Source organism: Crotalus tigris, unplaced genomic scaffold (assembly GCF_016545835.1).
Source record: "Crotalus tigris isolate CLP2741 ecotype Arizona unplaced genomic scaffold, ASM1654583v1 scf7180000024427.8105951120:4207309, whole genome shotgun sequence".
Taxonomy (NCBI): domain Eukaryota; kingdom Metazoa; phylum Chordata; class Lepidosauria; order Squamata; family Viperidae; genus Crotalus; species Crotalus tigris.
This window is the reverse complement of record NW_024100595.1, coordinates 3,547,973-3,662,812: the sequence shown is the minus strand read 5'-3', so window position 1 is coordinate 3,662,812 and position 114,840 is coordinate 3,547,973. Positions and strand designations below refer to the sequence as shown.

Sequence of the window (114,840 nt, the reverse complement as noted above, 5' to 3'; positions counted from 1 at the left end):
GAGGAGGAGGAGGAAAGGGAGAGAATGAGAGAGACAGGAGAAGGGGGCCCCACCAGGACCGTGGAGCCTCGCTCTCTCCTCTCGGAGGAGTTGTGGCGGGGTCTGAAGCCCACTCCCCGATTTGCCAACCTGGAGGGGGGTGGGTGCGTTTAAAACCCTCCCTTATGTGGGGGGAGGGACAGCCGGGCAGCGCAGAGCCCCCTTGAGGGAAGGAGCAGAGGGGGGCACCACCGCCTCTCTCGGGGGGGGGACGGGGAGGGGGAGAGCAGAGAGGGCCCCATCCCGCCCAATCCGCAGGGTCTCGCAAGGTGAACAGACCCTCCCCCAAACCTTGGCATTGCTTTGGAGGGGGACCCGCGGTGCCAGGTGGCTAAAGAAGGGGACTCTTTCTGGGGAGGAGGACCAGCTATGCCATAGATGAGCCCTTAATTGAAAAGGAGGACGGGCTGAGCTAATAATTGGGGAGGGGGCCGCAGCTTTAGACCCCCTCCCCTTCCTGCTGCAAAGTGAAGGGAGATGTAGTTGGAGGAACAAGCCAGAAGGGGCAGAGCCCCCTCCTCTTCCTCCTCCTCCTCCTCCTCTTCCACCTCCAGCAAGAGCGAGGGGAGTGGTCTGCCTGCATTTGAAAAGGGGAGGGTGGGTGTTCAGGCAACTGAGGAAAATCTCAGTGGTGGGCAGAAGAGGAGGAGGAGTCAGGAGGAAGCCAGGAGGGCTGGGGGGACTGGAGGGTGCACCCGCCTAGGGAATGCCAAGGCTCTGTCCCAAATTAGGGGTGCAGGAGGTGCCCGAGTAGGTGTGTGTGTGTGTGTGTGTCACAGCGTGTTAGCTCCCTCTCTGATTACCGCACGGTGGGGAGGGGGGGAGAACTCTTTCTCACATATCATTCCCTTGTTTTCTCCCAAGGGCAAAGCAGGAAATAGTGGAGGATAGAACTGGAGAGGGGGGAGAGGTGTGTGTGTGGGGGGGGGGGAACCGCTGCTATGAATTTATAATAGCCTCTTTGGGGAGATTGTCCCGCCCCCTCTTCCCCTTTTTCCTCCCCATTCCTCAATTTGGTTGGGGGGGGGAAGACTCGGAGCCTCACGCACACACAGATCCTTCAGCAACTGGCTGGATCTCTTCTCCCTCTTCCCCCCCCCTCACCCTCACTTCCCACCATGACAACAAATCCAGCATTAGAATCGCCATCCACCCCATGGCCACACAGCAGGTGAGTAACCCATCTCCCCTACCTTACTTCCAAGCCTTTCATTGGGTTTTAGGATCGGGGAGGGGGGCTCCTGCCTCCAATCTCCTCCCATCCTCTGTGCACCTTTTTTCCTGGTGTCTGCCTGGGTTGTGTGTAGATATGTGTAACAATTGTAAGCTGTGCTGCATCTTTTCTCTCTTGGAGGCTGCTGATGGACGGGGAAGAGTCTTTGGTGCCTAGATGCGCTTCCCAAAGGTAAGTCTGTATCCTTCCACTGCCTCCTCCCCTCCCCCCATTGGCTTTGCCAAATAATGTTTTTTTTTTCAAGGAATAAAACCCCTGTCTCTTTTTTTTTTAGGGGCACATTCTTTCTCCCTACCCTCCCCCCACCTTAATCTTCCCATTCCAGATTAATTAGCTCTTCTCCTTCCAACCCTGTGGAGCTCAATGTTTTGAGTAGGACTGCCCATGCTTTGCAAACCCACTTCCCAAAATATAGATTTATACATGGTAGATTGTGGGTGAACGCACACAGCATGTGAAAGCATCACAACAACTCAGATGCAGAAGCCAGGGAGGGATGTTAAGCTATCAGGCTGGTTGCACAAATATTTTTTGCTGAGGGTGGAATCTGGAGCTTCTGTTGCCTCTCCTTCCTCTCCCCCCCCCCTCCCATGCCTGATCTACTATTGTTTTCCTCGTTTTTCTTATTCATTTTAATCTCCTTTGTTGTTTTGTTTTCTTGGACATTCTTCCCTTTCCAGCTTCTGTTCTGTCACCTTGGGCTGGAGTGTTTAGATTTTTGTTGTTGTTCCTCCGCGAAAGGGAAAATAGGAAACCAAGATTAGGGTGTATCATTTTGCCAGGTGTTTTTTTTTTTTTTTTCAAGGGATCTGGTCACCTCTAGGTCGACTTGAGCTGAGAGATAGCAAGAAGAGGGGACGAGAGCGGTGTGGCTTGGGGTACGCGGGGGGGGGGGCAAACGTGGAACCAAAGTTTCTCCTCTATGATTTCCAGGGGAAGGAATTACCAGCCGTAAAACGCTCTTGCCTCTGTGTATTTCTCATGTTTTAACCGGGGAGGGGGGGAAGGAAAGGAAGAGAAGAGAGGGGAGGTGCCGTTTCCAGCCGATTTCAGGGGGGCCTCTACAGAGGATGGCTCCGGTTATGTCCGCCAGGAAGCGGTGCGATCCAGAAGGATTTGAGCGGAGGAGGATCGCCGCCGCCAAACAGCTTGACTTAAAGGCTTTTCGAAGGGAGGGAAAGCAGAAAAGATGTGTCAAGCTGGTTGCAGCTGGCGGAGAGAATTGAGGGGGAACCCAGCAACTGGCATCATGGAAGGCCAGGTTGAGGTGTGTGGGAACCCTTGCCAAGACCGGGCCTGTCAGCTCTGAAGCCAGGCTGGGGCGTGATGAGGTATCCGGAGCCAAGTTCCTTTATACACACATTTGTTTTCCCTTTCAGTGGTTTTTTTTTTTTTTTGCCTGCTCTTAAATGCTTGGAAGAAAGAGGGAGGGGGTGAGGTGAAATGATGCAGGAGACAAAATGTTCCATCCATCGAATGTGTGTAAATGTTAGCTAGGATGAATACGGGGAGCTCAAGCAGGAGAGAGAGAGAGAGAGAGAGAGAGTCATTCATCCTCATTGATTCTCTTATGTGCCTTCCTCTACCTACTTGTTCTCTCCTGGGTTAATCCTCAGAATAGCAAACACTTAGATATTTTTTTATTTTTTAGAAATAGAAAACTATTTATTCACTGTAGATATCGTTGAGCCTCATTCTCTCCCCTTCTTAGGTTTTCCCAGCTCTATTGGGATACTGCTGAACTGAACTACTGGACTACTGCAACGCGCTCTACATGGGGCTACCCTTGAAAAGTATTCGGAGACTACAGTTGGTCCAGAATGCAGCCGCGCGAGTGATAGTGGGTGCTCCTCGATACACCCACGTTGCACCTATCCTCCGTGAGCTGCACTGGTTGCCTATTGGTTTCCGGGTCCAATTCAAGGTGTTGGTCATTACCTTTAAAGCCCTATATGGCTCAGGGCCAGGCTATTTGCGAGACCGCCTACTACCTCATAGTTCCCTACGTCCAGTTAGATCCCACAGGCTGGGCCTCCTTCAGGCCCCGTCAGCCAAGCAGTGCCATTTGGCGGGGCCGCGGAGGAGGGCCTTCTCTGTGATGGCGCCCACGCTTTGGAACCAGCTCCCCCCCCCCCCGGAGATTAGGACCACTCCCACCCTGTTGGTCTTCTGTAAGCTACTTAAGACCTGGCTTTTCCGGCAGGCCTGGGGTTTATAAAACCTGACCCCTGGATGACTGTCTTTGCATTGTTTGTTTTGTTATGTTTTATGTGTTTTTTATTGTTAGCCGCCCAGAGTCCTTCGGGAGTGGGGCGGCTTATAAATTTTAAAAATAAATAAATAAAAATAAACATGCAGACCCCATGCAGCTTATGAAGGCATCTCCTCTTCACAACATTTGCATTTTATTTTAGTAGTTCGCTATTTTCCCTCTCAGCCTGGAATTTATTTCATTTCTGAGCCTCAGATGAGATGTGTCCCCAGTTTAGTTAATTCTCTTGCAATGTCCCTTCCCCTCTCATAGTCAAATATCAAAGGGCCATGCCATATGCTAAATGACAAAATCAAAAGGGCCAAATTGCGTGTTTTTGTTTTTTTTAAAAAAATAGAACCCGAAAAAGCAGCTTGGGATTTGAAAATGGTCACTGTATTTTTCTCTCTCATAAAGTCTGAAATAATTTTTTTCCTGACCTGGTGGCATCCTGTATTCTCCTGTCCGCCTCATAGCATTGGTTGGCAGTGATAAGACCTAAATGTTGTTGGTTATTCATGTAAAAAATAGGATTGAAAAAGTCATAATCAGAACCACTAATCTTTGATGTTTGATTCAGACTTCACTTGACGGGCCTAAGTTATAGTGGTAGAGAGGCTTCTGAATTATGTCTTTTTTCTTAGATTATTAAGCCATACACTCATCAGTGGCAGTTTTTATATGTAAGTATGTCCTTTGTAGTAGTTGCAGTTGATAACAGAAAGTTGCTTTGCCTGCTTTCTTCTGAATTTCTGTTTTTCCATTATTCCATCCTTCTGTTATCTTTCTGAATATCCAAAAGAAATTCCTCAGAAATATATTGCTTTTCTGTTAGGCGATTATTATTATTTTTTTTTAAAAAAAGGCAGAGAGGACGTTTTTGCCTTCTAGATGCCTTGCCATTGGACTCCATAATTCACAGACTTTCTGATTGACAGGTCTGCAAGGTATCTAACTGAGGATTGATCTGCAACATTTCCAGTTGTGTTTTTTTTCTTCCTTGTCCTTGCCAGTCCGCCCTATCTCAGTGTCCTGACCCTTTCCTCCGATTCCACTTTCACCTTTTCAGCTGTACTTTTTTCTTCCGAAAGTAGAACTCAAGATCTCATGTCTTTGTAATCAGTCTGGACCAGTGTTTTTCAATCCCGAATATGCGCGGACTTCAACTCCCAGCCATGATGACTGGGGAATTCTGGGAGTTGAAGTCCACACATTTAACCTTGCTGCAATTGAGAAACAGTGGGCTAGAATGAATCTCATCTTTGTGTCTGATTTTTATTTGAGTTTCACTGTTAAGCCTCTAATTTGACATGTCTATATTCCTGGAAAACTTTTTTTTTTAAATGGTTCTAGGGATTTCTGGGATATCATAGTACTCTTCTCAATTTGCACAACAAATTTAGTCTTTTTTCTTTCTTTATATGGGCTCTCATATGATTGAAATAATTGCTGTCAGGGGTATGATTTTTTTTTTGAGAGTCGTGTTTTGGATAATGAGATCAAAACAGAATCGGCATATCTCGAAACTATTCTAAAGCAATACGAAAAGCAGCTCTTTTTATTTAATTTATAGATTCTTATCTCCTCTTTTACCTCCTTCCTGTTTGTTGTGTCTTGGGAAAAATTGGGCTATCTTCTTTTTGGCTTCTTTCATGAAACAGTGTTTGTGAGAATCTATGTCTTAAGAGCACCCTCGAATATCTATAAAACCTGGTGACGTTTGTTACATTGTGAGAAGAGACAGCAGAAAAGTAAAAGAGCCCTATCATTTGGTTTAACATAATAGATCTATTGGATCCCCCCCCCTCTCTCACACACACAGACATTTCTGAGCTGTCCATTTCCCTCAAAGAGTCTTAATTCAGTCCAATTTCTTTTTAACCACCTACAGCTTTATTATACATCGCCTGTAATTTGTATGAGTTTATCTCTCTGAACTCCCTAACAAGGTGAAAAATGATGGCATGAATTGTTTCATATACAGGACTCTAGGTGATTATGTTCAATGTTATATAATACAGTTGCACCAAATGTTTTGCCCACAATGGTGCTCAGAATGCTATGCCTAAGGGGCTGTCAGAACCAAATACGAATGGTTGTGTGCATCATATGCCCTTAAGACTGGTTCATATTTATGACGGTCGCAGTGTCCTGGGCTCATGTGGTCAGCTTTTGTGACCTTCTGACAAGCAATGTCAGTGGGGAAGCCAGATTCACTTAGCAACTGTGTTAGTAATTTAATACCTGCAGGCATTAACTTAACCGCTGTGGCAGGAAAGGTCATAAAATGGGGCAAAATTCACTTAACAACTGTCTTGCTTAACAGAAATTTTGGGCTCAGTTGTCATAAGCCGAGGACTAACTGTATAAATGTTTTTGGAAAAAACACGATTGGATTTTATTCACCTCACCTGGAAAGCAGCAGTTGCCATGATATGTTCATCTTGGAGAACAGAACTTGCACAATACCTGTCAAAAATCTATTTTTACTTTTTGCCATGTTTGTAACCATGATGTAGTTAAGATTTTCCTTTGATTTTAGCTATACCCTAGTAGAGAAAATGTCTTGGAAATTAGGCGATTATAAAAAAAAATCATTTTTTTTTCCTGTTCTAGCAAAATAGTTTATCCCTGACAGCCAACTAGATTTTTTAGGAACATGCAAAAGTTTTAATGTTCTTGAGAGGAAAAGTGTTTCTCTGTGCACGTTGAGAGCTTCTTCCAGTGAGTTTGGGTAATTTCTCCTGTTGCAGAACTGAATAAGCATTGTTGTATGTAGCGGTATAAGGAGAGCCTATTCAGCTCTTCGATTAATTCACTGTTATTCAAACTTGGCAACCTTAAGATGTATGACCTTCAGACTAGGGAATTCTCGGAGTTGACCTCCACGCATCTTAAAGTTGCCAAGGTTGAAAAACTCTGGATTAAAGCAGTGTTTTTTAAAGAGGCAGGAGTTTCACCAAGCTAGCTCCTAAACCAGTGTTTCTCACACTTGGCAACTTATAGATATGTGGATTTCCACCTTTCAGAATTCCCCAGCCAGATGTTTTCAGGCTGCCAAGGTTGAGAAACATTGTCCTAAATTATCCAAGGTTGAGGTAGCAGAGAAATTCTGCTTTGCTTTCCAATAGTCCCTGCCTCTGAGCTCTCTGCATAACCCTCAGTCTTCACACAGGCAGTGGACAACTCATGACCTATGACAGTGCTTCTCAACCTTGACAATTTTAAGGCATGTGGACTTCAACTCCCAGAATTCCACAGCCAGCGTTGCTGGCTGTGGAATTCTGGGAGTTGAAGTCCACATGCCTTAAAATTGTCAAGGTTGAGAAACACTGATCTATGATCAATTGAAAACTTGAGAATGACACTTGAAAATTGTGTTGGATGGCCCTGCTAGAACAAAATCCAACTCCATATTCCCTAGATTTGGCTCTTTTTTCATAGAACGGAGGTCCTTTGATCAGTGTGCTCGGTAATATCATCTCATCTATTTTGCTTGGGAATGTACTGATAGTCCTCGAATTACAACAGTCCGTTTAGTGACTTCAAAGTTACAACGGCACTGAAAAAAGTTTTTTATGACCACTTTTCATAGTTATAATCTTTGCAGCATCCCCATGATCTTGTGATCAAAATTCAGATGCTTGGCAACTGGTTCGTACTTATGACTGCTTTTCACACTTAACGACTGTTGCACCTTCCCCATGGTCACGTGATCAAAATTCGGACACTTGGCAACTGGCATGTATTTGTGATGGTCGCAGTGTCCCAGAGTTATGTGATCCCCTTTTGTGACCTGACAAGCAAAATCAACGGGAATGCCAGAGTCACCTAACAACCAGGTTATTAATATGTCAACTGCAGTGATTCACTTAACAACTGTGGCAAGAAATGTCGTAAAAGAGGACAAAACTGACTTAAATTTTCACCAAACATAAAAATTGGGGTCAATTGTAGTCATAGGTTGCGAACTATTTGTACTACTGATTTTAAACCCTTCTCTTAAATCAAAAAGAGATGCAGTATTTCTGAACTCAAATTCGTTTTGCTGGGCTTAATTTTTTTTTTTTTCCCCTTGCCCAACGTTGGTGATGGCTGATCATGTGTGCCTTTGATTGCAGGACATGTTTCTCCTTGCAATGTGTTTTCTTTTTCTCCATAATGCATATACAGGTAGTCCTCAACTTATGGCCATAATTGAGCCCCAGAATTTCGGTGGCTAAGCAAAGCATTTGTTAAGTGAATTTGGCCCCATTTTACCACCTTTCTTGCCACGGTTGTTAAGTGAATCACTGGACTTGTTAAGTTAGTAGAATGGTTGTTAAGTGAATCTGGTCACAAAAGGATGATCACATGACCCCGGGACGCTACAACTGTCATAAATATGAATCAGTTGCCAAGCATCTGAATTCTGATCACAGGACCAAGGGCAAGGGTAGGCAATCTTGGCTTTTTTATGACTCGTGGATTTCAACTCCCAGAATTCCTGAGCCAGCCATGCTGAGGGAAAGGGAGAGGTTTCCAAGCTGAGCCATGCTGGCTCAGGAATTCTGGGAGTTGAAGTCCACGAGTCATAAAAGAGCCAAGGTGGCCTACCCCTGACCAAGGGGATGCTACAATAGTCATAAGTGTGAAAAATGGTCATAAGTCAACTGTTTCCGTGAACGATCACTAAACGAACTGTTGTAAATCAAGGGCTACTTTTATATGAAAATCTCGATTCCTTTGTATTGCACGTCCTTCTCTCCCCCCCCCCCAGTCTTCATTGCCAATTTCACCTTGCCGATCTGGACCCCCCTATTTACCTGCCTCGTTTGCCTCTTCTTTTGCCTTTCCTCCTTGCAGCCCAGAGAGTAGCTGAAGCGGGACATAGCCAATGTCGTCCAGCAAAGGGGCAGGGGCTGGAGCTCGCCGGCGGCGGACGCGGTGCCGGAAGTGTAAAGCGTGCCTGCGATCAGAGTGTGGGGAGTGCCATTTCTGTAAGGACATGAAGAAGTTTGGGGGTCCTGGACGCATGAAGCAGTCCTGCCTGCAGAGGCAGTGCACAGCGGTGAGTGAGAGAGGCAGGGCAGCCGACGCTGACGGTCACCCGTGTCACGGGTTTCTGTTGCATGTGCAAAGTCTGGCTTTTTTACTCCTGCCTAGGGCCAACTCACTGTGGGACAACTCGACGTGGCCAACTTGTTGCGGGACAATTGGGTATGTCTAGAGTTTAACGAAGAGAAGGACAAGGGGGGACATGATAGCAGTGTTCCAATATCTCAGGGGCTGCCCCAAAGAAGAGGGAGTCAAGCTATTCTCCAAAGCACCTGAAGGCAGGACAAGAAGCAACGGGTGGAAACTAATCAAGGAGAGAAGCAACCTTGAACTAAGGAGAAACTTCCTGACAGTTAGAACAATTAACCAGTGGAACAACCTGGCTCCAGAAGCGCTGAATGCTCCAACACTGGAAGTTTTTAAGAAGAGACTGGACAGCCATTTGTCTGAAATGGTATAGGGTTTCCTGCCTGAGCAGGGGGTTGGACTCGATGATTTCCAAGGTCCCTTCCAACTTTACTACTACTACTACTACTACTACTACTACTACTACTACTACTACTACTACTATTATATAATTCAGTTCAATTATTTAAAATAATTTAAAAAATGATTTTAATTTTTGTCATTCATGTTTCATTTTGTCCCCGCTTTGACATCCTTTCTTGAATGATTCTATTCCACTATTTCTTCAATATTAGTGACACTCTTGTCCCACGGCAAGTTGGCCATGGCAAGTGGTCCTGCATTGAGTTTGGCCGTGGCGAGTTGTTGTAGGGCACAGATTCCTCATCCTGTTGATGTGCTCCAGGTCTGCTGTGCCTCTTCTAAATATCCCCGAATCGTCAAATTGGAATAGAAAAGAAACAGAGGCGCGTGTTTTGCCTCCAGCTCTCCCGACAGCTTAAATAAAAAGGAAAAGAATGCATATTTCACCCTTAAACTGTATTCAGGATCCCGATTCTAGGGTTTGCATATATTTCTCAGTGGGTTTAAAAAAAAAAAAAGCTTTAAAGTTCATGGAAAGTTAATTTGCCCAAAGAGTTTCAACTAGTCTTCTTGACCCTAGTGGTTTTTCCATTTAGTTCTTGTCTGCAGACTGATGTGGTTTAATCTTGCGAATCCTTAGCTTTTTCTCCATCTTTCAAATCTGCAAGTAAAAACAGAGGAAAATAAGAGATGTACTGTGCAAAATAAATTAAACTATCCATATTGGGTCGAAAAAGCTAGAATGTTAAGGGTGGCGGCCCAGTTCATATGTTAGCTTTCTGCTTGCGGCCATTTCTTTGTTGAACATTCCCACATACAATTCCCCTTTTCTGACACGGTGCAGCCCAGAAACTGAGTCATCCAAGGTCTTTTCTCCATGTTTGAAGTTGTTTTGAAAAATCAGGTGTGGAGCTCTCTGGTACCTGTGTGACTGAAGTCACGTTTCATCCACTAGGCTGCTGTGAGCCCCTCCTGTCTTCTTTTCTCCATCTTGTCCTATTTCTTCCCATGGCTGAGCCCCATATTTTAAAAGCAAAGAGGTGTGAAATGTTTCACACTGAAAATATGTTAAGCTGGAAGCACCCTGTTTGGGACACTTCCTTTTGAATTTGTAATGTTTTAAGTGCCGCTTTGAAAATGCAGCTTTATCCATTGCTATAAAACGGGGGTCTTCGAACTTGGCCCTTTTTATGACTTGTGGACTTCAACTCCCAGAATTCCTCAGCCAGGCACGCGTGCCTGGCTGAGGAATTCTGGGAGTTGAAGTCCACAAGTCATAAAAAGGGCCAAGTTCGAAGGCCCTTGCTTTAAAAATGGGCAAAGGAGGGTTTGTAGCCCGTGTCCAGACTGGCCTCTCCTGACTCTGGCTGCCTCCAGGAAACTTTCCAAAGACGATGGGTGTCTACTAGGGGGTAGAAAGAGCTGTCCTGCTTGATTTTGTATCACTTAACGTCTGACTCCCGTCTCCTTGCAGCCAGTTCTACCTCACACGGCCGTGTGCCTGGTCTGTGGGGAGGCCGGGAAAGAGGACACCGTGGAGGGCGAAGAGGAGAAGTTCAACCTGTCACTCATGGAGTGTACCATTTGCAACGAGATTGTGCATCCAGGCTGCTTGAAGGTGAGAGGAGGAGCCACTACATCAGAGGGTGTCAAACTCAATTTCATTGAGGGCCGCATCAACAGGTAGATGTGGCCTGGGTGGGCGTGGCCTACTGAGTAAGCGTAACGAGTGGGTGTGGCCTACTGGGTGGGCATGGCCACCTCTACATCGTTCGTGTCAAGGGTGCCTGTTGGGGGCCTGGGCAGGAGTGGGACAGATCTGAGAGTCTCTGGCAGAAGAGGGTGGGACCGGAGCAAGCGCCAAGGCACGATCCACTGGAAGAGTAGGTGAGGGCCATTTGCTGGCCACTTCCAAGCGATGGTGCATTTCTTCATTCCTCACAAAGGGTGACACCTCCCCAGCATGCACCCAGGGGGCGGGGCCAATGCGGCAGGGGCCGGTCCCTTGCTGTTTCCAGACGGCCTTGTAGAGCTAAGACCGAATGCGCTTCAGCATAGATGGCCACCACAAAATTGTACATTGGCTCCCGGGAGGCCTGGGCCGGGGCCAAGGCAGTGGGAGCCGTTCCTTCACTGTTTCCAGGATGGCTTTGGGGGCCACATGAAACCACTTCGCGGGCCGCATCCGGCCCCCAGGCCTTGTGTTTGACATGTCTGCACTACATAATTGCGGCCCCTCTCAGGAGTCTCTCACCCGCTCCCTTCACCTGCACTGGTCTTTCTCTTTGCAGATGGGAGTCGCTGAAGGGGTCATCAACAATGAAATTCCAAACTGCTGGGAATGTCCCAAATGCAAGAGAGAAGGCAAATCAATGAAAGTATGTGGTTTGGTGTGTGTGTATGTGTGTTTGTGTGGGGGGGCATCCTAGAGAAGGGAGAATCAAAGAGCGGGTGGGGTAGAAGCCCTACACCGTCATTGGCTTTGAAGCCAGGGCAAAGCAGGAGGGGGAGACATAGGAGAACCCATTTGGGTCTCAATAATAGTAAGAAGAAATTGGAAGGGACCTTGGAGGTCATCTAGTCCAACCCTCTGCTCAGGTAGGAAACCCTATACCATTTCAGACAAATGGCTGCCTAGTCACTTCTTAAAAACTACCAGTGTTGGAGCATTCACCGCTTCTGAAGGCAGGTTGTTCCACTGGTTAATTGTTCTAACAATTAATGCTCCTGGAGTATTTTCTTATTTCATGCTCTTAATTATTCACAGCCACATCTTGGATTGACACCCTTTTTCTATAGTTTCCTCCCTCTCCCCCCGATGAAGAATAATAATCCTCTATAGCTAAGACAGGGTAGTCCTCTACTTATGATTGGTCGCTTAGCGATTGTTCAAAGTTACCAACGGACCCCCAAAAGGTTCCTGTGACTACTGCCCTTCTTCTCCAGTTACGTGATCACATTTGGAACGTTTTCTGCCTCTGCCCACAATAACCATTTGCAGCATCCTGCAGTCATGTGACCATGATTTATGTTTTGTTTTGGGGGGGAGGGGCTGGGAACCGGTGTTTACTTCAGGTTTCTGGCAAAAAAAAAAATGCTCATTGCAGACAATGGGTCCACTTAACGACTACATTCGCTTAACGATCCCAACAAAAAATATCGTCAAATAGGGTCAGTCATGTGATGACCTGCTTAACAAGTGGCACAACTTACGGACTGTGATCCCAGGTTCCATTACAGTTATAAGTCAAGGACTACCTGTGAGGATGAGGACGGTCTTTCAGACAGACCTCCCTCTGCTTAGAGGTCTTTCTGCAGAACAATTTGATTGGCTCCGTTTGATGTGCCGTCCATAAAATCCCTCTCAGGCCTGCTTTCCTCAGCCCTGCCTCCGAGCAACGTTCTCCTGTCCTGAAAGCATTGGCGAGGATTGGATAGGTTGGGCTAAGGCCAGGGGTAGGCAACCTTGGCTCTTTCATGACTCGTGGACTTTAACTCCCAGAATTCCTGAGTCAGCTATGCTGGCTCAGGAATTCTGGGAATTGAAGTCCACAAGCCATAAAAGAGCCGAGGTTGCTTACTCCTGGGCCAAGGATAGGCAACCTTGGCTCTTTCATGAGTCATGGACTTCAACTCCCAGAATTCCTAAGCCAGCACGGCTCAGCTTGGAAACCTCTGCCTTTCCCCTCAGCATGGCTGGCTCAGGAATTCTGGGAGTTGAAGTCCACGAGTCATAAAAGAGCCGAGGTTGCCTACTCCTGGGCCAGGGATAGGCAACCTTGGCTCTTTCATGACTCGTGGACTTTAACTCCCAGAATTCCTAAGCCAGCACGGCTCAGCTTGGAAACCTCTGCTTTTCCCCTCAGCATGGCTGGCTCAGGACTTCTGGGAGTTGAAGTCCACGAGTCATAAAAGAGCCGAGGTTGCCTACCCCTGCCCTGGGCTAAGCCATAATACGGTTGTTTGTTTTTGACTGAGCGTGTCTGGGGAAGGCATCCTTGTGTGGCTTATTTAGCAAAACGTGAGGCAAAAATGGGAAGCTATGCAAGAGTGTGTGAGCCGGTTTCTGCCTCTCTCCTGCCCCCACCCTCTCAGGATTCGGGGGATGGCACAGGGAAGCGGCGTTCTGACAATGGCGAGGAAGGGGTCCGGTGGAAGCTGACCGATGAGCCTGCTCAGAACAAGAAGAAGTTGCCACCAGCGCCGCCTTTGCCCCCGCCACCCTCTGAGGAGAATCCGGTCCAGACGGGTGCTCACAAGCGCAAAAAGGAGCTCCCGGCCCCCGAGACGGGACCCAAGAAGAAGGTGACTGGCCACGGGCTCAGCCTATGACTGTTAGGTCTCATGTGTCTGCAAGCCTGGGATCCTTTTCGCCCTTTAGCCTACTCGATCTCCCCTTGTCAGGCAAGCTTAAAACCCTCTTGACCTGTCAGGCTAGCCCACAGGTCGGCAACTGCGGCTCCAGAGCTGCATGCGGCTGTTTGAGCCTTCCCCTGTGGCTCCCAGCCTCCTCTGCCTTTGCAGAGAGAGACAGAGACAGAGAGAGAGGCAGTTGCGCTTCCCTGCTTCTCTCTCTCTCTGTGTTTGTGTTTTGTGTGTGTGTGTGTGTGTGTGTGTGTGTGTGTGTGTGTGTGTGTGTAAAAGAGAGTGCACTCACAGTGTTCTCCGAGGAGCTGAAAAGCTTACTGGGCGGAGCTCCTCCCTTTGCTGCGTCTCTGCAGGAAGCAGGAAGGGCAGGAGAGAGCTAGATAGCCCAGCTAGGCTGACTCAGGAATTCTGGGAGTTGAAGTCCATGAGTCATAAAAGAGACGAGGTTGCCTACCCCTGAGCTTGTTGGACCACAGCTTGAAGCTTGCCAGGTGAGCAGCAGATAGGAAGGGGGGGGGGAGAGAGAGAGAGAGAGAGAGAGAGAGAGAGAGAGAGAGAGAGAGAGAGAGAAGAAAAGTGGCAGACCAAGGGCAGATAGGGAGGGAGAGAGAGACAGACAGAGAGAGACCCTTTTGACATCTAAAATGAAGATAACACTGCATATATCCTTTTTTTACCTTTGTGTGTATGTAATTTTATTCTCTTAAAGCATTCTCTTGGTGATCATTGTTTTAATAGTATGGATATTCCCAAGAGTCATATTTTTACTTTTATTTTTAATGTGTGTGTGTGTATATGTATGTGTATGTATGTATGTATGTATATATACACATACACACACATACACAAGCACACCTATAATAAAGATAAAAAAGGATATATGCAGTGTTATCTTCATTTTAGATATCAAAAGGGTTTTGCGGCTCCCAGTGTTTTGTTTTTGGTGGGAAACGGGTCCAAGTGGCTCTTTGAGTGTTTTGGGTTGCCTATCCCTGGGCTAGCCATTTCCTCAGCATCCTGGGTATGTTGGCTAGAGATGAAGGGCAGTGTCCTCCAATACACAGTGGAGCAGGGAGGCTGCCAACAAGGTTCTTCCTAGACTGTCCAAAGGTCTTACTTCCTATGCTAATCAGCTAGATCAGGGGTAGGCAACCTTGGCTCTTTTATGACTCGTGGACTTCAACTCCCAGAATTCCTGAGCCAGCACGGCTCAGCTTGGAAACCTCTCCCTTTCCCCTCAGCTTGGCTGGCTCAGGAATTCTGGGAGTTGAAATCCACGAGTCATAAAAGAGCCAAAGTTGCCTACCCTTGAGCTAGATGATCTCAGCAGATTTACAAGGGGGGTATAAAAACAGTCATCAGGAATGTGCTTGATAGACTCAACGTACAACACGGATATCCAGTCACTTCACCTCAGTTTGACAATCTTCACTGCATTTTGTGGTAGCCTTTTCCACTCACTTAATTCTTCATTATGGCAAAGTAATTTTGTTTGATCTGTTTAGCTCTCTTCAACTCTGCCCCTCTTTTCCCATGTAGTCCAAAAATCCACCACTTTTTTTTTTTTAACCCGTCAGATCTGTGCCTGATAGGCTTCTGGGCCAATACTATGAGGCTTTGTCCCTTTGTCTCCAAACACCCTTATGCCTCCTAATGATGTCAATTTTTTTATCATTGTTGTGTCTACTCCACTTCCCTTTCGAAAGTTCTTGACATCTGTTACTTGATCCCAATTCAGTTGTTTTCCCTTCTCTGTTCTAACTGAGACAGTTAACTAGCAAAGCAGTCAAGGTTATGCTTCTCTGCAAGGTCTTTTGGGAGGGTGGATAGCATATTTGTTGGGGGAGCTGTTGGCTTGGGCAACAGAAGTTGTTACGGGGTTGGTTGTTAAATGGCTTTAGCAATGCTTCTGTTGTTTTACTGCAAACTGAATACGCAGCCTACAAATAACTGTTAATAAATGATGTTTGGGCCTCTTGGCTACTCAGTTTTTCTGACCTCACCTCGGTGGGTCACCTGATGCTGTCAGGGAGCATGGCTGGTCTTCCATGTGATCATGGATCCATACCCATTGAGATCACATGGCCACATCCTAATTTGCGGTCTTGACGCTACTATTGCCACTTTCTGATTCTCTGACGTCACCGTGCTAACTACACCAGGGGTTATACTTAGTCTTGCCTTATGACAGGGGTGGCGAACCTATGGCACGCGTGCCAGAGGCGGCACTCAGAACCCTCTCTGTGGGCATGCGCACCATCGCTCCAGCCCCACCTCCCCCCACGGCCCCCTCTTCACCAGCAGCCCCCCCCCTGGAGGAGAGTCGCCTCCGAGCATGGCCCATGCGGAGCAGTGCAGCCAAGGACATGGCAGCCAGGCAGCAAGGACATGACTCCACCCTCGCACCCTGTCGCGCACAGTTGATGCTGCGGGGCGCAGGTGGAAGGCGTGGCTGCCATAGCACTGCTGGGCCGCCTGGGTGATCTGCGGCAGGCCGTAGAGGCGATCGGTGGCCCTGCGGGCGGGGGTGGAGTGGCCCGGGGCGGGGATAGCAGGGAGGGGCTGGTTTTGGGGCACTCGGTCTCTAAAAGGTTCGCCATCACTGCCTTATGACTTTCCGCCTCTATCCCAGTTTGCATTTCCTGTACAAACTACACCTCTTTCCACTCCAGTCTTAAAGGTCTGAATCTCTGGATTATGGATATGTTAAATGCTGTGGATTTGAGAGCCATCCTGGGCTTTTGTGCAGCATGCTGAGGGTCACAGTCCCAACAGAAATGGTGAGACTAGGATCCCAGTGCTCCAGGTCGTTTTGCCCACTTTCATTCTGGGAAAGTCTGACAACTCCAAAAAAAAAAAAATGTGTTAGCGAGTCACACTTCTTTTGCCTGTGTACAAAATCAGGAGGGTCCAACTTGGCAACTTGAAGGGCTCGTGGACTTTTTAAGAATTCCCTAGCCAGTGAGAAAACATTCTGGATCTCTAAACTTTTTAAGGGCTTAATTTGGCTCTCCACTTTTTTTTCAATATTCTCAACCCCAAATTCCTTACTTTTGATAACGGAAGAGGTTACTTTAAGTAACAGGCTCTGGTCTACAATTCTCACATTTGTTCTTTCTTTCTTTCTCTTTCCAGTTAAAAGGTACCCGGGAAAAACATTTGAAAAAGGTGAGTGGTTTAGTTTTTTTTTCTCACCTGGCTGGATTTTATAATGCAAGAAGGGCCCTTGGATAAGATGTCACGGGGGAACTTAAAAAAAAAAAGAAAGAAAAGGAAGAATTTCCCTGATATAAGAGCCAGGCAGGTCATGGACCCTTCTGGGGATCCCTCTGTCCTCCACCAGGGTGGCTCACAAGACTGTCTGTACAGGCAGTCCTCAACTTACGACTACAATTGAGCCCGAATTTTCCATTCCTAAGCAAGACCGTCGTTAAATGAGTTTTGCCCCCATTTTACAACTTTCCTTGCCACAGTTGTTAAGTGAATCACTGCAGTCGTCAGTAACACGGTTGTTAAGTGAATCTGGTTTCCCCACCGACTTTTGCTTGTCAGAAGATCGCAAAAGGGGATTGTGTGACACACACACCCCCTCCCAGGACACCGCCACTGTTTTTTTTTTTTTATTTACAAATTTTATTTATAATACAGTTAAAAACAAACATTGGATTTAACGTGACATTCCAGTATATACATTCTTGTCAAATTATTTCACTTTTTACAATCAATTCTTCATCTCTACATATACATCTAAGTTTTATATATAATACTTGTTCTAAAATAACATATATTTCTATCTTAACATTCATCTTTAATCCCGACCGTCCTCTTCAAATTCCTCCAGCGATAAAATGTATCCCAGGTTTCATAATAAACTGATCCACATTTGTCTTTTAATATCATTGTGAGCCTGTCCATTTCCGCACATGCTAACAGGACACCGCCACTGTTAATGCATACATGCCAGTTGCCAAGTGTCCGAATTCTGATCATGTGACCACAAGGATGCTGCCACCCTTGTCTGTGTGAAAAGTCCCTTTTTTAAAAGGGCCATTGTAACTTCGATCACTAAACAAGTGGCCATAAACTGAGGACCACCTGCACAGGGTGTGCTTAGATGACATTCGTTAGCTTTGCGCTTACGCATTGTTCAGGGCCTGATCTTGCTGGGCCTAATAAGAGCGGGAATTAAGTCTGTTTGGAAGCTGAGGAAGATTGCAGTACAATGTGGTTCTCAGCCTTCTCCAGGCAGATCCTTGCCAGAGTGATATTTACCCTCAGGGCATCCACAAGCTCCCCCACTCCCAATCCTATTTACTTACTTATTTATTAAGTAATGGCTGACATCTCGTGGCCAATTCTTGTGAAACGTGGGTCCTTGTCCCAAGAGCTGAGTCATCAAAAGATGTCTTTTTATTTGGGCGCCAGTATCAGAAGCCATTTTCACAACCCCCGAGGGCCATCGGGGGTCCCCCGACTCCGTCCTGGCCACCTTTGCAGGCAGCTGCTGTGTCTAGCTTTGCCAAGCGGTAGATGGAACACGGTGCTCTTTAAAAAAAAAAAAAAAAAAAAAGCTGCGTGAAAGAAGCTGACTAGCGCCTCTCGCTCATCTTGTCACTTGCTTCTTCTTCTTCTTCGTCTTCTTCATTTTCTTCGTCTTCGTCTTCATCTTCCCCCCACAAGCCTGTTTCATTTGTGCATGTGTGTTTTTCAGGGCGCTGAGCAACCACTCGATGGAAACAAATTGGATTCCATACAGACCTGGAGCCGCATGGGCAGCGGTGACTTCGAGGTGAAGGGGGCCATCTCCCACCCGTCTATTCACCTGAGCCAGATCACAGCCAGCGACTTAGAGGTGAGCAGGGAGGGAGGGAGGGAGGCGACCGGCTCACACCCCAGGCACAAATTGTGCCCTTAGTTAAGACCTTGGCAAATCTGGGGCAAGACAGCTTGGCTGCATTCACACAGCGCTCTAGGCCAGCAGTCCCCAATCTTTGGGGCGCCAGGGATCGGTTGCGTGACGAGAGCTTTTTTTCACGGACTGGAGAGGGTGTGTTTTCGCGTGTTGCCTGCACCCCGAGCATGCATGGATGGGGCTTTGCTTGTTTGCTTAGGTCAGTTTCTGGCATGTTGTGAGCTGGTGCGGGTTCTCAGCCGAGGGGTTGGGGACCCCTGCTGTAAGTCACAATCTAGCTCAGTGATGGCAAACCTTTTAGAGATCAAATGCCCCAATACTGGCCCCGCCCCCATCCCACCTGCCTGCAGGGCCACTCACCGCCTCCAGGGCCCACCACAGATCGCCCAGACAGCCCAGCAGCGCTATGGCGGCCACGCCCTCTGCCCGTGCCCAGCAGCATCAACTGTGCCTGATGGGGTGTGAGGGCAGAGTCTTGTCTACGCTGCTTGGCTGCCATGTCCTTGGCTGCGCTACTCCGTGTGAGCCACACTCGGGGGCAACTCTCCTTCAGGGGGGCTGCTGGTGAGGAGGGGGTCTGGGAGGGGAGGCAAGGCTGAGGCAACGGCACGTGTGCCCACAGAGAGGGCTCCGAGTGCCGCCTCTGGCACGCATGCCATAGGTTTGCCACTACTGATCTAGCTCATTTTGCATTGGCATAGCAAGTCAGGTAACTAGGTAAAAATTTATGAAAGCCATCTGTAGTTTTAGTTAGTTTAATTGCAGTGATTCATAACTTTTAAGATTTTAATCTGAATAGCTTCTAAAGAAGGGGGGGGGATACAGCTCAGCTGCTTGACCACGCCACCAGAAAGGAAATATTTGGACATAACAGTTCTGCATATTTTGTCAAAGCAAGAATATTCAATATTAGCAGCGTTGACACATGGGCTGCAGGGGAACAGTGGAAAGTGCAGACGTGGGCCACTTGTGTTCTTCCAAATTGCCCCCTTCCCTCCTTACACATGACCACTTGGCTGCCAAGCTGGGAAACCTTCACTGTTTGTTTCCTGTGACCTTGGGTTCACCTTATCTTGTACCATGTAAGAGTGTGCATTTGAAACCCCCCCCTCAAAGGTTTATTTTCTATGCTGATGGTCTCTGCTCAGCGTTGCCCTCTGTTTACTCCTCGTCCTTGCCCTGGGGTTGGCATGGCAGGGGAGCTATTTCCTTTTCAGGCCTGTTTTGTGATTCTGCTTAGTTTTGTTGAGTCCCATTGCTTGCCTTTGACCAGTGGTGGCGAACCCATTGAGATCACATGGCCACATCCTAATTTGCGGTCTTGGCGCTACTATTGCCACTTTCTGATTCTCCGAAGTCACCGTGCTAACTACACCAGGGGTTATACTTAGTCTTGCCTTATGATAGGGGTGGCGAACCTATGGCACGCGTGCCAGAGGTGGCACTCGGAGCCCTCTCTGTGGACACACACACACCACTGCTCCAGTCCCGCCTCCTCCCACGGCCCCCTCCTCGCCAGCAGCCCCCCTCCCCAGAGGAGAGCTGCCCCCAGGCGCAGCCCATTTGAAGCAGCGCAGCCAAGAACATGGTAGCCGAGCAGTGGGGACAAGACTCCGCCCTTGCGCCCCATCGCATGCAGATGCTGCTGCGGGGCATGGGCGGAGGGCGTGGCCACCATGGTGCTGCTAGGCTGCCTGGGTGATCTGTGGCAGGCCGTGGAGATGGTGCGTGGTCTAGCGGGCAGGGCGGAGTGGGGATGGGGGTGGGGGGGAGGTTTTGGGGCACTCGGTCTCTAAAAGGTTCGCCATCACTGCCTTGGACTCTTAGTCTCTTAGGGGAACCCAGCTATTCTGTTGTCAAAGCAAGAATATACAGTATTTGTAGCATTGACATCTGTTTTATCAGTTATCATTGTGGGCATGGCAGGCAATCCTTTGGTGGCCGAGGGCTGTGCTTAGCCTTGGGGTGTGTGCATGCATGTTTGTGTGTGTGAGACAGAAACAAAGTGGGTGAATCCACTTTATTCACGTCCACCTAATTTGGGAAGGAAATTTGGGAGATTTTGTTTGTCGTTTTTTTTTTTTTTTTTTTTTTTTTTTTTTTTTTACCTTGCTGGCAGTCTTTCAAGGCATCGCACTGGTCTGCACGAGTTTCCCACATGAGTATATGGGTTTGAAGGCTGTGGCTGCCCACTTCTGGTTTGTGGCTGAATCTGTTGTATGAACCCATCCAGCTGTGGTGTGTTTAACTCAGGGCAGGGTTAGGCAACCTTGGCTCTTTTATGACTCGTGGACTTCAACTCCCAGAATTCCTGAGCCAGCCATGTTGAGGAGAAATGGAGAGGTTTCCAAGCTGAGCCGTGTTGGCTCAGGAACTCTGGGAGTTGAAGTCCACCAGTCATAAAAGAGCCAAGCTTGCCTACCCCTGACCCAACCGGGGGTGCAAGACGATATTCCAGGGAGTGTGAAAACTTGGCTTTTCAAAATGATAGTGTATGTGCATAATCAGTTGCCGTTATTTTGAACTTTTGTTAAGGGGCGCGAGAATATCTCAGAAGCGTTCTAGAGGCGTGGAGTATAGAAAAGGTTGGGAGCCGCTGGTAACCAATCTGTTACGAGTGCAAGGTTGATTCCAGTAACTACACAAGAGTCACATCCCCTGGTTCCGGTGTTTCCACCGTGCTTTCGCACACTGCGTTCTGAGCAAGAAACTAGAAGGGGGATTTAGATATGTATATCTGTGGCTTAGTTAGTTTTCAGTGGGTGTCGGTTTTTCATGCTCCGCCCCACTTTTCTTGGGCTTGTAGAAGGAGTTGTAGTCATGTACAAGGACCACTCATAGCCCTAGTCCAGGGGTAGGCAACCTTGGCTCTTTTATGACTCGTGGACTTCAACTCCCAGAATTCCTGAGCCAACATGGCTCAGCTTGGAAACCTCTCCCTTTCCCCTCAGCGTGGCTGGCTCAGGAATTCTGGGAGTTGAAGTCCACGAGTCATAAAAGAGCCAAGGTTGCCTACCTCTGCCCTAGCCATTGTGGAAGTAATGAGCCCCTTTCTCAGGATCTGACCAGCATCCTGCTGAATGACCTCAAGTGGGCATAGATGGCAGCAGAAGGAAAAGAAATGCTCTCCTTCTTGGAGGCCATCAAGGATAGAAGCCTCTTTATTTTGATTTTTAATCAAATTTATATGGCTGCCCATCTCACAGGAAGGGTCTCTGAGTAGCATACAACGCTCCACTAAAACAGCAAAATATTTTTTTGGGTCTATAGGAGAACGGCATGATTGTGCATGCTTTCGATTTGTAATTTCTCTACCATAATAAACCCTTCAAGGAGGCCATAACATAAAAAAAAAAAACATTTTCTAAAAGCCCAGTTCTTGGCCTTCATGTCTGTTGTTGGCTTTAACAATTGCCTCCTGCTTCTGAAAAGTTGAGCTCTGGGGAATTGCAGGCGGTTTTTGTTTATTTCATGGTTATCTTTATTTTACTTTTCTGCCATATGTTCCCCTTACAGATCTGACCAATCGGAATTTCAAAATGCTTTTTGCTTGGCAAAGCCCATAGATAACACATTCATTGTAACCTTGACTATCTAGCCGTGAACTGTGGTTAGCATATTTAGAGAACCGACTGAAGGATGCTTTCTCATGCTGGAAAAATTTTATTTATAAAATGCATTGATATCCGGCTGTCCTGCCAACCTAAAAATCAAAGGGAGTGTGTATAAGGCTTGACTGGCGTGCGATGGTATTGTCTTTTTCATCTTTTCTTGGGAAGGGGCGTGTGGTTTAATAATAATAATACCAAAAAAACTGGAACACCACTTGAACACCATTGGCATTGACAAATTCGCTATTAGTCAATTGCAAAAGGCGGCCTTACTAGGAACTGCTTCCATCCTGCGACGATACCTGTAATACCATCAAACATCCACATCTGCCTATCCCAGGTCCTGGGTAAGGACTCAATAGGTAGACAAAATGCCAAATCCAGTCTGAACATCTGGCTGACTGTGCGATGATCCATAATAATAATAATAAAAATTGGAAGAGACCTTGGAGATCATCAAGTCCAACCCCCTGCTCAGGCAGGAAACCCTTTACCATTTCGGGCAAATGGCTGTCCAGTCTCTTCTTAAAAACTTCCAGGATTGGAGCATTCACCGCTTCTGGTGGCAGGTTGTTCCATTGGTTAATTGTTCTAACTGTCAGGAAGTTTCTCCTTAGTTCTAGGTTGCTTCTCTCTTTGATTAGTTTCCATCCGTTGCTTCTTGTCTTGCCTTATATGAACAGGTAAAAGGTATCCTAAAGATACCTCATGTTAAGAGCCCAAATTTCTAGTTTTAATGTTGCTGACTATTTTAAAGACAAAAACATTCAGAAGGAAGATTTTTAAGACATTACAGGTTGTTTCCCTGTCCTGCTGCTGTCCTCTTCCCCACTCCTCCCAAGATGGCTGTAGCTGTCTTAGTTGAGGAGAGACACCGATTCTGTCAGCCGCGAGGAAGAGATGAAGTTGCAAAAAAAGCCAAATTAAGCAGTTAACAGGCGGTCCTCAACTTTGGACCCCAAATTCCTCTCGCGACGTGAGATAGTTGTTCAGTGAGTTTTGCCTCACGTTACAGCCTTGCTTGCAGCGGTTGTTCAGTGAATCACTGCAGTTGTTCAGTCCGTAACACGGTTGTTTTAAGTCAGTGTTTCTCAACCTTGACAATTTTAAGGCATGTGGACTTCAACTCCCAGAATTCCACAGCCAGCAATGCTGGCTGTGGAATTCTGGGAGTTGAAGTCCACATGCCTTAAAATTGTCAAGGTTGAGAAACACTGTTTTAAGTGAATCCGGCTTCCCCATTGACTGTGTTTGTCAGAAGGTCGCAAAAGCTGATTGCAGGACCCCCCCCCCCCCGAACCTTGCAGCCGTCATAAATATGAGTCAGTTGCCAAGCGTCTGGATTTGCGTCGCGTGACCCTGGGGATGTTGCGCCGGTCGTAAGCGTGAAAAACAGTCACCTGTCACTTGTATCAGTGCCTTTTGTTTTTAACTTTGAAGGATGGCTAATTGAGCAGATGTAAGTCGAGGACCCCCTGTGTTTAGTCGGTTATGAAATCTTTCAAACCCCCCCCCCCAACTCTTTCTTTCCTGCCAGAAACCAAAGGGAACTCCTGGGCCTTTGGAGCCCTCCCCCCAGACAGACAAGTCCCATCAGCGGGAGAAGTTGGAGCGCTTCAAGCAGATGTGCCAGATGTTGGAGCGGGTGAAGAATAGCAGCAGTTCCAGTTCCAGTTCGGACTCGGATTCTGACACGGATTCTCGGGGCTCCGACGGTTCCAGCGGAGGGGTGTCGAGCCGAGCCAACTCCCCCACCACCCGTTCGCAGCGCTTGGCTGCCCTGGGCTTCAGTGCCAGCGAGGAGGAGGAGGACGAGGAGGAGGAGGAGGAGGACGACGAAGAGGAGGGTGGGCGGCGCAACGGCGGCTCAGAGACGACACGGAACGGGAAGCAGCCCAAAGCTCGGGGGAACTCTCAGGAGAAAGAGAACAATCACCGCCCGTCCAGCAGGGGGAGCGAACGGGCCAAGCAGCAGGCGGGAAGCCGGAAAGCCGGCCGGCCTGCTGGACAGACAGGGCTCCGCATGGTAGCCCGGACTCAGTTTCTTAACTGGCCTTTGGTGCCGTCCCCTCCCAAGCCTCTGCTACAGCTGGAGAGGCACGTCATCCGGCCTCCCCCAGACAGCCCTGAACCTGACTCCCTGCCCTTGGACAGCGGCTCTGACCACATCATGCAGCGGGACATTTGGTTGGCCGTCTTCCAGTACCTCAGCTATCGGGAGCTTTGCGTTTGCATGAGGGTGTGCCGGACATGGAGCCGTTGGTGAGTGAGCGGGCGGGCGGACGGACGGGCTAGCGAGCAAAAGAGGTGGCCTGGCAACCTAGAGGGGGGGGGGAAACACGGGGGGGGGTTTTGTGGTTGGATTAATAGGGGATAAAATTTGATGGCTGCCTCCTGGCCCACTTCCTTGCCACAAACGTCGGACCTCAGAGCTGTCTTGGTCCACTTTCTTTGGCCAGCCCTCCTTCCAGCAAGATGGGAGCCTCTGGTTCAACAAGCAGATTGTCTGGATGCAGAGGAGGGGAGAGAGAAAAACAACAAGTGTTGCATGCCCAGGAATCCACGATGAGGCCAACAAGTTAACGGCCTTAAAAACTCACAAATGGAGGCCAATACACGTGTCCCAGGATAATGCTGCAGGATCCAATCTGGGTCAGTCACCGGGAGCAGACGTCTAGTCTTCCGAGCTTTCGGACTCCTGCTTGAGCTCATCTTTGATTAAACAGAAGGGGAGAGAGACGTTCCCTGGGGATGGGCTCCAGAATGTGTCCAAAATCTCAGAGGACTAAACCTCTGATCCCGGTGACCGACCCAGATTGGATCCTGCAGCATTAAAAACTTGTCATGGCAATTAACGTGGCGGTTGCGGAGGTACAATTTATGTGCATGCACCAGGGAGTCCTGCACTCTATATATCGGCAGCTACTCACTGAGCTGTTTTGTGCATCCTGTCCCGTGTGATCCTCAGTGTCCTCCCTAAATACCAGGAAATCAACACTTATTCATGCACCACCATTTTTGTATGGAATGAGTTCTCCATATTGAAAAACTATCAGGTTCAGACAGCATGTCAGGGTTGAAGGCTAATCTCTACATGCTCCAACTGAGCTCAAAAGCGTTGTACATAGATAAAGGCAATCTTTTATGTACCTGCTTCTGAATAACTTTGTGCTTCCTCAGAATATAGTATGGCTATCAATGAACCAAAGCTGGAATATAGGGATACCCAACTTTTATGCAGAGGGCTCTGTTTGCATGTACAGTAGAGTAGAATAGAATTAGAGTAGAATGGAATGGAATGGAATGGAATGGAATAGAATAGAATAGAATAGAATAGAATAGAATAGAATAGAATAGAATAGAATAGAATAGAATAGAATAGAATAGAATAGAATAGAATAGAATAGAATAGAGATATAGGATAGGATAGGATAGGATAGGATAGGATAGGATAGGATAGGATAGGATAGAATCTGGAAGGGACCTTGGAGGTCTTCTAGTCCAGCCCCCTGCTCAGGCAGGATAACTTATACCATCTCAGACAAGTGACTGTCTAGCCTCTTCTTAAAAACCTCCAGTGATGAACAGCATGTCAGAGACCACACACCCTGGTAGCTGATGGGGCCAAGGCAAACGTTTTTGTTTTGTTTTCATGGCTAATGTATTTACTTTGTACATTTTATTAGATTGCTATCACCATTTCAAATGCATGGGAGGCTAACCAATTTAAAAATAGGTAAAAAGCGTATAGAAAAAAAATAAAACATGCAGCAGCTGGCTAAAATCACATAAAAATGCAATTAACGCAGCCAAGAAAGAGACTCTGTCCCATATCCTTGAGAAACGAAATTCAGCCCTGATAAGTGGAACAAATCTGCTGAAAACTAGCAGAATGAAATTTAGCCCAAATAAGTTACATTTTGTTCAGAAAGAGCAAATGTAACTGGGATGGAAAGAAGACTCTCCGGCTTGGTAACACAACTTCTGAAAAAGATTTTGCAAGATAAACCAGCAATGAGACATCGAAGTGCAGTTTCGGATTGCATTAGTACGAGGGCAATTCGGAAATAAACCTCCGTTTGGTTATCAATGATAGACACTCACAGAAACAGAACTTTTATTATACACATTAGAAAACTACAACATTGCATTTATTTTTCGACATGCCGTATTTTTCTGTGTATAGGACGCTATTTTTTTCCTGCACACACCCTGTTCAAAAATACATCTTTATACAAGTGCAGCGTCTTATACACGGAAAAATAACGGTAACCTCCGCAGCCCAGAGCATGCCTTTGTGGGGTGCCATGCTGTCTGGTGTAGGTGTCAAGCCCCTGTGGGCTTGCCATTAACAAGAGAGGGGGAGGGGGCAAGATCATCGGCCAGCTGAACTTCCGGATTTGCCGGCTCAGCTGTTTAGTGCGGAGAAACTTACCTGCCAGAGCATCTTGTACAAGGGTGCATTTTATAGACGGAAAAATACGGTAATCGCCATTCAAATTGAGGCACTTGTCATAACATCTTTGTTGTTGTTGTTAGTTGCGGAGTCGTGTCCGACCCATCGCAACCCCATGGACAATGTTCCTCCAGGCCTTCCTGTCCTCTACCATCTTCTGGAGTCCCTTTAAGCTCACGCCTACTGCTTCCGTGACTCCATCCAGCCACCTCATTCTCTGTCGTCCCCTTCTTCTATTGCCCTCAATCTTTCCCAGCATTAGGCCCTTCCCCAGTGAGTCCTTTGAAATTCATTAGTAGTAGTCGCTCGGTGCCAAATCTGGGCTGTGGGGGGGAGGATCAAAAACATCCCAACGGAACTGCTTCAAAAGTTCTTGGGTGGGTCTAGCAGTGTGCAGGCGAGCTTTATCGTGAACCAATGCCACACCAGATGTCAGCGTGCCCCGACGCTTGTTATGGGTGTCTCATCTGAGTTTTCGTAACGTTTCACAGTAGACCTCTGAATCGTTGATCAAACCAGGTTCCATGAACTTCACTAGCAGTGCTCCTTTGGCATCTTCACATTTGGCGGCATTTTCCATGGCACCATGTGGTGTTGGTTCACGATAATGCTCGACTGCACATTGCTAAGGATATTTTAGATCAGTGGTTCTCAACCTTTCTAATGCTGCGACCCCATAATACAGTTCCACATGTTGTGGTGACCACCCAGCCATTTATACATCACCGGGTGCCAGGGGCGTGGCCAAAGAAAAGGGGGAAAAAATGGCGGACAGCCTTGTTTGGCGACCCCCGTGAAATGGTCATTCGACCCCAAATGGGGTCCCGACCCACAGGTTGAGAACCACTGTTTTAGATAAACCTCCCCCATAGCCCAGATTTGGTGCCGAGCGACTACTACCATGTTTCCCCTAAAATAAGTCTTACATATATATTTCTTGCCTCCAAAAGAGGCACCAGGTCTTATTTTCGAGGGATGTCTTACCCGCTTAGCTTAGGACCGCCACAGCCAGGCCTCCCATACCCCGACACCTGCCTAGCCTCATTGGCCCACTTCTTCTGCAGCCATTTGTCACCACTCACACTTGTCACTCCCGGCCTCCGTTTTGCCATCCGAGGCCTTCCACAAAGGCCTCTGCAGCCGAGAAAAGAGTTCCAGATTGACACGTGCACGGTGCTCCCGCCCCCCCGCGTCCGGGAAGGCCTCTGAGGGTGAAAAAGAGGCTGTGGGACGTTACACGTGTCAATCTGGAGCTCGTTTCTCCGCTGCAGAGGCCTTGACAGCGAAATGGAGATTGGGGGTGACACGCGCAAGTAGCCGCAGAAGAAGTGGGCTGGTGAGGCAAGTGTTGGGGCACGGGAGGTCTGGCTGCAACAGTCCTAAGGTAAGTGGGTGCCAGGTGCGGGGTGCAGCTCCACGCCCCCCATCCCCAACCTAGCTTGATTTTTACCCGTGCACCTCACCCCACCTCATGCAACCAGGTGCAGTGGAGTGGGCGGGGTCTTAAGTAGGGTTTATTTTGGGAGTAGGGCTTATATTGGGCCACGTGTAAAAATCAAACTAGGTCTTATTTTCTGGGTAGGTCTTATTTTGGGGGAAACACGGTACTAACCCTAATCCTATGTCGAAAAGTAACGTGACGTTGTAGTTTTCTAACGTGTATAATAAAAGTTCTGCATCTGCGAGTGTCGGTCATTGATAACCAAACGGAGGTTAATTTCCGAATGGCCCTCGTAGAAGTATACTTTCTGAATCATGGGAAACAATCATTTTCTTTTACCCTGCTTTGTCCACTGTGTTTAGTTTGGAGAAACCACACTATATAACAAGCAAAATAAAAAATAAAAAATTAGGCGATTAGAAAGTGAGCCATGCAGAGAGAGGCTGATAAATATGGGTCTGGTTACCCTTCAGAAAAGGTGGGGCTGTCGTAGCGTTCTTCAAGTACTTGAAAAAGACGTCACTTGGAAGAAAGTTCAAACTTTTCAGATTACAGGGCCAAACTGTCGGATTTCAGTTATAAGGCGGCAGATTTCAATTAATTGTTAGAACAGAGTTCCTAACTATAAAAACAGTTCAGCCATGGAAGCAGCAAGAGGAGTGGTGGGCGTGTATTCAAGCCAGGTGGAGGCTGAATGATCCTCTGACCGGGATGCTTTCATTTAGGTTCCACCTTGGAGAAATTAAAAATAATTCTTTCCAACTCTTAATGATTCTGGAGTTCAGTGACCATTGTCTCCTTCTGGCTGGACTTTACTCCTCCCAGGTGCTGTGACAAGCGGCTTTGGACACACATTGACCTGAGCCATCGGAAGTCAATCACTCCCTCCATGCTGAGCGGAATCATCCGACGACAGCCAGCCAGTCTGGATCTGAGCTGGACCAGCATCTCCAAGAAGCAGCTAATGTGGCTCCTGAATAGGTTGCAAGGTATTTGGGGAATGGATTGGGATCGGGGAAGGCGGGGGGGGGGCTTAGGAGAGAGAGATTAACTGGTAGCCACAGCTTACTTATTTCGAGCGCTTGTATTTTATTTCCAAATCCAGTTGTTTAAAGGGTTTGACAATTGTACAAAACTCCCAAAGACCACCCGGAGACAAGAACCCATTCATTAAAAAAAAAAAAAAAGTAGCCAAAAATCACTACAGGAAATCCTTCGACTCAGAACCATTTGTTTAGTGACCGTTTAAAGATACAACGGCACCGGAAAAAGCGATGTTCGGCCGTTTTTTTTCTCACAACCATTGTGCGATGATCAAGCAAAGTGAGTGGGGAAGCCAGATTTACTTAACAAACTTGTTACTAACTGAACAGCTGCGGTGATTCACTTAACAACTGTGGCCGGAAAGGTTGTAAAATGGGGCAACATTCGCTTAGCGAACGTCTCGCTTAGCAACAGAAATTTTGTGGTCGTAAGTCGAGGACTAGCTATAGCGAAGCCAACTCTCAGCAGATTTGAATTCCATTTGGAACAAGGGTGTGTTCGAATCAAGAAGTGGGAATCCCAAAGGTTATTCCGGAGTGTTCAACTCTGCATATTTATTTAAGGAAAAGTGAATCCAGGGCCTTTGCTTAAATCTGAACAAAGTCCTCAAGGCTCCCTCTCTTTACATTGGCTTAACCCCCTTAGGGAATTGGGGCATTGTGGAGTGAGATTTTTTTTTGTGGTCTGAGGACCCCACACTTTGTGTCAATCTAGATGTAGACAAGGTAATTGAACGGTCTAAGCCAGGGGTAGGCAACCTTGGCTCTTTTATGACTCGTGGACTTCAACTCCCAGAATTCCTGAGCCAGCCGTGCTGAGGGGAAAGGGAGAGGTTTCCAAGCTGAGCCATGCTGGCTCAGGAATTCTGGGAGTTGAAGTCCACGAGTCATAAAAGAGCCAAGGTTGCCTACCCCTGGTCTAAGCAAAAGACAAGGGACAGATAGCCAGAATTTCAGGGCACAGGAAATTCTTAATTTGAAAAAAATTCAAGAAGCAGAGGACCTGCGCCAGGCTAATTTCCACTGCAGTGATGACACTGGGTGCCCTAATTCAAACGACAGGTGGTGATGATCAAAGACAATGCTGCTGCTTTTCTGCACATGGCTAAAACCACAATCAACAAGCTTAAGCTTTCTGTGTGGGCAGGGAAGGTTTTATAAGGCATAGCTCTGAATCCTGTTATTTCCCCCCCTCCCTCCCCACTTGCATCCTCAAGCGGAGGCAGGGATGTGGCACGTGGCCGAGAACTTGGCCTTGACACTCAACCAGCTCAGTTGTGGGAAGGGTTGGAATTTGAGGATAGGAGCCAACGCGGAGAAGCCATCTTGCTTTTTGCGGAAAAGGAAAGGACCAGCCCACAAGAGAGCGAAGGAAGGAAACAGATGTGACCTGGGAGGCAGAAGTCAAAGCTTTGGGGTAGAAAAGTGAGATCATGGTGGGAATACAGAGGAAGGAGTCATGGACCTCTTTAGAAGCAGAGAGGAGCAGCTTGTGTGTGAGGTTTGCTTTTCCCCACTTAACATTCTCTTCTCCCAAACAGGCCTTAAGGAGCTCATCCTAACAGGCTGCTCTTGGTGCTCTGTGTCGGCCCTCAGCACAGCCAACTTCCCCTCCCTACAGCTCCTAGATTTGCGCTGGATTGAGGATGTCAAGGACTCTCACCTCCGCGAACTGCTCTTGCCTGCCACAGATGCCAAGCCTGGTAAAGCTACCTCTACTTGGAGGGAAAAGTCTCTAGGGCAGAGATCTGGGCCGGTTTTAACCATCTTTTCTTCCCAAAACCTGCAGAGCACTCCGTACGTCCCCTCCGGCACCCTTTCCTTTTCCTTTCCTCATAGTAAAGAAGTGCCATAACACACCTACCGTATACTGCAGCGTATAAGGCAACCTGGCGTATAAGACGACCCCCGACTTCGGCGCCGATTTCAACGCTTTCAAAAGTCGTCTTATACGCCGGAAAGTACGGTAGATGTTAAGAACGGCTGAAATCTTGTGGGACGTTGCCGTTGCCGCATGAAATCTCTCAAGGCTTTGCCGATCTTTAAAAGCCATTAACGCAGGCAGGCTAATGGTCGACGCCTGCTCTGAGTTGGCCAACCTGGGCTATATTCAAACAGCGCACTGAGTTTCAAATCAGCCATTCCCATTTTAACCTCTCCTGTCGCACAGCGCAGCCCACAGGGTGCAGGTTACAATTAAGAGTGTTATGTGGGCCTTTGTGTTACTTCGTTGGGTGTTGTTAAGCACCAGGGAAATCAGGCGATCCAGGCAGTTCAAATGGGCATAAAGATTTATTACAGGTTTAAGCTCTCTAGAAGAATCTGAACTACTAACGGCTAAAGCAATTTGGTAGTAAATGAGGAATTCACAGTGGGCCGGGCTTAGATCTCTTGTGGGCATGTAGGGACTCATGACTGATGGCGCGTTTGACTCCTGCCTCGGGCTTAGCCTGGTCATCTCCTTAGCCTGGTCATCTCCGTATAATCAGAAGGAATGACTGGGATCATCTAGTGAAGTCCTTTACAATAGAGGTCCCCAACCTTGGCAACTTTAAGACTTGTGGACTTCAACTCCCAGAATTCCTCAGCCAGCCTGGGTGGAGATCTCTGCTCTACGACATGCAGGTGAACCAGTTAAACCAATCATGGGAAGTGTTTTGTCCTGCTTCTTCTTAAATAGCTCTAGGGATGGAAAGCCCACAGATGTACAGATCTCGCCGCCATGATGTTTCTCCTTTAAACAAAACCTATTTCAATTCTCCTGCAAACCTCTGATCTATCACGCTGTGGGGCTCTGGTGCAGTTGCTGGGCCTTTCTGCTCTGCGTGTCAGAGCTGCTAAGCCCAAGTCTTTTTCACATAACAATAGTGCCCAGTCTAAGACACTTCTCTGCACTCTAAGGCTTGGCACTTATCACTTCTAGCATAGGATTGCCTGCTATCTCCACCCCAGCTATTGTGCCTCAAAAATCTCTCAGCTCATGGCGGGACCTTTGGGTGTATTGCAGGCCCGACTAGCCCAGTTGGGATTCTTGATAGGTGAACTGAGGTGTCCCAGACCTGAACAGCCGCAGATGCTGCTGCATGCTTGCTTGAGGCACCAAGCCCAGAGTCCGTTCCATGCCCTAAGGCAGTGATGGCGAGCCTTTTAGAGACTGAGTGCCCAAACCGCAACCCAAAACCCACTTATTTATCAGCATTGTAGTGCCCTTGGGGGGGGGCAGGGTGGCACCTCTGAGTGCCGCCTCTGGCACACAAAAATTGGGGGCACAAAAATGGGCCACGGTGCTGCAAGGCGCAAAAACGGCCTGCCGCAGGGTGCAGATACAAGGTGCTGCACCATGCAAGAACAGGGCATGGCTAGTGAGTATCATGCAGGCACTAGCCCCGCCCCCTTTGCAGCATGTGCATGTTCGTGGCCCCGTGCACGCATGTAAAATGCTTCCCCCTCCCTTTTTTTCCAGTCCACCAATTGACAATGGTTGGTGACCTCTGCTCTACCACCTCTACTCGCCTACTTCACCTCCTTTGTGCTGGGCGGGGCTCCTGCTCCGAGCGGCAGTGGTGACCTGATGGACCTGCTGTTAGCGGCGGTGGCGCATGTGCCAACAGAGAGGGCTCTCAGTGCTACCTCTGGCACGCGTGCCATAGGTTCGCCACCACTGCCCTAAGGAGCCGTCAAGGTTGGGCTGCTAAAACTGCAAGTGGTAGAGGTGGTTCGCCTGAAGTTCCCTCAGCCTATAGGGCAGTGGTTCTCAACCTTTTTAATGCCGCGACCCCCAACCAGTCGTAAGTCGAGAACTACTCAACTGGTGCAGCACCGTTTGCAGAATGGGACTTTTGGCGGGCTCAGCAGGGCAGAGACAGCCTGGACAATTCCTATTGGCTTTTGAAAGCCAATAGAATTAGACTCTATTCAGAGAGTCTATTCTATTGGCTTTCAAAAGCCAATAGAATAAAAGGGAGTAGCACAGCTAAGGAAAAGGGGGAAAAAATGGCAGACTGCATTGTTTGGCGACCCCCGTGAAATGGTCGTTCGACCCCAAATGGGGTCCCGACCCACAGGTTGAGAACCACTGCTATAGGGGATGCCACTCACCCTGCACCCTGGCTGGGAGAGGCAGCAGGGCAGAAAATCTCCTTTCATGGCCTTCCTTGTAGGGAAGCAAGGGCTGAAAGGTGTGGGAGAAGGCTCAGAGCAGCCGCCCCCAACCTTTTGGGCACCGGGGACCCATTCCGTGGAGGGAGGTTTTCCCGTGGACCGGAGGGAGACTGGTTTTGCATGCTCCTTGCATCCCATGGATGGGGCTTCACTTGTTTGGGCAGCCCAGTTTCTGGCATGCTGCAGATCGGTGCCGGTCCACAGATCGAGGGTTGGGGACCCCTGGCTTAGAGCGCCCTTCCCTACACTGAGAGTCGAGTGCTTCCAGGCTGGGAAGTCTCAGCAAACGCATCGTGTCCTGGAGACCCTTCGCCTGGAGGCCTGTCGGGAGCACTGCAGATCTTCATGGGCACCGAGGAACATCCCAGATCCACTCTGTCAAGGAGCTCTCCGCACCTGATTACGCCCGGTGGGGAGAGCCAGGTGGCATCTTCATTTCAGGAAAGAAAACATGACTGCCTCCACGGTCCAAGTCACTCCGGTGAAACAAACGTGTCTTGTTTTGGCCACGGCTGTTAAATACCCTGTCAGGGTTGTGCGTCTGCCATTTAGGGCAGAGGTCCTGGCTTGTGCCACGGGGCTCAGGCCCTTCTCTTTTCCCGCCCTGCCAGGCCAGACAGACAGCCGGGGCCGGCTGCAGAACGTCTCTGAATTACGGCTCTCCGGTCTGGACATCACAGATGCCTCTCTGCGCTTGGTAATCCGGCACACCCCTCAGCTTGCCAAACTGGACCTGAGCCACTGCAACCATGTAGGTGACCAGTCTGTTAACCTGCTGACCGCTGCTAATTCTCCACTCCGAGAGACCCTCGCTGAACTCAACCTCACCGGTGAGTTAAATCTCTACCGGCGATTCCACCTTTCTGGCCGGATTGGGCACTGAAATGATGCGGCCTCCTGAAAGAAGGACAGTGCGGTGTAGCGGTTAGGAAATTGAATGTCTGTCCCAGTGTTTCTCGTATCTTTTTCTTCCGTGGCATCCTTGCCACCTTGTTTTCCTCCTGCCTCCCCTTGTCCAGGTCCCATTACCAGATAGGGACTTTGGACAACATTGGTAGTCTTTGATTTAGGGATCCCGATTGGGACTGGAGCTTCCGCTCCAGCTTGTTGCGCTCATAAGTCAAGCCCGACCCAATTTTATGGTAATTTTTATGGCATTCATTAAGCAAATCACATGGTGGTTGAACAAATCTGCTTTAACAACCACCATGAATTACAACCATAATTTGGTCGTGGGTTGATGATTACTGGTAGTGGACATGACATTGTCCCCCCCCGCCAGTGCCATCCATTATCTACATTCCTAAGAATGTGCCTGTGATTAATTTGTTGGGGTGAATTGTCTTTCCCCCTGTAAAAACAGCCCCAATTCCTGCCCGGTCTCCCGAGCCAGTCCCCATCTCTCCACAGCAGGATCTGAACCAACCAGGGCTATCTCACAATCTCAGAACAGACTCCAAACAGTGGTATTTCGTGGTCTCCTGTTCTGGAGGAGCCTTGGTGGTGCAGTGGTTAGAAGGGAGCATTGCAGGCAAACTCTGCCCACAGCTTGGAGTTCGATCCTGACAGGCTCAAGGTTGACTCAGCCTTCCATCCTTCCGAGGTGGGTAAAATGAGGACTGTTGTAACTCGCCAGGAGAGTGATGTAAAGCACTGCGGGGTGGTATATAAGTCCAAGTGTTATTGATGTTCCTTCTTTCTTCCCGCGTAGGATGTAACCGGCTGACGGATCAGTGTCTGCCCCTTTTCCGCCGCTGTCCACGCCTCTCCCGTATCGACCTGCGCTCCTGTCACCACATCACGACGGAGGCCTGTGCTCGATTTGCCGAGGACTCGGTCTCCAACAGTGGTGCCGTGCCCCCCGCCCCCGCATCCTCACCTCCTTTCCATTGCCCTGAGGAGAAATTGCTGCTGAAGGACAGCTAATACTCGCCCTGGGGTGGAGGCGCAGACAGACTCAGCTTCACCAATCCGACCGTCGGACACGGACTCTGAGAGAACCTTTTTACTTAAAGCCATGCACTGAACCAGAGTGGCATCTCCACCCCCTTACTTGTGCAGCAAAGAGGGTGCGGGAGAGGGGGTGTCGTGCCCCCTTCCCCAGGCCTGGCCTACAGAGGGCCGGGTGGCCTTTTGCTCCATCCACTTGTTCTTGGACAGCCGCGGAGTAAGTGGGGTCCGAGGTAGCCTTGTCGCTTTACAATGCTGGGGAAATGCGTATTCCTCCCACCATGCACTGCGCCGTCCCCTTCTCCCCACCTCCACCTCCAAATGTCCCTCCGTGCCACCGTTGGTACACCCCGCTATCTCGGGTCAGCGGGCAGTGGGGGGGGGAAGCGGGGGGGAGTTGACATTCAGCCTTGAAATGCTGGCTCGGGAGGAAGGCAGCTTCTTTGATGGGGTCGGATATATTACGTTTTTCCTGCCCCGTTCCTCACCCAATGCAAATGTGCACTCCAACCTCATTGGTCCTCCCTCCCCTCCCACATGCTGCCTTGTTGAGTTTTAAAAGGTGCGTGCGTGCGCGTGCGTGCATGTGCGTGCTTGTCAGCCTGCCCGCCCAGTTCCCTTCCACGGCACTCCCCAGTTGTGCATCTGCGGTGTGTGTTTTTTTTTTTTTTCCCAAGGGGGCCAAGCAAGAACCAGGCAGCTGATTTCCAGATTCCTTTGCCCTGTCTTTTCCCACTCTGTACCTGTTGGGGCTCTCTCCTGCCTCTTGCCGCTCTCTCTTTCCCATAGCAGTGGATGTTCTCTGGAGCTGGCACATCTGCTGGCACACCCATCTGATCTGCTTCCTACATCGGGGGCCCTTTGTACCCTTAATTCTCTCCTCACCCATCAGTAGGAGGCCAGAAAGCATCTCTATAGGCATCCTTCCCTTTAGATTTTCTTCTCAAGCTGCCAATTCCAGCGTGCATCTGAGGCCTCCTGTGGATGCAGCCCCACCACAGCTGCATCCACAGGAGCTCACTGGATGCCCACACCGTGAAACACATGCGCTGTGTTCCGTACACACAGCGTACCTGCTGCTGTCTTGTTTATGCATTAAACCTGCATATGCATGCTCTTGCAAGCCACACACATGGACGGAGTCCCTCACCAAGCTTTAGGCCTCTGCTCCTTAGCCAGATTACTTTCACCCCACCCATATGTCAGTGTGCGTCTCTGCTGCTTTTGGCCAGTGTGGTCTGCAGGTGGGGAAACAAGAGTTTTGTTCGTGGAGCAGAGGGACGAGGCCGAATACTTTTGTCCAAAAGAAAGGAGTACACTAGCATACGTGAAAGGACGACACTAAACCTCCTGTCTCACTTGTTGTGTGTTGGGATCCTTCGGGGAGGAAAGGCCTTAAAAGTCCCCTCTTCTCTCCCTCCAAGCCCCCTCAGCTCTCGGGAAACGCATCTTCCTAGCACATTGCTTCTCAACTATTAAGATGTGTGGACTTCAACTCCCAGAATTCCCCAGCCAGCATGAATTCTGGGAATTGAAGTCCACAGACCTTAAAAGTTGCCTAGGCTGAAAAACACAAGTCTACAGTATTCTGTCGGGTCCCTGGGCTGTTCCCGGAGGAAATTCCCTCCCAGGCTGTTTTCATCCCATCTTGGCAGGCTAGTCAGATCATGCAGCTCTTTTCAACCCAAGGCACTTCTCCCCAGAGCCAGCCTTCCTTCCTTCCTTCCTTCCTTCCTTCCTTCCTTCCTTCCTGTTTCTCCTCTCTTCGAATTCCTCCTTTTCAACTCTGGACAGGAAAGCCCTCGCAGCTTCCCCCTCCGATCTTCCCCCTCCTTTCTCAGTTTTTATTCTTTTCTTTTTTTGTACCATAAGCTTTAATAACCACTTTGGGGACAGGGGGAGCAGGGGGCTGCCTGCGTTCCTTGCCCACAGTGCCAACTGTTATTGAGCAGGAGTCGGCCGGGCTTTCTCTTAATTCCAGCCGCTCTGCGCTGCCTCCGAATCTCAAACTTGAACCCCCGTCCAACTGTTCGGGTATGCGTGTGTGTGTGTATACTTGGGTATGTGTGCATGTGGGATTCCCCCCGCCCCCCCCTCTGTTTTCTTTGAAAGGTGGGGGGGGGAGAGAAATACTGTAGAAAAGAAAAGTGGTGCAAAACGAATGTCCTGGACTGACCGCTGGGCCTGCTGTCGGTCGTTTTTTGCTCCTTCTGCTCGGAGGCGGGAGCACGTGCTGAATGCTGCTCTCCGTCCCTTTGGCCACGTTCGTCTTCGGGGTCGGGTGGGGGACTCGCTCTCTCTTAAAGGTGCCCAATTCTGTCCATTTCTCTTTCACTCTTTCATTCCTTCTCTCCCATCTCTGTCTTTCCCACCATCCCATTATTATTATTATTATTTTGCTGTCTTATCGTCTTGCGAGAAACCGTCTGGACTGGACTGGGGAAGAAGTGCAGCAAACAAATTGTTCGTCCAGCCCAGAAACCTAACCCTCTCTTGGCTTGAACGGTTTTTTCAGAAGCCCTTCTTTTTTTTTCCCTCCCTCCCTCTTCTCTTCCTTCCCTTTCCTCTCTTTCTCTCTCTCTTTCCTTTTTCCTCCCTCACCCTGCCCGCCATCCTCCTCCACCCTGTGCTTCATCTGGGTTTTCAGATGGCATCAGATACGCACGACCTTCCTGTGCGCGTTGGGGAGGGGAGGATGGCACAAGACTGATTTTTCAATTTGGTCACGTATCTAATTTTTTTTTTTCTTTTAATATATACTTGAACGTTCATTTATTACTAAAGCATTACTTGAAAAAAAAACGCAGCGATAGCTTGTGGAATCGGAGGCGAGGTTTTCGGTGTTGGGTTGTGTTTTTTTTTATTATTATTTTTACGGTTCTGTTGGGTGCTTTTTTTATTATTTTAAGAAAATTGGTTTCGTTGTTACTTTTTTATTTTTTTATTTTTTATTTTTCATTTGTCTGATTCAACAAAGTCCTTCCCTCTCACTCCATTAACCAAAGAGGGCCAAGGTATCAACTTTTCCTCCTCCACCTCCATTTCTGGAGGGTTTTTTTTTTTCCCCTTCTTCTGCCTAGAAGTTCTCTCCTTTACTCACAACTCTTACAGAGCAAGTATTAAACAATTTTGAGGAGTGGAGGCTTTGGGGCTACGTTTGGGTGGAAATATTGTATATTTGAGGGAAGGTGTCAGTGGGCCTCTTCCAGATCTTACGGCACAGCATAAATATGTACTGTATGGCCTGCCCTCAGTTTAGTGGTCCTGCCCCCCCCCCGTCCCATTCCTACACTCCATGGTGCAAACAAGGAAAGTAGGTTTCATTCCACGCAGCCAGCCTCCTTGTTGATTTGGGGCCTCCACTCTTCATTTCTCCTTCGTGTGAAAGGAAATGTATACACTACGAGGGAAGAGCCATCTAGCTTCAGATATTTGTGGCGGGGGGTATGTGTTCTGCCACGGTGACTCTCCCATCGTCAGCGTCTCCTTCTCAAAAGAGCATGGCAGCAGCCAAGGGAGGTGCTCTTTTCAAGCATATCTTTTGAGGTTTGTTTATTTTTTTACCATTGTTTTTTTTTTAAATGGATGTTTAACTCTTGAAAAAAAAAAAGAAAAGAAAAGAAAAATACCTCAGGTTTAAAAAGAAACGGTGAAGAGTGAGAGGGAAAACGTGGGAATGTCATCCCAAGGTTGCATTACTCTGGAGCAGGGGTGGGCAGTTATGGCCCTTTTACGACCCATGAACTTCAACTTCCAGAATTCCTGAGCCGGCCATGTTGGCTCAGGAAATCTGGGAGTTGAAGTCCGCGGGTGGTAAAGGGGCCATAGTTGCTCTCTCCTGCTCTAGATGGCTGCTTTAGGGACTGCACATGTTGGGCGGGAAGCCCACTGGACTAGTGTGGAGAGGCATCCATGGCTCAGTGCTGGGTAGAGATGGACACAAGTGATCGCCCACCCTTCCATCGCCCGAGCCCTCACCTCAGTTTTCCTCACCCATTATCACTCCAAAGACAGGCGCCTGCAACAGTGTGTGCAGGCCCGTCTCTCAATCCCAATGGAAAAGGAATATGGAGAAACGTGTTCGGTGTCTCTCCTACTCCCAGATGTAGCTTCAGAAAGTATTCCAAGACTCCACCAACCTTGAATCTCAGATGTGTTGGAGTCTATGTCCCGGTGTTTTCAACCAGCATGTTTGTTGGCTGCAAGTGGTAGGAGTGGTGGTCCACCGTCCCTTAGAGATGATCAAGTTGGGTAAGGCTGAGCTATTCCATAGGTCTCCCAGATCCACAGAAACACACGCACATACACGCCCAGGCATCTTCCCAACTCAGTGGACCAAAGCTATATTTCCACCACCACCATCTCCCACCAATTAATTGTTTTATCCTCCAGCTACAACTTTAATCTTCAATAGACTCGGATTGCTCCTCACCTAGAAATTGAGACAAAGACTGCTGGGGATGGGAAAGAAAGCAAGAAAGGGGTGAAATAAAAATGTAAAAATCCAGTTTTTTGGAGCGATGCATCTCCGTGATGTTTGATCTGCACATCTCCATCCCAGCCCCTTGGGACTCTACAGGTGGGGAGGGAGGGGGATGTGAGACCAGGTTCCAATCTGAATTTCAGGGGTTCTATTATTGTATAATAACTGTTTGCTATATAAACAAAAAAAAAATCAAAAAAACGAAAGTGTTTGGATCTTAAAAGTCTGTTTTTCATTATTCCCTCCCCCCCTCCTTTACACACACATCATGCACGTTCAAACATATTCAGTTCTATCTCCTTGCAAAAGAAATGTTGTGAATAAAAAAAAAGTATGTTTTGGGGGGGGGAATGTTAATTATTATTTTCTTTTTTTAATTTTCGATGGGTTTCTATTTTATATTTTCTGGAAATATTTTTTTATAAACTCTTCTTTTGGTTTTTTCAAAAGGTTTTATTTTGTTTTCCGTTTCTGTTATTGTTAGTATACTGCCTTGAGGGGTCTGGTTTGGGGCGGATGGTACAAGGGGTAACTTTAATCAAAATTAAAATGGAAGGAAAGCCTTAGGTGTGGATCAGTGCCCCAATTCTTTAGGGGAGGGGCTCTGTTAGAATTGTGTAATGGTTGTCATTTGCAGTAAGAATCACAACATGAGATAAAGAGGTTCTAGCATCCTCCATATTATATCTGCACCAAAATTAGGCACTTCCCAAGGGAAATTCAAAAGACGGGGGGCAAGGGAACCAGTAAGATACCAGCCCTTGTTTTAGATTAAGTGTTCATCTTGAAAAGAGCAAAGGATAATGGACAAAGCCTCCTTCCATTGTTCCTTTTCTCACAACTGCCTTCTGAGGATTGGTTAGGACAGGGGTAGGCAGCCTTGGCTCTTTTATGACTCATGGACTTCAACTCTCACAGCTGGCTCAGGAATTCTGGGAGCTGAAGTCCACAAGTCATAAAAGAGCCAAGGTTGCCTACCCCTGGGTTAGGATGACAGCTGCTACTGCAGTGTAGCTTAATTCATTTTAGGAACAATTAGAAGCGCCCCTCTCTTTGGGCTTAGTTCTACACACTGGATGTGTTTCTATGATTAGCCTACCCACATATTAATCATGATTGCATCAAGCCTGATGTTCTGGATTGTCATAACAGCGAATCAAAAAGGAATAACCACAGGATTTGCTATCCCCAGGCTGCAATCAGCTAGTTCATAGTTAAGAAAATTTAACCAGTCTTACAGACTTGATTAGATTGTGTACCTGCGACACCCTCCATGTCGTTTGTCATTTGGTCCCATAAATAAATTAAAATGTCTTGAGGATCCAAAGATCTCACTAGGTTCCCCAAAGGACACAAAAACTATTTTGACATTTTCACTTGTCTACGTTGCCTCTACATTGAATTAGCCGAGACCTTAGTGCAGTGTTTCCCAAACTTGACAATTTTAATGCATGAGGACTTCAACTCCCAGAATTCCACAGCCAGCAACGCTGGCTGTGGAATTCTGGGAGTTGAAGTCCACATGCCTTAAAATTGTCAAGTTTGGGAAACACTGCCTTAGTGGAAAATGAAAAGTCCTGGCTTGTTCATATGGAGGCCAGTTTCTGATCATGTTCATTTTTGTCCCAGCACTCGGTCCAAAGAATGAATGAAAGAGTTCTAATGTGAATGTCTCTTATCCAGAGTCTGAAGCTCAACTGAAAGTGGAATTAGCAAAACCCAGCTTGAAGTGTTTCACTACCATCCACCTCTATAAGTCTTAGCAGAAACTGGCTTGTATTTTTAGAATAGAATAGAGCTGGAAGGGACCTTGGAGGTCTTCTAGTCCAGCCCCCTGCTCAAGCAGGAGACCCTATACCATTTCAGACAAATGGCTGTCTAGACTCTTATGATAAAAACCTCCAGTGATGAAGCACCCACAACTTTTGAAGGCAAAGCTGTTCCATTGGTTAATTGTTCTCACTGTTAGGAAGTTTCCCCTTAATTCCAGGTTGCTTCTCTCCTTGATTAGTTTCCATCTGTTGTTTCTTGTCCTTCCCTCTGGTGCTTTGGAAAATAAATTGACCCCCCTCCTTTTCTTTGTGGCAGCCCCTCAAATACCAGAATACTGCTATTGTCACCCCTAGTCTTTCTTTTCTCTAGACTGGTCAAACCCAAACCCTGCAACTGTTCTTCATATGTTTTAGTCTTCAGGCTTTTAATCCTCTTAGTTGCTCTGCTCTGCACTTTTTCCAAAGTCTCAGTATCTTCTTTGTAATGTGGTGACCAAAACTGGATGTATTGATTCTTAGTTGATTGATTGATTGGACAGCCTTTTGTCCAGGATGGTATAAGGCAGTGATAGTGAACCTATGGCACGGGTGCCAGAGGCGGCACTCAGAGCCCTCTCTGTGGGCACTCGCGCCATGTCCTGGAGATGGCAACCATTACTCTTCAAGCAGCCGGCCGCTAATTCACTGAGGTCCCACATGGCCAGATGCATCCCAGCATGGCTGGTTTCCCTCCCCCCCGCGTCCCATCCCTCCTGGTCTCGCATGCTCTCCTTTTCCTGGCACGACCCACTGCATTGCCTCCTCAGCTGTTGGCTGGCCATCGAGCTCAGAGGCAGCTTCTCTGAACTGCTGGCAGTGGGCTGCGGAGCCCTAGAGTGCGCCAGTTGGGCCAGCAGGCTGTGGCTGCTGACAGACACCGTTGGCCTCCATGCACTCGCTGGCCTCTGTGTGCGGGGGCCGATGGTATCAGGCAGCAGCCACCCTGGCCTCTGCATCACCTTGCCCTGTGACAATGGCACCCCTGCCCTGCCTCGCCTCCCCTCACCCTGCAGGACGAGCCTCTTGCCCACTGTCCCACCCACCAGAGACCCCCTGAATCTCCCCCAACCCTGTCTGGCCCCCACAGGAGTCCCTGCCCATAAGGAACATCGAGGTGACCACGCCCACCTTGGCCACACCCACCCATTCTGCCATGACCACCACAGCCACGCCCACCTAGTGGGCCATGTCCACCTGGCACCCGGCGATAAATAAGTGGGTTTTGGGTTGCAGTTTGGGCACTTCTGAAATCTTGCCAAGATGCCATCTTCCTATCTGGACAATATTGAGCTTAATGGACACAAAGGTCTTGTTGTCATGGAGGCAGTTGCCTCTGTTCCTAAGGTCATGGTTCTGACAGATGAAACTCTTCAAAAGAACTTCGAGGCATTGTTTACCTTAAAGAATCTTTATTTTGAGTAGCATAATATTGGTACTGCATAATCGAAGCCAAAAACTGAATTCCCCTCCCCTGAGCACATATCAAAGCACAATTCCCTCCTTCAATTTACAGTCATAAATCACATTCCCCAATTAGCGTGAAGCTCAGACCCCCTCTCCATTTCTCCAGCTGCCAATTCCTTATCAGCTCTGGTTACAATAACCTTGTTTCTCATGCTAGGTTTAGTGTTGTTATGTCTAGCTGGACTCTCCTCCACATTCCCCTTCCCAGCATCATCTAACTCTAAAAGCAAAAGGTAAAAGATGGCTACGTTTCCCTATGTTGTCAATGCAAAAACATCCGATGTTAGCAGCGTTGACACTCCTCCATCATGCACCTATTTTCATGAGTAATGGTTGAAGTTACACCCCATGTCCAGTTGTGACTTTCCAAATTTTCTGGTGAGGTTTCTGAGTGCTAGGAAAAACAATCAGGAATCAGGTGGGTCTCTTGAGGCAAAGCACATTTATGGAGGCCTAATTTTTGCAGAAGGCTGTTCATTTAATCCATTGCTTGAATATTAGTCTGACTGAGATATCTCAGGAGCCCACCCTATATTTCTGGCTGAGTTGATGGCAATCAGATGCATTATATCAGAAGGAATGTATTACTTTTTATAATACTGCAAGACTCGTGGTTCCTTTGCTCAAATTCGGATCGCTCTTAAGGTAGCCATTGGTTTTCTTCTGTGTAGACTATCTTCTCCTCAACCCAGTTCTTCAAGACACATTGGTCATCATCAAACTTGAACAATCAACAGGACCAATAGGTGCAGGAAAGATTCGGTAACTTTATGGATCTCCTAGCTGGCATTGGAGCCAGATGAAAGCCAGTATGGTTGAGGGGTGGGGTGAGTCAGGAGTCAGGAGACCGGAGTCCACCCTCCACCATGCATCAGTCATTCTCAGCCCAACCATATTCTTTGGTTGTTGTTCAGCAAGAAAACAGGAGGAAAGAGCTGTATATATGCTACTTTAGGCTTCTGAATGAAAGATGAGATTATAGCTTGATCAATAAATACTGTCCAGTGCTTGAGTGGTTGGTGCCCACCTGGATGAGAGCTGATGTCCTAAACGACCACCAGGGGGCAGCAAATATCTAGTTCCAGCTTTATATTGGGACTCATCAGACTCAAAACTAGCCAAATCTTTCTCTAAGGCTCAAATCCTCAAATCTGCTTGTATACACCTGACGAGTCCCAATAGTAGAAGGAGACCAGTCACATGCTGTCTCCTGGTGTTCTTATAAGTTTAAAACTTCATAGAGGATATATACTGTGTAAAAAATGAATTTCACTATTCTCCCCCCCCCTTATGTTAAGAAGTTGTAGGTGTGGACTTGACATAGGATAGGGTAGGGTAGGGTAGGGTAGGGTAGGGTAGGGTAGGGTAGGGTAGGGTAGGGTAGGATAGGATAAAATAGAACAACAGAACAGAATAGAATAGAATTCTTTATTGGCCAAGTGTGATTGGACACACAAAGAATTTGTCTCCAATGCATAAGCTATCAGTGTACATACAAGTAACAAATGATAAATCATGATTATAAAATACAATCATCATAAATCATAAGATACAACACTCCGTGATAGTTACAGGATACTAAATAAGCAATCGACATAAATCATAGCAGAATACTAATAAAAGCAATCAACATAAATCATAAAATACAAACAGCAAAGTTATAGTCATAAGAAGCTAAGAAAATAGGTAATAGGAAAGATGAGAAGGATAGTAATACAGCCCTACTAGTAATTTGACATCCCATGGCATAAGATAGTGTTGTGGGAATTACTAGTTGCTTAGCAGAGTGATGGCATGGGAGGGGAACTGTTTCTACAATAACATCTGTTTCTCTCTGCTCTGACAGTTTAGGCAAGGCAGCCTGTATCTACCATTCTGATAGATTGCTCATACCTGTCTACTGAACATACAAGACAAGGTGTGAAATTCATTAGAAGCTGCTTAAACTGGGGAAAAACATGGCAAGTGTTCACTTTTCCTGTGGGTGGCAGCTTCTTCAAAGTTCCCTGCAGTTCCCATGTCTGCCACAGGGGACAGTCACAGTTTGAATTTGATCTGCCCTCTTTTCAAGTTTCACTCTGTTGAATTCACTCTCTCTCTCACACACACACACACAATTTTAAAAGCTGTTGACTTATCTCGTTTCACTCCTTGCACAGAGACACTCTTCCATTTCACTGAAAAATCTTTTAGTTTGTTACCCTCCTGCTCCATTCATTTGCTCTTTCTAGTTCTTTCTTCTCTCCCAGATTGGCTTCCCACATTGGCCTGGTTTAAATAACAAGGTCAAATCACAATTTAAATAACAATGGCTGCATAAAACACTGAAGTGGCAGAGAAACGTGCTTTTTTCGACCCCGAGGGTGGATTCCCATGACAGGAGATGAGACACAGGATTCTACAAACTGATCTCCAGCTACAAAAACAAAAAAACAGCCACCTCAGAATTCGAGTGGAGGTCACAAGGAAGCCCAAGGAGAAGGAGGAAAGATTTTAATTTGGGTGTGCAGGAGGTTTCCAGGTTTATTTTATTTATTTACACCCCACCTTTATTATTTTTACAAATAATTCAAGGCAGCAATAATATCCAACACCTCTTCCTCCTATTTCCCCCATAACAGCAACCCTGTGAGGTGGGTGGGCTGAAAAAAAAAAACCGACTGGCTCAAAATCTCCCAGCAGGCTTACGTGACTAAAGCGGGACTAGAACTCACAGTCTTCCGGTAATTAGCCCAAAGTCAACCAGCTGAGTTTTCATGCCTAAGGCAGAACTAGAACTCATAGCCTCCTGGTTTCTAGTCTGGTGCCTCCGCCACTTGATGGCTGATGCAGTTCAGTTCCCAAACTGAAGTTCAGTCCCCTGCAATCTTGGAAAAAAACTGTTCTGAGAACAGGACCGTTTCAAGTTGGAAACTTTTCATAACTAGGAAGTTTTCATCTTGAAACACTGTCCGCACTTCTAGTTGTAAGATATTTCAACACTTGGCCATGGACTGATGATCCAAATGTACAGGTATAGCATAAGTGGTACTTTGCTCAACAGTAGCAACTGTGAGAGGGATCTCGGAGTCCTATTGGACAATCACCTAAATATGAGCTAGCAGTGTGCTGCAGCTGCCAAAAAAGCCAACACAGTGCTGGGCTGCATTAACAGAGGGATAGAATCAAGATTACATGAAGTGCTAATACCACTTTACAATGCCTTGGTAAGGCCACACTTGGAATACTGCATGCAGTTTTGGTCACCACGATGTAAAAAAAATGTTGAGACTCTAGAAAGAGTACAGAGAAGAGCAACAAAGATGATTAGGGGACTGGAAGCTAAAACATATAAGGAATGGTTGCTGGAATTTAGGTATGTCTAGTTTAATGAAGAGAAGGACGAGGGATGACATGATAGCAGTGTTCCAATATCTCAGGGGCTGCCACAAAGAAGAGGGAGTCAGGCTATTCTCCAAAGCGCTTGAAGGCAGGACAAGAAGCAACGGATGGAAACTAATCAAGGAGAGAAGCAACCTAGAACTAAGGAGAAACTTCCTGACAGTTAGAACAATTAACCAGTGGAACAACCTGGCTCCAGAAGCTGTGAATGCTCCAACACTGAAGTTTTTAAGAAGAGACTGGACAGCCATTTGTCCGAAATGGTATAGGGTTTCCTGCCTGAGCAGGGGGTTGGACTAGATGACCTCCAAGGTCCCTTCCAACATTATTATTATTATTATTATTATTATTATCATCATCATCAATCATCATCCTTGGAAAGGAGACCACCAGTGATCAGCCATGCTGAAATATCCAAGAAAAAAAAACTTTGTTGCTGCCCCACTTACATGCTGGCTGGGGAGTTCTTAAATTTGCCAGGGTTAATACCCACAAAGAATTCAAGCAGGTGCTTTGCCCTTTAAAATCCACATTGTACATGTCTGTGTACCCATTTTAGAATAAATCTCTCATATGATTAACTGTTAACTAATTAATCTCTGTTCTGCTGCCTCTGAAATGCGGTAGGCAAGTTGAAAAATCATGTCTGCATTCCTATTGTCCCTTCAGAGCAATCCTTACTGGACTGGGGGGGGGGCTACTTCTGAGTACATCTGCATTTGCAGTTTGCAATTGGAATGTAGTGTGTATGTGTGTGTGCATGCACTACAGCTCTCCTAATTCTAAGAGCACTGGGAAAGTTACCACTCAGCCCTGATGCACTTGGATCTAGCAGATCTCCTGCTTTTAGGTAGATAGTTAGGTAGGTAGACAGACAGACAACCTTTATTGTCATTTTTTTTTTACTGTGGGCACAATGGCACACTTTAAAAATGAAATTTAGTTGCTTGCTCTCAAAGTGTAAACATACATAACACACATTTAAACATACTGTATATAACATATGTATAGACCTACTACACTCTTACATATAAGTAACATATAAATATTAATCACTGTCCATCTTGAATACCTAACGCACAGGTCGGCAACCTGTGGCTCCCGAGCCGCATGCGGCTCTTTGAGCCTTCCCCTGTGGCTCCCAGCCTCCTCTGCCTTTGCAGAGAGAGACAGAGACAGAGAGAGGCAATTGCACTTCCCTGCTTCTCTTTCTCTCTCTCTCTCTCTCTCTCTCTCTCTCTCTCTCTCTCTCTCGGTGGTGTGTGTGTGTGTGTGTGTGTGTGTGTGTGTGTGTGTGTGTGTGTATGTGTAAAAGAGAGTGCACTCACAGTGTTCTCCGAGGAGCTGAAAAGCTTTCTGGGCGGAGCTCCTCCCTTTGCTGCGTCCTAACGGAAGGAGGAAGCTTTATAGAGTTCACAAGGTCAATACTATATGACAGAGGTCACCAACCCCCGGTCCGTGGACCAGTACCGGGCTGCGGCATGCCAGCAACCGGTCCGCACAAACAAGCAAAGCCCCATTCGTGGGATGCAGGCAGCACACAAAACCACGCACCTTCCGGTCCGCGGAAAAACCTCTCTCCAGGTAACTGGTCCCTGGTGCCCAAAAGGTTGGGGACCTCTGCTGTATGGAACAAAACTGTGACTGCTTCCAAACCAGACTGTGATGCTGTATGACAGGATGCTCTCGATCGTCCCCCTGTAGAAAGTGGTCAGGACAGGGGAAGGAAGATGTGCTTTTCTCATGCGGCGCAGAAAATGCAGGCACTGCTGTGCCCGCTTCACTGTTGAGTGACCAAGCCAGCCTACTTGTTAACTGCACACCCAGTAATCTGATGCTGGCAACATCTCCACAGGTGAATCATTAATGCACAGAGGAGTGTGGCTGTGCCTGCCTTTTCTGAAACCGACAATGATCTCCTTGGTTTTTCTGGCCTTTAAAACTAAGCTGTTCTCCTTACACCAGTTCACCAAACCCTCAACCTCCTTGTAAGCACCCTCGTTGTCATTTTATTTAGTCAAAGTGTAAAATCTCGGGAGTTTTCTGGTCATGCTCTTCAGAAGTGGTTTGGCACTACCTTCTCTCAGATTGTTTGTTTTGGCTGGTTTGCTGTTTACTTCTCTGGCCGGCATCCCTGGGATAGTCTGGTGGTCTCCTGTCCAAGTCCCCCACCAAGCTCCCACCTGCTCAGCCTTCCGGTCAAACATAACAACAACAGTAATAATAATAATAATAATAATAATAATAATAGTAGTAGTAGTAGTAGTAGTAGTAGTAGTAGTAGTAGTAGTAGTAGTAATAGTAGTAATGCTGGAAGGTACCTTGGAGGTCATCTAGTCCAACCCCCTGCTCAGGCAGGAAACCCTGTACCATTTCAGACAAATGGCTGTCCAGTCACAGTTTTGTTCCATACACTATTAACCTGGTAAACTCTAAAGTTTCCTCCTTCCGTTATGTATTCAAGATGGACAGTGATTAATATTTATATGTTGCTTATACATATGTTGTATATAGTATGTTTAAATGTGTGTTATGTATGTGCACATTTTGAGAGCAACTAAATTTTATTTTTAATGTGTGCCATGGTGCCCACAGTAAAAAAATGACAATAAAGTCTGTCTGTCTGTCTGTCTGTCTGTCTGTCTATCTATCTATCTATCTATCTATCTATCTATCTATCTATCTATCTATCTATCTACCTACCTACCTACCTACCTACCTCCCTACCTACCTACCTATCTATCATCTCTTCTTAAAAACTTCCAGTGTTGGAGCATTCACATGTTGCTCATCGCCCGCACTTCGCCCATTTCCAGCTACCAGCGCTGGAGCGGAGCGACAGATTCCCCGCATCCCAGCGGAGATGCCGCCGCCGCCGCCGCCTCTTTTTCTCGCCGCTTCCCCTTTAAGCCTGGAAGCAAACGCCCCGCGGCTTCTCCCCGCCCGCCCCGGCCTCCCTCCCCTCCCTCCCTCCCTCGCCCCACCCAGCAGCGCAGCCGCCCGTGCGCGAATCGCAACTTTTGCTCCGGCGCCGCGCCGTGTCCGGGCTTCGCTTCCCTCGGCGGAATCTCCCTGTTTTTCCCCGCCGGCCCCGATCCTTCGGGGTCTCGCCCGGTTCGCTCCCGCCTGCCCGCTCCTCCGTGCATTCGCTTCTGGCCTCGCCCGGACGGAGCGCGCCTCCGGGGACCGCCTCGCCTCTTCTCCCTGTCCGCGCGCGGCTCGCTTTCCCCCCGGGGTCCGCGACCGCTTGCTCGCCCCGGCGGGCAGAGGCGGGCGCGCCTCTGCCTGCCGCCCTCGGAGCTTGCCAGCCGCCCGCCCGCCTTCCTCTGCAGCTCCGATGAAACCCGGCGGGGGAGCCGAGGCGCCGGAGGGCGAAGGCGCGGAAGGGGAACGCGAGCCGCTGAACCCCGAGTCTTCGGAGCCGCTGGGCGTCTCCGCCACCTACCGGGAGTTCGTCCGGCGAAGTTACCTGGAGCTGATGAGTGCCAACCAGCACTCGCTGCACGCCCTCAACTGGCGGCGGCTTTACCTCAGCCGGGCCAAGCTGAAAGCTTCCAGCCGCACTTCGGCTCTGCTCTCCGGCTTTGCCATGGTGAGTTGGGGACAGGGGAAAGGAAGCGCCTCCCGCCCGGTTGGCCCGGCGGGTGGAAGGCTGGGCTCTACCCGTTGGTGCGCGCTGCCCTTGCCTTGCAGGGACATCGCAGAGAAATCCAGGTAGTCCTCGGACTTAAAAAGGCCACAAATTGAGCCTCAAATTTCGGTTGCTAAGTGAGTTTTGCCCCATTTTACCAACCACAGTTGTAAAGTGAATCACGGCACTTGTTAAATTAGGAACAGGGTTGTTAAAGTGAATCTGGATTCCCCTTTGTCAGAAGGTCTCAAAGGAGGATCACATGACCCGGGGACACTGCAACCGTCATAAATACGAGTCGGTTGCCAAGCCTCTGAATTTTGATCACATCACACTGCTGTAATGGTTGTTAAGTGTGAAAAATGGTCGTAAGTCACTTTTTTCAGTGCCAGCGGCCACTAAATGAACTATTGTAAGTCAATAGGGGTTGGACTAGATGACCTCCAAGGTCCCTTCCAACATTATTATTATTATTATTATTATTATTATTATTGTTGTTGTTGTTGTTGTTGTTGTTGTTTGCACAGTCAACCAGATGTTCAGACTGGATTTGGCATTTTTGTCTACCTATTGAGTCCTTACCAAGGACCTGGGATAGGCAGATGTGGATGTTTGATGGTATTACAGATCTCGTCGCAGGATGGAGGTGGTTCCTAGTAAGGCCGCCTTTTGCAATTGACTAATAGCAAATTTGTCAATGCCAATGGTGTTCAAGTGGGGCTCCAGTTGTTTTGGGATTGCACCCAAGGCGCCTATTACTATTTGTACTACCCTTTCTTCTTCTCTTCTTCTTCTTCTTCTTCTTCTTCTTCTTCTTCTTCTTCTTCTTCTTCTTCTTCTTCTTCTTCTTCTTCTTCTTCTTCTTCTTCTTCTTCTTCTTATTATTATTATTATTATTATTATTATTATTATTATTATTATTATTATTATTATCTATCGGTGCTGCTAGTCCTGTGTAGCAAATGCAAGTGCAAGGCTCCTGTTTCACACATTCCCTATTTTCTGCAAAAGGAAGGGGAAAAACTCTGCATGCATCGCTGGGCCTTTTTTCCCATCCCAGATAACCCATTGCTTTCCCTTCAGTTGTCCCGGGTGTGATAGGACATTTTTTTCTTCCTTTCCAGACGAAGGCCAGGGTTAATTAAATACCTTCGGTGACCCCCATCTAATTTTTCAGAAGTCAGTGCATTTTTTTATCCCACCCAAGGAGATCAATCCAAGACTGTCTAGCCTTGAACATCAAAGCAGTCTCTGGATCTCTCTGGATCTATGCTTTCGTCTCCCAAATTGGAGATGTGTTTCGTGGCTGGAACAAGACCTGGACTTTGCAAACTGTTCAGGGCTGTTTTTTATTCCTGTGGTTCCCCTCACAGACAGCCTTGTAGCATCTCCAAGCCTTACAAAACATCATGTCAACCTCTGCCACTTTAAAGCCTGTGGACTTCAATTCCCAGAATTCCCCAGCCAGTACAGCTGGCTGGGGAATTCTGGGAATTGAAGTCCACACACCTTTAAAGTGATTGAGGTTGACTAACACTGCCTTAAAACTTGGCTCTGGGATAGGACCGCTTCCCATGTGCAGCTTCCAAGCTCTGTCCCAACTTTTCCCAACCGCTTTTTGGAGTGCGGATCCCATGGTCCACAAATACGGATAGCTCAAACGATGGGTGCTGTGGTTCAGAACAACTAAGAGCATTCTCCTTGGGAAAAGGCTACTGTCATGTACGTAGTCTGTGTCTCTCTATAAAGTAGGAGTGTCCAGGCATGTCTCCCCACCCTTTCTGGAGACTGTTTTATATTTATTTGTTTATTATTTCAATTGACATGACTACCCCTCTCCAATTCATGATTCTGCGCAGCTGGCCGTAATTAAAAACTAGGTGAAACACAAGAAACAATATAAAAACCATACAAGAGCCGGTTTGGTCTAATGCAGTGGTTCTCAACCTGTGGGTCAGGACCCCATTTGGGGTTGAACGACCATTTCACAGGGGTCGCCAAACAACGCAGTCCGCCATTTTTTTCCCCTTTTCCTTAGCTGTGCTACTCTCTTGAATAGAGTCTAATTCTATTGGCCTTCAAAAGCCAATAGGAATTGTCCAGGCTGTCTCTGCCCTGCTGAGCCCGCCAAAAGTCCCATTCTGCAAACGGTGCTGCACCAGTTGAGTAGTCCTCGACTTATGACTGGTTGAGTAGTCCTCGACTTACGACCGGTTAGGGGTCGCGGCATTAAAAAGATTGAGAACCACTGGTCTAATGGCTAAGGCTGCAGGCTAGAAAGCAGGAGATTGTGAGTTCCAGTCCTACCTTAGCCAGGAAAGCCAGTTGAGGTGACTTTGGGCCAGTCCCTCTATCTCTCAGCCCGTCCCACCTCACAGGATTGTTGTTATGAGGAAAATAGGAGAAGGAAGATGTGTTTGCTGCCTTGAGTCATTTGTAAAAGTAATAAAGATGGGATATAAATAAATTAAATATGCTGGTAGAAGACTGCAACTGAAAAGGACTTTAACTTTTTCCAACTTTTGAAAACACTCCCCCCCCCGTTTCCCCCCCCCCCAGCTGTATTTACGAACCCTAAAATAGGCCTTACTTTTTTGAAAACAAAAAGAAAAGCTGTTAAAAGACTTCAAAAACACACTGGGAAATTAACTACCACCACCCATGAAGGCCCAACCATTTTGCCTTCTCTTTCCTGCTCCTTCCCCACCCCTGAGAGGCCCAAAGCTGTTTCATTTGATTCTGCCACAGAAGACTTTTTAAAAAAGGGAAGAGCTAATTTGCTGAAACTTTTTCTCTCTCTTTGGTTGCACACTGCTCGACTCTGGGGTGGGGGAGGGGGTTAATTCTAGAGCGCCAGGCTTCTGCTAATGTTGTAAGCCCCAAAAAAGCCACTGAGCAAGGTGCTTATCAGTTGAGTCGCACCCCATTTTACAACTGTTTTTGCCACAGTTATTAAATGAATCACTGCAGTTGTAAAGTGAATCCTGTGGTTGTTAAGCGAATCTGGCTTCCCCCATTGATTTTGCATGTCGGAAACAGGCTGGGATGGTTGCATGTGGCGATCACAGGAACCCAGGACGCTGCAACCCTTGTAAATACATGCAGATTGCCAAGTGCCTGAGTTTTGGTCACGTGACCTTGGAGATGCTGCTATGGTTGTAAACGCAAGGACCGCTCCTGACCCTCTTTCAGTGTCATCGTAACTTTGTACGGTCACTAAATGAATGGCTGTAAGTCGAGGACTAGCTGTACAGAGAGTCTCTGCCCTGCAACTGTCCACTGTCCAACGATCTTGGCTAGGGGTCTTCAAACTTGGCCTTTTTATGACTTGTGGACTGCAATTCCCAGAATTCCTCAGCTAGCGTGCCTGGCTGAGGAATTCTGGGAGTTGAAGTCCTCAAGTCATAAAAGGGCCACATTTGAAGACCCCTGGTCTTGGCACTCCAGCAGTGACTCACCATGCCATCTCAGAGTATGCGGCCTATGAATATAGTGTATTTTTCTGTTTTTTGGGTTTTGCATAGTTTTTATATTTTTAAGATTATAAGCCGTCCAGAGTTATACCCTGTGATAAGATCGACGGCCAATAAACTTTACAAATAAATAAAAGATGGACATCCTAGGACCTTTTGCCTAAGGCCTGCATAGAACATGCCACAATTTCAGTGTGTACAATATATTTTAATTTACCTTTCATCTGGGAGGACTTGGATTCACAGATAAGGTTTTCCACCCATTCCTTTGTTTACAACAGTCCTATTACCATAGGTTAGGCCAGAGAATAGAGCTGGAAGGGACCTTGGAGGTCTTCTAGTCCAACCTCATTTTAAGCAGGGGACCCTATACCATTTCAGAGAAGTGGTTGTCCAGTTTCTTTTATCTTAAAACTAGAAATTGTATCACTGGTTAATTGTCATCACTGTTAGGACATTGCTCCTTAATTCCAGGTTGCTTCTCTCCTTGATTAATTTCCATCTGTTGCTTCTTGTCCTGCCCTCAGGTGCTTTGGAGAATAAGGTTGACCCCTGTCTTCTTTGTGGCAGCCCCTCAAATATTAGAAAACTGCTATCATATCACCAACTCCTTTTCTCTAGGCTAGCCATATCCAATTCCTGCAACCATTCTTCATATATTTTAGTTTTCAAGGCCCTTAATCGTCTTAGTTGCTCTTCTCTGCACTTTTTCCCAGAGTCTCGACATCTTTCTTTATAATGTGGTGACCAAGATAGGGGTGGCCTGAAGCAAAAAAAACGAAAGGTTTCCTTTCTCCAGGCCAGATATGCTGAGAGCGTTACATTTCCTCATTTGGGGCCACACCCAACCCAGAAAGCTAATTTAGCAGGCTAAAGACGGCTTGATGTGAAGTAGAGTTTTGTCCCAAAGATGCTTTTTTCAGGAGAAAACTGGACTTTCTGGTTTTTCTTTGAAGACATTTTGCTTCTCATTCAAGAAGCTTCTTCAGCTCTGACTGGATGATGGGGAAATGGAAAGATTTATATTCCTTGCAGACAGCTGGTCATTTGCATTCTGCGCAGGGGTCGTCAAACGTGGCCCTTTTATGACTTGTGGACTTCAACTCTCAGAATTCCTCAGCCAGGCACGTATGCCTGGCTGAGGAATTCTGGGAGTTGAAGTCCACAAGTCATAAAAGGGCCAAGTTTGAAGACCCCTGTTTTAGAGAGTCGTTGAAGCCATTTGGAGGTTTACCTGTGTCCTCAGAGTCCCCTGAGCAGTGCAAATGGGTGTGGAGCCTCCTTCGCTGCAGGATGTTTTCTGCCCTGTGTCTCTTCATTGTTGAAGACAGGCACAAACTGTTGGGGATGAGTTTGTGTTGTGTGCCTCTCAAACTGAAGCGCAAATGGTTCCTGTAGTCTGCAATGTTTTCTGGAAATCTGTTCATAATCCCTCGCTGTTCGAAGAAGCTTCTTGGGTTTGAGGCAAACCGTGTTCAAAGAAAAACAAGAAAATCCAGTTGCCTCCTGAAAAAGCACTTTTGGGACAACCGTGACCTGGATGACTGAGAATCTCCACAGACATTAAGCAAAGCTCTTGGCTCCAGGAGAAAGGAAGGGCTGAAGATTTAAGGAGAACACTTGGAAGACTGCCATTGCTAATGCCTGTCGCCCGAGGCAGTCAGCTTTGCACTGGGTTTAATGACACAACTTGTCTGATTACGATCAGTCACGGAGCTGCATGGCAGATGAAGGAAATGAATCAGGGTTTTGGGTTCCTCGCTCGCCTACCACATGCATTGTGAACCAAAATGGTGGAAAAGTTGCTTTAGAGCAGGAGTCTTCAAAGTTGGCCCTTTTATGACTTGTGGACTTCAACTCCCAGAATTCCTCAGCCAACGTGCCTGGCTGAGGAATTCTGGGAGTTGAAGTCCACAAGTCACAAAAGGGCCAACTTTGAAGATCCCTGCTTTAGAGTGCTAGAAGTTGAATGGGTTGCCATTTATCCTACCGGTTTCCGCTCTGAAACGACAGGCCTAGCTAGAACACAACAGCCTCCTCTGTTATTTTTTCCCCTCAGAGAATCTTTGATTTTTTTTTTTTAGTACAGGTATTCCTCAACTTACAACAATTCCTTTAGTGACCGTTGAATGTTACAACGGCGCTGAAAAAAGTGACTTACGACCGTTTTTCACACTTAACGACTGTTGCAGCATCCCCATGGTCACATGATCAAAATTCAAATGTTTAGCAACTGGTTCATATTTATGACGGCTGAAGTGTCTTGGGGTCATGTGATCAGCTTTTTGCGACCTCCTCACGAGCAAAGCCAATGGGGAAGCCAGATTCACTTAACAACCACGTTACTAACTTAACAATTGCAATGATTCACTTAACAACTGTGGCAAGAAAAGTCATAAAGTTAGGCAAAACTCACTTAACATGTGTTTCATTTAGCAACAGAAATTTTGGGCTCAACTGTGGTCGTAAATTGAGAACTACCTGTACACTTGCTGTTGATTTTTTTTTAATAGCAACAAATGCCTCTACTATTTATCTAAACCAGAATTTTGGCAACTTTAATATGTGTGGAGTGCTAGCAGCGGAATTCTGGGAGCTGAAGACCACACTTCTTAAAAGTTGCCAAGTTTGAAAAAACATTGACTAGAGATTCAGAAGCTTCTTTAACAGGCAGGAGGAAGAAAAAAACAAACCCTGATCTAAAGTTCTTTTCTTTAAAAATATTCAAATAAATCACAATTGTGGGGAGTTAGAGAACTGCTTTCCTGGTGCCACCAAATAGGTGATTACAATGACAAAACTTGGAGAAAAGGAATTTGCACAGATGTGAAAAAATTTCAAAGGAATAAAACTGATTTTTTATCCACATTTATCCAATTTTCTAGTTTTCCTTCCAGATCTTGGAATCCTATATAGTTTTCCCAGGATTGAGAATGCCTCTAATTTGGCAGTGATAATTAAAAAGCCATATAATTTGAGCCACAGTTAATTAATTAATTACATAAACTCTTTGGGGTAAAATAGTTTTATTTTCCCCACAGTCGGGCAGTTTCTTCTGATGTCTTAAATATGGTTCTAACATCTACCAAAGAACTGGATGGACAGCTGGACAGATTTAATTTATCGATCCTGCTGGAACAGAAAATACCTCATTGCTGGCAAAAACATGAGTATGGCAGTGTTTTATTTTTAAATGCAAAGAGGCTTTGGAATGATGCAACCCCAAGAAAGAGAATTTATGTTGATCAGAAGGGAATAGTGTTCCTTATGTGCTCAGAGGCAGTTAACGCTCCATATATGGTCAAAGGTAATGTGCTGTTTTGTCTAGTGATTAAAGCATCAGGCTAAAAACCAGGACATGAGTTCTAGTCCCACCTTAAGCCAGGAAGGGGACTTTGGGCCAAATTTGTACCAAATATACAAGTATAATATAGGAGGTACTTTGCTCAATAGTAGTAACTGTGAGAGGGATCTCGGAGTCCTAGTGGACAATCGCTTAAATATGAGCCAGCAGTGTGCTGCAGCTGCCAAAAAAGTCAGTACAGTGCTGGGCTGCACTAACAGAGGGATAGAATCAAGATCACGTGAAGTATTAATACCACTTTACAATGCCTTGGTAAGGCCACACTTGGAATACTGCATCCAGTTTTGGTCACGACAATGTAAAAAAGATGTTGAGACTCTAGAAAGAGTACAGAGAAGAGCAACAAAGATGATTAGGGGACTGGAGGCTAAAACATATAAGGAACGGTTGCTGGAATTGGGTATGTCTAGTTTAATGAAGAGAAGGATGAGGGGGGACATGATAGCAGTATTCCAATATCTGAGGGGTTGCCACAAAGAGGGAGTCAAACTATTCTCCAAAGCGCCTGAAGGCAGGATGGAGCAACGGATGGAAGCAACGGATGGAAACTAGTCAAGGAGAGAAGCAACCTAGAACTAAGGAGAAACTTCCTGACAGTTAGAACAATTAACCAGCGGAACAGCCTGCCTCCAGAAGCAGTGAATGCTCCAACACTGGAGGTTTTTAAAAAGAGACCGGACAGCCATTTGTCCAAAATGGTGTAGGGTTTCCTGCCTGAGCAGGGGTTGGACTAGATGACCTCCAAGGTCCCTTCCAACTTCTTCCTCTTCCTCTTCCTCTTCCTCTTCCTCTTCCTCTTCCTCTTCCTCTTCCTCTTCCTCTTCCTCTTCTTCTTCTTCTTCTTCTTCTTCTTCTTCTTCTTCTTCTTCTTCTTCTTCTTCTTCTTCTTCTTCTTCTTCTTCCTTTCTCTCAACCCTAGGAAAGAGGCAATAGCAAAGCACTTCTGAAAAACCTTGCCAAGAAAACCGCAGGGATTTTGTCCAGGGAATCTTTGAAAAATGGACATGGTTCCATGGAAGGGGTGGGGAAAGTGCTGTTACCTTCCTTCCCCCCATTCCCCAAATAATTCCTAGATCAAAGGTGGCTTTGAAAAGTTATTCACATCCCAGTCAACACAGCATGTTTTCTTTCTCTGGCTGTTATATTGGGGGGGGGGCTCCTCTTTTCTTCAGATCTGCAGGAAGGGTGAAGAAAAGTCTCTTGCAGCCGCACCTTCTGCTGGTGGGAGGGTTGAGGTTGGTCTTCCTGCTTGCTGCGATGCTCTTCCTAGGAGGCCATGGAAACAGAAACAGTCTTGCTGATAAAATCTTTGATGTGCCTTCTTCCCTTTGCTGGTATCTCAGGGTGGTGTCTGGACTTTCACTGCTGGGTGTTGTATGGACCACCCAATCAATTATTTGCTTCCTGAATTTGATGACTTTGTAAAATTTGCTTCTCCTCCTATAATCTTGGGCTGCACCCACCACCGCCGCCATCATCTCACCGATCAAATTTGGATTAGGTTTAGGTTGGTTTTCTTGGAAGAGCACCACACATCCTTGGCTGTAGGAGCAACATTTGGTTGCTAAAAATTTTAAAATCTCATTTTATCTGGAAGCTGAGTCGTGGCAGCGGGACCCTGGGTTCAAAACGTTTTGCTGCTTATCCAAGTAGCTTCTTCGGTTTGAGCAAGCTGGTTAGGTGGGCCCTCTACATGTCCTCCAGCGAGGTTTCATTTCTTAAACCCTGGAGGACATCTATGGGGTCCGCCTAACCAACTTGCTCAGGCTGAAGAAGCTCGGTGGATAAGCAGCAAAACATTTTGAACCCACAGGAAAAGAAGCCAAGCACAGAAGCCATGACTCAACTTCCAGACAACTCAACCGGGGTGACTGAGAATCATCACTGACAAATCTCTAATCTCCCCATCTGCTAGCAAGACGAGATTGCGCATTAACCCCTGCGCGTTATATGCAGTCACCTCGCTTTCTCCCATCACTTGAGGGGCTCAGCCTTTTCTCTCTGTGCTCTGGATTGGGAATACTGTTTCCTGGGACAGCTCCCCCTGGATCTGACGCTCTTCCGATGGATTTCGGTTGCCGTTGTTCTTAAACAACCCAGCCGTCCTCAGCTGGGGGACTACAGGCATGAGGGTGAAGGTTCATTATCCTTGACTACCTGCAGTGGTTGACTTATGAGCACAGTCGGGGCCAGAATTTACGTGGGTTGCACCCAATTTTACGACCTTTTGCCATGGCTGTTAGGCAAATCACTGCAGTTGTTAGGTGAAGCACAGGGTTGTTACACAAAATCTGACTTTGTTGCTTGAAAGCCAGCTGGGAAGATCGCCAGTGGTGATCACATGACCTTGGGACTCTGCAACCCTTGTAAATGCCTGCCGAATAAATGGGGAGGCTGCATACTGCGAGGACGAGTCATAAGCCATTTTTTTTTGAGTGCTGCTGTAACTTTAAATGGTCATTAAATGAATGGTTGTAACTCATGGACTGTATGTGTGTATATATGTGTATGTGTATGTATGCATATGTATATGTATGCATGTATATGTTAAATCAGTGGTTCTCAACCTGTGGGTCGGGACCCCATTTGGGATCGAACGACCATTTCACGGGGTCGCCAAACAACGCAGTCCGCTATTTTTTTCCCCTTTTTCTTAGCTGAGCTACTCCCTTTTATTCTATTGGCTTTTGAAAGCCAATAGAATAGACTCTCTTGAATAGACTCTAATTCTATTGGCTTTCAAAAGCCAATAGGAATTGTCCAGGCTGTCTCTGCCCTGCTGAGCCCGCCAAAAGTCCCATTCTGCAAACGGTGCTGCACCAGTTGAGTAGTCCTCGACTTACAACCGGTTGGGGTCGCAGCATTAAAAAGGTTGAGAATCACTGTGTTAAATAAAGTTCTGCTTCTGAAGAGCCTGGTACTAACATATTCTCTTTCACCTGTATAGTGATCCTGAGCAGCTTCATCAGATTACTTTTTAATACACCTTGCTGTATTTTCATAAGAGATAGTAAGGGGTAGCAGGTAGAGCAGTCTTTCCAGTTTTAGTGCCCTCCAGATATGGGGACTTCACCCCCCAGAATTCTTAGGAATAGCCTTGCTAATGGAGGAATTCTGGAATTGAAGTCTGCACATCCAGAGGCCGTTCCCATCAAATAAAGCTAAAGCCTGAGCGTTCTGGCTAGTTGGATTGCTGATCAACTTTATTTATTTATGTATTTATTTATTTAAAATATTTATATAGCCGCCCATCTTAATAACCAACTGTGAACTTTGAAACGAGTCCAAATCCGAGGGCAGCTGAGTGACCTGGGGGTTGACATTCTCAGCCTAGCATAAAGTATCTCACATGGTTGATGTTTGGGATTACAGAATGTAGGTGGGTCACTGGATGCCACCCGTCATTTCTTGCAGGGAGGTTGGGATCAAACAACTCTTTGGAAGCCTTGCCCTGTACCTTGCCAGATCCTAAGGTCAAAGCTGCGTGATCTTAGTTGTTTGAAACCCAAAGCAACAGGGAGCTCAGGCATCTGAGTGTTGAACCGGTTGCAAGGCCTGTTCCAGAATCAACAATTTCTGTTTTGGAAGTATGTGTATGTTTTTTTCCCCCCAAAGAACATCATTTAATTGGGGGGAAGTGGCATTTTAAGGAAGGGAAAAATACTGTAAATTCTGTTTTCACTTTGGTTCAAGCAAACTGTAGCTGACAGTGTTTCTCAACCTTGACAATTTTAAGGCATGTGGACTTCAACTCCCAGAATTCCACAGCCAGCATTGCTGGCTGTGGAATTCTGGGAGTTGAAGTCCACATGCCTTAAAATTGTCAAGGTTGATAGCAGTTTCCCTGCCTGAGCTTCAATTTGTATATTTTTAAGCAGTGTTTCTCAGTCTTGGCAACTTTTAAGATATGTGGATTTCAACTCCCAGAATTCTCCAGGCAGCATGCATCCTGGCTGAAGAATTTTGGGAATTGAAGTCCAAATCTCTTAAAAGTTGCTACGGCTGAGAAACACTGGTTTAGAGAAACCAGCAACAATAAAATGAGTTGTTGTTAATCTATTCTGTTGTTGATCAGAATCCTGCCTCAGAGTCTAGGACAGGGCTTTTCAACCAGTGGTACGGGTACCACCTGTGGTACATTGGCACCTGGCAGGTGGTACGCGACCATCCTAGAAAAGTGGTAGCGGGGGAGACAAATGAGCTGAACCGGTGGCAGCACCGCACAAGCCTGAGCGAGAGATGGCTGGAGCTGCAGGCCTGTTAGGGCTCAGCGGAAGCCCCAGGATCAGCACCAGGATCCAGCTGGAGCTCGGCGCTGATCCTGGTGCTTCTGCTGAGCCCTGAAGAAGTACCAATTAGCTGGAAAACAGCACTGATCCTGGCGCTTCTGCTGAGCTCAGAAGAAGCGCCGATCAGCTGGAATATTGCAGCATCTCCAGGGTCTTGTGATTTACATTCAGATGCATGGCAGCTGATTCATCTTTATGACGGTCACAGTGTCCCAGGGTCAAGTGAAGTGACCAAAACCTGCTGCAACCACCCAGCAGACGGGGGAATAAAAACCACACACACCCCACCCCACCCCTGCTGCCAATCCTCAATAGAAATGCTCACAACAATGAAAACCTCGGATAGGAGGAAGAGCGCCGCCGAGTGGGCAGGCAGTGTCTTGCTCGGCTGTGCATTGGGGGGCACTTTTTCAGTGCCATTGTAACTTCGAACAGTCACTAAGCGAAATGTTGTAAGTCAAGGACTACCTGTACTTTATCACTTTTTTCCTTTTTGGGGGGGGGAAGGTCATCAAGTTTTTGACACCTTGCTAAGCGACTGGTGGTACTCGGATGTTGCCATATCCTAAAAGTGGTACAATGGGTGAAAAGGTTGAAAAGCCCTGGTCTAGGACAGAAGAAGAGCAGAAATCCTACAGAAGCAGAGCACCTCTGAGCATGTGGAAAGAAATTTCTCATCCAACCTACTAAGAGGAACCAGCCCCTGCAGACTTTGAAATTAGGTTAACCTGCAGGACTTAATTTGAAGAAATAATATCTTCTGGTACAGTCAAAATAACAGAGTTGGAAGGGATCTTGGAGATCTTCTAATCTAGTCCAATCCACTGCTCAGGCAGGAAACCCTATACCATTTCAGACAAATGGTTGTCCAATCTTTTCTTAAAAACCTCCACAACTTCTGGAAACAAGCCGTTCCACTGATTAATTGTTCATATAAGAGCAACTAAAATGATCAAAGGCCTGGAGACTAAAACATATGAAAAACGGCTGCAGGACTTGGGTTTGGCTAGTCTAAAGAAAAGAAGAAATAGGGGTGACATGATAGCAGTATTCCAGTATTTGAGGGGCTGCCACAAAAAAGAAGGGGTCAAATTATTCTCCAAAGCACCAGAGGGCAAGACAAGAAACAAGGGCTGGAAATTTATCAAAGAGAGAAGCAACCTGGAATTAAGGAGAAACTTCCTAACAGTGAGGACAATTAATCAGTGGAACAGCTTGCCTTCAGAAATCGTGGGAGCTCCATCACTGGAGGCTTTAAAGAAGAGACTGGAGAGTCACTTGTCTGAGATGGTTTAGGTTCTTCTGCTTGAGCAGGGGGCTGGACTAGAAGACCTCCAAGGTCCCTTCCAGCTCTATTCTATTCTATTCTATTCTATTCTATTCTATTCTATTCTATTCTATTCTATTCTATTCTATTCTTCTCACTGTCAGAAAATTTCTTCTTAGTTCTAGGTTGCTTCTCTCCTTGATTAGTTTCCATCCATGGCTTCTTGTCCTGCCTTCAGATGCTTTGGAGAATAGCTTGACTGACTCTCTCTTCTTGGTGACAGCCCCTTAGATAATGAAACACTGCTATCATGTCACCCCGAGTCCTTTCTTCAGAAACTGTATTTTTCAGCAGGTATCACACACCTGGAAGTGTGCTAAGATGCTTAGGAGTGAGATGGGATCGTACACGGTGATCTATGTATAGTCCTTGACTTACAACATTAGTTCAGTGACCATTCAAAGTTACAACGGCTTTGAAAAAAGTGACTTAAGACTTTTTTTCACACTTGTGATCTTTGCAGCATCCCCATGGTCACATGACCAAAATTCAGAGGCTTGGCAGTTAGTTCATATTTATGACGGTTGCAATGTCCCGGGGTCATGTGATCAGCTTTTGCAATCTTCAGACAAGCGAAATCAATGGGGAAACCAGACTCACTTAACAACCCTGATACTAACTCAAAAACTGCAGCGATCCACTTAACAGCTGAGGCAAGAAGGTTTGTAAAATGGGGCAGTGTCTTGTTTAGCAACAGAAATGTTGGGTTCAGTTGGGGTGATAAGTTGAGGACCACCTGTACTTTTTAGCAAGGCAGCTTCACCTGGGATTGGGTTAGAAAATTTGCTGTGCGGTGGGTTTCAGAAAATAGGATTGTATCTTTGAGGGCTCCTTGGTGCTCTCTGAGCTTGCTCGTTTTCTTGCAGACATTTTATTACCCTAACTCAGGGCTCTTCAAACTTGGCCCTTTTATGACTTGTGGACTTCAACTCCCAGAATTTCTCAGCCAGCTTTACTGGCTGATGAATTCTAGGAGTTGAAGTCCACAAGTCATAAAAGGGCCAAGTTTGAAGACCCCTGCCCTAACTAGGCAATGTCATCAGTGCTAGGGTTACCTAACTGAGGTACCCCCTCAGCTACAAATATTCACTGGACTGTATCTTTAAAAGCAACTGCAAAAAATAGAAATGAGAGAAATATGAAGCAGCTTTCCATCTCTGGGAATACAGGCGGCCGCTGGCAGGAGGCCTGTCAGGGTTTGTAGGAGCCAAAATTGGAATGTTTGTCAAAGTCCCTCATGGATCTGAATTGCATTTTTCACCCAATTGCTCTCAGAAGGGAACATCTTAATAAACTTGACGAAGCTAAACGACAACTTAGCCATGAGATTGTCACCTGGCTTCTACCTAAAAAATAATAGGCAGCCGAAAGGCCAGATTTTCAAATTCCTAGAAGAAAGTCTAGTGTAGCATTTTTCAAGATGTGCGGACTTCAACTTCCAGAATTCCCCAGCCAGCATGAATTCTGGGAGTTGAAGTCCACACAACTTAGGTAGCTCAGGTTGAGAAACGTTGGTCTAGTGCAAGGGCCTTCAAACATGCCCCTTTGATGACTTGTGGACGTCATCTCCCAGAATTCCTCAGCCAGGCACGCGTGCCTGGCTGAGGAATTCTGGGAGTTGACGTCCACAAGTCATCAAAGGGCCATGTTTGAAGAGCCCTGGTCTAGTGTTAGAGAAAGAAGCTCTTCAAGTACTTTTTTCCTTCACCGGTAAATGATTGTAGAACGTAGATCTTCTGGTTTTAGAGATAATTTTGTTATGTCTTCCCCTCCAGAGAGAGGAGAGCTTTTGCATAAGTTCAGATACCCAGTATTTCAAAGTTTCCAGGCTCACAGGGAAATGCGAGACCGTTGTAAAGTGAATTTTGCCCAATTTTACAACCTTTCTTGCCTCAGTTGTTAAGTGAATGACTGCAGTCGATAAGTTAGTAACCCGGTTGTTAAGTGAATCTGGCACCCCCGTTGACTTTGCTTGCCAGAAGGTCACAAAAGGTGATTATCCCATGACCTTGGGATACAGCAACGATCATAAGTATGAACTAGTTGCCCAGTATCTGAATTTCGATCACATGACCAGGGGGATGCTGCAAAGGTGGTAACTCTAAAAAACGGTCGTAAGTCACTTTTTTTCAGTGCCGTTGTGATTTTGAATGGTCACTAAAGGAACTGTTGTAAGCCAACATTTAAGCTGAACCGAGTGTGGAAAAAAAATCCCTTTCTTTGGCACCCGAATTGGGGTTCAGAGGCACAGCCCTTTTTTTAATCCTAGGATTTGGAACAGACATGTCAAACACAAGGCCCGGGGCCCGGATGCGGCCTGCAAAGTGGTTTCATGTGGCCCGCGAAGCCATCCTGGAAACAGTGAGGGAACGGCCCCTGCTGCCTTGGCCCTGGCCCAGGCCGGCCGGGAGCCAATGTACAATTTTGTGGTGTCCATCTATGCTGAAACGCATTCAGTCTTAGTTCCATAAGCCCCCCACTCCCCTGCATGTCCTGAGAGGAATAGTGAGGCTCCTCCAGTGGACAATGCCGTGGCCCTTGCCCTGGTCCCACCCCATTCTGCCAGAGACACTCAGATCTATCCCATTCCTGCCCAGGTCCCCACAGGCGCCCTTGATGCGAACGATGTAGAGCTGGCCAAACCTACCCAGTAGGCCACACCGACTCCATCAGGCCCACCTAGTAGGCCGCACCCACCCTGGCCACACCCACCCGGCCCCCTGAGGGCAACCGCAATGCTGATGCGGCCCTCAATGAAATTGAGTTTGATTTGGGGGAAGGGAGCAGTACAAATCTAAGACTTGACATTCCAGCCCTGGAACCGAGTTTTGAAGTCAGTGTCCTCTACCTCCTCTTTCAAAGTCTTCTTATTTATCCCACAGGCAGCATGTGCCTCCTTGTCAGACTTTCGGCCAACTAGCTGTCACCGCTCCATTTAACGGTGGCCCACTTTTGGAAAATAAACTTTTCATCTCCTGCCTCTCTTCCCCCCCCCCACCCAGTAACTTGATTCATGGCTTCCAGTTGGACACTTTCCTGGGACATATTAACCCCCTTCTTGTTGGGAGACCCACCGAAGTGTTTGGAGCGAGGCTTCCTTTTGCAAGTCTGGAGAGACTTGCAAGAACTTTATAAACTCCTGTTGACTTGCCTGCCAGAAGGGAGGGAGCCATTTTTGCTGGGGCTTAAAGCCAGCCTCCTCTTCCATAACTCCCTCCTCTCTCCCCCTCCCCAAATTATCTGGGGAAGGAACTGGAACTTAAGCCAAAGCTGGAGCTCTAGCTAGTCAGAGCAGAATATGGGACGCTGCCCTCCCCCCCTCTCTTTTCTTCAAGCAACACATTCAAGTGCCAAGTTGGGGATTAATAGCTTTAAGAGGCACTGCGGCTCATACTTGGCTGTAGAGGCCGGCCCCCACGACAAATTGCACACGGTTTCCTCCGTCTGCAAGAAGATCCTGCAGGGCTGGTAGAACTGCAACATAACCGAGGAGATTTATTTACATTTGTTCTGCATGATGTCCCAGGCTGTGATCAACTCATAGAGGATTGCAATCATCCTCTAAGCCAGGGCTTTTCAACCTTTTCACCAACTGTACCACTTTTAGGATATGGCAACATCCAAGTACCACCAGTCGCCTAGCAAGGTGTCAAACACTTGATGACCAAAAAAAAAAAAAAAGGAAAAAATTGAGAAAGTAAAGGTAGTCCTCGACTTACAACAGTTTGGACTGTTCAAAGTTACAATGGTATTGAGAAAAGTGCCCCCCAAGCCACAGCTGAGCAAGACACCTGCCCGCCCAGCGGTGCTCTTCCTCCTTTCCGAGGTTTTCATTGTTGTGAGCATTTCTGTTGAGGATTGGCAGCGGGGGTGGGGGGGTTTGGTTTTTATTCTCCCTGTCTGCTGGGTGGTTGCAGCAGGTTTTGGTCACTTCACATGACCCAGAGACACTGTGACTGTCATAAATATGAATCAGTTGCCAAGCATCTGAATGTAAATCACAAGAGCCTGGAGATGCTGCAACATTCCAGCAGATCGGCGCTTCTTCTGGGCTCAGCAGAAGCACTAGGATCAGTGCCGAGCTCCAGCTGGAGCCTGGCGCTGATCCTGGCGCTTCCGCTGAGCCCTGACAGCCCTGCAGCTCCAGCCATCTCTCGCTCAGGCTTGTGCGGTGCTGCCACCGGTTCAGCTCATTCCCCTCCCCCGCTACCACTTTTCTAGGATGGTCGCGTACCACCTGCCAGGTGCCAATGTACCACAGGTGGTACCTGTACCACTGGTTGAAAAGCCCTGCTCTAAGCAGCCCCAGGAAGCTTAAAAACGGCAGGTTTTGATCAAACCTGACTGTGCCTCAGTCATTCCACCTGCAGCAAGGGGCACAACTGAGGGCCGATAGCCAAGTGCCGGGCTAATACAGGTAGTCCTCAACTTATGACCAGAGTTGAGCCCAAAATTTCTGTAGTTCAGTGAGACGTTTAAGTGAGTTTTGCCCCATGTTACGACTTTTCTTGTCAGAGTTGTTAAGTGAATCACTGCATCTGTTAAGTTAGAAATTCAATTGTTAAGTGAATCTGACTTCCCCATTGACTTTGCTTATGAGAAGGTCACAAAAGATGATCGCATGACCCGGGGATACTGCAACTGTCATAAATATGAGTCAGTTGTTAGGCGTCTGAATTTTGATCACGTGATCATGGGGATGCTGCAATGGTCATAAGTGTGAAAAATGGTCGCAAGTTACTTTTTTCAGTGCCGTTGCAACTTTGAAACGTCACTAAACAAATGGTAACTGCCCCCATTGAGGACTTCATGTATAGATGTGGTTTAGAGAGAGAGAGAGAGAGAGAGATAGCATGAAAGAGAGAAGGAGAAAGAGAGAAGCAGAAAGAGAGATTTATGTGCTCACCTAAATAAATGGACTGTTCAGATGGGTTGAACTTAAGCTCCTATTGCCCCAGGCTAGCTTGAGATGGCTATCAGACCAGCATAGATAGATAGATAGATAGATAGATAGATAGATAGATAGATAGATAGATAGATAGATAGATAGAGCTTTTTTTGTAAAAAAAAAAAAAAAAAAGGTGCCGGAACTCACACACGTCATACACGCCTTGCCTACCTTACAAGGTTCCATCCCAAAAAGGTACCAGAACTCTGTTCTGGGCGTTCTATGACAAAAAAAGCCCTGGGTAGATAGAGAGATTGAGAGATTGATCAATAGAGATTGATTGATAGAGATAGATAGATAGATAGATAGATAGATAGATAGATAGATAGATGATAGATAGATAGATAGATAGATAGATGATAGATAGATAGATAGATGATAGATAGATAGATAGATAGATAGATAGATAGATGATAGATAGATAGATGATAGATAGATAGATAGATAGATGATAGATAGATAGATGATAGATAGATAGATAGATAGACAGATGATAGATAGATAGATAGATAGATAGATAGATAGATGATAGATAGATAGATAGATGATAGATAGATAGATAGATAGATAGTAGATAGATAGATAGATGATAGATAGATAGATAGATGATAGATAGATGATAGATAGATGATAGATAGATAGATAGATAGACAGATGATAGATAGATGATAGATAGATAGATGATAGATAGATAGATAGATGATAGATAGATGATAGATAGATAGACAGATGATAGATAGATGATAGATAGATAGATGATAGATGATAGATAGATAGATAGATGATAGATAGATAGATGATAGATAGATAGATAGATGATAGATAGATGATAGATAGATAGATGATAGATAGTAGATAGATAGATAGTAGATAGATAGATGATAGATAGATAGATAGATAGATAGATAGATAGATAGATAGATAGATAGATAGATAGATAGATAGATAGATAGATGTCCAAGAAACCATTAGATCAGTGTTCCTCAAACTTGGCAACTTTTAAGTTGTGTGGACTTCAGCTCCCAAAATTCTGCAATCAATCCTGCTGGCTGGGGACTTCTGGCAGCTGATGTCCACCCAACATAAAATTGTTAAGGTTAAAAGTTGTTAAGGCTGATTTAGATGTTAACTGGACATGGGAGCGTAAATTGCTTCTTTGAAAACCAACGTGAGTGTAGCTGGCCGTGCTGGTTTGAAACCCGTTTCCCCACAACTCTTGCTGTGTTTTTCATTTTTCTTTTAATAGTTTAAAAAGAAAACCTTACAAAGCCCATATATCTCTCTGAAAGGAACTGGAAGCTACCATTCCAAACAGACCTACTGGGGAGAGGGACTCCTTGATCTCCCAGGCGATTATTTCTGAGCAAACAAGGTTAGAATAACTTTGCTCCTGTGGTTCAAAGCAGGGTGGGTTTAAAAAAAAAAATAAATAAAAGATAGGCAAACTGTGCTGTGTTTACAACAAAGGTTCCTGAGCCATCTGGTATTATTATTATGAGGTTTGCTTTTTTTAAAAAAATAAATAAACAGATGCATAAAGAAAGGGAAGTAGCATGCCACAAAGCAAAGCACCAATTTTGGTTATTTGCTTGATTCAAGGTCTCCAAGCACGACAGTGGTCATCCTGCATTCATGGAACTAAAAATGGTGGGCGGGTAGAGCTGGTGCTTTTTGCAAAACCAGCCATCCAGCCTCATTGCCCCAAGCCAAAAGTAGGTAGCTTGTTCTGCTTGTTTGGTTTTTATGATGTCTTCAGATCGATGGCAACTTCCTGAACTTCTGGCAACTTCCTGAACTAGTCCCTGCAGTTTTCTTGACAAGATTTTCAGAAGTGGGTTTACCCTTGCCTTCTTCCTTGGGTTGAGACAGAGTGGCTGGCCCCAGGCCATCCCGCTGGCTTCATGCCCGTGGCAGGACTAGAATTCCTGCTCTCTCGGATTCTAGCCTGATGCCTTAACCCAGTATTTCTCAACTGGTCATCTTTAAGACCTGTGGACCTCAACTCCCAGAGTTCCCCAGCCAATAGGGCTGCCTGAGGAATTCTGGGAAGTTGAAGTCCACACATCTTAAAGTTGCCAAATTGAAAAACGCTGCCTTCACTACTACCTCAAATTAGCTCAAAAGTGGTTTGGGTAAGGAAAAAAAATCTGGAGGCACAGTGGAAGGAAGAATTGGTGATGGGGTGCAACCTTATCGGATTACTTTCCAGTAAAAGTAAAAAGGTCTCTTTTTGCCGTTAACCACATTTTGCTCTGTTGAACTAAGATTAGCAAAACTAGAGAGGAACCTTTTAAGAACAAGTTGACTTTTACAGTCCCCCCCCCCCCAAATTTAAGGAGAGGATGGCAGAAAAGATTATTGGCAGTTCCATCCATCCAGGACATGGCATATAAACGTTGCTTGAGCAGGGTCCGCAGGATTGTCTGGAACACTACACACCCTCTTCACAACCTGTTTTCCTGGTTACCTTCTGGGAGGAGGCTCCATGGTATCCGAAGCAGAACAACCAGATTCAGTCACAGTTTTGTGCCATATAGTATTAACCTTGTGAACTCTAAAGCTTCCTCTTTCCGCTATGCATTCAAGATGGACAGTGATTAATATGTATATGTATTTATATGTAAGGGTTTAGGTGTATACATGCATAGGTACATAGCATGTTTATATATGTGTGTTACGTACGTGTACACTTTTTGAGAGCGGGCAACAGAATTTCATTTTTAATGTGTGCCAGTAAAAAAATGACAATAAAGGTTGTCTTTCTTATCTTAAAAAAAATTAAAAGCTGTGCTCCCATTTGCACTGAGCCGGGAAGTTCACTGAATGGCCTCCACCAGTTAATAATAATAATAAAGTTGGAAGGGACCTTGGAGGTCATCGAGTCCAACCCCCTGCTCAGGCAGGAAACCCTACACCATTTCAGACAAATGGCTGTCCAGTCTCTTCTTAAAAACTTCCAGTGTTGGAGCATTCACGCTTCTGGAGGCAGGTTGTTCCACTGGTTAATTGTTCTAACTGTCAGGAAGTTTCTCCTTAGTTCTAGGTTGCTTCTCTCCTTGATTAGTTTCCATCCGTTGCTTCTTGTCCTGCCTTCAGGCGCTTTGGAGAATAGCTTGACTCCCTCCTCTTTGGGGCAGCCCCTGAGATATTGGAACACTGCTATCATGTCCCCCCTCGTCCTTCTCTTCATTAAACTAGACATACCCAATTCCAGCAACCGTTCCGAATTAAAATTATTCTCTTTAAGTTACAACTGTCTGTCCTTCTCCAGGTAGCCATGGTGGAGGTACAACTGGAAGACTACGACTATCCTTGGCAGCTGCTGGTGGCCTTCAGTGCCTGCACGACGGTGCTGGTGGCCGTCCATCTCTTCGCTCTGATGGTCAGCACGTGCATCTTGCCCAACATCGAAGCTGTCAGTAACATCCACAACCTCAACTCGGTCAATGAGTCCCCCCACGAACGCATGCATCACTACATTGAGCTGGCCTGGGGCTTCTCCACGGCTTTGGGGATTTTCCTCTTCCTTACCGAAGTGGTGTTGATCTGCTGGGTCAAGTTTATGCCTGTCGGCAACATGGGGACGAGCAGGAAGTGCTGCGCTCCAGAGCAGCTGCAGGACGGGAACGCCACGGCCTCTTCAGACAGCTCCGGCTGGAACGCTGCCATGGCCTCCACGGTGATTATGGTGCCCGTCGGCATCGTGTTCATCATCTTTGCTTTGCATTTCTACCGCTCCTTGGTGGGGCACAAAACTGATCGGCACCAGCAAGAGCTGGAAGAACTTAACCAGATCAAATATCAGCTGGACGGAGAAGCCACGGCTCTGCAAGTGGTGTGAACTGGCAGCCTCGCTTGAACTGCCACGGCCGTGAACTTTTAGAGAGAAAGGGCCCCGTCGTCCCTCTTATCCTTGTGTTTTTGTCTCGACGGAAAAACTGTTAACGTAACTGCCGCTGTTGGAATTTAACCCCAAAGCTGTGTGATGTTGATGTCACTCCACAGTCTCCCAACGTCCAACGACATTCGTTTGCCTTTCCTAGGAGACAATTATCAAGCCCAGGACACGTTGTTGAAATAGGCTGCTCCTGAAAAGCAAGGGAGTGAAATCTAGGGAGCCTTCTTCCTTGGGGAACTTCTCCATTTGGTGGGTTTTTGATCGTACAGTAAAATGTTTACAGTAGGCAGTTGTTGGGGGAAAAGAACAGCTTTGGTCTGTCCAGCTTTGGTGAGACTGTTGCTTTGCCGTCTAAAGATTTCAACTTTGTTTTTCTGCGGAACTGGAGAAGACAATCAAAGGGTCTTTGGTATTTCTGATATTTCGAAATGAGTGGGTTTGAAAAGGTTAATGCAGTCCATTCATTTTGCCGTTTGCTTCTTTTCCCATCTCTGCCTCTGGAATGGTAAAGAGTTCACCAACCAAGATTGGTTGGGCTGACTTTTGAGCAGGTGTTAAAACCGCTGTGTCCCAAGAAAGGGGCCTAATTTTCTGAAGCTGATCTCCAGCTTTCACTGTGCAGTTCCCCTCGCTGCTTATTGGACAATTCATTTGAAAATATCCGGTACCAAACCTCCCGATCAATTTGATGGATCAGAGGGGCTAGGAAGTACTTGCATCTTTGATTCGGCATTGTAAATCCAGTTTTTCCAGTTGGTTCCCTTTCCCCCTCCTTGGGACCCCCTAAATCCCACAGTCCCAGACAGAACGTTTGATCTAGCTAGCACATCTGGAAGGCACTAGGATGGAGAAAGCTGTGCTCTAGCCAGTCTTTTGCATGCACTCTGCACCATTCCTCAGATGCTTGTTTGCTTACCTCTATGGAAACTTGGCATCAGTTTTGGATCATTGTCAGAGTTGGGGTCAGTACAGAAAGTTGGACTTCTGACTAAGGAATTCCTGGGACATGCATATTATCCCCATATATGTGCTTTGCCCCCAGTCATAAATTGCCTGGTGCTCCCCAGGGATCCCTATTTATAGAGACCAAGTCACACAGTATCTGGGGGGGACAGACTGCTTGGCTCCACTGGGAGATTGCTTTGTTGCTTGGGTTGGTTTTTTTTCTTTTTTCCAAAGAAGGAAGCAGACTATTGGGGTGTGGTAGAAGTTAAATCTTAAGTCCAGTTTAGGAACTTGGGGGAAGTAGGGACAGGAGTTTGCTTGCCTCTTGTCTTTTCTTTCAAGAACAAAACTAGCTGATTTGGTGTCAGACCTTGATCAGGAGAGCTCCCGAAACATTAAAACCAGGCTGATATCTTCTCCTTCTCCATCTTCCTGAACTTCCTGTCCTGCACAGATGTGGACCAGCTTCTTATCTCACGGCTGAAGATGCTGAGAGCTGCGGTTGAAGATATCTAGGAAATATGACAGTTCTAGAAGGCTATGCCTGTAGTAAGAAAGTTAAGACCAAGATATCACAGGCAGCTCTTTATCAAATATATTGCAGAACATGCCTATGGGTCTTTATCAAAGGGGCAGCCACAGTGGAAGCCGATTTCCTGCTGAACAGGAAGTGGGGCAGCTGAAGCCTTTGGTCTTCAGCTGTTCATCTCTTCAGGAATGCTCAGATGTTTCCCCTTAAGAGTTCTGCTTCCTTAGAATAAGGAGCCGCATGGACCCACCTCTTTATTTTTTTCTGGGAGCAAAGTAGTTGGGAGATAATTTGGGAAGATGGGAGAGAGATTTTTGAATGGATAAAAAAATAACACGCCGTTTCACCATCATGGATTCTACAGCTGTTTTACTGGAGAAGAAAAACATACCTCCCGGATGTGCGTGTAGGAAGATGGGAGGGGGATCAAAGCAGAATTAGATGTACAGGAAGCCCAGGAACTGCAGGTCAGTGTTTCTCAACCTCGGCAACTTTTTAAGAGGCATGGACTTCAACTCCCAGAATTCCTCAGCCAGCACAGCAGGGTGAACTCTTCCATTTTGGGAGCTGAAGTCCCCGCATCTTAAAAGTTGCCGAGAGGTTGAGAAGTACAGTGCTAGATCGTGCAAGCAGTGTTAATGAGTATGGCTGAGGGGAGAAGAGAATGCACGGAAGTTGGCTGGGAACACTTGCTAAAATTGTTTGAAGCACAGTGGCTGTTAAATGCTCAACACCTTTTCTCAAGCAATGCTTTACTTTCCAGTTAAAACATGAATTAATTTAGTCTTCACCAGGCCAGCTCAATTACTTGTACGTCTCAGAGCTTGGCTTTTAAAAATACTAGGGCAGGGGTAGCAACCTTGGCTCTTTTATGACTCGTGGACTTCAACTCCCAGAATTCCTGAGCCAGCCATGCTCAGTTGAAGTCCACGAATCATAAAAGAGCCAAGGTTGCCTACCCCTGTACTAGGGAAACCAGCTTAGTTTACATCAGCCTTGGTTAGCTTGGCATCTTCTGAATGCACTGGAACAGAAGCTTCCCTAACTGTGAGTCGGTATTTTGTAGTCCAATGCACCTAAAGGGCAAAGGTGCTTTAGATCTTAACTATGCAGGGCTAGAGGTTTTACACTTGTGAATGGTACACACTTAAGAGCTTGGTACACACTTTATCATGTATTCTCAGACTCATTTCTATAAGTGGAGGAGGGTGGGTGCCAATTTGGGGCATGTTTATTTTTAAAATAAAATGTTTTTAAAAGAATGAAGCTTGTCTAAGTCAAGTTACCAAAATATGCTGGAATTAAATAATAAATAGATCATTCCCAGAGTTATTAGACTGCATATATCCATGATGGCAAATCTTTTAAAGGCCGAGTGCCCAAACTGCAAGCCAAAACCCACTTATTTATCACTGGGTGCCAGGTGGGCATGGCCCACTGGGTGGGCGTAGCTGTGTGGCTCATGGCAGATTGGGTGGGTGTGGCCAAGGTGGGCATGGTCACCTCAATGTTGCTCGTGGGGAGGAATGCTTGTGGGGGCAGGGTTGGGGGAGATCCAGGGGGTCTCTGGCAGGTGGGGCGGTAGGCAGGAGGCTCATCTTGCGAGGTGAGGCGAGGCAGGGCGGGGGTGCCATTGCCATGGGGCAAGGTAAGGGCCAGGGCGGCTGCTGCCTGACACTATCGGCCCCCACACAGGCCAGCGAGCGCATGGGGGCCAACGGCATCCATCAGCAGCCACAGCCTCCCAGCCCCTCAACTGGCGCACTCTGGGATTCCGTAGCCTGCCGCCAGCATTCAAAGAAGCCGCCTCTGAGCTGGATGGCCGGCCGACAGCTGAGGAGGCGATGCAGTGGGTTGTGCCTGGGAAAAGGAGAGCATGCGAGGCCAGGAGGGATGGGACGGGGGGGGGAGGGAAACCGTGCCGGGATGCATCCGGCCACGTGGGACCTCGGTGAGTTAGCAGGCGGCTGGTTGAAGAGGGACAGTTGCCATCTCCGGGGCGTGGCGCGTGTGCCCACAGAGAGGGCTCTGAGTGCCGCCTCTGGCACGCGTGCCTTAGGTTCACCACCACTGGCATATGTCATGACTCCCCCAATAGGTATCCCTGCATTTAGAAAGGTAGCTCATCAAAGGATTCTTTAGTCCAACTTTTGCACGAACATCTTCAACATGCTCAGATTTTATTGTGTGTACAGGAAGATTCACCCAAGGGGACATGGAGCTGGAACAGCTCAACCTGGATTGGATGTCATCTCCTTTATCTGCCGCTGTTGTAGACATACTCAAAATATTTTATTGTTGATGGTTATGCTGCATCTGGGGTGCAAGGGTGGGATGCAAACTTACCCTAATCATGAAAAAAAAAAAAAAAAATCCAGATCAGATTCCTAAGGGACTTTTCCTGATGCAGGCACCATAAAGATAGGTGGTCTCTCGTAACAGATGCTTGCTAAAATAGCATCTTGGACCAAATGAACTCTGACCTGCCCTTTAGTGAAAAGATGGTGTGGTAGAGCACGGGATATTCAGAATTTGTGGGTTCTGCCGTGCTGTTCAAAGTTTTTAGGCAATTATATCACAGATTGTTCTTGATCTTGCCAGATCTTTCCTTGGCTTCAACAGTTCCATATAATTTCCATTTAATGTTTCCCACAATTCAAATGCTAACTGAAAGATGAGAGAGAGAAGGAATAGGAATATTTCTCTTTACTTCATCAGAACAAATTATCTGCATTTTCCAATTCTTAAGGCAGCTGTTTAGGGGAGCCCATGGTTATCTCAAACCAGACAGTCTGATTACAGCCCAAAAGGTTAGAAGGGTTAGAATTGTTCATTTGTGGAATTAACTTTACTCAGCTAATTTTAGGCCTAATAAATCAATCACCTTTTTACTGCATGGAGAAAAAATAGCAGTCGATCAACTGGAAGGATATCCAATATTTTGCATATATTTTGAATCTATTAAAAACTGCACATAAAGAGTAAACCTCATTCAAATTAGCAGAAAGCTGTCACATATAACTTAATACCTTAAAGGTAGTGTTATCTTGCATTTATTTAGGAATTCATTGAGATGTAACAATCTGACCAGGGTTGCAGAAACTACCGCATTATCATATGTAAATGCAGGTTGTACACAGTTGATCTTGCTGATCTAGAGAGTTAACTGGATCTGAAACCACTGGAAAATTTTTAGATGGGTAGGGAAGCCTAAAAAACATATAAGGAACGGCTGATGGAATTGGGTATGTCTAGTTTAATGAAGAAAAGGACGAGGGGTGACATGATAGCAGTGGTCCAATATCTCAGGGGCTGCCACAAAGAAGGAGTCAAGCTATTCTCCAAAGCGCCTGAAGGCAGGACAAGAAGCAACGGGTGGAAACTAAGCAAGGAAAAAAGCAACCTAGAACTAAGGAGAAACTTCCTGACAGTTAGAACAATTAATCAGTCGAACAACCTGCCTCTAGAAGCAGTGAATGCTCCAACACCGGAAGTTTTTAAGAAGAGACTGGACAGCCATTTGTCTGAAATGGTGTAGGGTTTCCTGCCTGAGCAGGGGGTTGGACTAGATGACCTCCAAGGTCCCTTCCAACTTTATTATTATTAATAAAAGGATGACATATCCTTACTGTTGCCAAGAACATAATGACAATGTACTGGCCAGGAATCAAGCTTCATGTCAACAAGACATTTTTAAAAAACTATATATATCTCTGGTTGCTATTCCCTAATATTTTGTAAAAATGAAGTTTGCTGTGGCAATCAATTCTGCTCTAGGGGTCTTGGCATAGCTATGTGTCAGTCCCACTAAATAGATTAGACCAGGAAATATATTCCATAGAAAGGCTAAAACTATCTTTACTGAGATTGGCTATAATAATAATCTTCCAGGTCTGTGTTATATCACCTCCTCCTTCTTAGCCTTCAATGAATAAGGATGGCATCTGCCTGAGCTTTTTCCAAATGTAATATAAAATGTTTTGGACTTAAAGGGATGTTTTAATCTATTTTGTTTAGTTAATAGTTCCTGCCTATTTATGTTACAGTCATCTTTCTTACTGTCAACAGGCTGGGCCTGTTTGCTGTGGCTTCAAATTGCTGCTGCTTGTAAGATATTTATTTGGGCTTCATTGGGGAAAGACCTTGTAATTTACACTCAAGAGACAGACAGAGAGGTTTACTCGTCCATTCTCACACCCTTTGGTCTAAGTGTGGCATGTATGAAGCCTAATCAATGCAGAATAAGTTAATAAACTTTACGCTTGAAATTCCAGAAATACCTAAATTGAACTCTGCTTGAAATCAATCACGGCAAGAATCAAACTAGCATTAGGAAGAACCAGACAGTCTCTCAGCAGGCTGTGTTGAAGATTTCAAACCATTATTTCACCCAGCATAATCTATTTTAAAGGATTCTTGTAATTTTGGAACAGGTTGCCCATGTATAACTGACCATCCTTTCTAAGGCTATATTACATATGAAATAAAATCATATGGCTAATGCAACTGCAAATATGGCTTTGAGAACTACAGGAATAAGGGACTAGATAAAAGGGGACAATTTCTGAGAAGAGATGGAAGCCAAAACCAGGAAAAACCATCCTATTTCTTCTTATGTGTCAATCATGTCTTTTTAAGAATCATCCAGTGGCTAAATTTTAAGACTTTAATAGTATTGCCATCTAGTGGAGGAAAATAATAGTGTTGTTCTACCTACATTCCACATTTCAAAGCAAAGCAGCTTTTAGGAAGCAAGTCATACCAGTAGTATGTTGAAATCAGATGTCTGCTTTCACTGTATGAACATGGACACAGGTTTTTAATACACACTCACATACAAACACACAATTATTCTGGCTCAAATTTTAAAAATATTGTTACATTTATAACCTGATAATGTGAATAGTGGGTACTTAATTATAATCCCAATTTATATCCCCTTTGGATAAGAATGGATAAGAAAACAAGACTGAGATGGCAGATAGTTCTTTAGGCACCACATCAAAGGAATTTCAAGGTTAGTAAACTGATACATGGTGAAAAGTGGGTTTCTTTATTATTCTAAATTTTAGAATTTTGCTGTTCACCACCATTCGCAACTAAATATACTTAGATGTCAAGCCATTTAAAGAGAAAAAAAAGTTTAAAAAATAGTTTTTAAATTGAAAAAGATACTGCATTGAAATAATTATTCCCCAAAGTTATGAAGGAATTTACTAACTTTACAGTTTACGTGTCAAAGCAATGATGTTAACCAGGTTTTTCTGAATGATCAAAAGTTCCAGGGCTGTAAAATTTACTCATGTTTGCTTCCCTTTTTTTGAAAGAAATAACCCAAGACTTATTTTATTTACTTTATGTATTTATTAAATGTATATGCCGCCCATTGTGCAAAGTAACTCTTATTAGTTTAATAATAATAAGAAGCTCAACAGAAAGGTAAAATACTGCTTTAATATTTCCAAAGGTACCTGAAATTCCTCAAATACAAATAAGCAGATGCCCGGCCTTCAGGAAAATTTGCAAAAAAAAAAATTCAGTTTGGATTACAAGTAAATCCATAATTTATTTTTTTTATTCATCATATTTTTGCACTATCCATCTCACCTAAGTGACTCTGGATGGCTTACAATAAAAAAACTCTGTTCAACTGAGTTCAGCTATAGGAAACTAATTTCTGCCTGTCCTTTACACACTCACTTTTTCTCTTAAACCACTCTCCATTTTTTTTCCTTTTATACAAAAACACTCATTTCCATTGTGGCCTGTACTCTGACTTGCTAATACTTTACTGGAATTTCTTCATATATTTCAGTACAATGAACAACTACTTAACCAATTTAATTCCCATGTCTTATAAGCCATCAACAGAACTGTGCTTGTCCATAAAAGTATTTCTTATTCATAGCCTGCTTTTCCTTCGAGAGCTCAAATAACAAGCATAAACACTATCTCCATGGCAATGACCTTGTGGCATAAATCAGGCTGAGAGTGTCTGGCCCCACCCCTGTTCTAGATCCTAGTCTTTAATCAGAATTCCACATCATCCTCCACACTATACAACCCTCAGCACTACTTGGAGAAAGAATAATGAAATAACTTACCAGAAAAGTAACTTTCTGTATGCATATTGAGCAATAAAATACTTATATATTTAAACCAATGTGTTAACGATAAGGACTCTAATATAAAAATCTAACTACCATCATGTCACAGTGACTGTTATGTTAACAATGCCATTATTATAATAAGCACTGAATATCATTATTTTTCAGGAAAGCATAACCTGTTGTTAAATTTGTTACCTCCTATATTTATTATGATGCACTTTATAAAATACATCTAGTACAGACTTCAACAGGCTGCTTGGGCATTAATTACAAGGAATATCTGGGAATTTTTATTCTGTTAGTTCCAGAAAACTCATGGAAATGAGTCATGAAATGAAGCGGTGATCATTATCTCTGGCTTTACCTTGAGCTTTCTCAGTGCCGTATTTCTAGAGCCGGTAAAGCTTCAAAGTTTCAGTAGCAGGTCAAATTCTGAATGCATTACTGACATTCTACTAGAAAGCAGTACAAATGAAGCAAGGACACCTTTTCTAGGATATTAACCATGGGACGGATTTCTGCTTGTCCCACACCTATTGAGGACACAGAGCCTCCTGAATTTGTTAGTCTTCAAGGTATATTTTTTGGCGGGGGGGAGGGACAGGATGCATGCATATTTGACTGGACTGCAATACTTTTTTTCAACTGCATGTCCCCCATCCCTAAGAAAACTTCGGGGAGCCAATTGATTTTTATGCAATACCACAGAGAAATAGCTGCGTTCTTCCCTGCTGGATTCCCCAGTGGAAGCTGAGGCCCACGCACCTGTGTTGAAAAATTACTAACTATTCTGCCACACGGCGAAGAAAAATATAGTTTCAAAGTCTGTCTCTCTCGACTGGGGGGGGGAGGGGGCTGAGCAGATCCTACTGTCTCCAAACTGCCCTATAGTTAAGCCAGGCGTCCTCTCCATCTTGTTTCTCTTCTGGGACTCAAATCCCCGTGGTTTACGTTTTTAGCTGGAAGTGGATGAGCCAAAGCGGCTTTCGAGGGACTCTAGTCTCCATTTTGGCTTCATTCTCGCGGCAAAAGGAGCGCCGGCCTTTCTCCTCTGAGGCGAAAGTGTCGCCGGTCCCGTTAGAAGACGCGGCGGCTTCTCTCACGCAGATTCGCCCCTCGCGCTTTCGTCCTTCACCGAACGTAGCGAAACATTTCGACCAGGGCCACCTCTCGCCCACAAGGCGTCATGACACCAGGGCGCATCGCCAAGTCCCCGAAACGACGCGCCTTTTTCCTGTCAGCCTGGGAAGAATCTGCGAGGACGGAAGCGCAGACTCGCTTCCCTTCATAGGGCTCCAGCGGCCATTTCGGAACCGCCGATTCGCCCCGAGGTAGCGCTCCGCGGCAACGCTGGGAAAACTTCCAAAGCGCCGCCGAGTGCCCGAAAGCCTCTCGCGAAACGTGCCAGCGTGCTCGGAGGGCTCGCGGTGGGAAGCGGATTTTTTTCCCGCTGTCGCTTGCATCGAAAGTACCGATTCGAGGAACAAAAGGCGATCCGGCCGGTCTTGCGCGGAGGCGGAGGCGGAGAGAAGAGAGAGAGAAAGGAGCGCGAATCTCGCGAGCTCTGACGCGGGACGCTCTCTCCTGTGTGCGTTGGCCCCGCCCCCTGGTCCCTGTCGGTGGCGGTGGAAGCGGCGGCTTGTCACCCTTTTTCCCCCCTTCCCTCTTTTCTTCTTTCCCCCCTCCCCTCGTCCTTCCCTCACAGGGCGCGAGGCGGAAAGGCAAGACGAGCGGCAGAACGCGAGGCGCCGCCGGGGCGCGAGGCCGAACCGGAGGAGGAGGGGGCCGCGCGTGCGCCCCCTTGAGCGGAGGAGGGGGGAGGAGCGGGTAGGAACAGGTGACGCGCACGGGGGACAAGGGGGCGCAGCGCGAGACACCCCCCCGAATGGCGCGGGAGGGGGGACGCCGCGAAGCAGCGGCGCGCGGCTGAGTGACGGGTGTGTTGGGGTGGGGGGGCGCGCACGGAGGAACGAGCGCGCATCTGGTGGGCGGGGCCGGGGATACCTGATGGGGAGGGGAAGACCCTTAGGGGGGAGGAAGGGGGGGTTGAGGAAGGGGGGGGGAAGTTGGGAATGGGAAGGTTAAGGGAAGGTGTAATTATTTGTGGGAGGGGGGAATAGCCGAAATGGGGTCCAGGGAGGAGGAGGTGCAGAGAAGAGAAAGAGCCCCTCAGGGGTGATGGCGGGGCAGGACCGGGTGCCGGGTGAGGGGGAGAGAGAGAGAGAGAGAGAGGCGGGATCGGTTCCCTCAGAGAGAAAAAATCGTTCTCACGTGCACAGAAGGTCGTGTTTCTTCTTCCCTCCTGAACAAGGGAAGAGAGAGGTTGTTGTGGAAGTTGGCTACCTTTCTAAGAATGGGGTACTGTAGTGTGGACGACTCTGGTGAGGAGGGTGACAGAAAAGGGGAGCTTTGGCATGAAAAGCTGTGAGGAACCATTTGGTCAGAGGGGGAGGGACAATTTTGAGGGTTTCTGTCAAAGGATCTTTCTCAAAGTACATCAGGGTTGATCCATGCCTCCAGTCAGCCCCCACCCCACCCCCCCAGGCATCCTCCCTTCAGCCAGTCTTACTTCACCCCTCTTCATAGAGTTTGTGCCAACCGTTAAACTGAGTGTCAGGTGTATAGGGGGGAAAAAAGCTAGCATGTATTTAGAAGAGCTAGGATGAGGTAAGAGCTGTCTCTTGTGGCCTTGGGGAGCTCAGCAATACTAATATGATAGCAGTACTAGTGGGAGAACAATATTCTATAGCGGTGGTTCTCAACCTTTTTAATGCCGCGACCCCCCCAACCGGTCGTAAGTCGAGGACTACTCAACTGGTGCAGCACCGTTTGCAGAATGGGACTTTTGGCAGGCTCAGCAGGGCAGAGACAGCCTGGACAATTCCTATTGGCTTTTGAAAGCCATTAGAATTAGACTCTATTCAAGAGAGTCTATTCTATTGGCTTTCAAAAGCCAATAGAATAAAAGGGAGTAGCACAGCTAAGGAAAAGGGGGAAAAAATGGTGGACTGCGTTTGGCGACCCCCGTGAAATGGTCGTTCGACCCCAAATGGGGTCCCGACCCACAGGTTGAGAACCACTGTTCTATAGAGACAGGACACTGGAAATCAAAGATAAGGGTGGAGAAGGGAATAAACCAAATTGTGGAGATATTGGGAGGTTAAGGAGAAAGAGATGGTATCTTCCTTGTGGAGATGGGGAAATTATCTAAGAGAATTATTTGAGAAAGGCAGGAAATTGGAAGCGACCCTTCTCTGTAAGATAAGCATCAGGAAATTAGAACTATTGTTAGCAAACACATAGATTGAGGGTCTTAACTACAGAAATAGGGAGTAAATACTTGAGATAGAAACATTCTAGGTATAGACTGAGGAACTGAAAGGAGGGCAAACCTTTGTCAATAGGCTTTGTAGGCTTAAGAGAATATTATGTTTATGCTATTTATTATTCCCTTGGCAAAAGAACAAAACGGGGGGAATTTTCCCCACAGGAAATTTTATAACATAGCTTAGCTTATTGTTTATGGGTTTAGCTTGCTCCATTTTGTTTGATTATAAATAATATCTGTAATGTTCAATTTTTAATTATTTGAATAATTTGGTTTATTTTTTTTGTAACATAAATTTCTTCATATGGAAGTTCAAATCTGAGTCCTCATATCTAGATTTAATTTATCATCAGAATTTTGCACATAAAATCAGGATGGTAAAATACTACATCGTGAAAATATTTCAGAATTCGTGTTTGAATCCCTCATGAGAATTCATGTTGCTTGCTTTTTAAAACACTTTTCTGCTTTCTTCCTAGTCTCTTAGATGTTCTGTTTCAAATTATGGATTGAATCAACTCTTACCTGGTTTTATTGAGAAGGAGAAAAATATACGTGTATAGCTATACGTTGAAATTTACCAGTAGTTTGACTACAGAAGAGATCATCTACAACAGGTTTAAGTTTATTCCTTTCTTTTACTGTGATATAATTTCTATGTATTCTGAGATATGTACGCTTGTCCTAATGCAGGGGTAGTCAACCTTGGGTGTCCTAATGCAATTAGCAGAGCAGAATGTAAGTTACAAGGGTTTCCAAGATTGCATTTCTACTTAAAATGAATTCAATATTTTCATCTGGCAGATTATGAATACGTTGACACAAAAATTTGATTTAGGGTCAAGTGAAAATGAAATAAATTAAAACATAGGAATGTTTTTTTTTTAAAAAATGATAATTTTATAATATTGTGGCATATACTGCTATGAGGTTTTTCCCAACAGGTTTTGGTCAGACATCTGTCTACATTACTTCAGTTCTAGAATGTTTTGAGTCAGGGATGGATATCTGCATAGAGGAGATATCCCATTTCTAAATACTTCCATAAGGCAATATTATATTTTTATTAAAGAATCATTATTTTTCTGACTTTCAAGAACTTTTTGGCATCTGCGTATTTTTCTTTGTTTCTTCATATAACAAAGGTCCCATCTTTGATCCTTTTTCAATTTCTGAGATTGCACATTGTTTGCTAACCAAATATTTCTTCATAATCATTAGAAATAGAGGTTTGCTTTTCTTTTCAGAAAAAGATAAATAGAAAAACTCTGAATGTTCTTGTTTTAACACTTTTAAGTAAATTTCTATGTGCTACATTTTGCAGAATCACTCTGCCTACAAACAAGTAAGACTATAGAATCACAAGTCCAGGCAGTTCTGTTCTAAGTATATTCAATTACATTAGCTTTGTACTGTAGGCTACAAGCCTTGATTAGTATAAATATGCCCACTGGTTCCTTGAAAATGACCCCAGCTTTTAGTGGTCTGTTCTAGTCCAAAGTATTGTATATTTTGCATTGAGACAATTATGGTAAACTGACCGTAGAATGATAGACAAAGAATATCAAAGTAGGACTTGACATTTAGTAGCACTATTCAGGGAAAGAGTGAGCAGGTCCATAAACCAGGCCTTCTAACTTAGGATGTTGTGTGAACACAGCAATTAGGGTTCAGCTATTTTCAAAGTCAGCTTTGCACAGTCAGATACTTTGGCATAAGCCACTGAGCCTTCTGAATTCAGTAAATAGCACTGGGAATGTTAAACAGATCTTGAAATAGATGCAGGAGAAATTTTGTGAGCGGACTGTTTCATGGTGCTTAATATTAAAACTTCTGGTTCCTTTATATACAGAAAGATATCCCTAGACGGTGATTCTGAGTATGAAAGTTTCAGAGGTGGATGGCAGTAGAATTTCTCATTGAAATTACTTCTGTTGGAAATAAACACATGATTTAATATATTCCTTTGATTCCATGTGCATCCTGCAGTGTAAATGAGTCAGAATGGATCAGGAAGGTGGGGGTGACTTCCAGAAAGCCCCTAACTTCCAGTGGAGAAACTACAAGCTCATCGTTGATCCTATGCTTAAGGATGGCCCGCACAAGATCTACCGCTATGACGGAGTGCATTTCAGCACTAATGTAAGTGGACAGTATTGGATTTTTTTATTTTTTTACCAAATTGTAAAGCATGTGAGTCATTCCTGCTGAGGATGGATGGTCTAATGTTTGGCAATATCTCTAGGTCCTCTTTTATATCTTTTCCACCTTCTAATATTGCTTCTCCTGTTTTCTTCATGCACTGTATTTTGCTGAGTGTTAACATTTTAGTTTGCTTTCCATCTTAGATGAGAGTAGATCCAGTGTAGTGTGTCACAAATCTTTGGATGAGTCAGCTTCGTACTGATCCTTGTCCTTTTTCATGACTGCCACAGGCTCCCCATTCCCTACTGCTCTTTTTCTGTGTGTGTCTTTATAGTTTTAGATTATGTAAATTAGCTAAGGCAAAAATCTGAGTGCTTTCCATCGTTTTCAAAAGGGCCATTGCCAAAGATTCTAATATTTCCTTCTGTCATATTGAGGTTGGCTTTTAGGAGCATCATTTACGCGCCACCACTTGCCAATTTTGATAATGTTTTGTACTGTCTAGCATGCGCCAGATTTCTTCTGGCTAGTGAAACCTGGCTAGTGGACCTTGTGTGCTGTCTGTGATAAAGAAACCTGTGGTTCATCTGAACCTGTTGATAGTCTAGGAATCCAAAAAAGGTGGTGATTTTAGTGAGGGGTAAGATAGGAGGGAGTGGATTTAGACTAGGCTTTTGCTTAAATCTCATAGTTGCCAGTGATTTTCTTAGCGTGTTAAGCATTTAACTCCACTGAAATCAACAGGAGTTCAATTTACTTTTCTAACACGTGCTGATCATACGTTTTTCTGTATAGACTACGAAGGCAAAAATTCCAAGAATGTTTCTTAGAAAGTTAGTTTCTGTGTATTTTAACTTATTACGGGAAGGGCATTATAATTAAGGCTTGTGAAACAGTGCTGATATAATACTGAAGGCACAAGCCTGTTTATTCATATTCTGTACTGTGTAACAGCAAATGGGGAAGTTCAGGACAACCATATTTTCCTTTCTAATTAAAACAAGAGACACGCCCCGAGTTCCATAAATAAGATTCTCTGTTAGTTTTTAAGGTTCCAATCTATACTTAATAAGAGCTATCATAAAAGAAAAATGGCTTCCTTTGAAGATATTCTTAGAAATGGGAACAGGCTTTGAAGCACTGTGAAAATCACAGTCCTTGTTTCTTAGTTGCTAATCATGCTTACATATTTTCTCTTTTACACACTAAAAGGATTTTACACAGGGGTGTCAAGTTTGCAATGCCACGTGACGTGTCACGACGTATCGCAACTTTTTTTGCCATTGCCGGCAATGGGGTGGGCGTGGTTTCGCTATGATGCCTCCAGCCCGCGGGCCGGCAGTTTGACACCCCTGCACTAAGCCATCCATGATATAATTATTTGTTGATCCTTAACATTGTCTTCTTCTGCATGCTGTTCTTCTAATTTCCTGAAAAGGAAATATTTTGAAATTCCACTGAAATATAAAATATATTCCACTGTAATCTGGATCAAATTGAGTTATGCAAATATTTTCAGTCAAAATATTTGCATCATGAAACCTTCCATTTAAATATCTGAATTCCAGTGACATCTTACTATGAGTTCCCAGTATTAAAACAAATAGTTCAGGTTGTGAAATAAAGACTATCGCAGTCTATTTTAAGGTCAGTATAGTTAGCGTAGGATTGGAATGTTTAAATTATGCTTGATTTGTGGGGAAAGTATTATTGAGAAGAATCCAGAAATAAATTTATCCAGTATTTAATGTAATTGGATAGAGGTGTGTGAAATGCTTTGAGCCCAACATTTCATGAAATGGCTTATGTTAAGCACTATGGAAATGTTTTAACTCTGGAAGCTCAAAATACTTCTAAAAAGCAACAGACTATATTGCACTCAGCATAGGACATTTCACAATTTGTGGTTGAAACATTTTGCATATCCCTAGAATTGGAACACTACTTTCTTTTTTCTAAATTTTATTTCTTTTTTTCCCTTCTGATATACTGTGTTTGAAGTTTGAATGAACTTATTTTCTGATAACTCAGCTTTGGATGTTTGTCTGATTTTGCCTGAATATTTTTTTTTAAAAAAAATATTATTCTACTTCTGGATTAGGCAGATGATAATGTGAATATAGAGTCATGTAAATCACATACATCTTTAATTTTTCTTAAATTCTTAATGCCAGTTTTAGCTTTAGCACTGTACAGCACAAACAAATTCAAAAGAACTCAAAAAAAGCCCACATTCTGTCATTCAGAAGGATATCAAGCTACTGTCTCCTTGAAATAAGATGCAACTTGAAGTGGAATGAATCTTTTTGTACTATTCGTTTCTTCCCTTCCTGTATAGAATGTTAGTTTCACATTCACTGTAGCCAGTGAGGTTTTGCTTTATTAAACCCTACTTTGTCTGGGCTTGCCCCTAAGCAGCAGAACCAATAGTGACAAAAATCATTTCAAAGACATTCAGATCCTGGAAAGGAAGTCATTCTACTGTGATTTTTAAACCTTTTTTTCAAGGTTTGTATTAGTACCATATAATTCACATTTGTGAGTCCATGTATGGGTAATACTTGACTTATGACCACAATTGTGACCTAAGCTTCCCTTGCCAAGTGATATGGTCATTAAGTGAGTCATGCTTGATTTTATGACTTTTTTTTGCTGCAAATGATAATTTATTGATATGTTGCCCATCTCAGAATATGAATCTAGATGATGTACGATAGATAGGTTTATGTTTTAATTGTTTAATGACTTTAATTGTAGTTCTGTTTTTAATATGCATCCCCTAGAATCAGATTTGTGAAATGGGCAACTATATTAATTTGATAAAAATTGAGAAGTACTTTAATGCCATTTTGTCAATAAGACTTTTGAATGACCACTGCTTTCTAATCTTTTCTCAAGGATTCAAGTCATGCTCCTGTAAAAGTTGTGCAAGATCCGAGACATAGGAAATGGTCCAAAACCAGAGATCTTTCTCTTCCTGTCCCAAAGTTTAAGGTAAACTACACTTACTTGATTATAGATCATTTTTCTCCAGTTCTCTTAAAGCTTCCAGATCCATTAGCACAACATCAGTATCACACCTGTATTTCTTGAAAATACATTCTGGGATTTCCTTGCCTTTCTAAAGATTTCCTCAGGATAAAGAAGATTGGAAGATAAGAGTAAGTTGATAGGGAAACTGAGTCCTGCCAGTTTAAACAGTATGCATATATGTTCTACTTCCTTCGACATTGATGCTGAAAAATAAGATAGTATTAAAGGAGATTACCACAGATCTTTTATAAAAACTAAAATTCTCACCACCGGGGGTCAGATTTGAATAGCAAGAACAGTAACAGTGGCTCCCAGAAGAACAGACCACATTGCTGCATTTTGTTAGACTTTCTGTATTACTTTTGAGTGCATTTTGGTGAAATATCAGTGGATAATAACTGTAAAAAATAAAAGAAGAAGAGAGTTTTCCAAAGAAGTGCAGGATATCTTCAGAAGTTGTAAATAAAGGATATTCAAAAAGTATGTCTGGGTATATATAACGGTCTCAATTTTAGTGGAAATTACTGCCAGGGAAATGGTAATAAATTATACTTGAAATAATATGACCTGGGATTTAAGTGGAGAAATGTCTGCTTCATCTACTTGAAGGACCAGAGATCTGGACCTAGCTGATCAAAGAACTGTGATTTCTGAGTCTATCCTTACCAGCATTTTTTTTTAACTTTTGCCAACTGCCAGTTGAATATTTTCTTAATTTTTGGTATGTAACTTACTAGAAGTTGATTTTAGCTTCCTTATCCCACTTTGCCTTCTGTCATTGCTGCAGCTAGATGAGTACTATGTAGGCCAGATCCCTCTGAAGGAGGTGACATTTGCCCGGCTCAATGATAATATCAAGGAATCTTTTCTGTGTGAGATGTGCAAAAAATATGGCGACATTGAGGAGATTGAGATTCTGTATAATCCAAAGAATGGCAAGCACCTGGGCTTGGCCAAGGTGCTCTTCACCAGCACAAGGGGGGCGAAGGAGACAGTCAAGAACCTGCACAACACTTCAGTCATGGGCAACATCATTCATGCCCAACTTGACATCAAAGGTAATGATCTTCCTTTAGTCGCCCTCCTAATTTAGCATCATCTCCCTGATTTTAAACGGCACTTGCTTCCTACCAACCGCTTTTTTTTGTTTGTTTGTTTATACAGGTCAACAACGCATGAAATATTACGAACTGATTGTGAATGGCTCTTTTACACCTCAGACTGTCCCAACTGGGAGCAAAACGTTGAATGAAAAGTTTTCAGCTGACTCGGTAACTTTAGAAAATGTATTTGAATCTACTGGATTAGTTCAGTGTCCCTTTTTCTTCAAAAGGTCTCCCCTGTAGGTTTTCCTCTCTGTTTTAAGATTTGCTTAACTGTTTGATCGCCCAATAAGGGAGAATTTCTTACTAACTTCTGCTTTCTTGATACAGCCCGGATACGGCTCCCTTCTCTTTGCTGAACTGCATTCATTGCCCACCTGCAACTCTACCTGTGTCCTGTAGGTAGTTGCTGATGCCTTGCTTTAGGCAGCTCAATCTTCAATTTTGCCATGTGTACATTTTGGTAAATAGCCGAGTAGTAGCCGAGCTTAAAACAACTGTTATGTGTCATCTAAGACAGATGCTTACATGTTTGGCACGAGCCACTTGGCTTTGCATTGCATGCGAATTTTAGCTCTGGGCAAGAAGAGATGTCAAGTTTCTGTCCACATGATTCCTTTTACAGTCCGAGTCACGAAGACACCATTCGACCAATTCGTTGTACCCGAGTAATGCAATGCCTTCAACGCCTGGCAACGGCACCCCTTGTTCTCAGGACACTCCGTACTCCAGTGGCCGACAAGACACACCTTCTTCCTATGGCCAATATACACCACAGTCTCAGGGGACTCCGTATACCCCTCGGGGAGGAACGCCGTATTCACAGGATTCCGCCTATTCTAGCAGGTAAGGGTTTCTCTCCCCCCTCCCCCTTGTGACAAGATTTGGGGAAACGATCTTAAATAACATGTTAACTTTTCAGAGTAAGTTCATGGGGGAGCGGGAGCAGAAAGGAAGGGCAGGTGCTCATGGAACTGTTTCTTTTCCTCTCCAAGGCAAGGGACCCCAGGCTACTCAAGCTACCAGCCAGAGTCGTACAAATCCTCTCGGCATGAGAACAGCTTTTCGGACTCGTACTTCCGCCGGCACTATACTTCATCCTCTTCATCTTCTTCATCTTCCTCCACTCACTATCGCAGCAATGACCATCATTACCCCCCTTACAGTCAGCAGTTTGGTGGTGGTGGCGGCGGCGGCAGCAGCGGCAGCAGCAGTAGTGCAGCTCCAACCAGTAGTAGCCGATATCAGCGCCTCTCATCCACCTCAGGGCGCTCTTCTTCTTCCTCCTCCTCCTCCTCCTCCTCTCATCGCTCTCATCCAAGAGAGGACTCTGGCTTCCATTCCCGACACAGAGAACGTTCTCAACGGGATGATTCTACTCTTTCGTCCACAGTGACCACCACTACTCCTTCCACCTGTGTTGTCGCTGCGGCTTCCTCCTCCTCCTCGTCGTCTGTGACAACGGCATCAGAAAGCATTCAGTTCCAGAACAGTCATGGTTTTGCCCAGCAGAGCGTGGAGCATTTCCCAGCACCCAGTGTGCTCTACCCATCTTACACAGCCACCCCGGAGCCCTTCTCTGTGCCTGCAGAATCCCACGCGGTGGATCAGGATTATCGGCTGCTCCCCACGGCAGAAACGTTTGCAGCCAACTCCCTGCCTCCCACCGAATTTCTTGCTCAGGAAACGAAAGAGAACGCCAGTCCAGCAGTGACCGTAGCCCTAGGGGTTGACGACCGATCCCATTCGCCTGCTGTGCAGAGCTCGCCAGCCCGCTCTGGTTCCCCTGCCCCAGAGACTACCAACGAGAGTGTCCCCTTTGCTCAGCACAGCAGCTTGGACTCCCGCATTGAGATGCTGCTAAAGGAGCAGCGGTCCAAGTTTTCTTTTCTTAATTCAGATACGGAAGAGGAAGAGGAAGAGAAAGGGGGGTCCAAGGAAGCAGAGCCACATGGCCCCTGCACCCCGCCACCACCTCTTCCAGTCAGCTTTGAAGATGTGGTGCCAGCCCTGGATGCGAGAGTAGGAGACGAATCCCCAAAGGCTAATGGGCAAGACAGAGTAAGTTTTTGGGGTTTGGAATCTGCTTTTTGTTTTGCTTAATAGAATTGATCTGAGCGCTTCTCTGTTGACAGTCTCTGAACAAGCAATCTTCTGGGGCAGAACAGTACCATTCACACAGAAGAATGTTTCAGGGTTGATGTCTAAGGAAGCTTGCTAAAGTACAAGTGTATTTTTTTTTTAAAGGATCTAGGGCAGTGGTGGCAAACCTTTTAGAGATCGAGTGCCCAAACTGTAACCCAAAACCCACTTATGCATCGCCGGGTGCCAGGCGGGCGTGGCCACCAAGTGGGCATGGCCACCGAGTTGTTGGCTCGTGCTCGCTCGCTGTCCGCTCCGACTCGTGCTCGCTCTCTCGCTGTCTGCAGCAAATGCTGCTTCCACCAAAAGTTGCTCCTTTTATAGCCTCTCGCCTATTCCCAGACTGCGCATGTGCGGAGAGCTGCGCATGCGCAGAAAGGAAGAGGGAACAGCTCGGCCCAGCAATGGCTTGCGTGCCACCAAAGACGGCTCCGCGTGCCGCCTGTGGCACGCGTGCTCATAGGTTCGCCACCACGGATCTAGGGTAAAGCCCCTAAATGGGCCTGTAAAAATAGTAAGTTTAGTGCCCAAAGAATATTAGGAGAATAGAATGGAGCAGCCCGAAGAAGCTTCTTGGATGAGAAGCGAAACATCTTCAAAGAAAAACAAAAGTCCAGTTGCCTCTTGAAAAAGCACCTTTGGGACAACCATGGCCTGGATGACTGAGAATCTCTGCAATTCTGAACACAAGCCCACTAGATCATAATATGCATAGGTGTACTTTTTCCCTGTCTGCGTGTATTGAAAACTTTGCAATTTTAAGTACATACATGAGTTATTTTAATAGTATGTCAGCTTAATTTACATGCCTGTCAGATGGTAATTTGGTTGACCTTGCAGATGATCAATTCTTGGGAACTTTCAAATGGGTTGTTTAACCAGACACTGTTTAGAACTAGAAATCAGACTAGTCATCTTTCTGTAATCAAGCACTTTAAAGTTTAGCAGACGTGGCTCTGTTTGTCTTGATTTTTAAGCTGAGAATATCAGAAACTTCATTAGATTGGGCAAGTGAGGAGAATGCAGGAATGGGGAACTCATATTTTGCAAGCTGCAAGTGAGAGTTGATTGAGCTGCGTTCAGGCAAATAGATTATCTGCCTAATTAATTCACACTAGCACTTTCTTTGCTGTTGTCTTTCCTTCCAATTCTTAAATCAGGCATCTCAGCAGTCTTCAGGTGAAGACATGGAAATTTCGGAAGATGAAGCCGAAGTTGAGCCCCCAACTCCCGTGGCAGGGGTGTCCGACCCACATTTTTCTGTGATGCCATCAGTTCTGGGCCACATGCAGTTGGGGGTGTCCTCCTTTACTTCCCACCATCACCCAGAAGCACCGCCCTCTTATCCAATCCAGCCTCTCATGTCCGTCTCCCTCCCTCACCTGGCGGGTAAAACCCATTCACTCTCTACTTTTGGCCAAGTCAGTCCCCGGCACGGTCATCGCCTGTCCGATTTCAGAGGGCGAGCAAATGTGGTAGGTGGAGGCCGTGGTGCTCCCCACATCTATGACTTTGTCAACTCCATGGAGCTCATGAACCGGCTTGGCAACCAGTGGGGTGGGATGCCCATGTCTTTCCAGATGCAAACCCAGATGCTGAGCCGCCTTCAACAGCTGCGGCAAAACAAAGGCCAGTTTGAGGACCCTTTCTCCTATCACCGGGACGTGGCTTCTTTCTGCGGCCGCCCTCTGTATGGCGCTGGGTACTTACTGGAGCAGGGCAGTCACCCCTTCCAGCGGGACCAGCTTTTCATGCAGCAGCCATCAGCCGTTGGGACCTCAGAGCAGCAGCAACAGCAGCAGCAGCAGCAACAACAACATTCCTCAGAGCAGCCACCTCTGCCACCTCCCCAGCAGCTGCTTGATTTCCGGACAGCTCCATGGGGATATCAGGAAGAGGTGGCCCCGCTCCCACCGCTTCCTGAAGATCCACACGCCTCTGTGGTGGACACTGTCCTCGCAACCCTCATGCAGGAGATGAAGAGCATCATGCAGCGAGACCTCAATCGCAAGATGGTGGAGAATGTGGCCTTCAGCACCTTTGACAAGTGGTGGGAGTGCAAAGAGGAAAAGGCCAAGGTGATTTTGCGGAAGGGGAATGAAAAACACGGGTCACCACCCATCTGAGGCAAATTGGAAGGAAATGGGAGATAGGTTATCTGTTTGTGTACAGGTAGTCCTCGACTTACAGCAGTTCACTTAGTGACCATTCAAAGTTACAACGGCACTGAAAATTGTAACTTGTGACCATTTTGCACACTTATGACTGTTGCAGCATCCCTATGATTTGCGTTCGGATGCTTGACAGTTGGTTCACATTTCTGATGATTGCCCAGTCCTGGGGTCAGTTGATCCCCTTTTGCGACCTTCTGACAAGCATAGTCAACGGAGTAACCAGATTCACCCAACAACCAGGTTACTAACTTGTCAACCACAGCGATTCGCTTAAGAACTGTGGCAAGAAATGTTGTAAAATAGGACAAAGCACATTTCTCACTTAGCAACATAAATTTTGGGCTAAATTGTGGTTGTTAGTTGAGGACTACCTGTATTGTCTATTTGAGTAGTTTGGCAGTATTGGGGATGGATGGATGGATGGATAGATAGATAGACAGACAGACAGACAGACAGACAGACAGATAACCCAAATAACTCTTCATATGTTTTACATCTTTAATGATGGGTTTGGGTTTCTAAAATTATGGATACAACATTACCAAGGAAATCAAAGAGCAGTGATGGTCTTCAGATGGGAAAGTCTTCTTGAGCCGTAATATGGTTTACTTGGAAATAGCTTTCTTATGAACGTAACAGTTATGCTTTATTGCACCAAAGCAGCCCATATGCCCCAGTAGGTGAGGATGATTGTGAGCTGTAGGATAGTTTGAAATAAAGGTAGGCAACAGTATAGAGAAACTGAACACCAGCCTTTATAAGAAGAAAGCTATTTCATGATCTTTGAGTGACATTAATAAAAATAGTTTTCAGACTGTTATAAAAAAAACTGTAGTTCTGTAGGCCAGCTTACTACTTTGAAAGACTCTTCGGTTGTATACACTCCTTCCCCACACCCAGAATGCTGCTTTCTTCCCCTCTGCCCCTAATCATTCCCACTAATGCTGCCATCTTATTGTCTTTAGCCTTTCCAGAACACTGTTAAACAGCTAGCCAAGGAAGAGGAGAAAGACAAAACCAAACTGAAAGATCCCGCCCTTCTGTCTCTAGTGGACTGGGCCAAGAGTGGTGGGACTGGTGGCCTGGAGAGCTTTGGCTTTGGGACTGGCTTTCGAGGAGTCCTCAGGCTCCCCTCCTTCAAGGTAAAAGGCCCAGGGTCTCCTCTGGGGCTGGAAGCCTGTTCAGAAAGCTGTACAGGAATGGAAATCCTGTTTCTTAAGGGGCAGATTTAGTTTGACTGCCATCTGAAGCGTGGGGCTCTACTCGGGAAACCCACTGTTCCCTTTTGCCACAGGTGAAAAGGAAAGAGCCCTCTGAAATCTCCGAGTGCAGCGAAGTGAAGCAGCCCCGCCCCTCTACTCCTGCGGAAGAGGATGAGGAAGGTAGGTTGCCTCACCTCCAGATCGTTGTTTATACGCTTTGACCTTCAGCAAAAGGATGGCTTTTTTATAATAATAATAATAATAATAATAATAATAATAATAATAATAATAATAATAATAATAATAATAGCAGTAGTAGTAAAATTGGAAGGGACCTTGGAAGTCATCTAATCCAACCCCCTGCTCAGGCAGGAAACCCTACACCATTTCGGACAAATGGCTGTCCAGTCTCTTCTTAAAAACTTCTAGTGTTGGAGCAGTCACTGCTTCTGGAGGCAGGTTGTTCCACTGGTTAATTGTTCTCACTGTCAGGAAGTTTCTCCTTAGTTCCTCTCCTTGATTAGTTTCCATCCGTTGCTTCTTGTCCTGCCCTCATGTACTTTGCAGAATAGCTTGACTCCCTCTTCTTTGGGGCAGCCCCTGAGATATTGGAACACTGCTATCATATCCCCCCCTCGTCCTTCTCTTTATTAAACTTGACCTACCCAATTCCAGCCACCGTTCCTTATATGCTTTAGCCTCCAGTCCCCTGATCATCTTTGTTGCTCTTCTCTGTACTCTTTCTAGAGTCTCAGCATTTTTTTTACATCATGGTGACCAAAACTGGATGCAGTATTTTCTTACAAAGCATCAGTATCCTTTGCTTTAGCCAGGAAAGCTCCCATGATCTGAATAAAAACCAGGCTGTCCCTGCTCTCTGCTTTACAGTCTGAATAGGTGTGATGCCCCTTGGCTGCAGCAGGAAATGGAGATGGCAATTCCTTGGTGTCTCTTCCTTCTTTCTTCATTTTCCCTCTCTGTTCCACTCTGCAGATAAAAAATCCTTACAGATCCCCAAGATCTCCAAGAGGGACGACGAAAGGATCAAAGGTCCAGGAAAGCGGCGAAAACTTTTTTGCCTGGACAGTGAAGGAGAGGAGGCCTCTGAGGACTCATCCTCGGAGAAGGTGAGAGGAAGCTTAACATTGTTTTGAGTTGCTCCTGCCAGCATTGCGCTCACGTACTCTTGATATTTGTTGGTCTTCCATGTATAATTAGCTCCCACCACAAATTAGCTTGGAAACCGTTTGAATTAATATGTGTAACAGAAGGCTTATTGACCTCTAGATCCCAAGTTACCCTTATGTGTTTGGTCAGATGGCGTGTTGATTCTCAGGAGAACCTTAACGCCTTTCTTTTCACGCTTCTCCAAAAAAGCCTCTAAAAAAAAAAAAGGTTTTCATGCAGAATTCAGAATAATTCTGCAAGATTTAAATGTCGTTTAGATCAGGGGTCCCCAAACATTTGGGCACCAGGGACCGGTTCCGTGGAGAGAGGTTTTTCCGTGGACTGGAGAGTGTGTGGTTTTGTGTGCTGCCTGCATCCCACGGATGGGGCTTCGCTTGTTTGTGCAGACCAGTTGTGGCTCGGTACCGGTCCACGGACCTGAGGTTGGGGACCCCTGGTTTAAATTAATCTACTGCTCTGTGATTTGGGAATTCTAGCCAGATTTTGCTATGGATGCGTTTTGGGGGATGAGTGGGGTAATGGGCTTGTCCTTGAGGAACTTTATGTCACTTTCTTCCTAGGAGGAGGAAGAAGAGCGGCACGAAGAAGATGAACAAGGCGCCAGAGGACGCAGCAGAAAGAGGGAACAATCTGAAGGTATTTTTTCAGTTAATAATTAATTGATGGGACCTCATTAGACGACATACATGGTGACGTGCCATGATCTGCATCAGGGGTTCTCAACCTTGGCAACTTTAAGACTTGTGGACTTCAACTCCCAGAATTCCTCAAGGCCACTCAGCCTATTGAAACCCTTCTGCTCTGTTGAAACATTTCTTAATGCAGCTTTGCTGGCTGAGGAATTCTGGGAGTTGAAGTCCACAAGTCTTAAAGTTGCCAAGGTTGAGAACCCCTGATCTACATTCTCGATCTAATCGTAATAGCAGTTTGTTAATACCTGTGGAGGTTAAAGTTGGGTTTAAATTGAAACTGTATCTTGTTTTGGTTTTGGGTGGGTTTTGGGGGGGGGGGCGTTATTGTATGCTGTCTGGAGAGCTGCAGTGGAGAGCTACGTAAATTCTTTATACAAATAATTTCAGATTCTTAGAAATGTGTTTAAAACACTTTTTAATGAATTATTTTTTTCCAAATGTGCACTCACTCCAAGATTATCTCCCCCGTTCATATCATTTTCAGAGCATTTCTCTGCCCCGTAGGTCAGCTGACCATCAGCATTTAGCAATGTTACTAATATAAATATATCCATGTGCTGCTTACTGCTTAAGCTGGTTAAAATCCAAAACCAAACTCGATGTAAAGTATTCAGTTTGGGCCTTATCTATTTTCCTATTAGCGTATAAAAAGAAAATATTTTCCAGGTATTTTTCAGTTCAGAAGAAAGGACAAAGAATCATGTAAGGGTCTAAAATCTGGCCTTCCTGTTTCTTCGATTTTCTCACGTTGAAATGTATTGTTCTCATTTGAAACAACAACAATAATAGTGGAATCCTGAGAAAGCTAAATTCTGGACCTGTCATCGTGCAATAGGTGGAAAACTCTGGGATTATTTTGTTTGTTCTTTATCCTCGACACAGATCGTGATAGCGACGGTTCCTCCAAGTATTCACCTTACGAGGAGTCTGACGAGGACAGTGACAGCACTTCCGATTCAGAAAGCAGCTCCTCTTCCTCCTCTTCCTTGTCATCGTCGTCGTCTGATGAGGAGGAGGTGGAGAGCACGGAGGAAATAGAAGATTCTGCTACAGATAGCCATCCATCTGAATCATTGGGAAGCCTGGAACAGAGAATATGGCCAGGAACAGATACTGAGATGGGCAAGAAGAAGCCGGAAGCCGCTCTGCTTCAAGGTGAGATGTTGAGCTCTGGATTTCCATAGGACCGTGGTGGCGAACCTATGGCACGGGTGCCACAAGTGGCACGCAGAGCCCTCTATGTGGGCACGCGCACCATCACCCCAGTCCTAGGCCTTCAGCTGGGTTTTATAAAACCTTTTCGCTTTAGGCCTCCGCCGCCGTGTGGAAAAAAAAAAGGTTAAATCAATCAATTTCAACTTCTCGTGGGAAAAAAAAAGATCTTGCAAAGTTGGAATTGATTGATTGAACTTTTTAGTGCCACCCAGTCTGCCGTTACCACCACAGCCACACCCACCCAATGGGCCATGCCCACCCGGCACCCGATGATACATAAGTGGATTTGGGGTTTCAGTTTGGGCACTCGGTCTCTAAAAGGTTCACCAATCACTGCCATAGGAAAAGCCTATTGGTCCTTCTGGAATGCAGGTTGAGGAATGGGGAGGACAGCAGCTGCATCTTATCACAATTCCTGTACTTTGAAGCTAGGAGTAATTTACCTCAGGGCTTTGTACATATATGTGCTATCCCTAGATGACTTAAATCTGTTACTATGGTTTTTGGTGCCACTTTTCTGCCGATAACCCTCAGTTCTATCTTTCTGTACTAGACATTTCCAAGTGTTTTCCTTCTGATACTGCCTCGGAACCGATAACGTCCAAGGTTAACCCATCTCAACTTTGTTCCCCTGGCCTATTTCTATGAGCTTTCGGCATCCATTGAAAATGACACTGTCTGCTTTATTGATTGGAGATAAAGCCTTAATGTTTTCTTTGACATCTGCCTTTCCATCTTCAGCTTGCCACCAAATCGTGTGGCATCTTTTTTTTTTTTAACACTCCTACAGAAGTAAAGTCTGAACACAGCAGCTTTCTCCCACCGTACCATCCTTCGGGTCTTCCAGTGGTGCAACCATCCCTAAAACTGAGTCCGTTAACTTGGCCATTGCTTTTCCTCCTCTTCTTCTGTTTCCTTCCACCTTTTCTGGCATCAGAACCTTCTTCATAGAGTTAGATCTTCGCATATTGTAATGTGCCCCAAAGTAAGACAATTTGGAACGGGTCATTTGGGCCTCGAGCACGAGTCCTGGGTTTCTTTGTTCTGAGGATCCATTGGTTAATTGTCGTGCCTAGGAAATAATCAGACGAGAGGGAGGAGCCCCCAGTGGCTCTAATAACTCAAGCAGCTAAAAGTGGCATCAGGAAGTTTTGTACGTTCAGACTTGCAAGATTCTCTTAATGATGCCCTTGCAGTAAGGTAGGTTTAGCTCATCTAGTCGTGTTTTCTGTCTGGTTTACCCAGGAGGGCTGATAAACACCACATTCTTCCTGCCCTGCTCCTTTAATGCTCAGCTACAATCTAATATTAAAATCTCCATTTAAATAAATACACCAAATCTAGAATCCATAGGGCTGTTTCCAAAGGAGGCAGAGGAGGAGAGGTCCTGGGGCTTATGGAGCAAAGGAACTGGATGAGGCGGTCGGCAGGCCCAGAGGATGGGAGAGAGGCTCCAAGGGCAAAAAGGAACAGGTGGAAGAGACAGGATCAGAAAAAGGAAAGGAGGTGAAGTTGTCGTGCAGGAATACAGGCTAATTTGAGGGCTAATCCACATGGAGCTCCATTTTCATCTGTCCTCTTTGCCATCGTTCGCTCCCTAGAGACGAAAATGGACGATCTGTAACTTGAGCTGGCCACGAACAAGGAAAGTATATCGGAGGAGGTGATCCTTCAAGAGCCTTATGCAACGAAATTTCATTTTGATTATGCCGATTGACGTACATTCAAAGTGACAATAAAGTTGTTATTATTGTAAAGACTTTTTTTCCTTTTTGTCCCTTACCTACTACCTTCGTTTTCATTGACAAAAATAAGATTTTTTTTTTACATCTTTACATCTTTTTTTACCTAGCCCTTCAATCACTAACATAAAAATTTATCTCCCTCACACAGGCCACGTTGTTGAGGAGAAGCCTGCTCCTCAGAATGACACTTTGCTAGTCCCAGCAATAGAGGAGAAAGGTGTCTGGGCGGCACTAGAAGAGCGGACGCGACAAGAAAAACGACCTTCCTCACCCATCCCACTTCTGCCACCACCCAAGAAACGCCGGAAAACAGTCTCCTTCTCAGCTCCTGGTGAGGATGAAGGGGCCTTGGAGAAGCCACTTGAATTGGCATCCTTGGGTCTCCTCCCTCCACCGCCCCCACCCCCACCCCCTCCCCCTCCTCCTGTCCCCACAGAGGAAGCACAATCTCCATTCGTTCCTGTGGAACCCCTGCTACCACCCCAAGTGTCCTTAATCTCAGATGCCCCCGTTCCAGCTACTTGTCCCCTGCCTCCCGCAGCTTCCCTGGTAAAGTTAGCGGCTCCTGCCAGCCGCAGGCGGGAGCCCCCAAAAGCCAGTCAAAGAACGATCAGCAACCTGCCGGCAGACCACGCTTCTCTTGTGAAATGTTGGTCAGAGGATATGCCAACTGGCCGGTCCCGAAACCGTTCTCGCTCCCGAAGCTCAGAACATTTGAAGGCACCGCAGCCCCCGGAGGAAGACAGACTGCACACGCGCGAGCAAATGGGGGCCTCTTCACTCCTGGAGCTGGCCAATCAGCCTGACCTGGCTGTGTTAGCCGATGTGGCTCTCAAGATGCCCGCCGTTGTAGGCAGAGAAGGCTTGAAGGAGGCCTCGGATGAATCCGAGGCTCCAAAGCGCCTGCTTCCACCGCCCGTGTTCTCCCTTGAGGTCAGCAGCATCTTCATGGAGCACAACTACGCCATGGCGGTGCGTGCAGCACCAGTGACTGTCCCCCGGAAACAAGATGAGGCAACACTGCTAGGTGCTGCTGATCTGTTGCAGATGAACGTATATACTGAGCACATTGGCGAGGTTCTGGAGGCTCCTGAGGAGATAGTGGCAGATGCCAGTGAAGCCAGAACTGAATCTGAAGTGGGCGACCTTGTTGCACTGGCGCCTCCACCTCCTCAACCTATCGAAAAGCCTAAGGCCCCTGTCCCAGACCAGCAGCAGCCACAGACGAAGAAACCTCCACCTGGCCTAAAGGAGGAGGCCATAAAGGATCCAGGAGCATTGCCTTTAGGCCCAGAGAGTCTGTTCCCTTCTGGGAGTGAGGAGGAGGAGGAAGAGGATGACGAGAGCTTTGACAGCAGCGACGAAGGGGAGATTCGTAGGCGGTCTCTGCGCTCTCACTCACATAAGCACACCCCTGCCCATCCCCCGCTTCCACCCCCAGTCTTTGAGACGCGCAGCGAATTCGAACAGATGACCATCTTGTATGACATCTGGAATTCAGGGCTAGATGTGGAAGACATGAAATACTTGAGGCTGATGTACGAGCGCTTGCTGCATGAGGACAACAGCACAGACTGGCTGAATGACACCCATTGGGTCCAACACACCAATATCCTTCCTGAAATAGGTGTTAGATGTGTGGGTAGGCTCTGGCTCTCCTGAACCTGTATTGAAAGGGTGGCAACTTTGTGGCCTTTCCAGATGCTACAGCTTTAAGTTCTTCAGCACAGGCCAGGCTGGGAATCGTAGTTCAGGAATCTGGGGCACCACAGCTTCTCTATCCCACTTTAGCACTCTCTTATCGTACCATCAGCAGAGATTTCTGGGTATTCTATTTTGTTGAGTTCTTCTGGGAATCCTCTGTTGCACGTTCTTCCCTCTTTTGGTTCAAAGACCTGCAATGCTCTTAAGTAGAAAGAATGGCTGTTCACCAAGATTAAATCTGTAGTGTAAATACATCTAGGACTTTCCATCATTCCTATTACCTATTTTATTTAAAGGAAGTAGGAAAAGAGGTAATTGCGGATTCCCATTATTAGATTTCATTGGGCCAACCTAGTGGAATTCTGTCAAACATGGAGCCTGCAGCATAAAGAGTTTTATTTTCCAAAACAGCAGAGCCTTCGGTGTACGAGACTATACTTTAAATGGAATGATATTATCCCTCTTCCAGAGCTGCTATTCAGTCTCCTCTCACAGAGTTTTTTCAAAAGGCAACTGGACTTTTTTTTTTTGTTTTGTTTTTGTTTTGAGGAAGAAGAAGACGTTTCATTTCTCATGCAAGAAGCTTCATCAGTTTTGGCAGGATGGTGGGGGTGATGGAAGGAATCCAATCTTCCATTGCCCCTGCCATCTTTCCAGAACCGATGAAGCATTTTGAATGAGAAGCAAACCTTTTTCTTCCCCCCAAAGAAAAAAACAAACAAAAACAGTCTAGTTGCCTTTTGAAAAAGCCCCTTTGAGACAACTGTGACCTGGATGACTGAGAATCTCCACAGATGTTCAGTTGCAGCTGGCCATCGGGTTGTGTTTGATAGCAAATATTGAAACTGGGACTCCTTCTTAACTACCGTGCTAGGTTCAAAAGTTTTGGGCCAGCTAGTTAAAACAAACTGCAGAAGATACAGGTAGTCCTTATTTAGCAACAGTCTGAATTAGTGACCGTTCTCCCTTATGATGGTGATGAAAAAGTAACTTTTATGACTAACCCTTGCATTTAAGACCTTTGCGGGTTTGTGAAGCAAAAGGATCAGCTGAAGTAATATCATAAGCACAGCCACAGCGTCAGTTTGACCGCTTCACTTAACCAAGCAGTCAGTCCCAGTTGTGATTGTTAAATGGGGACTTGCCTGTGTTTCAAAAACTGTCTTAAAAATTAAAGATTGCAAGATTTCAGTTTTGTATATTCAGCTTTAACGCTGCCTAATTAGATTTAAAAACAGTTTGCGCTAGTACAATGGTTCTCAACCTGTGGGTCGGGACCCCATTTGGGGTCGAACGACCATTTCACAGGGGTCGCCAAACAACACAGTCCGCCATTTTTTCCCCCCTTTTCCTTAGCTGTGCTACTCCCTTTTATTCTATTGGCTTTTGAAAGCCAATAGAATAGACTCTCTTGAATAGAGTCTAATTCTATTGGCTTTCAAAAGCCAATAGGAATTGTCCAGGCTGTCTCTGCCCTGCTGAGCCCGCCAAAAGTCCCATTCTGCAAACGGTGCTGCACCAGTTGAGTAGTCCTCGACTTACGACCGGTTGAGTAGTCTCGACTTACGACCGGTTGGGGGTCGCGGCATTAAAAAGGTTGAGAACCACTGCACTAGTAAGATGCACAATGGGGAGGCTCTTCTTTTTGTGTGTGATTATTTACATATAAAGATATAAATTCTGGAGAGAAAAAAAAATGGCTGTTTTCTCTTCCCTTCTCGTTGGCCCAAGGCCTTTGAAGAGGGAGAGTCCAATGTAGAAAGTGTGTCTTCCTGCTCATATTTTTCTTCCAGTAGATGAGAATATATGTAACTCAGGATTAGAGTTCTTGGCGTGCTCTGAGGTTGTTGGTTGCTTGCTTGTAGACATTTCACCACCTATCTAACGTCATTGGTGCTAACGTCATTGTACTTCTCCTTGACTCACCTGCCTCCACTCACAAACATTGCAAATCCCAAACGGAAGAGGAAATCGTCTGAGCTGCGGGAACATCAAACAGGTTGTGCCCGTAGCGAGGGCTACTACCACATCAGTAAGAAGGAGAAGGACAAATACCTTGACATGTGCCCAGTCACGGTGCAGCAATTGGACATCGTTGATATCCAGGTTTGGCCCCTGTTCTTTTGATGTGCTCACCTGTTTAGCGTGTTCAATGCAGCCCTGACTCCAGAATAACCGATGGCACCGTTGAAACACAGCGAGCCTAGATAGACTATTACACATTATAAAGTCTAGGACAGGAGTAGGCAACCTTGGCTCTTTTATGACTGGTGGACTTCAGTTCTGGGAGTTGAAGTCCACGAGTCATAAAAGAGCCAAGATTGCCTACCCCTGATCTAGGACATCCACAGTGAAGAATTCTGCACTACAGCAGTTCTTACCTGGTGTGAGAAAAGTGCTCACAGTCATTTTCAGCTTTGTGGCTTAATTGGATTTTTCTTAATCTGTGTGAAATTTGCTACTGCCCCCTTTTATAATCATACTGACAAGTGAGGTGTTAAGATTAAGATGCCGAAGATCTACCACCAGCAACCTGGGAATGTTTCCCAGCAATTCTTCAATATTCTTAGGTTTCACAAGACATTGCTTAAAATTGTTAGTCATTTTCCTTTATTAATAAAGATTGGAACTGTTTTTAAAATTGGAAATCCAATAGCAGAAAGCAGAAGAATGGGGGGGGGGAATGCAAAAGTTTAGTTTACGTGAAGTGGAAACGTTGAGTATGCTCTCGTTTTATGTCGTATCATTGCTGTAAACTATTTAACCTAGTAAGTGTAGAACAAACAACCTTTGTTAATGTTATTTTATGCAATGGTATATGCATATGTTATACTATGTACTATAATTTAGAAGTGGTTATGGTTCATTTATGATATTTAGGTTTGTTTACACATTTTAGGTATTTAGATTTATTTATTTATAGGCTTATAGGTTATCATTTTCTAGGTTTATAGCTTATCAGTGTATATGAGTTAATCCTTACTGTTATGGAAAATAATATTCAAATTGCAAAATGTAGAAAGTATTACATATAGTTCTTGAGGCACTATCAGCATGGGAGATGATACGAAAAGCTCTAACTGCAAATTAATTGTTAGTTTATATATTTATTTTGGATCTTCTTGTGTGATAAATAGTGAGAATTTATGTGAGAAATTCTATATCAGCCTTGCTCCCACAGAGCAGTGTTTCTCAAACTTTAAGCGATGTGGACTTCAGCTCCCAAAATTCCCCAGATACATGCTTTGGGGGATTCTGGGAGTTAAAGTTCACACCGCTTAAAGTTGCTAAGATTAAGAAGAACTGTTCACCTTAAGGCAATGTCATCTTGCTAAGGATGGATACATTCATAATTCAAATAATGAGATTTTTTTTCCCCTGACTGCTTCCTTTGCATTCATTATATCTAACAAGCTTGTGGTGCCTTCCCAGGGCACCAACCGCATCTTGTCAGAACGACGATCTGAACAAAGGCGCCTGCTGAGTGCCATCGGCACCTCTGCCATCCTCGATAGTGACCTTCTGAAACTTAATCAGCTGAAGGTACCAGAGTGATTTTATTAAGCAAATTGAAAAAAAAAAAAAGTGGAACAGAAGGTATCAGCTATGGTGGGAGCGTTATAGATGGGGAAAAAAACTGAGAGTAACTGGTTTAATGATATGATGATGCTTTCCATTGAGACCTGGGATGTATTAAAGCATTTTTTTATTTTATTTTAGCAGGTGTAAACAGTGATAGTACTATAAATAACTCCCTTCCCCTTTTATTTTATATACTTTATTTTATAATGGGCCAAAATTGAAGATGATGATGATAATGATGATGATGATGATGATGATGATAATAATAATAGTAATAATAATAATAATAATAATAATAATAATAATAATAATAATAATAATAATAATAATAATAATAATAAAGTTGGAAGGGACCTTGGAGGTCATCGAGTCCAACCTCCTGCTCAGGCAGGAAACGCTATACCATTTCAGACAAATGGCTGTCCAGTCTCTTCTTAAAAACTTCCAGTGTTGGAACATTCACCGCTTCTGGAGGCAGGTTGTTCCACTGGTTAATTGTTCTCAGTGTCAGGAAGTTTCTCCTTAGTTCTAGTTGCTTCTCTCCTTGATTAATTTCTATCCGTTGCTTCTTGTCCTGCCTTCAGGTACTTTGGAAAATAGCTTCACTCTCTCTTCTTTGTGGCAGCCCCTGAGATATTGGAACACTGCTATCATGTCATCCCCTCATCCTTCTCTTCATTAAACTAGACATACCCAATTCTAGTAGCCGTTCCTTATATGTTTTAACCTCCAGTCCCCTAATCATCTTTGTTGCTCTTCTCTGCACTCTTTCTAGAGTCTCAACATCTTTTTTACATCGCGGTGACCAAAACTGGATGCAGTATTCCAAGTGTGGCCTTACCAAGGCATTGTAAAGTGGTATTAACACTTCACGTGATCTTGATTCTATCCCTCTGTTAATGCAGCGTAGCACCGTGTTGGCCTTTTTGGGCAGTTGCAGCACACGGCTGGCTCGTGATTGTCCACTAGGACTCCGATGCGCTTTCTTTTTTGTGCAACGTCTCTTCAGAATTTTGAGGACTGATCAATCTATGTTTTTTTTAAAAAAACGATAAAACCATAAATAATAACCAGTTCACCTGCTGTTTTTTGTGCACATAGCAGTTTCTCTCAAGCAGCAGAATAAAGAACTTAACACTCCACTCCTGGGCTTTCCCTCTTCCTTGTCTTCCCTGCAGTTCCGGAAAAAGAAACTCCGGTTTGGACGGAGTCGAATTCACGAGTGGGGCCTTTTCGCAATGGAACCAATCGCTGCCGACGAAATGGTCATTGAATACGTGGGTCAGAACATCCGCCAGGTAAGAAAAAGCAGGTGGAGCTTTGTAAGTCTTCCATTTTTAAAAAACCTTTATCAGTCCTATCAGATACAACAATACGATGGAGATTTTTTTAATAACAAGTAATTTACCTTAAGGTCAAAACTGTTGCTGTAAAATGAGCACTTTTGATGTGCGCTGTTTTTAATACATTAATTTCATTTAATTTTGAAGAAAAGACAAGTTCTAATGCTGGTAACATTTACAGCTGAACATTTGTAATTAATATTGATAGAATATCCCTATTCTTTTTATTTTGTTCTCTCTTAGCTGCATTTAATACTCTAAAGCCCCTATGTAAGAGAATATTAAGAATCTATTATATAAATATCACTGAATTAAAATAACACACTATACCAAAAGTTGGAAGATGGAACACTAGATGGTTAATATGGTTAGATTTAATAGTATGTGCTCATCCTATTATCAACATTCTATGGAAATACTTTTAGTTTCTACAAATGTCACTCATTTATGTGTTTTTTTTTCTGGTTTTAATAGCACTGTTGTACTTTTGGTTATTTTTCATCGTATTTTCTAATTAGCAGGTAATAGCCATTTCTAAAAGTTTTGCAAACAGAGGCCTTTTCTTTTTCGGTCCAGTTGTGTAGTAGAGAACTGGCAATGATATGCAGAGCAGAGTTTTTCATGATTTAATCCTTGTATTTTTCAGGTTTCTACTTTTGTGAATGTTTCTTTTCTGTTTATTGCTTGAATTTTAGCTTATTTAAAAGTTTAGGGCATCTTGATTCAGTTTTTGGTATGAAAAATCAGATCATCATCATTCAACAATTTGCTGCTGAATGTTGGTGCTGTGAGTTTGTGGGCCGAATTAGGATCCCCACCCATGGAGTAGTCCAAGCCATGCTCCCAGCCTCAGTCCACAGCTTTTATTTTCTTCAAGCGAGATGCTAAACCTTATAAAGTTAAGGAAGTCCCAATCCTTTTCTATATATGAGCCCTTTAAAAACAAAACATAAAAGTACTCAGGCTTTGCATGGTTTCTAAGGTAGCTAATGCCATAGTTACAGACTCTTTTTTCTCTCTCTCTGATGGTTCCAATTGTGATATTTCAAGAGAACTATTGGACTTCTGTTTGGAAGGTGACCTCTTCACTTGCCTGTCTCCTACTTTGTTATTAAATTACCTATTGTTTTTTTTAATAAATGGTGAAAATATGCAGTGGCTTAGAGTAGATGAAACAGGAGAATATAGTGAAATTGAGGGGAATTTGACCTGAGTTTGTTCCGTTAAAGCTCTTAATGTTGGTCTGTGGGAGAGGCACATGCAGCTGATTGGCACTAGAGGGTGCTGTGACGGCTACATGGAACAGCCCTGCTTTTTCAGTGCTGAGAGCTTATTTGGACAGTGGATTGAATAAATGCCAGCTGATTTTTGCATCCACCTGAATGAAAGCATAGAAAGCGCTAGTTTGAAGACTGCGCAGTTGCAGTTTGCAGTCCAATGACTGCTCCCTTCCCGTCCCTTCCCTTCCCCCAAGAGAGGAGGCCTCACTTCCATTCTGAGTCTCTACTATGCTCATTCCTCTTCAAAGATGGTGGCAGATATGCGTGAGAAGCGGTACGCCCAGGAAGGTATTGGGAGCAGCTACCTTTTCCGTGTGGACCACGACACAATCATCGACGCTACCAAGTGTGGCAATCTGGCTCGTTTCATCAATCATTGCTGCACGGTGAGTTGCGTGGGGATGGTTCCTTATTGTGAGTCTTGCTGCTCTCTCTTCTGTGCCAAGTTTAGCCTTTTACAGAGAACATCTTGGATGGGCACATGGCTGCCTGCACCCATGAGAGAGAGGGGGAGAGAGAAATGGCTCCTTCAATAGCCTTTACTGTATTGACACTTCTCAGAATAGGACAGCCTGTTCCGCATTCTGCCTAATAGCATTTAAAGCCTTGCCAGGGTTAGGACTCCAGGTGTCTATCTCAGGGCTTTTCAGTCAGTGGTATGGGTACCACTGGCACCTGGCAGGTGGTACGCAACCATCCTAGAAAAGTGGCAGCGGGGGAGGGAAATGAACTGAACCAGTGGCAGCACCGCATAAGCCTGAGCAAGAGACGGCTAGAGCTGCAGGGCTGTCAGGGCTCAGCAGAAGCCCCAGGATCAGCGCCAGGCTCCAGCTGGAGCTCGGCGCTGATCCTGGCACTTCTGCTGAGCCCAGAAGAAGCGCCGGTCAGCTGGAATGTTGCAGCATCTCCAGGGTCTTGTGATTTACATTCATATTTATGACAGTCACAATGTCCCAGAGTCATGTGAAGTGACCAAAACCTGCTGCAACCACCCAGCAGATGGGGGAATAAAAACCAAACACCCCCCCACCCCACCCCTGCTGCCAATCCTCAACAGAAATGCTCACAACAATGAAAACCTCGGACAGGAGGAAGAGCGCGGCCAGGCGGGCAGGCAGGTGTCTTGCTCAGCTGTGGCTTGGGGGGCACTTTTTTCAGTGCCATTGTAACTTCGAACAGTCACTAAGCGAAATGTTGTAAGTTGAGGACTATCAGTACTTCATTACTTTTTTCCTTTTTTTTTTTTTTTTTGGTCATCAAGTTTTTGACACCTTTGCTAGGCAACTGGTGGTACTCGGATAGTGCCATATCCTAAACGTGGTACAATGGGTGAAAAGGTTGAAAAGCCCTGGTCTATCCGAACCACCAAGAAATGTCTTGGGACCGTGGCGTTAAGGGAGAAGGGAAGAGCCCTCGTGAGCTCATTTGCAGAATGCTGATCAATCGGGAATGTGCGCTTCCCTTACCACGTCCCTTGTTCCCAGCATCTTTTTGTTTCAGTCCTAAATGGACTTAGGGTTCCCTTGCCTTTCGAATACCACGGCGGCCGCGGAATGGCGTTTGAAAGGTGCTTGCGTTAGCAAGAGGTGGCCTGGTGCCGTCGTTAAGAGCCTCCCGCTCAGCTCTGTCTTTCCTTTCTTTAGCCCAACTGCTATGCCAAAGTCATCACCATAGAGTCCCAGAAGAAGATCGTCATCTACTCCAAGCAGCCCATCAGCGTCAATGAGGAGATTACATACGACTACAAGTTCCCAATTGAAGAGAACAAGATTCCCTGCTTATGTGGCACAGAGAACTGTCGGGGGACCCTGAATTGAAAAGAAGCCCGGCATTCCTATTTATTTTGTTTGCTCAGCCCATTTTTCACCCCGGTCGTTTAGCATCTCTTCCCACAAAGCCGCCATGGGAAAGTTCTCCAGTCGCCTTAAGAACCATCTGGAATCCTTTAGAGGTTTTCCATTTGCTTCTCCTCAGGTTCCTAATCAGTGAGAAATTTCCTTTTTTCTTCCAGTCAGTCAGAAACAGTCCTCTCCTTCTCTTTTACACGGATGTTTGGTCATTTTTTGATCCAATCCCCAAAAAACAGGTAGCCGTTAGACACCCTCTCCGTCCTTGTATTCAGAACAGCTTTAAGCTTTTCTCCAAGTAACTTCCGCTTTTCAATTTGGCTAAAAGATTTGAGTTTCCTGTGCACGGAAGGGTACGCTAAACAGAATGGATTCCCTTCATTTTAAGGATCTCCAGAGTGCTAAGGGTCAGTTAATAAAACAGTAGGAATTGCAGGGTCCAAGAAAAACCTATGAGGCCATACAATGTCCGATGTTCTTGAAGGGCATTAATGGTACCCATAGCTAAGAGTTGATGAAGCCTTGCAATTTCATAGTTGCATTTTCTTAAACCATTGGATTCTTTTATAAAAACATTCTAGGTTTATTGAGATGAATACGAGAACAGTTCCTTTCCTAAACGGATTTGTTCTGCTATTTAGAGTTTTCCCTGAACCCATGCTAGATATAGCCAAGATTACCCAGGGATGATCACTTTCCAGTTTCGTTTGGCTATATTTTTTTAAACCTGAGCAAAGATTTGAAACTTCTCTAGCTTCAGATGATTTGTTCCTAATCCCATCTGCCATTTGTTCTTCCAACCACACACTTAAGGTTACAATAGCAAAGATTCTGAAAAGTAATTGTATGGTGCCATTCAGATTGAACCTCCTTTTCCTTGCGTAGTGTCTGGGGGGAGGGGAAATCCAGAACCCATATAGATTAAGGGAGCTGTTTCTTTGCTACAGTTATGGCCTCAGCCATCTGGCTCATAGCAAAGGCTAAGACCTTACCCCAATCCCCCTCCTTCCATATTTTTTCTTAGGAGAAGAAAGTTGTGTACATATCTAGTCCAGATGGATTGGCTGTTTCTTGTAGAAACACATGTTTACTGGTATGTAAATATTTTATTTTTGTTGTCCACTTCATACTGAAAAGAGAGCTGTAAATAATGTTTCATTGTATTTCCTTCTCCTGCTTTTCTCTATATTTGCATCGTGCCACTGTTCTCTTTTAATGCAACGTGGGATTTTTTTTTCTTTCTTTCTTATCCTGGAGAAAATGGATGGAGTATATTGGAGGTCAGAAATGTGTAATTTCACTAGCCACTTACATGGGAGTCCGTTAAAACAAAAGACTTTAGGCACACCGAGCTATTTTAGCAGGATTTACTGTTTTTTAAAATGTCCACCATTCTGGTTGTTTTTTGTGTAAGCGTGTGTGTTTCTGAGCTGCTGTACTGAGATGGCCGTTCTGTTGAGGGCATTTTTTTCCTCTCAGTGGACTGCCCAGAGTTAAGGTATATTGAATGACTTCCAATTTCCCCAACCTGAATGTCTGAACATACATGGCAGAGAGAATGACACCTTCTCTACAAATTCACTTTTAACAGCGGGGGTATAAGTGGGAAAGAGGCGTGGATAAGTTTCGGATGGGATGCCCAAATCCTTGTTGCTCTGCCATGTCGAAACACACACACACACACACACACACACACAAAAACTCACTGAGAAGATGATTTGATTCCTTATCCTGGCCTTTGGGAAAAGCCGAAAAGAGCAGGATGGGGAAAGTGTGAGAGGCAGTCTCAGTTGCTGGGATGAGCGTTACTTAACAACTCCTACCTGATTGTGTCCGTTTCCAAAGGCAAGCTTTATAACGTTGGTTTGTCAGCTCCCCCACCGTTTTTTGCCCATCCCAGTAAGCCGATTGCAGAGACGAACCTGTTTAGGTAGTGAGAGTAGGAGCTGTAGATCAGTTTTTTTAAAGTGTGTCCCATTCATTTCTTCGTCCTGAAAATGGCTCCTTCCTCGTGTAGTTGTTGTTTAGTAGATAAGTTGGGACCGTAGTTCTGATTAAAGTTTTATTTCCACGTTTGAAGGCTCGTGAAGGAGATAGTTAAGTGGCATCTTCTCACCGCACACTGAATGCTGGTCAGTGTTTTATGCTGATGAAGGTGTCTTTGTGTTTCATTTTTGTGGAAGTCTGCTCCAACTTGGTTTGGGCCCTTGGAGACGAAGCTTCCACAGTTTGGGATCTTTTTAGATTGTTTCTTTCACAAGATGCACTAGATCAGGGCTAGGCAACCTTGGCTCTTTTATGACTCGTGGACTTCAACTCCCAGAATTCCTGAGCCAGCATAGCATAGCTGGCTCAGGAATTCTGGGAGTTGAAGTCCACGAGTCATAAAAGAGCCAAGGTTGCCTAGCCCTGCACTAGATAAATAGTTTACACCACCTCTAAAAGATTGTTTGGGGGTCTTAATTTTCTTCTGATAGTCTTAACCAGCTAAAGAAGCACAAGAAAACCCATTGTCTTGCTTTATAGGCTTTATAACTTAAAGAGACCAAAGGAAAATTTGGGGGGGGGTGGGGGGGCTGGAGTTTGTATTTGCAATGGAAGCCTTGCACAGACTTGCCAAACTCAGCTGGGTAACTTTTTGCTTCTCATTTCATGTGGTTTTGTTGTCTGCATTTTCCCCCATGCAATGTTCCTATATATATTGAAAATAAGGAAGTTGCGGTAACCCATTTTAGCAAGGAGAAGTGGAAAGGCTAAATCACCTGAGAAAAGGGTATGGATGAATTGGTGGAGAAATAGTGTAAACATTCACACAAATATGTAGCTTCATAGTTGTCTCAGTCCTAACCCACCAATCTCTCCAGGCCCTGGCTTTGCTGCCGAGGACTGACTCCGATACCACATTCTGTAATAGCGGAATTCATTGCTTTGTTTTAACGACATCCTTCCAGATATTTGTGCCTGGGTGATTCTGCGACTGCTTTCTGACTGGCCCCGAGAATCTTACCAAGAAACAGTTCCAACCATTTTCCCTTTTACTATTTCGTACTTTCCAAATGTGATTTTTCTCTGCTCAGATGGCTGTGCACTTGTACTAGGGACAAAAGCGTAACCTACATGACTAAATTGTGAATTAAAGCAGTTATAGTTGGAATCACCCATTCCATCTAGCCCATTCCTCGAGTCTCTGTGTAAACTGACAGAATTTTAGCTTTGTTCTGTGGTGCTTTTCTTTGGGATTTTGTTATAAATATCCATCCATGGGCCAGTCGGTTTTGAACATCATTGTGTAAAATGTCTCATGGGAAATTAGAGTCTTGAAATTCCTTCTGAATTGTGAAGCCATTAGATAAGGCCTGGATAAGTTCTAGCTTTTGCTCGAAACTTTGGTAAAATAATATCAGTTTAACGTTGTTCTGCTAATTCCAAAGAAAGCTGCCTCACACACATTCCTTCAATATTTAAAAGTTTAACTGCACAATTTTTCTAAACTGAGACACATTTTTAACAGCTGACTAAATTGCACCAAATTATTATGATACATCAAACTTCTGCTTTTTATTGGATTTAAATATTTTCCTCTGAAACTTTTGCATCAAAGAACCACAGAATATTGAATTCCTATGTTTTTTGGGGGGAAAAATGGCTTTTTTAAAAAGAATGTGTCTCCCCTTATTTTAGACTTGCAGGTAAAATACCTACCAGAGCTAGCCAGAAGATTACAGCTGGGAAAAAAAACTTATTTACTTTGCATCGGTAAAAATATGCAAAAGAACCTTGCTCAGTGGGTTTTATTACAATACATCATCATTAGTTTATTTTTTTTTATTTTTCAAATAGCGATGTCTGATTGTGTTCTTGAGTCATGCAAAAAAAACAACCCCAATCCACACTTGTTTTTCTGCATATCCTAGCCTTAGTGTTCCAGATGCTCAATTTATTTACTCATGGTGGCTAGTTTTCTAGATGGATCATGTACTTACCATAGCCATCCTATTAGCAAGAAGTCTCCTCCTCCAACTGCCTCCCATTTAATTACATATGTGCCTTTTTAAAATAGTGGGAAGTTTTCATTTACTCTCACCTGTTCATTGTGGAAAGTAGACATTTTGGTTCCTGTGTGTGTTTCTCTTCTTGCCAAAATCTGCATTGTCTGAACTGATCTACGCAATCACCTTTACGGTGGTAATTTCCTGCATCCAGTTTAGCCACATACCTCCTCCTGATAGGGTGGATGAGACAGTTTTAAATGTTCAATAAAGCAATGAAACCTGTGTAAATTATTCTATATGTTTTTATCAAGACTCTGAATTTGGCTTCTCCCTTTCTCCCCCACTCCCTCACTTCCTCCCCCACTCTCTACAAGTTGACTCCTGGCCAACTTGTAAAGCTTACTGTTTTGTTACTCATTTTTCTTCACATGTGGGATTATTTTTTTCCTGTGTACATATATGTAAAAAGAAAACAAGAAAAAAAAATAGATATACAAAAAAAAAATTATACCAGAGAGGATTAAGCTATTTAATCATCTCTAGCAGCAAGGGCAGCTTGCCTGGGGTTTTGTGTTTTAACACAACGGATGGAAATGTATGGACGTGGATGGATAGACTTTCCCCCTCCCCCCCCCTTTCCTAGCTGCCCAGTGGATGGATGTTTTTTTTTTTTTAATTTGCATACCTATTCTGTCTATATAAATATTATATATATAGATATATATAAATATATAAATATATTTTCGTTTGATCTTACTGGCTTCCTACTTGTAAATATGTTAATAATTTGTGGATTCATTACTTGGTGCCAGATAGCACATTTTTATAAAAGTCATTAAACTTTTATTGTACAAAAATGTATGCCTTTTATCCTTATTTCTATGCTCTGGATCTGGAAATATTTCAAATTTCAGAAACAATGCTGAAAATTCTATTAGCGGGCTCCAAAGTATATCAAGGCGGCGTGATGGTGAACTACAGGTAGAAATAACTCGATTGAAGTCACTTCAGCTGAGAGGTTCACTGTGTTTTTTAACGTCTTTTAGTCACAGGTCCCTCTAGGCTATTATAAGGGGGGAAAAGGCCAAGCTTGAAAATTAAATTCTCACGAAACAACAACAGAAGATCGTTCAACTGATTTATCTTTCTCTTAAAAAGAATTCTAGGAATCATCCATCCAGGTTTGTCTTCTCTTACTAGTGCATAATGTGTCTGCACCGGCATTGGTTGTTTGCAAGTCATGACAAGTCTGAACATCAATCAGTTCTACGCTAATTAAATCACAACGTTTTGGAGAAAAATGCAATTTATTTGTCTGCAATGCTGGCATGTTTAATTAACTGTAGCTACTTTAGAAATGTTCTGTCTGATTATAGTGAATTCTGTCATGGAAATTAGAAAGCTTTTTCAAAGCACACTATGCTGAGAAATAACAACTTAAAAAACTTTTTCAGGCCGTGTGTGAGAAGGGCCAAGCTTAGAAAAGTCCACATATATCTAACGATACCAGCTTATTATAGCAATAGCAATAGCACATAGTCTTACATAACGCTTCATAGTGCTTTACGGCCCTCTCTAAGTAAGCGGTTTACAGAGACAGCATATTTTCCCCCAGCTATCTGGGTCCTCATTTCACCAACCTTGGAAGGGTGGAAGGCTGAGTCAAACTTGAGGTGAGAATCAAACTGCTGGCAGTCGGCAGAGTTAACCTGCAATACTGCATTCTAACCACTGCACCCCAATGGCTCTTATATACCATATTACACTACATTATTATTACAATAAGTGCTCATTTTGAAACATCTCTAGTAGTGCACAGAACAGGAAAAACAACAGAATCCTGCAAATCATGAAAAAAAAAACCCTATAAAACTAATGGCACCCCATGCTAACATTGCCCCATGTATCATTTTGGTGAGCTCCAGCCTCACTACACACCAACACTTAAGGAAACAACCAGCTCTTCAAGGCCTTCTGTGGAAGGCTGGGGGGCAGGATGGTGACTGTCATCTTTGTGATCCACAGGGCAAGGGCGTCTATGGAGAAAGGACACTGGAAAGGGCACTGGAGTAGGTCAACTCTATCTGACCTGGTGGGATAAGCAGATATTTTTATGAAAGGCAGTCCTGCAAGTCCATGCCATGTACGACTTTAAAGGTGATGACCAGCACTTTGAATTGCACCCCAAAAAAATAGCAATAGCACTTAGACTTACATACTGCTTCGTGGTGCTTTACACCCCTCTCTAAGCAGTTTACAAAGTCAGCCTATTGCCCCCAATAATCTGGGTACTCATTTTACCGACCTCAGAAGCATGGAAGGCCGAGTCAACCTTGTGAAAGGTGAAAATCGAACTGCTGGCAGTCGGCAGAATTAGCCTGCAATGCTGCACTCTAAACCACTGCACCACCATGGCTCTAAGAAACTGGAAGTTGATGCAATTCTCATAGCAGTGATTATAATATGGGTGAATGAAGGGA

The 114,840-nt window shown here is 45.4% G+C and overlaps 3 protein-coding genes across 10 annotated transcripts; all 3 read left to right on the top strand.

Annotated features, from left to right (window-relative positions):
• Positions 1 to 277: 277 nt before the first annotated feature.
• Positions 278 to 39,667, top strand: FBXL19 (F-box and leucine rich repeat protein 19). 4 transcript variants are annotated; one of them, XM_039330324.1, is made up of 14 exons: positions 278 to 1,210; positions 1,394 to 1,444; positions 8,370 to 8,574; positions 8,670 to 8,723; positions 10,525 to 10,668; positions 11,342 to 11,428; positions 13,146 to 13,355; positions 16,554 to 16,586; positions 18,130 to 18,270; positions 23,479 to 24,203; positions 28,664 to 28,827; positions 30,423 to 30,584; positions 33,654 to 33,872; positions 34,754 to 39,667. In XM_039330324.1, exons 3-14 carry the CDS (start codon positions 8,401 to 8,403, stop codon positions 34,966 to 34,968), a joined length of 2,328 nt encoding a protein of 775 aa, XP_039186258.1. In that variant the 5' UTR covers positions 278 to 1,210; positions 1,394 to 1,444; positions 8,370 to 8,400; the 3' UTR covers positions 34,969 to 39,667. The 4 variants fall into 4 exon arrangements, with proteins under 4 accessions (XP_039186258.1, XP_039186260.1, XP_039186261.1 ...); XM_039330326.1 differs by lacking the exon at positions 1,394 to 1,444; XM_039330327.1 differs by lacking the exon at positions 8,670 to 8,723.
• Positions 39,668 to 49,137: 9,470 nt separating this feature from the next.
• ORAI3 (ORAI calcium release-activated calcium modulator 3) lies at positions 49,138 to 73,863 on the top strand. 2 transcript variants are annotated; one of them, XM_039330418.1, is made up of 3 exons: positions 49,590 to 49,723; positions 68,410 to 68,535; positions 70,435 to 73,863. In XM_039330418.1, the coding sequence occupies exon 3, from the start codon at positions 70,441 to 70,443 to the stop codon at positions 71,002 to 71,004; it is 564 nt and encodes a 187-aa protein (XP_039186352.1). In that variant the 5' UTR covers positions 49,590 to 49,723; positions 68,410 to 68,535; positions 70,435 to 70,440; the 3' UTR covers positions 71,005 to 73,863. The 2 variants fall into 2 exon arrangements, with proteins under 2 accessions (XP_039186351.1, XP_039186352.1); XM_039330417.1 differs by lacking the exon at positions 68,410 to 68,535 and having other exon boundaries at positions 49,138 to 49,723.
• Positions 73,864 to 77,903: 4,040 nt separating this feature from the next.
• Positions 77,904 to 113,217, top strand: SETD1A (SET domain containing 1A, histone lysine methyltransferase). 4 transcript variants are annotated; one of them, XM_039330274.1, is made up of 20 exons: positions 77,904 to 80,472; positions 82,453 to 82,590; positions 83,963 to 84,115; positions 87,017 to 87,112; positions 87,939 to 88,209; positions 88,316 to 88,422; positions 88,880 to 89,100; positions 89,250 to 90,315; positions 91,557 to 92,474; positions 93,536 to 93,712; positions 93,865 to 93,952; positions 94,766 to 94,899; positions 95,521 to 95,596; positions 96,535 to 96,807; positions 98,761 to 100,221; positions 102,253 to 102,422; positions 103,749 to 103,859; positions 105,077 to 105,196; positions 106,770 to 106,907; positions 108,165 to 108,338. In XM_039330274.1, exons 3-20 carry the CDS (start codon positions 83,978 to 83,980, stop codon positions 108,336 to 108,338), a joined length of 5,739 nt encoding a protein of 1,912 aa, XP_039186208.1. In that variant the 5' UTR covers positions 77,904 to 80,472; positions 82,453 to 82,590; positions 83,963 to 83,977. The 4 variants fall into 4 exon arrangements, with proteins under 4 accessions (XP_039186208.1, XP_039186209.1, XP_039186210.1 ...); XM_039330275.1 differs by having other exon boundaries at positions 77,904 to 80,482; XM_039330276.1 differs by lacking the exons at positions 77,904 to 80,472; positions 82,453 to 82,590 and having other exon boundaries at positions 83,978 to 84,115; positions 108,165 to 113,217.
• Positions 113,218 to 114,840: the final 1,623 nt, after the last annotated feature.

Excerpts from the sequence above, each read along its gene's own strand:
- SETD1A (XM_039330276.1), top strand. The coding sequence starts at position 83,978 with ATGGATCAGGAAGGTGGGGGTGACTTCCAGAAAGCCCCTAACTTCCAG. Across the intron at positions 90,316-91,556 it reads AGGCTAATGGGCAAGACAGA|GCATCTCAGCAGTCTTCAGG; the intron begins GTAAGTTTTTGG and ends TTCTTAAATCAG. Across the intron at positions 93,713-93,864 it reads TCAGGCTCCCCTCCTTCAAG|GTGAAAAGGAAAGAGCCCTC; the intron begins GTAAAAGGCCCA and ends CTTTTGCCACAG.
- FBXL19 (XM_039330326.1), top strand. The coding sequence starts at position 8,401 with ATGTCGTCCAGCAAAGGGGCAGGGGCTGGAGCTCGCCGGCGGCGGACG. Across the intron at positions 24,204-28,663 it reads TGCCGGACATGGAGCCGTTG|GTGCTGTGACAAGCGGCTTT; the intron begins GTGAGTGAGCGG and ends TACTCCTCCCAG. Across the intron at positions 28,828-30,422 it reads GCTCCTGAATAGGTTGCAAG|GCCTTAAGGAGCTCATCCTA; the intron begins GTATTTGGGGAA and ends TCTCCCAAACAG.
- ORAI3 (XM_039330417.1), top strand. The coding sequence starts at position 49,469 with ATGAAACCCGGCGGGGGAGCCGAGGCGCCGGAGGGCGAAGGCGCGGAA. Across the intron at positions 49,724-70,434 it reads TGCTCTCCGGCTTTGCCATG|GTAGCCATGGTGGAGGTACA; the intron begins GTGAGTTGGGGA and ends GTCCTTCTCCAG.